At 33.7% G+C, this 124,717-nt stretch overlaps 2 protein-coding genes and 1 non-coding gene across 3 annotated transcripts; all 3 read right to left on the bottom strand.

The window, feature by feature from the left end:
- Positions 1-4,327: 4,327 nt before the first annotated feature.
- LOC149490078 (neuroligin-4, Y-linked-like) lies at positions 4,328-80,299 on the bottom strand. The gene is made up of 11 exons (XM_089714889.1): positions 80,066-80,299; positions 25,822-26,415; positions 22,791-23,008; positions 21,232-21,381; positions 16,144-16,344; positions 14,997-15,486; positions 14,468-14,552; positions 12,304-12,498; positions 7,952-8,103; positions 7,503-7,621; positions 4,328-5,305 (listed from the first exon to the last, which is right to left on the bottom strand). The coding sequence occupies exons 2-11, from the start codon at positions 26,334-26,336 to the stop codon at positions 4,413-4,415; spliced, it is 3,018 nt and encodes a 1,005-aa protein (XP_089571015.1). The 5' UTR covers positions 26,337-26,415; positions 80,066-80,299; the 3' UTR covers positions 4,328-4,412.
- Positions 48,288-48,363, bottom strand: TRNAS-GGA (transfer RNA serine (anticodon GGA)). The gene has a single exon. It is a non-coding gene; the product is annotated as a tRNA-Ser (tRNA).
- A 16,044-nt stretch (positions 80,300-96,343) lies between the features above and the next one.
- LOC149490077 (inactive ubiquitin carboxyl-terminal hydrolase MINDY-4B) lies at positions 96,344-114,654 on the bottom strand. Its single transcript, XM_089714910.1, has 12 exons — positions 114,495-114,654; positions 104,688-104,776; positions 104,275-104,371; positions 103,718-103,850; positions 102,216-102,387; positions 101,904-101,969; positions 100,121-100,191; positions 99,261-99,408; positions 98,224-98,361; positions 97,839-97,918; positions 97,501-97,635; positions 96,344-96,407 (listed from the first exon to the last, which is right to left on the bottom strand). The coding sequence occupies exons 1-12, from the start codon at positions 114,652-114,654 to the stop codon at positions 96,344-96,346; spliced, it is 1,353 nt and encodes a 450-aa protein (XP_089571036.1).
- Positions 114,655-124,717: the final 10,063 nt, after the last annotated feature.

Raw genomic sequence — 124,717 nt, 5'->3', positions numbered from 1 at the left:
TAGAATTGATGGAGGTTAACCTGTTAAGAAATGTATAATGAATCTATACTAATATTATAAAACTGAAGAGTTTGTTTGTTTGAACGCGCTAATCTCGGTAAATACTGGTCCGATTTGAAAAATTCTTTCGGTGTTGGATAGCCCATTTATCGAGGAAGGCTATAGGCTATATAATTGATCACGCTACGCGGAGCCACGCGGGTGAAACCGCGGAGCGCAGCTAGTATACTAAATAGATGAAGGTAGTGTAACATGACAACCATCCACATACGGTGAAGCTTTGCATAGACGTAGATATCACCTAATCACTAATGTATAGTGTTTCTAAACAATAACTACATGGGGAGTTTCAAAAGATTGAACTGAGAGTTTCTAGAAAGTGGTAATATGATAAAGCGATATGTGACAAGTGTGTGTGTGTGTGATATCTCCAGTGTTGCTACTATTTATAGCTACATAAGATTAGGTGGACTATTTGCTCCTTTGCTTGCATTTAATTCTACAATATCCAAAAGTTTTACACTTTCACATAGGTTTACCTTATAAAAATCATATCGTTAACCCTTCCTATCAAAGATAGGATTCTATCGCGATCCCCAATTCCATTTAGGGACTTTTCAAATGATTGTCGATATTTAAGCTATCCGTTTAACATAAGTATAAATTTCCATTCTTACTTCACAAGCTTTAAATTTATAATACTCGCGTAAAATCAAACACAAGAAAATACTATACATTTTATTTTAATGGTTAAAGCTAGCCTTTGAACTTCTTGTTCTCATAATAATATGGAATTCATTCTAAAGGAAACAAACATTATATTATATTAGCTGACCCGTGCCCACTTTATAGAGCATAGCAGAACTATATTGATATAGTAGAGGAGACAGTGGGAGATCGACTTTCAACGATCTGATAACCAGGTGAAACGTATTTTTTATCAAATATAATTTACTAGCTTTCCACCCACGGCTTCCTCTGCTTTGTCTAAAACCTAATAAATTATATACTAAAACCTTTCTCTTGAATCACTCTATCTATTAAAAAAAATCCGAATCAAAGTACGTTGCGTAGTTTTAAATATTTACATAAACATGATGGACAAAATAATATGCCTATGATCACTTGCCTATCAAAGTTTTCTATTTTTAATTTAATTAACTTTAATCGATGTTCTTTCATCACTTTTTTCTCCCACCGGCACACAGACAATAAATTCACATGTTAAGTATTTAAGAGCAACAAAGATAACCATCTCAGGAATATTATAGTTTTCTACTGCTATAATTTCCTTGTAGACTTCGATTGTAGTCAATTAAATACGCCTGAAACACAACGTAACAGATCTTAATATAGCAATATTATCTTGTAAATTGTAATTCCGGGCCTTTATTTGCGATCTGAAGCGACTCAATTTATTAGGCGGACCCTTGATGTCACTTAATCTCTGAGAAGGGATTGTGATATGAAGATGGTCGATACATGTAACGGCGTAGTGATGTGCGTTGTATCGATATCGATGTTTTTATACTTTCTTTGTGACAATTTTTAGAAGACAACAAAAGTTTGATTCACCAACTTTCTCTATAAATATATAAATTGTAAGGTTCTATATTATTTTAATTTCTTAATCAGTTAACAATATTGTACGTTGAAATACATAACAAATTATAATACAATAATCACTCTATTTAAGAATCGTCGTCTCAGCCACTGCTGTTCATAGGCCTCTCCCAAAGATTTCCAGAATGGCAGATCACCAGCGGCTTCCCGTCATCTTGATCAGGTCGTCCGTCCATCTAGTTGGAGGAATCGTCCTGTTTCCATTCGAGAAGCTTCTGCCTCAGCTGTCATCGGCTCTATTGATTAATACTGAAAATATATCTATCTGCGTTTTTGTGTATTTGTTTACCTATTGTGATTGTGTGTGTACGTGTTTCCAAAGGGTTGTTGAACACTCTCGGACCACTGGACTGAGATGAAGTTTACAATGAAAATAAGTTAAACTTTTTTTACGCAACAAAAACCTTAAATAATAAAAACCATGACTATTGTTTATTTAAGTTGTAAATAGGAAATGAAAGAGCTAACTAAAATAATCCAAATCTTATAAGTTTTACCGTGAAAAATGATTAACTTTCCAATAACAAAGATCTATTATAACTACGTATAGAACATCAAATATGTTATGCAGTGAGATGTAAATATAACTTTTCTCACATAGACGTTAACTCTGAACACAATGTAAAACTTTATCAATACTATTTCTGAAATAGCATAAAGTACAAATGCATATTATTAAACTTAAACTAAATAGATAATTCACCGATTATACTATGAAACTAGCTGTCAACAAAAAATAGTGTCGCGCGCTTTTATCGATAGACACGTCGTAAATACGTCAACAATTTTATGGTGCGATAAAGGATTTATGGGTTGTTAAAGCTCGCTGTAACGTGAATAAGAAGTTACAAGTTTTTGTGTTGCAACTTTCTCAAGTTTTTACTGCTCTTATATTGTTATAGTGGTGATTACATATGTTTAGATGCTATCATACACTGTTTACTCCGTGAAGCGATAACAAACATGTTTATAGCGTTTAAGTGCATAGTTCTTTTGCAGCTTTTTATGTCTTTCTGCTTTTCTAGCGTTAAAGTGTATCTTTGGTGAAGTATTAATATCTTAAAATAATATTATAAATTATCCTTTTATACAAGTAATTAGTTATCTACTAGTTTATCGATAAAATCTATCTATACTTCCCATCACTACATGTTACGTATGCTGTCAGATTTGAACAGTAGCTTTACGAGCTGGTTTATAGTCGGCGGCAAGTGGCCGCAAGGCGTTCTAAGCGTAACCTCTATGATGTTCTTACCAGCTGTTATACGGCCGCCATTTTCATTTACATGGTAATGAGATGCATGTTGCAATTTCATTGAAAATTACTTAATTATATAATGAATTTTCGTTTTATTGGTGTATACTGTCATTAATTTCTTGACCGCCTCCTTGGTACAGTGGTTGACGAGTGAGCGTAGAACCGAGGGGTTCGATTCCCGGTGGAGCCGAAGAAAAAAATGTCTCGATCTGGCAGGACACACAAAACTTATCTCCTACTTGTCCCTATAGAAAATCGATTAGTGATACATATATATGCACCTGCCCCTTACCTCACTAGGACATGGGACTTCACTTTTATGTTGCAAATTCATTGAAAATTACAAGGAAATTTTCGTTTTATTGGTGTAGGATGTACTGTTAAGCTTTCTTAAAATATATACCTACTGTTGTTAATTCATTAACTGATTCTGTATATTTTATTCCGCAAGCCAACTAGCTTAATCAGTCTTTGTGTAATTAAGAGTCAAGGCTCTTTATTAAGGGGCCGTTGAATTTACGGCCAGAATAAAATTCAGCTATTCAATCTAGCAACTAGGGTATATTACATTTAAATACTTGCATAAAAAAATTATTAAAGTGAAACTTTTATTACATCGTCTAAAACTTTTTGGTCTGTGTAGCGCATGTCGCGTGTATCGCGGCTGCCGAGTAGGTATACCTATTCGACAGCCGACCGTCACGCGACATGCGCTACACAAAGCAGTGTTCGGAACCGTTCGAACAGTTTCACTTTTACCGTGGTTTCATAAAACCACACAACATTTTTTTTTAAATATAGCCCTAGTCTTCACTCTACAATACGTAAGAAATGTTATGAAAATTTTGATAACAATGGAACTAAATAAAATAGCATATACTTAGGTAATTTTGACCCGTATTATCAAAATTGTTGTTCAAGTGTACAATTTATACGATTATGAGTCTAAAAAACTTCTAGTATAGATATTATATTTGTATTTAAAACCAGTTTTTCCCTATAACTTAATGTGTTAAGAGGTTGTGAGTAGGGTAGCGTGAAAAATGTCACTGTTGTAGACACTAATGTTTGTTTGTGTATATGTTTCTTGAATAATTACCCTGTTGGGTTTAGTTGTATAGATAGCCAAATATATTCCGGCACGGATAAAGTCGCCTCTCGAACAAGGGTAATGATGCATATGATTGAAATAGAAACCGGACATTTTTACTAAGATTGATCGGTTTTTCTGAAGTATGGAAAGGTTTCTCCAATATACAACATGTAAATATTTTATTGTAATGCAATTGTATTAAAAAAAATCGTTCATACGAATAATTAAACTTGTGATTTAATAATTTCAACAGACTATTAAAATAATAAGATATTATTAATTAGATATTAATCAAAACAATCTCAAATTCAGAACAATAAAACACAACATAATTATCATACTTTATTCATCATAATACAGATTAATAAACACTTTTATTATTTACATATTCCACATCCCCCGCAATGTTATACACTGCCTCTATGTACAGGTACTCTGTCATACCCTCATCTCATCAATGGCGGCTTGTGGTAAGTTCTGAGGATGCATTTTACCCCGCCTTAAAGTAGCATGAGGTACTCTCTCTTCCCTTGGAGACCCAGAGCCATTACCGAAATGCCTCTCCCCATTATGCCCTATATTTTTCGGCAATGTCGCATACCCTTGGTACGTATTCGGCAGTCGAAAACTACTATTCCTACTTCCCAATTTACTGGGCAACATCATGTTATCTACACTCAAGGTAGGACTGGGCGATTTGCCATCCAACGGCCCTTTAAAGTTCAAATTGGATAGGCTCTGATCCATTTTCTTCCTATTCTGCCGTTCAACGTCCACGACCAAACTCGGCGCTAGGGTCGGATCGATATGATAATGCGAGTGTTTTCCGGATATTGTTTCGAAGTGTTTTTCGTTGAAGCGTTGCTGTTTTCCCCTCGACCTCGACTTATCCCTTTGGTAATATACGCCGGCGAATATTAAAACGTTGAGGATTAGGAGGGAACAGCCGATCGCTATTGTGACGCTTAATGCCGTGGAGTAGGCGGCATATCCTGCTGCTTCTAAACTTGCTAGGGTATTATCACTGTTATTATATGTTTGTAGATCTCTTCCGCTTGGTACTATAGTAACGCAAGTCGCTAGAATTGTGTCTACAGTTGTCAATGCTGTATCGGAATACGTGGAACCATTTCGTCTAACCTCATTATCTGTACGTGCTAAGGGATCTGGTCTAACAATGCCTTCATACAGTTCCTGGTCGTTGTGGTTTCTGAAAAGGTTATGTCGAGTTGCAACGTCTTCCATACCAGCTCGATGCAGTTCAGGGACCAAGCGGAGCCATACTGAAAGCTGGTGCGCTCGGTAGTGGTTCTTGAGACGGGGTTTGACACCTGTGATAACAAAATATACTTATAAAGTATGCGAAATAATTTCAAGATATAAAAGCTTGGGAATCTTAATCATATTAATGAGAGAGCGGAACTAGGGATCTTTTTAGTAAATCGGAAGATTTAATAAAATTTCTAATTTTTTATAAGACCATGATAATTAACGAATTAGTCCTATAGCTGTAATTAATTTAATTCCTTTGTCCACGTATATAAAATATTATTCATTACACATCAAATTCCGCCACTCTATTATAGGTACTATAGACTTAAAATAATTACTAACTCCATCGTCATCAGCCCAAGAACAATAGACCTAACTCAGATAGCATCTAGAACCTTCTAGTTTTCTAAAGGCAAAGAAATAGATGTTTCATTTATGACCCGGCACGCTCAATTCAAGTACGATCTAAAGCTTTCAGACGCGCTGACCTATATCCTGGTGGTGTCGAGTCGTACCTAATTTGTTGGTAGCTTTTTTGTTCGCGGCTTAATTTAAAATGTTGGAATTTTGATCATCGGAATTTCTAATTGGAAACCGTTGGCAGTTATATTGGTTAGTCTTGATGGCAGAGTAATAAAATATATTTGGAAATGGGGTTTAGTATGGAGGAATATGTGCATTTTTTTCCTAGTAGGTATGTAAAATTACTGGTTTAAATATTTTTCATTTAAAACAATGTAAGCATTAATTGTATTGTATTCCCAATGCAGGGCAAAGGCCTCCCCAAGGCGCAAGCATTAATTATTAGTACATGATAAATACTTTAAGTGCAAATCATATTGTAACATTATATTTTACTGCGAATTTCACGCAGAAATATTATACCATTAACCCATTGACCACCGTAAGGCCCGATCGGGGCGCGACACAATAGATTTTCTATTGTGTCTGTGATTCCGAGGACTGATGGATTAAACGTTACATCTTAAAAGACTCGTTAATAAGGTCTTAAGATAATTCCGCCCATTACGAAGGGAACCCTATTGCATCATCTTAATGAATTCTCATAATTCGGAGTTAATCCAATTAATTTGTAATATATTGAGAAATTTTTGGCTTCCATTTTTTCTTAATTATTACCTTCTTTACAAATTTATAAAAGTATATAAAATATATATTCAACCATTTATTGATAACATTTTTATGGCTTTCATCTCTTAATTCATTGTTTTTTTTATTAAGATCTACAAAAAAATTAATATCAATTTATTATAGGTACCACTTTTACAAAAAAATTGCCTAAGCACAACCAATAGTTTATTTTTTTTGTTTATTCTACGTACAACTAACCCACGTCCTATTAAAACTTGTAAATTGTTTCAATTTATTAAATTGAACAACGCAGCGGGTCACCAATACCTTTTTCCGTGATCACGCTATAAATTCAAAGAGTTTCCCTATTTCCTACATTATGTTGTATAAAAATATTGTAGAAATTTAAGAATTTTGCAATACAATGGAGAGTTACAAACACAGAGCAAAGTTGAGTCAGCTAAGTCATTGTTGTAGAAAAACTATAAACATTTTGACTCAAAATTGCCTATCAAAAGGTCGTCAAAAATTACCGAGCGCGAGTTTTATAGAACATACATTACAATTAACACCTTATGTCATGGCAGTAGTGTTAAAATTCCATTGTATCGCTTATAAGTAACTCTGCCTAATTGTACTGCAATGTAGAGTAATGGAAGAGAGTGCACTGGTGTTTGTTCACATACTAATGCACTAAGGTTTATTGTCCACGTATACATTTGTCATGTGGAAGCTTTTGTCCGTTGACGATTGCAAGACGAATACTTGCATTTGCGTAGAAGCAAACGTCCACAGAGCGGCAACGTCGCGGCGGCCGCTCGCCGTGCGTGTTTCTTGCGGAGCGGCAACGTCGCGGCAGGCGCTCGTCATGCGTGCAATGTGCGGAGCGGCAACGTCGCGTCAGCCACTCTTCATGCGTTTACCGTGCGGAGCGGCAACGTTGCGAAAGCCGTTCAACATGCGTTCACCGCAAAGAGCGGCAACGCCGCGTTGCGCGTTGTGTTTTGATTGTTTCTACGCAAGATGCGTGCATTCGTCTTGCAATATTCAATAATAGTTAATTGACGAAAATCGATTTCATAATCATAATAGTGAATTGACGAGCGCATACGTGGACGATGGGCCTAAAATACATAATTTTTTGCTAGACCTATAATTATTTACCTATTTCCAGATATTTTTGGTGCGTAGAATCATATTCTTCCCAAACGATGCCTCGGAATTTATTCCTTTCTCTGGAAGCTGGCAGGAGAGCCTCTTGACGCGTGTTGTCATTGGGATTCCTAGGAAATACTTATATTAACATGAAAAGCTAAAGCATGGGTAATTACTGTTATTAAAATTATGGAAAGTTTTAAATATGTAAGTAGGACTATACGATAAAGATATTTCGATTTAACGTTTAGATAGATTTGTAAAACTACCTTTGGGCTTTGGTATATACTTTTTACAGACCATACTGAATAAATTAAGTACCTTTATAAATAAAAAAAAACAAATATGCTTATTTATGAATTGACTCATCCTTTCTCTGGTAATCCATTGCAAAATATTATATCAATAACGACTGCAAAATTATAATTAGTTGTTTATACAAAACTTCAAACACTTACCCAGTCTTAGCAAAACTAGCGACATACAGCATCATAGATTCCGCTAGCGCGACCTCCGACTTCGTGTAGTTTTGTGGAAAATGGCCGAAGCCCTGGACGAGTGGTGCGCCGAATATGTATGGCAACTCTTCGCCGTGGACCGCACCCATTCTCTGGACGAAAAAAACTCATTAGTACTTAATTCAAAAAATAAATATTTTTTTTATTTTAGAAGTGAAATTTCTTTAGGCGCGTTGAGAGTAATATTTCAAGGTTGCATCATGGCAATACCTGATGCGTGATACGTCATGGAGTATGGCGACGACTTTGGGATCTTTGAATTAAGTATGCAAAAATTTAATAAAAATAAACTATTTTCTTCACGCTTAAATTTCTTTCAAATTACATTTATCACACACAAACACACACACAAACACGACTTTCATCATTACATTATTTGTATCGCTATATTCAACATACATAGTACCTACATCAAAGTTAATACAGCTAGTACTATAACTAAATAGAAACAGAATATTGACTCAAATACCAATACTATTCCTTTCATTTCTATAGTCAAAGGAATCTCTTCAATACTATTTACATAATAAATATACTTCATTTAATATGATTACTACTAGCTTACCGCCCGCGGCTTCGCCCGCTTTGTCTTAAACCTAATAATTTATATACTAAAACCTTCCTCTTGAATCACTATCTATTAAAAAAACTGCATCAAAATCCGTTGCGTAGTTTTAAAGATTTAAGCATACAAAGGGACATAGGGACAGAGAAAGCGACTTTGTTTTATACTATGTAGTGATATAGATGCTATTATATTATTAGAAAATAATATAAACTTTTCCATGGAGGAAAAAAGTAATTTTTAGGAAAAAGAAGTAAAAAAACTCCATAACTACGCCCTAAAAACAAAACTTCATCTGTTGAGTTTATTTTACTTTCCTTTTATGATTTATACGGGTCTTCGCGAACAAAAATAAAACTAATTCTTCAAAAAAAACTTCAGGCAACTGATGTGTTTATTGAATAAAAGGCAATTTCATTCAAATGTTAATAATTAAAAACCAAAAAACATAATCCGTACAAAAAAGAAATTTTATAAAATACGAACGATGTTGTTTCTTCGATTCAATTTGAGAAATTTCAAATCTACATAAATAAGCATTCAGCTTACAAAAATGTTCACACAAAAAGTCCAATTCAGTGAAAACGTGCAAAGGTTTCTTACAACAGAACTCAAAGTCACTTTTAAAATGTAAAAGTAAACGAAATACGTGTCACCATACACTACTGAAAGCTACAAACTTCAATTTATCACGCAAAAGCCTTTGCTGGGTCACATTTATTTTATATAAGCATTGAATGAATTTCAGAACGTGTACCGTATTACATTTATATAGCAATTTCTGAACGCAATTTTCTTTACATGTGACCCCGGTCGTTGATCTAATTAATTTTTAAATTTGAATTGCGAATGTCATCGTTTTATATTTTTTTTATTCACATCGCTGGCCGTCAATACGGATTCGAATTAAAACCATTCAAAGATGGCGGGAAACCGAAGTTCAAAAGCAACGTCAATATTAAAGATTAATTTTGGTTTAATTAATATTGCTTATTTATCGCAAATTATGAGTTGGTGTGGATTTTAATTTCTATTTAGAGTTTGTATTCTCAATTATTTTTGAAGTGAAACTTCTTTAGGTGCGTTGAGAGTAAAATTTCAAGGACGCGTCATGGCAATACCTTCACGTCATGGAGTAACGCGACGATTTTTTCTTCCTTAAATCTTGTCATTGAAGTTTCACTTCTGACACGTGTGCTCGGCACACATGGATTTTTAATTCTACATATTTCATATCCATAGATTAACAAACGAGTGATAATTTGTGAATAATAATTTATAATCTGTCTGTTAATAGCGGTAAATTTAATTGGATACTGCATTATATTTATTAAATTTGAGATTAATATGTTTTATAATGTAAAACGATCCGTTTCATGTGATTGAATTTTAATGGTTATCTTATTGGAAATATCTGAAATACATAAATTGGATTATTTTTGAAAATATTTCTACGAGAATAACTTTTTAGCAAAATAAATCATTTTAATTCTTTAAAGTTTAAACTATATTACGTAAGTATTGATTCAAAAATACTTTGAAATTGTTAAATAATTCATAATAATAAATGTGCCAGACTAAAATTATATTAAATATTAAAATATAGACTCCATTGTTCTAACCACAATGTTTAAAACGTAATAATTAAAGCAAAACTGAGGGTAAAATTAATCGTGAATTGTTAGAGCTTCAGAATTAGTTTTAACAACCGCAATACAATGTAGGAAAATGCAGTGTAACTTTTACGGTTAGTTATGGAATGAAATTAGTGCCATTATAATATTATTAAGATGAATATAAAATATAATACAATGGTCTAGTACTATTTTATAATGTTGTATGCGACTTTAATCGCTTCCAATTTTATGTGTATTAAACACTAACTGCGCTCCGCGGGTTCACCCGCGTGGCTCCGCTCCTGTTGGTCTTAGCGTGATGATATAATATAGCCTATAGCCTTCCTCGATGAATGGGCTATCTAACACCGAAAGAATTGTTCAAATCGGACCAGTAGTTCCTATAAAAGTATAGCTTTATTTATATTATTTCTCTGAAAGAGAAGAGGATTCTGTATAGTCTCCACTATTTCATTTCTACTTTCACCTTTACGTACTGCCCTAACGAGTGTAGAACATTAGTGAATCATTTTTACGCACGTTACAATAAGGAAAGCTTACGAAAAAGATATACCCAACTTGATACTTATTTTCCATGGGAATAACCCTCAGAATTGGCCAATCCACAATATTATATGTTTGAGCCTTCACCGTTGTTTTTATACGAAAACAAATGAGCAACGTTTATTTTATGGTAACCCAACATATAAACATACAAACAGTGTAAAAACATGCGAAGGAAAATTTATTTTGAGAGGCAAAAAGGGTACAAAATGTTTGTTTTTAAAATGTATTTTTAAGGTTCCGTTTTGTGTGTAAATTTTGACAGTTTGTTTGTTAAGAGCAATCGTGGCTTATATTTTAATTACATAGGTAGCTTAAAATCGTTCTTATTTAGTTACTGTTTCAAATTAGATCTGTGTTCGATTCTAAATTGAGACAATTAATAAAATGTATACCAATCTTGGTGAGAAAAATTTCAGCATGCAGATTACATTATATCAACGTTACATTAAACAACTTGACGAGTTGTCATTTAGTCATTCAATTGAATGTCGTCATTCAATGAACGCGCTAGTCATTCAATTAAATAGCAGATTGAACCAGACTTCGACATACACATTGTCATAATATCTAATAGCTTATTATATCTAGTAGTTGAATAATTAACCAAAAATATATCTCGAATTAATTCCTCATGAATTATCCTTACATTTGGAACAATTAAATTAGAATATCAAAATGAGTCCAGAGCTGAGCTATATCTAAATAAAACAGTTAAATCTGTTGTTACAGAGAAGATTAATTAAGGACTTTGAAACTGGGTTTATATTTTTATTGGGCATTTAAATTTATAAGTGTTCGTCGGTTGATAGCATTTTTATTATATACTTGAGATGCTTTGTTCGTTTTAATATATTCGTTTTAAAATATGGTTTAAGCTGTTTTTAAACGACTTCAAAAAAGAGGAGGTTCACAATTCGGGTTTGTTTTTTTTTGTTTGGACGACGCGGTTGGCGCAGTGGTAAAGTAACTGCCTACTGAGCCGACGGTCCCGGGTTCGATCCCCGGTCAGGGCAAATATTTGTGTGATGAACTCAATTATTTGTTCTTGGGTCTGGGTGTTATTATCTATATATGTATTTATTAAATATTATATTTATCGTCGCCTAGTACCCACAACACAAGCCTTAATTGAGCTTACTGTGGGACAAGGTCGATTTGTGTAATAATGTCCTATGATATTTATTATTTATTATTATTGTTTTTATTCTTTGCGACGTGTTATATTATTATTTTTTATTAACAAATTATAATTTAGGTTACAATTTAGATTAGATTTTATTTTTATTTATGAGCTTATGACTATAAACAAGTAATTAACTCGTCATTGTAGAATTGTAGAAATGATCACATTCAAAAGTGCTTTTATTATTGCGTATAGACGTTTGTTTTCAATAATTTTTATATACCTATAGCCTTCCTCGATAAATGGGCTATCTAACACCGAAAGAATTTTTCAAATCGGACCAGTAGTTCCCGAGATTAGCGCGTTCAAACAAACAATCTCTTGAGCTTAATAATATTAGTATAGATTTATAAATACTCACTTGAGGATAATATCCATCCTTAGTCTGATAGTCAAACACATAGAAGAAGGTCCTCGTCGCACGACCAGGTCCATCTTCATCGCTGGTCGTGGCTTTTGGACCTCCACTGAGGAGGTCCCCGCTTTGGACCAGCGGGGCCACGTATTGTGCGTCGGATATAGCTGATACCGTGGCGTCGCGTGTGTTTATTGGGTTCTGGAAGAGAAAAGATGTTAGAAAACTTCGTCAAAACTGATTAGGTATTGTTGATTTTAGTTTTATAGCATTACTAGCGGTCCGCCCCGGCTTCGCCCGTGGTACATATTTCGCAATAAAAGGTTGCCTATGTTCTTTCTCAGGCTCTAAAGATTGTCTGCGCCAAATTCATCAAAATCGGTCCAGTAGTTTATGCTTGAAAACCTTTCCTCTTTATAATTTTAGTATAGATAATGCTAATTTTTTTTAAATAATATACAAAATTCTATCATTAATTCGAACGCGTATTTTCGTCGAACCAGTCGACTTATTTCTTTTCGTTGTTTTCAAATATTTATAAGAATTTTAGAGCTATAAAACTAATATTATTGGGCAAATAATTACTAGGTACCTACGTATAAATTCAGTTGTCATGTGAAGTTTAAGTTTCTATTCAAGGAGTAGGAGCAATATTTTGTGGTTCTTGCTGTAGAGTGGTGTGGTGGGAAAATTCTAATTCAAATTATTATTTTCATAGTATTGAACTGAAAAAACTAAATAAGAAGTATTTTACAGTAAATACCCGTATCCGTTTTTTCTTGACTTTATTCTGCAGAAATAAGCTAATATAGACCTATTTCGATTCCGATCCGAGCCCATACATTGATTGGCCCATAACCTTTTTGTACAACAAAATAACAAAGCCTAGTTTCGAATAGAAAAATGTTTCAGCAAAACGCGTAGAAATTTAAGAATACGAGAAGATTATATTTGATCAGGGCAAACCCGTTTATTTTTATGGCCCGGCCGTGGAAGAAAATTGGTCGAGCTGAGCAGGTATTAGGAGTTATTAATAGTGGTTTTTTATTTGTAGAAACGGAATAGGGATGAAATATATGGGCACGAATGTGTCATCGTGTGGGATTTGTATGAGTTATATTAATATGTGTACTTATTCTGGTTTGTGTATACAATGATGCATGTGTGCGTGAGTATTATAGGTCTTGCTTTTGACAGGAAAATGATAAATGTATGTGATAATGTTTTGTGTACGTGTGTAAAACTCACACATTGTAATAGCAATATGAAATTGTATTAATTATTATATAGATAGATACTTTTAGACACGTCATTAATTTTTGGTTTAATTACATACAAAAAATAGACGACTAGGCCTTTCGGCTACATAATATCCCTAATTTTTGCAATAAATTTTGATAAGTATTAAAATTTATTAATAACCGCGTATTCTCATTTATTTTGGCTTTCAACAGGCTTAATAGAACTAGGTAATCCCTAATAATTTTACGTTAAAAGTACTTCAGAAGCCGGTACTCTAAGAATTAATTCCTATATTGGTACTATAATTCTGTCCTCTGATATTACAAGGAACCACTTATTGTAATTCAAATATTGATATAGTATGAAATAACCAGATTAACAATAAAAGTGTTCGGAACCCCGAAGCCCCCTTGAGATCACGATTCGCAATTGAATTTCAACTTTACTCCTTGAAAATACGGTTCAATTTTCGACGCACTTAATGGTATAATAGATAAAAGCACTTAATATTCTCGGACATTTCCGAACCCAGTTACTTATACTTTGGCAATTTGAATAATAAACAATACTCTACCGTACGAGTGGCTGAGTTGGTCAAGCATCCGCCCCGGATTGGCGTGAAAGGATGCGGGTTCGAGTCCCGAATTTTTTCTATCCTACTAATATTATAAATGCGGAAGTTTGTGAGGATGGATGTGTATGTGTATGTTTTGTTACTCTTTCACGCAAATACTACTGAACCGATTACAATGAAATTTAGCACACATATAGAGGATAACTTGGATTAACACATAGGATAGTTTTTATCCCGGAAATCCCACGGGAACGGGATTCCTTAGAAAACGCGGGCGAAGCCGCGGGCGGAAAATTTATATTTATAAAGCATTTGGATGCCATAAAACCAAAAATATCAAATTCAATACTCTACCGTTTTCTCCCAGTCGGTGTATTCGTTGACAATGGTGTAGAAGATCTCGCTCAAGTGATATGTGTATGAATTTCTGACGTATGTCCTGAAATTGAATTCTTTATTAGTTGGTGTAAGCGTCTTTTATTGAAATGGTTCATAGAAGATTATTATAAGTATAGTTATAAGTTTTAATCTAAGTCATAGGTGTAATATTAATATTAAATATTAATGTTAAATAGCGTTTATTATGGTGTCTTCAATAATACTAATAATTCAAACATCAATCTGCACAATACAGTTAGCAAAACGTAGATAAACAGAACAGACGTAGTAAGATTGAAAAATTAAATAAGTAATATTTTACTTGTTAGAAACTTACACGTCACAATTGATTTAATCATTAATTAAAGGTTTAGGTTGCAAATATTACGTAATAATAGCCAAACTCAATTTGCAATTGCACAATATACAAATCCAAACAGTGATTGCTTCAGGAAAATATATCTCCATTTGGCAAAACAAGGTGAGGTTATAAATGAAAACAAACCTCAACATCCGATCCCGACGTTCTGGCTCGATGCCATTCTGGATATCATTCGCCGAAAACTTCCAGAGCGCTTCACAAGTCACAACACCAAACAGCAAGTCATATTTGTTCTGGAATAATCTTCTTCCACTGTCACTCCTTTTTGTATGGACATTTGGAATCATATTGTTTAAAGGACCAAAACTGGGAAAGTCTCCGGAACCATGAACTGTGAGGAAATCCTTGGCAAAGTCTGTTTTTATGACCACTCCGTCAACAGAAGGTCCAAAGGCGGTGAGGAAATTCGGCGCTGATATGTCTATGGATAGTAATTCGTCTATTGTAGCATCTCGAAGACAATCAACTATGACTTCGTGGTCTTTAGCAAGGTCTTCAGGTATTGTGCAATTCATGTGCTTCGCTAGTTTCAACGAATAATATACAGGGTCATCCACAATAGCCCAAGAACTGAGCGCTGAGCCAGATAAAAGTATCGCTCTATGAAATAAACCTGCAAATAGAATGTAATTAGAACTTGGCATATGAATGCGTCCCTGTTATCGACAGGTATCTACAATGACGCTGAATGAAGCGAATTGTAGAATTTCTAAAGCGCTTAAACGTATTATATGAAACTCGAAGGACTAAATAACTTTTCAATTTTTCCTTGTTTGTTAGAAAGTTGTCGTATAAGCCTGCGGCTTTGTTTTCAAAGTTGAGAAGCGTAAAGTGAAGTATAAAAGTATGTTAATGACGCGAGACACGAAAGTGTAATTTTAAAAACATTTTTTTTTAATTACACTTTCGTTCGTTTCAAGAAAAGTAATAACTTTTATTTTGAATAAATAATTTATAGAGCAAATAGGGACCAATTTTGATAATTTATTTCACCATTAAAAAAAAAACGCGCAAACAATTTGTAACTTATTGTGATGACATGTCTTTTAAAGGTCAACAAAAATACTTGTGCTGATTTTAAAATAAACATTGCATTCCCACATTATATTTACAAGGGCCATAAAAAATATTCATAGCCTACACCTTTTAATAAAAGCAAAAGTTATTAAAAGTGTATATAATTTCATCCACATGAGCATTAAAGTACATGTGCCAAAAACATGATTTAGAACACTGCACACAAATCCTATCACATACATTCAAAACTAACCTGGCATAACAGTAGGCGATATCATCAGAAAATTGATACACGCCGCCCCTGACCCGTGACCCATGAGGGTGATGTTCGCTGGGTCTCCTCCAAATAGAGCGATGTTCTGCTGCACCCAGTGTAATGCCGCTATCTGGTCCATTAGGCCATAATTCGCCACTCTAGCTTTTAGGTGTGGAGCTGGATTTGCGTTTAGGAACCCTGTAATATGGATAGGATGAGTATCTATTGCAGATTTGTTTGAATCTTTATTGTTTATTTATTCGTAAATTGTAATAGACATGTGTGACATTTTCTTTCATTATGGAACTAACCTGTCTTTATTTGTGTGATTATTTTTAAATGGTTATAAAAAACGAGTGGTTTAAACACTGTATATGATATGCATTATGATAAAGGTAATCTATCTGTCTATGTAAGCTAATATCGAGCAGATTTTAGCTAGGAAATTCCCGAATGGAACCAAATAAACCGCAAGTAATGTCAAAAATATTATAGAATTCCTTCCCAATAATTTCACAGGGAAAATACGTAAGACCAACCTAGCAAATTGGCTACAAATGCCAAATTAGTTCTCGATACGAACCATTTATTCAACGTTTATAGAAATGCGATGGAACTACGAGGCAATCTTATAAGCATATTTGAATCAATTCTTCACAGTAATAGGGGATTGTGCCATAAGACCCTGATTTCAATGCCGTTGGAGCTCGGGCGACAGTCAAAAGCAAAATTCCTTTTACTCACAAAACCTTTCAGCTAGATTTATCTTCGCAAAGGTTTCGTTATAATACGCGATTTGCGGGATCAGTTAAGTTGGCAGGATTCCCAGTACTTCAAGTATTACGTTGGATCTATCGATCCTTCGACAATCACGACTTGGGATAGGCTGGTGATTGTGGGTGAGCGGGAGCGGCAGCGGAAAAGATTTTGGAAGTTAATTGCTGATTTTAAACTCAAACTCAAACATTCATTTATTCAATTAGACTACTATTTAGTAGCACTTTCGAATCGTTATTACATAAGTATTTTTAACATTTACCACCGATTCGGAAAGCAGTATCTATGGAGAAGAATCGGCATGAAACTCCATAGTTGCTCTTTTAAATGTCTTTTATTTGTTATTTCATTTATTCCGAAGTGCAGACGGACCGTCGGCTCAATCTGATTGCATAAAATCAAACACAAGATACCCTGTGTTTACTGATAGCTCATGAAATACTAAGTAAAGCACTTTTAGTAAGAAAGCTCGACACTAGTGCATAAATTGCTTAACTAAATAACCAGTGTTTAAGACACAAAGGTTACAAAATATTATCTTTAATCATGTCTTTACTTAGAAAAACATAAGGCGAATATATTAAATTTCCCGCTTTCATAAGCTTCAAGAACATAACCTAAGATGCGTGACTTCAGTTTCATCAGATAGGTAACTTTTCTAACGTGAGGATCCACGATAATAAACTATACGAGATAATGAAAGATAGGATATAACAGGAAAACTTATAGGACAGAAAGATAAGTCTAATTATTAGTAAAAAAAAGCGTTATGAAAAATAACTCTTAATAATTATCTTTTTGTAAAGAAAAGAGTTGAAATTTTATTTTATACAACTTGCTCGTCCCAGCACCGCCCGGATTGTTATTTGTAAATTTTTCAATAATAATTTGCACTTGTCATCGTAATCGAAACAGACACAAACAATGCAATAAATAAAAATCATAAGAATCAGTCCAAATATTCTTGAACTTTAATTGATACATAACACAATGTTTATTTTTAACCGACTTTTCGAAAACAACGGGAGATTCTCAATTTGTAGCACAGGTTTATAAAACAAAGTCACTACAATATAGTATAAAAGTAAAACAAAGTCGCTTTCTCTGTCCCTATGTATGCTACGGATATTTTTTTAATAGATAGAGCGATTCAAGAGGAAGGTTTTAGTATATAATTTATTAGATTATTAGTTTTTTTAGACAAAGCGGGCGAAGCCGAGGGCGGAAAGCTTATTAATTAAACACATAGCTATAACGATAAGAAGGATCAATCTTGTAAAACCTGCATTAGTCAGCACATTCATAGAAATTAGGTCACGCGTCCTATCTTTAGACCGGTCATATATCTATATGACCTTTATAATATAAAACCCATACCTATGTTGGAATTTCCATATTATAAATTCCATATGAGGCATATTTCACTAGGTGTTTAATTTCATTGATATCGTGGCTATTGCTTTGTCCCAACTTTTCTTACTTTACAGTTAATGTTAAAATGATTTATTTATTTATGTTATATTGCTATTGCTTTTTTATATAATTTTAATAGCGTTTTTTATACAGGGTGTCCCACTATTGGTATACTCAGCTCAAGGGAGGTTATAGTTTTGCAAAACTACAAGTCCCTTCGCGCTTAGTATAACAATAGTGGGACACCCTGTATATGTCGATTTGTGCTTTTTTATTAGGCGCGGGACATATACAAGCGGCGCGGCGCGCATCGGGCGCGCTGTTGGCGTCCGAAAATGATATTTATATAGAGTGGTTAAATGCATTTTCTTCATGCATAATTTAGTAAAATTATGTTTTTTGTGCTAAAAGAGATTAACATTAATTTGAAAGTAACGATTTTGTTTTGATAATTCCTTGTAAGTAAATAGCGAGGATAACCCCACGATTGCAAATATATCTTTGTTGGAAATGTTGGAATTTACTTGGAAAATTTTATAGTACTTTTAAAGTAATTTTAAAGTAGTACTGGTGTAATGATGGAAGAAAAGAAGGTTAAAATAACACAAAATTTATATTGTACTAGCGGTCCGCCCCGGCTTCGCCCGTGGTACATATTTCGCAATAAAAGGTAGCCTATGTTCTTTCTCAGGGTCTAAGGATTATCTGTGCCAAATTTCATCAAAATCGGTCCAGTACCTAGTTTATGCGTGAAAACCATACATACATACATACATACATACATACATACATACAAACCTTTCCTCTTTATAATATTAGCATAGATAAAATATGGTTTTCAAACACAGGTTTACATTTAAACCATATAAATCTTATCATTAAAATCTCAGTTCAAAAGTATTTACAGTACTGATCATTCCACAATATTATTACAATTACAAATAAATAAAAAACACAATCAAAATCAGCATTATCTTTATTTCTGACATTGTAAATACATGGGAACTTTCATTATGCTCTTCTTCATTTTCACTTTCCCTACTGCCATCACCTGTGTAAATCATTTCATCGATTAATTCAATTCACCTTTAAAAACAAAACGAAGAAGGGTATGTAATAGCAGCTCTATATAATTCCACACAGAGAGAACACATTTTTGACTGACAGGCTACCGTCTCCTACCACCCGATTTGTTTTTGATTGTGTATGACCGTGAATTGACCTCTATTTGGATGCGATGGGGGAAGCGCGCCTGCGATACGCCTGCGGTACGCCCGCGGCGCAACCGTGGCGTGCCGCCTCGTCGCCTTTCCAAAATTCTTTCATACAAAATGTATAAGAAGGACGTGGTGCAAAACAGATTCAAGAGGTGCGCTTATGGCACGCCCGCGCCCGCGCCGCTTGTGTTTGACCCGCGCCTTATGTTACCTATCAACATTTTCCTACAGATATAAATATGCCCTTAAATCAGGAAGAATATAACAAAAGTTTCAAAGAAAACTTTCACTCAAAAGAAAATTAATTATTTAAATTGACTGGAACTTCTATTAATTGCCTATAACTATGCTTAGGCTTTTCTATGGAAGCTTTAATCGGTATATTCAAGCAAATGATTATACAGTAGTTTCCACATGTTTCGATCCGTTTATTAGGGTTCCGTACCGAAGGGTAAAACGAGATCCTATTACTGAGACTTCGTCGTCTGTTTGTCTCCAGGCTGTATCTCATAAACCGTGATAGCAAGAAAGCTGAAATTTTCAATTTATGTATTTCCTTTGCCGCTATAACAACGAATACTGAAAATTAATAAAATTAAATATTAAGGGGGGTCCCCATGGTACGGAACCCTTCGTGCGCGAGTCCGACTCGCACTTGGCCGGTTTTATTTCAGATATATTTAGGTCGGCTAGAACGTGAGGAACTTATTAAACGAATTTAGGGTGAAGCTATCTAGCACGATTTATCGTAAATGAGAAGAATTTCCGTTAAATTACCTTTGGATGTTCTTAAATCGGTTTAGTGGTGATCGATGTTCTTATGGTTTAATGTGTTAACTTTTGGTAGAGGGCACTACTGTAATAATTTTTGTAAAGGGCAAATGCACAAACATATAGGTAACTAGGTTTCCGCCCGCGGCTTCGCCCGCGCAATCAAAAAAAAACCCGCATAGTTCCCGTTCCCGGGATTGCGTCATTTTCCCGGGATAAAAAGTAGTCTATGTCCTTTCTCGGGTATCAAAATATCTTCATACCAAATTTCATGAAAATTGGTTCAATAGTTTAGGCGTGATTGAGTAACAGACAGACAGAGTTACTTTTGCATTTATAATATTAGTATGGATATTATGTTTGCATATTGGCTGTACCTACTCGTCTTGAATTTCTAAAACGAAATCAAACAGAAATCTGTGTTATAACTTAAACGTTGCTCTATAAACGTTGTTTAAGTAGTTAACACGTGAAAACAACACAAGCTTTAAAAATATAGAATATTGACGTACATACAATTGTAATAAATACTATATGTACACTGTACGTTCATAAAATTATCTTAATACCTATATATAAATCTCGTGTCACAATGTTTGTCCTCAATGGACTCCTAAACCACTTAACCGATTATAATAAAATTTGCACACCATGTGCAGTTCGATCCAACTTGAGAGATAGGATAGTTTAAACATGTAGGTACCACGGGCGAAGCCGGGGCGGACCACTAGTAAACTATATAGAAGTCACATTTACAAATCTCTTCAAAACCATTTTCATTACCACTAAAATCCACACAAACGTACAGCAATTAGCCTAATACATTAAAAGATAGTTTTAGAGGGACTTTTATTTCAAATAATTTAGAATAGATATGATTCATTTATATAAAGACATGACCACTTACCAAGGACCCCCAATCTGAAGTTGAGAGTGACCACCACGAGGTCAGTGTAGCTGGCCAGCACAGCTCCATCGTATGGGTTGCTGGAACTCCATGAATAACTTTCTCCGTGAATGTACACTATGACCGGTAGCGCTATCTTCGTTTCGTCCACTGTAAGAAATATTGTGTTAGTGTGTGTTCTAAATGCAGGGTTAGTAAGCTTAGTTTAAGGCAATAACATAATAATCTTAAATATAGTTTAAAATAACTAAAAAACACGCTTAAACTCTAATGTTCTAATAACATAAGAATGGAGTGCAGAATTAGGATTGCTCTTTGAACATTGCCATTCTTAGTTTCTGCTATCTGTATTTGGCTGATAAGATTCATAAAATAATTTCGTAAAAAATTGAAAAACAAACAAATTTATTTTTTATCCTTGATTTCGTGGCTTTTTAATTAATAGACGGACATAAACGTTTTTATACATAACGTTTTTGAAATCAACCACACTATATAATGACATCATTAATTTCAAAGAGTTTTTCTAAATAGACGCAGTAACGGTCAGTGAAATTAATTCAAATTTAAAAGCTACTGAATTCTTTTCACCGGAGGCATATTTAATATTTTATGAACGACCTTTACGTACAAAATATTAATTAAACATACCTCGAATATATAACGTTTTAATTTAATTCGTCATATTTCTGACCTATATATACATAAATAGATAATTTTCACATATTCAAAAAGGTTTAAAACACATCAGTGACACAGTTTAGCATATAACCAAGCACTATCCAACATAAACATAATATTTGAAAGTGAAACTTTTTAAGGCACGTTGAAAGTAAAATTTAAAGGTCGCGTCATGGTAATACCATCACGTCATGGAGTAAGGCGACGATTTTGGTAAGGTGAGCCGAGGAGAATGTGATTATGGGGTGAATGCGACTTAACGATTTCTCTTTCATATTAACGATTATTGGTGAACATAAATCATCTATTGGTAAATAGGGAAGCTGGAATTGGTGCTGTGCCACGTGGTTTCACCTGTGGTCGAACCCGCGAGCAAAAATTCTATCAAGTATTTCTATTTATAGCTCATGTATTATTCTGATGATGACCTATATTACTGAAAAGTTTCATTCCAATTTGTCCAATAGTAAACTCTTGAAACAGTAACCAACATACGTCCATCCATCTTCAACAACTTTCACATATTATATAGTACTAGCTTTCGACCCGCAGCTTCGCCCGCGCAGTCAAAGAAAAACCCGCACAGTTCCCGTTCCCGTGGGATTTCCGGGATAAAACCTATCATTTTTTCCGGGGTAAAAAATAGCCTATGTCCTTTCTCGGGTATCAAAATATCTATATACCAAATTTCATGCAAATTGGTTCAGTAGTTAAGGTGTGATTGAGTAACAGACAGACAGACAGACAGAGTTACTTTCGCATTTATAATATTAAGTATGGATTGAAAACTATGTTGTATATCTACTATAACTACAACATATAGCTACTTATAGTATTATATGATATAGCAATTTAATTAAAAGCTTCACAATACTTACTCTGTAAAGGTGCAAATATGTTCAAATACAGGCAGTCCTCGCTTTGATTCTTAAGATACGGTATCAGCCTTTTGATATATTCTAATCTTCCTTTGGGCATCTTCTCCAGAAATATCCTCTCATCATCCAGGTCTGGGATCTTCTGTGGACACGCGGGACCTGGTCTGTCTGATACTCTGACACCTTCCCAGGGTGATGGAGTCCGTGTTGGACTGAACCTGTAATATATAAGGATATAGTATTCGAATTTTGTATAAGGTTGTAAGAATTTGTAGAAAATGTTGTAAGAAAATGTGTAATTTTGGGATAATAAAAGGAAGGTTCCTTATTCTCCTGCTTTACTACTTAAAATAAAAAAATGTTGTGTGGTTTTATGAAACCACGGTAAAAGTGAAACTGTTCGAACGGTTCCGAACACTGCTTTGTGTAGCGCATGTCGCGTGACGGTCGGCTGCCGAGTAGGTAACTCGGCAGCCGCGATACACGCGACATGCGCTACACAGACCAAAAAGTTTGAGACGATGTAATAAAAGTTTCACTTTAATAATACAACTAAAAGTTATCAAAACATTCAGCATGCATTTAAAACCCCTAAGACCCATGTCTTAGGTATATTTTTTGTTGGTAGGTATTAATAATATAAGAAGACACTTGTTATTTATTTCTCTTCACTTTTTCAAGTATGAAAGTAATCGCTTTGGAAATCCTTATCTAGAAAATACCTTAAAATATAGATAGCGATATAATTTAATTATATTAAATACTTAAAATTGTAACTTTCTCAAAGTTTGATTTCAAGTCACGAAATGTTGAAAGTAAAAAACTTTTCAGACTATGGCCACTTACAGACATCACGTCCTCAATGTAATTTATTTGGCGCAGAATCTAGTTTATGAGCCCATTAAATCTGTGTCAATGTCAATCTGCTTTTATGTCGTTTTTAATAATTTATGACATACTGAACAACAATAATTATTAAGGGCCGTTTTATGTCAAAGTCAAGATCATGTCATAAATTAACGAAAACATGAATGAAAATTGCATGTTTAAGATATGTAGGGATTGAGTTTTATAGCATTCAAAATGCTTATTTATAAAATATGAGAGATATTTTTACAGAATGGAAAAAAATTCGATCGCGAGGCGAATTCGAACCTGCGTCTTGCATCGCCTTGGAAGGCGAATGCCGCGGCACGAATATTTCCATTCATAAAAAAATATCTCTTGAATATATTTTCTTAATCTCAATTCACACATTTATATCCAAATATCTTTACTTTATTCTATAGACAAATCGGAAAAGCGATTTTTAGACGCCATTACGTCACCGTCACTAACGTTGACAGCTATAAATTTTTGACGCATCGCTTTTAAATGGCTCAATTAACCGTCCGTTGTTTCGCGTCCCTTGCAATTTTTACAGCGCACCATTAAATTCTTATGGCGCCTCCACATTTTTGCTGTGAAGCTCCGTGAACAGGCGTGAACGTTAAGATTTTCGCGTTGTTGTTCGCGCACGTTCGCGCCTGTTCGCGCTCAACTTGCAACCTTGTGGACAAAGTAAATTATTAGCAATTACTGTCGTCATATAATTAACGCGCTAGTCATTCAACAATGCGCCGGGCGTTATATGCGCTATATTTTAATTTTACAATCTGCTTACAAATCACTAAAATTGGTTCCATACAAACATATTCCTCGCTACACATTCTCGCATATTATTGATGGAAAAACATCCTTATACCTCGAATTCACTGCGTTAATGTGAAGCCGCCATTAAATAAGGACTGTCAAAATGGTATTTCCCGCGTATCCGCCATATTTGAATGGAAATTGTGCGCCGAATATTTTTAGGGAGAATTGCTGCGTGACCTATTATTATTTGGAACTAGTTGACGCCCGTGGCTTCAGCCGATTTGTCTAAAACTTTATTGCTTGGGAATATATAATATACGTTACGTATTGTTTAGAGTCTAAGGCTATATAATATAGGAAAAGACCTAAGGGAAAGAGAGACAGAGGAATTTTATTATTATTTATATAGTATTTTTACTCAATTCAGTTTTAGTTCAATTGAAGCAAAGACAATCTTATTATTGCACTATCAGAATCAGAGGTAATAAAGTTGAAATTCTGCGAAATGATCAAATGCTTTTAGTGGCTGGTGAAAGCTTAGCTTGAAACGTTCCCGTTTATCACAATATGGAATCGAAATGCAATAGTTCATACGTTTCTCCTGAATTTAGTTTAAAGCTACTAGTAAAATTAACGTTACAACAACAAACATACAACAAATAAATCTGTTTCATTTGATTCCAACTAACTGATATTTAATAACCAGAAAGCAGATAAATTGTATTGCATTTAATGCTGGTTCGCAGGAAGGTACATGCAATGATTGCCAAAAAAATTGTTTTTAAACGCATTATTTTGTTGTTTCGCAGAAACAGTTTCATTTGATTCTAAATTAATTAACTCTGATATTCAATAACCATATTCATTACAAGCAGTTAAATTGCATACATTTTTACGATAGTTCCCAGGAAAAGCGCAAAGCCTTTTTTGGCGAATATTATTCGTATATTGTGTTTTACTCTTGTTAGCTTATAACACAGTATCTCGTAAAGGTCTGTTTTCCGGAGTAGAATATCATCTAGATTGATTCAAAGCTGTCCCGTAACCGGATAGTGTTTTGTTAAATGTATTAGGTAATATATCATCCAGGTAGTACTAGATCGATCCACCTAATAATAGCAATGCAATGTTAGGACCGATTTACAGCTTCTGGATGTGTTATATTTAGCTTATCTATTAGATAAATGGCAAATAAAGTGTGAAAGTATACAACAAAAAGTGACAAATGAATACAATAGTTATAAATTATTAGCTTCACATTCAGTTATGTTGAAGTAAAATGGTACTTATGAAAATTTACTTCTAAAAGTATAGAACAATAAAAAAATACAGCCTAAAATAAATGTCGGATACATAAAAGATTTTTTTATAATAGAGGAGAAAAAAAATTGCTTACCTATTAGATCCCACAGGAGGAGTAGCGTAAGGAACGCCTAGGAACACTTCTAGCGGACTCAGAAATCTATGTTCGTCCATTGCCAACACGATGCCCTGTAGCTTCCCGTACTTCGTCTGAACTATCCTACTGCTAATCTTAAATTTAACCTTCGTCTTTGGTATAGGATTAGATGGATTCAAGTAATACCGCTTATAGTCCCCATAATTGCTATACGAATTCTCGTGTCCATAGAATTTGAGGAAATCTTCACTATTATAATATGGGTTATCGAAATTGACTTTAAAACTCTCCGTGTCCTGATCATAGTCTTCGTTTGGTGCGTCGTTTTGTTCGTCGCTGTGACGGTTCATGTTTGTTGTGTTCGAGTTGACTGATTGGATAAGAAATAGAAGAATGAGGTAATACGAATTGAGTATAGCTTTAGTTTTTCGTTTGGCGCGCGTTCTACAATCATACTGACGCATTGCATCGGCCTCACTCCGCGCTATATGGAAGCAACGGGGTGGAAACATATTTCGTCATGTTTTTATTTTTATTTTTGATTTACCGCTACAATGGTCATCGATTCGATTCAGCTCGCCTTCTCGCCATCTGGAATAAATGCAATATGTTCAGTACTATTGGTTTGTGTACGCTATAGCTATATGACTTTTGCACTAGGAGAATTTTGAATGTATTTCTTAGTATTAAATAGTGCTCTTTCGAACTAATTTCTTAGGTTTGTTTTAGCCGAAAAAGTAGAAGGATTTTAATATAATGTCATATTCGAACTGATTTAACTAGAGTTGAATTGCATACATATTTAGAAAGAACCAGAAATTATAATAAAAAAATAATTTCAGGTTTATGCCAAAACTAAACAAAGTTCCACAATAAAGACCAATGTTGCAAACATTGCTGGATGTAATAAAATTATCAAAACATGAATAAAAGTGAAACCACTACTGAAAATTTAAACTAGAAATGTTAGCCTAAATTGTTGACACAATTTCTATGGCCATCTATGCATATTTTTATGAATAGTGTTTTGATACAAAGCCCGTATAAACCTTCGAAGAAATACATTTTTAGACAACCTTTTCAATCTAACGAGCCCAGCCTAAAGTGGGATCACAACGAAAGGATTTCAAGATCTATCAGATTCAAGCCCTTAAAAAGGTAAATTCGACTTTTGATAATAATGAAATGCTAACAATAGTCTGTATTTTATACCCTTAATATTTTACGACCTGTTGAACATATTTTGCAAAAATTACGATCAAATCTTTACATGGGATTAAAAGTTTTCTACTCAAATGGGCTTTGATATAACATGATGTAAATAAGACTTTATTAAAAGCTCTCAAAACCGTATTTAATAGAATAATGTGTAGGTAGTTTGAGTTTGATAGCTTGCCTTTTAATAATAATCCGAATTTATATTGTACTAGCTTTCAGCCCGCGGCTTCACCCGCTTTGTCTAAAACCTAATAAATTATACACTAAAACCTTCCTCTTGAATCACTCTATGTATTAAAAAAACCACAAAATCCGATGCGTAGTTTTAAAGATTTAACTTTTAAGCATACAAGGGATAGAGAAAGCGACTTTGTTTTATACTATGTAGTGATTTCGATAAATAAACCTCTACGAATCAAATCTAACGATTCTTTAAGTACTATATAAATGCAAGCATTAAAATACTCTTTGAAAAGTAAACACTGAATAAATACCGGGATAAAAATTTCACAAACAGCTACGTGCGGTGTCATTCATTAACATCACTTGGGAATGCTTTAATCCGGGATAAAAAGTAGCCTGTGCTAATCCAGGGTAAAACCTATCTTCGTACCAAATCCTTTGTGACACACACAGTTTAAAGTATTAGTTTGTGTTCAATAAAAGAATGATAATAGGAACGTTTAACCACTTTTTTAATTTAGAAATTAAAGACTTTTTAACGGATTTTAAACGCGATTTATTCATTCTATTATTTTCCCGACGTTTCGAACACTTTACAGCGAGCGTGGTCACGGGGAGACTGAGATGTTATACGTCTTGACGGTCATTCAAAAATTGCTGTTTGTAAACTACCTCCACCTATTCCTCCGTAGTTGGTATGTGGAGTATTTTTCCGGATGTTGGCAGTATTGGCTGATCGTGTCTTCTAGTCTTTTGGTATGTTTGACATGGGGTCCCATGTCAAACATACCAAAAGACTGTGTTCGAAACGTCGGGAAAATAATAGAATGAATAAATCGCGTTTAAAATCCGTTAAAAAGTCTTTAATTTCTAAATGTATAATACTCGCGTAAAATCAAACATCAGAAAATACCACTTTTTTAATGTTTGTTTAGGTACTAGCTGTCCGGACAGACCTTGTTCTGCCCTTTTCACGTTTTTTTATCTCCACAAAAACCTTCGTTGGGCTTAAACAAAAATGTTAAAACAATCATCTGAATTGGTCGAGCCGTTTTCACGATTTACGCTTAGCAACACGTGACGTATTGATCACTTTACAACGCTTACTAAAATACATAGGTACCTATCACTACTAGCCTAAAATTAAACACAAGACAATATGATAAAATAACTTTTTAGGGTTCCGTACCGAAACGGTAAAACGGGACCCTATTACTGAGACTTCGTTGCGCGTTGTCGTTGTCTGTCTGTAGGCTGTATCTCATAAACCGTGATAGCTAGAAAGCTGAAATATTCACAAATGAAAATCGTGCGCGAGTCCGACTCGCACTTGGCCGGTTTTTTCTTTCTATAACTATAAGAATCGCATGGATTTCTCTAAGCCCTGAACAACATATTGGGTATAGAACCCACCCATATTCCATACAAGCCAACAAAAGGGAAATACCATAAAACTTTATCCGTATTTATATCTGTACATCACCGTTTTTATTTTAACGACTGAAATAGAGTGTACTTTAGAAGCGTGTTAAAAGCGTCATGAATTTTCGACCCAATTTTTAGAGAGCACTATGAAACGTTTAAATACAGGGATAAGTTTAGCAACAATTTGCTGTTTAATAGTCTGATTGAAATGCCAGTTTTTATATGCGTGTTTTCATCAATTTATTTAAATTTAATATAATCTATACTGTACTGTGCTTACAGTACGTATATATGTAGAATTGCACTGGCTCACCACTACACTCAATAGTGCGGGAACACGTCCATTCCAGTCCGGCATCGGCCGTCGACTGACTAATGACAGCTATAAGCTGTCCCCACCACTGGTGTACGTGAGACAATGTATATATCTATTTCATAGATACACTACATCCCTTCCTTTTTCAAAATTAATTAATTTTCGCTCCAAATAATCACATAATGAAAAATTGTAGAATTATACAGTTATCAAGTTATTAATCAATAATTCCCAATAGAACTTTGAAACCTAAGTTAATGAAGAACTCTTAAAATCAGAACATACTTATCAAACCTACTCGTTTGATACTTGATAAACTCATTCCGTACTAGCTTCCACCCCTGCCCTTCCTTTTCAAAAATTTTTTTTTTCTATTTTCAAACGAATATTGTATAGAAGTGTATAACATTATCCAACATTTTATAAACAGCGTCTGTCCTTCAAAATGATTAGACATTTTGTAGTATTCGACAGTTCAACAAAGGAGAATGACCACGGGTGGCATCGGCAAAATTTTAGTTGTGCCACGTATTCGCGATATTGTTAATTCCTATTTGCATTTACAATGATCATATGTATCAATATTAAGTCTAAATAATACCGAATAAATAGAAATAAAAGTAAAAGTTTTTGTTTTGACACATATATCTATCTCTCTAGCAAGCATCCTGCGTCATATGTCCATAGTATCTATTTGAAATGAATGTTGAATGAATGTGTTCGACGCATTGTTTGACGTTCTTTTGAAATAATGTTTATTACGATATGATTACGATTCACTTTTCACATTTGTCTTGTAAATCAAAATATTACCTATGTAATAAATGTAAAACTTAACGTTCATCGTTAGTTTAAACTCGATAAATTATTTTTTTAAAGAAAACTTTAATCGTTTCTAAAAGTACCAACATCAAACTTCAAATTGAGCTATATTTCATCTTGACACAACAAGTTTGATTGCGATACCAAGTGCCAATAGTCACTTGGGCAATCTCCTTTAGACAATTATAGAAAATATGACATTGTTATCTAAATTTACAAATTTTGGCTTGCTCAAAAAATAGTACAAAACTTATTATTGAACTTCATGTTTTTATTACCTAACATAAGTTTAAAGTATCTGCATATCTTCAAACTTATTAACTTTATTCTTATTCTAATTTTTTTTTTTTTTTGCACGCCTCATAAGCGAAGCGTTGAGGTGGGTACTACTGTCACTTCGCGCAAAACATCTGATTTTTCAAACTTAAAATGTCTTTATGTATCATACATTGCACTTGTAAGATAATACATACACACACATATTAAGAAAAAACACTATTTTTAACGTTCATGATATTTTTGATGTCATTTTTGTTATTTAAACTAGTTAAAAAACAGTTTAAAAAAGTTCTGTCTTGGACGTCCGTGTGTCTGTATGTGCGGATCCTTTTTCTTGTTAACACGATAGCGACCGAAATACTTTACTAATCGAGTCTTTTTTTTTTCTCTTACGCTTGAGTATGCTCAGGAATAGAACCCTTTCATTTTTCAGGGTCTGATTCGATGTGGTTTAATTGTTATTGAATAAACAAAAATAATAATTAATAAATATTTATTAAAAAAAAATTATGAGGCGTGCACTTTTGGATTTTCCAAATTATTTTTTTTTAATATCAGCAAATTTGTAAGTGGCCAAGATTCCGTACTGATGAGTGTACACCACCAAATTCAATGCTACATGTTTATATTGATTATTACTCAAACTGCAAATGTCTCAATGTTTAGGATTTGCGTTCTGAATTCTAAAGCTACACAATTACCTACTAAAAACGTGTTCAGTTTCTCCTTTAAAACAATTGACTTTATCTGACGATAATATTATTATGTATACGCCAATAACCGTGCTATTTTTGTATTTTTTGTGTAAACAATCTAAATATCTTAATCTTCAACAGACCCAAACATTCTTGAGATCTAAGTACCTTTTGTTTGAATTCTAAATTACCTTAAACAATACAATAAATGAACAACCTTCAAAAACCAATTCAAGATACGTATTCTAACCATAGGATTTACGTTATGTCAGCTGCTTATCTAAACACATAATTATCTGTTACATTTTATTATGAACTGCGTAAACAAGAAAGTATTAAAATATGCGAGTATTAAGTGTTTATTTACCTTCTATTCGATTAAATGAAACCTGCCTCTTTTTCATAGTCAATTAGGCACTGTACATCACGTTTTTTCATTAAGTATGCATTAAAGTCAAATGGAAATCACGCCTTAATCAAAAGTTACGAAAAACTTATTAAATCTCTTGATTCAACTATGTACTTAACGCATTACTTTTCATCTTTATTCAAGTAGTTATAATGCTGTCTTTGCATAGCATGTCATTTCGATTTGTCAAGGGTAAGATCTGTCGACTAGTACGTACTAACGTGGGTAGTCAAGAAATCAATTCAAAATAATTCGCAAATGGTTTTTCATTATAATATATGGACAAATGAATGTTTATCGTTTACGTTCAATTCAATGACTTTCGTTGCTAGTGTTAAACTTGCTAACTACAAAACCGTTAAGGTATATTTAAATTCATATTATCATCATTATTTGCGGAATGTAATTACAAAGATATTTCTTTGATTACAAAGATTACAAAGATAAAGATTCTTAATCCTTCCACTCGTAGTTGAACGAGAAATTATTTATATTTTAAACTAGCGGTCCGCCCCGGCTTCGCCCGTGGTACATATTTACGTTTTCTCTACATAAAAACCATCCTCGTACTTCAAGGAATATATTAAAAAAAGAATTATCGAAATCGGTTCAGCCATTCTCGAGTTATGCGCTTACCAACACATTTTGCGATTCATTTTTATATATAAGAAGATTACATTAAACAATATTAGGTAGGTATGTCACTAGTGTTATTTCGATACATAACGAAATTACTCTTATAATATTATAATTGCAAATGCATGTCCAATATGATGTCAATAATTAATAAGTAAGTAAGTGAGTAAGTAATTTATCAACCCTGTCTGCAATATATTTATAGGTAGTTGTTTAAAACTGTCTGGTATTTATGAAGGTAGATTGTAATACTTCTAGAATTTAAACTATTTTTGCAGTATAAACTTTACACGTTGCTAATATAGTTTATTCTGATATCTGGTCATAATTTGAGTATTTATTCCTCCTTTTTTTTCGTGCAATTAATATGAAAGACGTGCTTACGCCACAGGATTTATTTTTTTGAAATATGTATCATGAATTACTGATGTAGATCATCAGTAGGTTCCAAACTACGTGAAATACTAGTAATATCACACGAGATAATAATTATATAACTACGTAAAACGTTGGGTTAAATTTAATGTAATAAGATTTAACTACACACTGGTTTTGTACGTTACAACCTACAACAAAATCTGTTCAGTATTACCATCGCATCATTGTGAAGTTACTACAGTTTGAAAACTTACTTTATTTTCTAATTGCACACTCAATGTGAAATTATATTATCTACTGACCGTTTTATGTGAATGGTTGCAATACAGATTAGTTTGGTACCAGTCACCCAGTTATACGTCACCCTGGATTCCGATGAGCACCGGCTGGATGTGTTGACACGTTGCTCGACGTGGTAGCGGACACCAGGCATGGTGTCGCGGACCCAGATGTGATGTCACGGTACCTAGGATATCGTGTTGCGTATCAACGAATGATACTCGATGCATGACGCTCGAAGCTCGACTCCTGCGGTGCACGACGCGATGACATGGCGTTCGAAGCGGTGGTGAGAGCGGCAGCGCCATCCATGCTGCGCAAAGTGAAGTTGCCGGCCTGCTGGCACTTGTCGACCTCGACAGTCGACACCTTACCTTTGGCACCAACCAAAGAGTGACACGTAGAATTACTGTTGGATACATTTTCCCATTGAAAACGTTCGAATGTAAAGTAGCCTCGTCCCGATGGCGCACTTCCCATTTAAGGAATGTCAATTTCTCCTATTCAAAGGAAATCCATACCTCCTTTTAAAAGGAAATCGATACCTCCTATTTAAAGGAAGTCCAGACCTTCTATTTAAAGGAAATCAATACCTCCTATTTAAGGGAAGTCACTACCTCCTATTTAAAGGAAGTCCATACCTCCTATTTATAGGGAATCAACACCTCCTATTTATAGGGAATCTATACCTCCTATTTATAGGGAATCAATACCTCCTATTCAAAGGAAGTCCCTACCTCCTATTTAAAGGAAGTCATCTTTCTTTCTTTCTTTTATACCTCCTATATATAGGGAATCAATACCTCCTATTCAAAGGAAGTCCCTACCTCCTATTTAAAGGAAGTCATCTTTCTTTCTTTCTTTCATACCTCCTATATATAGGGAATCAATACCTCCTATTCAAAGGAAGTCCCTACCTCCTATTTAAAGGAAGTCCATACTACCAATTTAATGGAAGTCCATACTTCCAATTTAATGGAAGTCAATACCTCCAATTTAATGGAAGTCCATCTATTTTCATTTCAAATAGAATATGAAATTCAAACGAGTTTACTCGTCGTCGTCGTTTCAGCCATGGAACGTCCACTGCTGGACGGCCTGCATCCAGTGACTCCCAGCCACTCGAACCAGGTCGTCTGTCCATCTTGTGGGAAGTCGTCCCACGCTTAGCCGCCCAATTTACATGTAATGTCATAACAATATAAAATTATAACCATGGCGGTTGCGAGTCCTTAATACTTTGTCACATCTTGGTACCTACAGGTTACTACAGGTTACCACTTGTATTTATATTGTGGCTTTTTATGCATTAAACAAACATGGATATATATTAATTTACCCAATCTATTTATAGTCTAACGACATTTTAAATATTTATTTCTAATTTCTAATTTAACGAAATTAGTTACAGATAAGTAGCAGTCGTGAAAACGTTAAGACACTTAAATAGTTTGCCACTTGAATAATATAATAAAACTAGGTGTGGCTAACACACAGTATTTTAGTGTATGCATTTTTATAATATTATGTATATATTACTCAAACAAGTATTTCAAATATTTTATTTCATATTTATATTCGCATTTAACGAGTCGCAGTATAAGCGTTGTATGCGTTCTGCGGCTAAAATATTCATTAATGTGCGGGTAGTTCTAAAATGTTTCAATACAGTTTAATTCTGTTTAAATTTAAAATCGTTCGTTCTTATTCCTTGTCTATTTGTTTTTATCAGCATTTATTGTTTAATTTCTAATAAGTGTATTATGAATTCAGTGTGTACATAGTAAGTTTATACTTATTTTTTCTCCTTCTGAGTGGAACAAATAAGCGAAATTAAATAGTGAGTGAGTAATTATTTACCAACAACCTAAACACGGTACTGTTCATTAAATATCTATTATCACAGAAGCCTCTAAACTAGGTTTCCTCAATGTGAGTGTGTGACCATATAATTAACTCAAAATAACAAGAAGTTTAACCTCTCCTGATTACATTATATTATGCTCACAGGATGTCTTGAAAATAAATTACTTAAATTCAATAAATTATATTATATTATATTATATTCAATAAATTATTCAAACCAAAATAACTGCGTATTCTAATTACTAGATTAAAATTCGAAAGATTTTATTTTTATTTTGTCGTTCTATTTTAACTTGTGAAGGATTTTGGATAAGATTGAAATTGCATTTGTATTTAATATGGACCAACGGACGTAACGGTTAGTCTGTCTTTAACATTTCAAAATGAATTCTGGTATGTTACTACATACCCTCTCCCTTTTTATTAAATTTCTTAAAACTTTTTATTGCACGCGTACTCTTTATAATATTGTAACACTGACCTTTTACCTCGTCGCCACTTGTACTGTGCTTACAGTACGTATATATGTAGAATTGCACTGGCTCACCACTACACTCAATAGTGCGGGAACACGTCCATTCCAGTCCGGCATCGGCCGTCGACTGACTAATGACAGCTATAAGCTGTCCCCACCACTGGTGTACGTGAGACAATGTATATATCTATTTCATAGATACACTACATATACTATAGGTAACATTATAAATTTATAAAGCCGAAGAGTTTGTTTGTTTGTTTGTTTGAACGCGCTAATCTCAGGAACTACTGGTCCGATTTGAAACATTATGTGTAGTGCCCTGCGGTTTACCGTAGTGCTCCACTCCTGTTGATCTTAGCGTGATGATGTATATAGCCTATAACCTTCCTCGATAAATGGCCTATCTAACACCGAAAGAATTTTTCAAATAGGACCAGTAGTTCCTGAGATTAGCGCGTTCAAACAAACAAACTCTTCAGCTTTATAATAGTAGTATAGTATAGATTAATCAAGTTTAAAATCCGTTAAAAAGCCGTCGACCTATATTTTACCTGGCCCTCCAACTATCCAGTATGAAATAGTTTCGAACTAGCGAACAAGTATACGTTAAAATGTACACTATGTTTGAAAACTCCGTAAACGCTTTCGAAATTTCCCTACGCTTTTGACTTTGTTCCTCAATAGAATACCTTTTCATTCAATAAAGAATTTCGTTGGCATACAATGTCAGGCCTTTCTTTAAGGCCCTTCGCTCATGGAGCTACTCAAAAATGACTGAACTAATCAGTAATTACGATTACAAACCAGTTACAAATTGTATCTCGCATACAACGCTACTCAAGTTATAAGGTTTCAGTCACTTGTCAATGTTTGCTCGTTCATTTTTATCATAAAAAACAAAGAAACTCGGGAAACCAGTAGCGTGGAGACCGACACGACGCGTCGCGCGTGATTTGTTGCTAACGCGTTACTCACCAGTTAGTAACTAGTCGCGTCGTGTGCGAATCTCCATAGAACATGTATGGGCTGTGACACTCAGGCAACTCGTTAGTAATTTGAGTTTGTGACTAGTTCTTTTTGAGTAGCTCCATGAGCGAAGGGCCGTACGTCATACTTCATAGCGTTAGCTTTCATGTTAGTAGAAATGAGGGTATTTATGAGTTGTAAGCAATGTTTAGATCAATATTATTTTGTGTGATTGAATCTTCTTGAATCGACTCAAGGAGATGTTTTAATACAGTTTTATAAAATGTCTATTGAGATATTAAATAATGATAATTGATTTATTCAGGCAACATAGACCCACAATTACATATTTAAAAAATATTATGATCGTATTTTAAGTAAAGAATATTATTGAGTTAGAGGTATTTTTTCAATTTAATCCATTTTTTAAGTAATAATCAATTTCGAACAATTACCTAATTTTTTGATACATTCGGTTCGTTTATTCTTATTTAATTGTAAAAGATACACGGATATGTTAGGATGTCATACAAAAATATCATGTGACTGTAGATTTATAAAAAAAAATGTGTGCGTGTACTAGTTAGTGTACACACGTAAGAAGTGAAACTTCTTTATGACCTTATTTTTCAAAAAATAATTTACTATATGCAACTTTACAGAAATACGTCGAATCACGCGTGGTAGGGATAAGAAAAAGATGGCGCGTAACGGAAAAATGTCACGCGTAACGAAAAAATGTTACACTAAATTTTTTCCCAACCCCGATAAAGAAATTTTTCACTTCAAAAATTTTTCATATGTATATCAAACAAAACACTTATAAAACGATACAAAATATTGTACACAATATGATCCAGATTAAAACAATTTATCATTAAGTGTAATTACGGATTATTTTATTAATTAATTTGCAGAATATATTGTAATCAATTTATCATGCTGCGGTATCTATTCATTATTATTATTATTGGTGATGAATTATAATTTGAGCATAAGTAAATATGCAAATTACTTGGAAGATAATCGAGAACTTGTAATCTATGGATCTCAACTGTATAATGTACATGTAACTAATATACATAATATATATATAGTAGGGGTCCGCCCCGGCTTCGTCCGTGGTACATATTTCGCAATAAAAGGTAGCCTATGTCCTTTCTCGGGTATCAAAATATCTCCATACCAAATTTCATGCAAATTGGTTCAGTAGTTTAGGCGTGATTGAGTAACAGACAGACAGACAGAGTAACTTTCGCATTTATAATATTAGTATGGATGTAGCTATATAGTATGTATGTAGTACTAGCTGTGCGACGCGGTTTTAACCGCATTGCTCCGCTCCTGTTGGTCTTAGCGTGATGATATTATTTACCCTTCCTTTATATTAGTCAAAGGGGAGACCGAAATTATTATTTTTAAATCAATACAACATCTCTATGGTTAGTTAGATACTTTATGTATAGCGTAAATTAAACTGCCACTTGCTAAACACAACAAAGAATATGTTAATTATTCATTATCATTTAATCATTAATAATCTTCCATTGTTTTGGGAATGTTTGATAAAATAAAGTGCAAGTCTTCATCCATACTAATATTATAAATGCGAAAGTAACTCTGTCTGTCTGTCTGTTACTCAATCACGCCTTAACTACTGAACCAATTTGCATGAAATTTGTTATGGAGATATTTTGATACCCGAGAAAGGACATAGGCCACCTTTTATTGCGAAATATGTACCACGGGCGAAGCCGGGGCGGACCTCTTGTAACATTCTAATTTAAAAGAAAAAACACTTATGTCATATCCAAAACAATAATTTAATACGCAAATAGATAATATGTAGTTATTAAATGCCTTTGAAAGCTAGTACACTATAAATAGCTACATATTTCATCATATTCTTTCTATTTCACGCCAAGCTTTCTGTATAATGAATAGTAAATTCTCGCCATATACTGAATTGTTCAGAAAATTGTCTATCCATCTCGCTCTAACCAAAGAGAATAAAAGAAAGAGCAATATGCGAGGTTAAACACGCAATAATATGAAACAGGAAATTCCATTTGTCCTCTGTAACCTAACAGCTGTTTTATCCGATCTTTATGTATGAGAAAATCTTGGAGTGAATACATTGCTGGGGGTGTAAGGAATCTCGACGATGGTACGTATGAAGTATGGTATGTAGCGAGCAATGTATGATCGAATTAAATCTCTAGTTATTGATCCGTATGCGCATTACGTTATCCATATTAATGAGTGGCTCTACAGTTATCATGGAGCTTCTATTGAAATTAAATTATATTATTTCTTTCGTTTTCCGAGTAGACGAATATTTTTCTAGAAATTATGTGTAATGAATGTGTTAGTTTTTAACACAGTGAATTATGAGACAGTTACATCATATCTTTAAAAATATCTTCAGTGAAGGTTTTAAATCATTATTCAATAAGATTTGTATTTCGCTTTTCTACTTATAGAGAACGCTGCCGATTGATGTAATCATATCAATATTATTATGTGTAAATATGTATTATACGCTTAGGGTGCCTTTCCGCCAATAATATGCGAGAATGTGTAGCAAGGTTTGTAAATCACTACATAGTATAAAATAAAGTCGCTTTTTCTGTCCCTATGTCCCTTTGTATGCTTAAATCTTTAAAACTACGCAACGGATTTTGATGCGGTTTTTTTAATAGATAGAATGATTCAAGAGGAAGGTTTTAGGATATCATTTATTAGGTATTAGACAAAGCGGGCGAAGCCGCGGGGGGTAAGCTAGTATCCAATAGTAGGTATCGTTTCAAACGCTTTAAGCTTCAAACTTCAAACTTAATTGCACATTATTCATACTCAAATTCAAACATTTATTTATTCAATTAGACTTCTTCGAGAAGCACATTTACCACCCATTCGGGAAGCAGTATCTATGGAGAAGAACCGGCATGAAACTCCACAGTTGCTCTTTTAAATCAACAAAACTTAATAAACCAACAAAAACTACACACCATAATGTTCCATACATAACAACCACTGTATATCACTCATAATCTAAAACACCCATTAATTTTTCACCAAACTGACCTCTATCTCATCAATTATGAATCCCTTATCACGCTCCCTAATTAGTATGCATAATACAAGCTATCTTGACATAATCTATATAGCCTGTACCTCAAATATTTGGGACTAAATGAAGGCAGAGTCGAATCAATTAGTCGTAGCATAATGGTAAATTGTTAAAGTTAGAAGGTATGTATAAGATGTAAATCACTACATAGTATAAAACAAAGTCGCTTTCTCTGTCCCTATTTCCCTATGCTTAAATCTTTAAAACTACTCAACGGATTTTGATGCGGATTTTTTTAATAGATAGAGTGATTCAGGATTAAGGTTTTAGTATATAATTTATTAGGTTTTAGACAAAGCGGGCGAAGCCACGGGCTGTAAGCTAGTTCCTTTATATAATCTGCTAAAATACTATATGAACGTCTATATCAATATAAAAATTAGAGATAAAATAATTAAATTAGGATGTATTTAAAACAAAAGATTTAATAATTATTATATTGGGTCAAAATTGGACTAAATTTTAATAATGTAAGAAAATTATTTGTACCGCTTCAGTTGTTATTTTGCTACTTGCTAACAAATAAAGCTCAAATAATTTCGCTCTCTTCTTTGCATTAACTTTTATAGTAAATTTTTTGTACAAACGATAAATCTCAAATAAATAAGTGCTTTAACGACACTCCACACTAACTTCCATATCTTTCGTTTGAGTTTTCCTCCATTTTAAAAGTTATGATGAGGCATCTGAAAGTTTTCAACCTTTCGGAATCTTTCAAGTAATTCTTGGGACAGACCACAAATTGGAGTGTGCGGAAGAAAAATATACACAAAACAGATAAAACTATATTATAAGTGTCTGTATGTGATTAAAAAACATATTTTTGAAGTGAAACTTCTTTAGGTGCGTTGAAAGTATAATTTCAAGATCGCGTCATGGCAATGCCGTCACGTCATGGAGTAAGACGACGATTTTGGTATCTTTGAATCTTGCCAAAGAAGTTTCACTTCTGACACGTGTGCTCAGCTCTTTTATACTTAATAATTTATTTATAATATATCAATTCGTAGAAATTAAGAAGGTACATTAAAATTTAAAATATAATTTTTATTATCTAGGTATAGCGTAAAACTTGCGTATCCAAGAGAAAAGAAACGGTTCATTGCATATTAAATAGAAGGTTCTAGACTTCCTTTAATCTTATCTTGAATTGCATTTTTATCGCCTTAAAACTATTTTCAATGGGACAAATGTAGCCCGTACTTTACATTGCAAATTATACTCCTAGAAGAATTCTTAATGAGAATAATTTAATGTAGATGAGTGCAATGAAATGGAAGCGCAATTGTTTCTTTATTTTTGTTGTAAACAACACATAGCTTATGTGGTTTTGCTATATTTTCAATTTAGTTCTTCCATAAGGGAGAGTGGTTTTCATATACCTAGGTAAGATACTTAAAACGGAATATAATGTTAAAATTTAATTTAGAATTAACTATTCTATGATTTACAGAACAACGTACAGATTATGAGTCTAATATTAAATTACCCAAGTCATCAATTAGTGTACAATTTCTAAGTTAATGCTAAATCTATGAAAATCTACTCTATTATAAATAGGTCTCTAACATTCTTGTATCTACTGTAGTCTAGTCAAAAATGACTCAAATTTTCATTAAAGATTATTAAAGTAACGTACTTTACTGTTCTCAAATGTACTCGAAAACCAGTGACAATATCATTCAGGACATTCAAATAGGATACAGCTAGCCTTTGAAATTCCCCGTATTTACGTTATTAGTATTCGAATGTCGTGTTGCAGAATTTCTATGAAATTCGTGAAACAAAACCCGGTGCCGTAATGTCCTATGACGCATCTATATGTAATAAGCTAATGCTCTTTGCCAAGATTTTGGCAGTGCCACCAAATCAATACTTATTTGAATATAGTTTAATAAGAGCGCGCATTAATTTCTGACAGTCATATTTCTTTTTCCCCCTTCTATAGGCCTTTTGTTGAATTATTTACTTTATCAACCGACTTCAAAAAAGAAGGTGGTTCTATTATACTGTATTTGTTTAGTTTGTTACTTCAACTGTAAATAGGTTTTTGAAGTGAAAACTTCTTTAGCGGCGTTGAGCACTTTTTCTGTAATGGGTATAAAATCTTAAACTCGCGTCAGGACAATTGACCTGATCGAAAAAGCGAAGACGGATACCATTCCAAAATATCAAACATGCTCAACGTTAATAATCAAGTTTTCACTTCTGCCGGCACTCCCGGAGTGCAACCCGTCTTTTTTTTATATTATTATTTTTATTGGTAGCCTTTCGGTTGGCCCCATTAAAATTTTGTTTAGTTCTGTCAGTTTTCAGGCGCTTTTTTTCAAAACTAATTTTGCTTGTAACTTGTAAGCATATTATGATGGTGGTGGTATCAAAGCAGCTCATACTGATCTTAATGTTTCACTGATCTTCTTAAGGGCATATAATATGCCTTCTCCGGCTTTACAAGGAAGATGTTAATACATTATACATGAAGTTTGTATAAATCTTATCTACTAATATTATTAAGTAGAAAATGTATGAGGATGTATAATTAACTAGATTTCCGCCCGCGGCTTCGCCCGCGTTTTCAAAGGAAAACCCGCATAGTTCCCGTTCCCGTGGGATTTCCGGGATAAAACCTATCCTATGTGTTAATTCAATTTACCCTCTATATGTGTGCTAAATTTCATTGTAATCGGTTGAGTAGTTTTTACGTGAAAGAGTAACAAACATCCATACAAACTTTCGCCTTTATAATAGTATTAAGATGTTTGTACATCTTTCGCAATAGCTACAAAACAGGTTTTGTATTGAATACTTGGCAGCTTTTGAACTAGAATAAAACATAGGCTATATAGAAAAACTTGCTTTTTCCATCTCTATAGAACTAAAACCTTTTAAATATATTCATGCGTTTGAAGTGAACAAAATGAACAGTCAATAAAAAGCCAACCTTTCAACAGTTTATCAGCAGAGTACAGTAAAAAATCTGAACATTCCAACGTTTACAATTCCCTATTGCCTCGTTCAAGCCAGAACTTACAGGGCACGCCCTTCGGGAAAACACGAAAGTGAAATACGTTGCGTTTATTTTTAATGTAGCTTCGAATTTATTTCCGATGTTTATTTCTCTGGGGCACCGCACGTCCGTCTCTCTCGAGCGCTAAACGGCAAATGAGATACAGTTTTGATTTTCGAAAAAATAAAACAATATTTTTAGAGCGAGCGCCCACGAGCAACTTAGTTGCCCGGCAACTATTTTGTCTCTGTCGCTGTCTCCTCGCAAAGTTTTGAACGATGCGCTCACGAAAGCGACAGCAACGCAACTTTTTCTTTAAAATTTTCTTCATTTATCAACATGGTTTTAGAAGAGACGGTTGTGGTCTGTGCTCTTGTCCCGCATAGTTCCCATTCCCGTGAGATTTCCGGGATAAAACCTATCCTATGTGTTAATCCAAGTTACTCTCTATATGTGTGCTAAATTTCATTGTAATCGGTTCAGTAGTTTATGCGTGAAAACTGAAAACCATACATACCTACAAACCTTTCCTCTTTATAATATTAGTAAAGATATGTAATCGTAATTGTAAAAAGTAAATTAGTTTTTATTTAATACTTTTTAGTGTATTTTTCAACACGAATCAAACGAGCCCAAACTCGATAAAGTTGAGTCAATATATTTACTAAGTTCCTATGACCACCTTCCGACTCCATCATAAAATCAGCTCTATGTCATAATAATGTTTCATCGCTATCCAATTTACATGCGTATACAAAATTTCAGCTCAATCGGTTACCTGGAAATGAATCAAAGTTACTTGCTACATTTCAATTAAGTCATCGAGACCAGACAAAAATGCTCATAAAATAAAAACTACTGGGCTTATCCGAATAAAATTTATGGGACCAATTCCACACCATTCCGCATCAAAAAAAAAAAAGAATCACGTAAACCGGTTCAGAAACCTCGGAGTAATCGGTGTACATACATAAAAAAAATATACCGGCCGAATTGATTACCTCCTCTTTTTTTTTTGAAGTCGGTTAAAACTTAAAACTACTGTGTACGAGAATAAATACGTTGACATAAATACGTATTATCGCTACGCCGGTTACGCGGCAACTGGCCGGCGGCCGTCGCCTGGCAACATTTTTGTCGCCGTGCGCGCACTTGCATTGAAACCAATAGATAGGGCGACAGTTGCGTCGCGGGCTTGTCTCCGAACCCGCGGACAAAAAAGTCTCCCGGGAGTTGCGTCGCTACGTGCGCGCACTTTCATACTAGCCCATGGCTGGAGAGACAAAATGGTTGCGGAGACAAAATTGTTGCGGAGACAAAGTTGCTCGTGGGCGCTCGCTCTTATAGAATAAATTCCAGCTCGCGGTTTCGCCCGCGTAGTTGAGCGAGCGCCCACGAGCAACTTTGTCTCCGCAACAATTTTGTCTCCGCAACTATTTTGTCTCTCCAGCCATGGGCTAGTATGAAAGTGCGCGTACGTAGCGACGCAACTCCCGGGAGACTTTTTTGTCCGCGGGTTCGGAGACAAGCCCGCGACGCAACTGTCGCCCTATCTATTGGTTTCAATGCAAGTGCGCGCACGGCGACAAAAATGTTGCCAGGCGACGGCCGCCGGCCAGTTGCCGCGTAACCGGCGTAGCGATAATACCTATTTATGTCAACGTATTTATTCTCGTACACTGTAGTTTTAACCGACTTAAAAAAAAGGAGGAGGTTATCAATTCGGCCGGTATATTTTTTTATGTATGGACACCGATTACTCCGAGGTTTCTGAACCGGTTTACGTGATTCTTTTTTTTTTTTGATGCGGAATGGTGTGGAATTGGTCCCATAAATTTATTCGGATAAGCCCAGTAGTTTTTATTTTATGAGCATTTTCGTCTGGTCTCGATGACTTAATTGAAATGTAGCAAGTAACTTTGATTCATTTCCAGGTAACCGATTGAGCTGAAATTTTGTATACGTATGTAAATTGGATAGCGATGAAACATTATTATGACATAGCGCTGATTTGATGATGGAATCGGAAGGTGGCCATAGGAACTTAGTAATATATTGACTCAACTTTATCGAGTTTGGGCTCGTTTGATTTGTGTTGAAAAATACACTAAAAAGTATTAAATAAAAATAACTTCGTTAAAAACAACCGACTTCAAAAACGGAAAAGTAAAAAATAAAAAAGATTGATATTGATATTATTACAGCTAGCGCGCACGAGCAAAAAAAAATGTTGTGTGGTTTTATGAAACCACGGTAAAAGTGAAACTGTTCGAACGGTTCCGAACACTGCTTTGTGTAGCGCATGTCGCGTGACGGTCGGCTGCCGAGTAGGAATACCTACTCGCAGCCGCGATACACGCGACATGCGCTACACAGACCAAAAAGTTTGAGACGATGTTTCACTTTAATAATAATTACATTTATTATTAATTACTACATATTATTTAGATGTGTTATTTACTAATAAGGTTTGATGTCGGTGCACGGGCTTAATACTAAGTGCTTAGTGCTTGGCACCGACTTCAAACCTATTTAATAAATTAATAATATTGTTTTTAATTAAGTTATTTTTATTATTAGTAGTTTTCTGTCTATAGTAGAGCCATTTTAATAGGCAACATTGACAGTTCAATAAAATTCAGCAATGTAATCTAGTAACGACGCCATAGAAAAATATGTTATATCGTTTTGTTGGAACTGCACATTTACTAAACTTTTTTCAATTAAGATTACATATCTATTCTAATATTATAAAGAGGAAAGGTTTGTATGGTTTGTATGGCTTTCAGTTTTCACGCATAAACTACTGAACCGATTACAATGAAATTTAGCACACATATAGAGGGTAACTTGGATTAACACATAGGATAGGTTTTATCCCGGAAATCCCACGGGAATGGGAACTATGCAGGACAAGAGCACAGACCACAACCGTTTCTTCGAAATCCATGTTGATAAATGCAGAAAATTTTAAAGAAAAAGTTGCGTCGCTGTCGCTTTCGTGTGCGCATCGTTCAAAACTTTGCGAGGAGACAGCGACAGAGACAAAATAGTTGCCGGGCAACTAAGTTTCTCGTGGGCGCTCGCTCAAAGGAAATTCCACAGACGTGTCACTGCTAAAAAAAAGTAACCAATGTCACTCCAGATACAAAAAATAAAGAAAAAAGACAAACAAACATACTTTCACATCAATAATATCAGTGCGATGTTAATTTATAGATAAACTATCAGGAACTCACTCCTTCCATCGCTTGTACGCAAGTAAAACATGATGATGGATTTATGCAGAATTTTAACCAATGAACTAAAATTTATATATGGATCAGCAGCAGATAAATATCAGCCCCCTAGTCAAGTGGCTTTCTGTTAGAGATTGACGTAAGCTGTAGATACGTTTATCTACAGCTTATGTCAATCTCATACATTCGTAGTCTATTCTATTGAACGCTACGCTAACAGAAAGCCACTTGACTAGGGGTCAGCTGTTTTGCCTACACTGTCACAATCTTTCAAATTTATATTAAACTAGCGGTCCGCCCCGGCTTCGCCCGTGGTACATATTTACGTTTTCTCTACATAAGAACCATCCTCGTACTTCAAGGAATATAATAAAAAAAGAATTATCGAAATCGGTCCCCCGTTCACGCGTGATGCCGTGACCAAGGAAAACGGGTTTCATTTTTAAGTATCCATACTAATATTATAAATGCGAAAGTAACTCTGTCTGTCTGTCTGTTACTCAATCACGCCTAAACTACTGAACCAATTTTCATGAAATTTGGTATGGAGATATTTTGATACCCGAGAAAGGACATAGGCTACTTTTTATCCCGGGAAAATGATGTAAGGGCGCTTGTGCACTACAAGGAATTTTACTGTCCGGCATTCCGATTTTTTACGGTCCGGTGTGGCATGAAAAAACCGATGAATTGCTTGTGCACCTGTCCGTCTTTACTCGGATCAGTGCGGTACAGTCCAAGGAAGTATGGCGGTATAATGCTATCATAAATGATTGTTTTCGCATTTTACAAGAAACGAATAAAAATATAGAAGGTGAAATATTATATTACTTCGTTATAATAAAAAGTAAAGTTCCGTAAGAGATTTAAAATGCGTGTTTCACTTATTTATTTTAATCGGTGACGAGGAGCTAAATCTATTCCCACTTGAACTTTAACTTACCAACACTTACTTAGATAATAATTATAGGTCAATGCTTGGTCAATGTATATAAAATAACAATACCGACTTCTCAAATCTCATTGCCAGCTAAAAGAAAGTAAAACAAGAGCTTGCTTTCAATTGGCATATGCAATAAAAAGAGTAAAATCCAAGCAAGTGGGCACTCGAAAACAATTATACCTACAGCGACTCGTAAACTCAAAAAACCATCCGGAATAGGGAAAAGTAAAATGTCGGACAGTAAAATTACGTATAGTGCACAAGCTAGTATATAGATTAATGGCGTGCCATACCGGACCGTAAAAAATCGGAATGCCGGACCGTAAAATTCCTTGTAGTGGACAAACGCCCTAATCCCGGAAATCCCACGGGAACGGGAACTATAAGGGTTTTTCTTTGACTGCGCGGGCGAAGCCGCGGGCGGAAACCTAGTTTATTATATATATAGAAGAAATTAAGTTATGAATTATGATTATGAATAAAATAAACTAATTCAACAAGACAAGAAAAATAATTGCGAACGGAATCATACAATTAAAAACGCCATTACAAAGGCTTGTTAGGAAACGTAATTTTCAAAGTGAAATTTACTTAATTACAAGGTCTGGATGGGGTCCAATGGTATTTGGTGTGGAGCCAGACATTCGGATCGCTGTCGTTAACTAACGTCATTAACTCTCCTTTACATCATTACGTAAATTACTTTTGGTTTTATATTAATTTTAATTAATTGATAATTTGGATCATTATTATAAAGCAGCATTTTATTGTATTATGTAATTACTTCTACTTAATCTAATAATTATTTATTTTTTCCGTTTCTCAATTTATTTTCTCGCTTCTTTGCCTTCCCCGTGGTTGCCTGGCAGAAATCACTGCATAGTGATAAGGCCGCCCTTTGTGCTTTTGTTTATTGTTAATTTATGTATCTGGTTTATTGCACAATCAAGTGTTAAATAAATAAATGTTGTGTGGTTTTATGAAACTACGGTAAAAGTGAAACTGTTCGAACGGTTACGAACACTGCTTTGTGTAGCGCATGTCGCGTGACGGTAGGCTGCCGAGTACGTATACCTACTCGGCAGCCGCGATACACGCGACATGCGCTACACAGACCAAAAAGTTTGAGACGATGTAATAAAAGTTTCACTTTAATAAATAAATAAATATAAAGGGTTATAATTGTAAAGCAATTAATGAATGTGTGGCTCTTTTAATGTGACCATAATATTATAACGTTTTGCGATGTATTTTTCGTTCAATAGTTTTTGGTGTTTGAGCGTATGCATATAAATTACAATTAAAGTCTATCTATGATGGGTAAGATAACCTTTTCTCTCAGCTTTGCTATTTTCCTGCAAAAATATAAAATGTATATAATAATTATTATAATATAAGGATTTGTGTCATTGGAAATTAATGTTTTAGCGACAGCGAAATACGTATATTTCGATTCTTATTTTATTTCAAAACACCAGAAATGACATGCAAATCGGTTTAGCAGTTTTTGCGTAAAGTAACAGCAAACGCAAACTTCCGATAATATCTACAGTTTGAAAATTGAAAACAAACAATATATGTAATAAAATTTATAACGCGTCAGAACATTCAATTTGTTTCCAGAAAAATCGTACTTTCTCAATAAAGTAAGCAACTTCAACTTACAATATTCCCAAGTTACGATATTAGTTTACAAGTTGAACGGTTGTTCTAAGTTTTTGTACATAACATAAGTATGAAAATTGTTAATATGAATTTTTGTATTATGATCTATTGCATAAGAACAATATTTCTCAATTAAATACAATACAATACAAAATTCTTTATTTAAAACACACGCACACAAAAGAAAAGAAAAACATATAAGATATAGGCGGCCTTATCGCTTTCAAGTGATCTCTGCCAGGCAACCTTTGGATAGGATTAGTTTTATGAAATAGAATGAGACTGGTGGATAAATACTTATTGTAAAAAATAATAATATAGTTATATTATAGTGTAAGTCATAATCTAATAATAATGAACAAATTAAAAAGAATACGCTTAAACTCATGAAATTATTGCATAAACACTCATTCTTAATAAGTATTTAATCTGTACGTTTAAAGTGGATCAAAATCAAGTCTTAAGTCGATTAGGTACATAAAGCCATACAAGCGAATATAAATTTATAAAGAATAGTAAAAATTCGATCACGAGGCGGGACTCGAACCCGCATCCTTCGCGCCATTCCGGGGCGGATGCCTTACCAACTCAGCCACTCGTGACCCGCCAGAGCAATCGAATTTATTCTATTCTTTCAGTTTTATGTGTCTGAAGGGACACACCGCGCGCCATCTATTGAGATGATTAACAACCATTTCAACCAATATGAAGCACTTTTCAGTGAATACAATATTGTAACGATGGAACACGACCTTTTTTTGTTGAATTTATACTTTATAAATATAAATTTATAAAGAATAGTAAAAAGGATGCGGGTTCGAGTCCCGCCTCGTGATCGAATTTTTACTATTCTTTATAAATTTATATTTATAAAGCATTTGAATGCCATAAAACCAAAAATATAAATTCAACATACAAGCGAAGTTAATAAAAGCGTGTTAAAGAGTAAAAACAACTTAATAAGATTTCATAGTAATAGTGACGTTGTAACTTCTTAGTAATCTGTGGTAATATACGTTATATCTTATATATAAAATTCTCGTGTCACAATGTTAGTCTGCATACTCCTCCGAAACGGGTGGACCGATTCTCATGAAATTTTCTGTGCATATCGGGTAAGTCTGAGAATCGGCCAACATCTATTTTTCATATGTACCACGGGCGAAGCCGGGGCGGACCGCTAGTTATTCCATATAATTATTAATTCTCTGAGAATACAAATTAGTCTAAAATCTGAAACTTCCAAAGTCGTAGGAATGTATTTAATGTGCCACGATTGCATAATGCACACTCTAACTTTAATTTTATGTAAGGTAGGTACGTGCATTCAAATTAATGCAAAACGTTGTAAAATTAATAATTGTTACTAAAACTTTATTAATTTATTTTTTACCAAATCGTAAAACTTAATTAATATATTTTTTATTATGGTAGTGGTAATTTTTACGATTCAAAAGCGCTTCTATACGAAGTCTATCTATTGAATAAATGTTTGAGTTTGAGTTAACTCATTTTGTTTAACGTTACTTCATTATGATAATAATATTATGTTAAATAATGTCAAGCAAATAAAAAAAGTCACTAATATACAAAAAATATTACAAATATGTTTATCACATTCAATTTTGAAGCAAACAAAATCAGAAGTGTGATAGCCCTTTAGATTTTAATTTTTCATGAATGGAAATTTGAGCAAGCAAAGCCACAGGCAAAAGGCTAGTTGCATAATTTGTCAAAAACGTTTCTCAATTGAATAAATGTTTAAATTTCACGCTACAGGACCAACGAATAATATTTTTCTTTATACAATCATTCGTATGGGTGTTGTGCCAAAATGTGCTAGTAAAAGTTATTGCTGTGAAGAATAAATTCAAGGGTAGCGTGATATTATGCTATTTTTGTATGATAAAAATAACACGAGAACCTTACGTTATTCATTATAATTTTGCGCGGTCTATCCTATCGATTTGACGAAGGTTTCTAGAGATCGAAATCGCGTTCGAATAAATATTTCGACTTGATATGAAATACCTAATTTTCAACTGAAGGCTGAAGAGTTCGTTTGTTTGTTTGAACGCACTAATCTCAGGAACTACAGGTCCGATTTGAAAAATTCTTTCAGTGTTAGATAACCCATTTATCGAGGAAGGCTATAGGCTATATATCATCACGCTAAGACCAACAGGAGCGGAGTAATGCGGGTGAAACCGCGCGGCACAGCTAGTATTATATAAAAGCTATATAACAATGATCATTTGTCGAATTAGTCCTGGACATTTTAGTTAATACCCACAGTCCTCTCAAAGGCTGATAGCTACAAATACCTTAAACCTACCTGCCACCTTTGGACGGTTTTCAGGCCAAATGAGAAACGTCTTAGATTTATAACCATTTGGAATCTATTGTTTTCAATTTAATTAAATGTAAGTACGAATAATGGAAGCATTGTATCTTTGTATTGTTCATTGTAGTTAATATTTCAGTATTGTTCAATAGAATTATTGTAATAGAAATAGATTTGATTTTTTGGTGACCTTGTGTTTTATTCAGCGCCTTTTCAGATAGGTAAAGACGTGGAACAAGAATTATAATTTATGTGGTTAAATAGTAATTTATGTGGTTTTTACACTTTTAACTGTGCTGTCTAGATATACAGAAAAATAACTAGGTAGTTTTCAATATGCTTAAGAACTAGTTGTCCACCCTGGCTTCGCTAGTGGTATCAGGTAGGTAGGTACTGTTAACTGTATATTCAACGGAAAAAGAATTTTTTAAATCAGTCCAGAATTTTCTGGTAGGTAGAACAATTAAAAGTCTTCAACTTTATATTTTACCTACCTATAAAATTTATAAAATAAAGTTGCAATAAATCATACTCCCATGTACATAAGCGGTTTTGAAACGAAGCCATAACTCAAAAATATAAATAACAGTCGAGATGTATGCATGAAAACTGTAAAATTCAGGCTCCAACTCCAAACTGTTGAGCAAAAATTGTATTTGTATGCAAATGGCGGCTTTGCGCTGAGATCGCTGCGTTCCGATATTGAATGCGGTATCCGTTTTTAAAAAAAATATTTTCTAAGAATCAGATTGGATTGGGTTCAATCACCTGTTCTGCTACTAGAGTGGAATATATGTTTGATTATGTCGAAGAAGTAATATATGCATGCATGTCAAACGAGATTTTTTATTATAATAATAATATCATACCATACAAGATTCTGGTAGCAGGCTATACTTTCCCCGCTAAATTAAATATGCAATTTTTGTATGACAACGTTAAATTACTAACTATTAATATATAGAGATACATACCTACATACCTATAGATTATTGTATGCTGATTAAATCCAATAAACGACGTGTTTGACATACGATAAAATGTATTTAACACTCGCGTTAAACAGACAAAGACGATCTGTCTCTCTCAAGATCTTATTCCACAAGTCGGAAAAAAATATATATCAATACATAATTTATTCCTCCCCATAAATTTACTAAGAACGTAACAAAAGAATTTATCCCTACAAAAACATTGGAAAGAATTCCCTGTTTCATATCCGTGAAATACAATTTACCCAGCTCCCAAGTTTACAAGAACAAAAATAAAAGAAAGCACAATAAAGTGAAAAAAAAAAATGCAAAGAGAACTAAAACTAAAAAGTTGGGAAGTTTCTACGATGAATTTAACTTTACCACTTATTGCCGGTGAATTAAAATTTCAGGGAAGGATAAAGTGGAAGAGTGATGGGTTGTTTTATTCTTTTGGTTAAATATTTAAGGGACATTATTGAGGAGGCTATTAGGCTAACAGAATAGATGTGGGTTAACTAGAACGTACCTAAAAATATAGGTACTAATCACTACATAGTATAAAACAAAGTCGCTTTCTCTGTCCCTATGTCCCTATGTATGCTTAAATCTTTAAAACTACGCAACGGATTTTGATGCGGTTTTTTTAATAGATTCATTATGTATCCAGACTTTAATAATTTAAACAATTTCTTCCAAATTTATTTCATTGCATAGTTTACACAACGCGAACGTCACAACCAAAACGTTTTGTCATCGCCCGAAAATTGAAAGTAAGCTGAAAAAAGCCCCACAATTTGAAACGGTTAAGTGAAACTGGAAAGGGTAACTTGTAGGGTTGTCACTCGATACATTGTCATGTCTCTGTTTTATTTGAAAGAGAGGGATGGAATGTGGATTGAGATTTGAGTTGCATTGGTTTTAGTATATCTGTATACTGTAAGTATAGGTTTTTTTTTAGATATACTTATAGTAATTAATGGTAGATGAGATTTTATGTTCATTATTTACAAATGGAATTTTAGCACTGTATAAACTATAAAGCTTAATTCACCAAACATTATTGTAAATTAAACAGTTCAATCTAATATCAAAATATACTTGGACAGCTCAGAAATTAAACAATCTAAAACATAGTATTTTATATCAAAAATCGTTTCAATAACCTTTTAAATTTCATATTTTATTGACATCTTTAAATTAAGTCCCCAAAAACCACATACCTCAAATTGTAGCCCTTATTTTTCCGAATAAATAAATAAATGAAAGATGTGACAACCCTAACAAAAAATACGGAAGTGGGCAATCTATCCCCCGTTACCCCTCAAGGGGTTGCAAATGGCCGGATGGGTCATTGGTGATATCATGGGTGATGACACAGTAGATATCTTTGTGATAAGGTTTTATTGTTTAAAGTCACGGAATAAGATTTACGTGTGAATACTTCGAAATTCTAGTGGAAGATAGGCAAGATTTTATTTCAGAAACATACATACAAAGTAAAAAGGTACCCTGTGTATTAATAACTTTATAAAATTTATCTCATGATAGTTTTAACATTATTTAATTTTCACTTGATACCTTAACATGCTATCAACGGAATGTTTATTAACTATTTTATTGGGGAGCGTCCATAAATTACGTGAGGTGTTTTTGTCCATTTTTTGACCCTCCCTCCCCCTCTGGTGAGATATCATGAGATTTTATTGAACCCCCTCCCCCATCCCCCCATCTCACGTGAGATTTTTCAAAATGTGGGTTTCTTATGTTTATTTGTCACTGTAAAAAGAAAAAAAAATTGCTTCGTGCTTTTGTTTACGACTAGTTAAAAATAGTAATTATTACGTAACAATAGAATATTTAAATCTTAAGCGTAACATTAAAATCTTAAGCATGTTATATGGACCAAAAGAGTATAATTTGTTTTGTTTCAATTTAAAAAAAATAGCGTTCCCAACGTAAGGTTAGTTGAGATTTTACTCGACCTCCTCCCCCCCTAAAACAACTCACGTAATTTATGGACGCCCCCTTGTTACTATAAAAAATAATTACGTAATCTACAAAACTGGTTCAACATGATTTAGGTATAGGTAATTGTATATTATAAGCATATAGACAACAAGTAATTGATAAGTATGTGCTTATACGCGCAAAAATTTTAATTTTCATACCCATACAAACTTCACAAATGGTTTTAAAACATTCATCAAATTGCGTATTTCAAACAGCTGTGCCAACACAATTTGACGAGACCTTTGACCACATTTAAAAGAAAACAATGGTCCCTCGAGCCGTCTAAATGAAGATGAACAATAAAAAAGGTAAACGAAGATATACGATTATATAATTAAAGTGCGAGAAGGACGGACGTTGGGCAATTCGCAAAGGGCCCTAGGGACCGATACGTACCTTGGCGCTAATACGTTTTCCAGTTTATGTCAGACCTTGTAATTGTTCCTGGGTTTGGATTAGGTTAGATGTGTTTCTGTTGTGGTAATGTTATTTGATGAATGGTAGATTGAAAATATATGGTAGTCGGATTGTGTAAGTCGTCGTATTACGGCTAGGCTATTCGAAATTAGGGCGATCAGCAATTAGTCAGATTTAGCGCATGTTCAGCAGCACATTGCGAATTTCTGTGTAGTTAGTTTCTAAACAGCCAAACCCTTAACCTAGTAAAAAAATTAAAATAGTTATCACTTTACTACACACATTCCTATATCAACTGCTATTTACATAAGTATATTTTCTTTAATTTTATTTCCAGGATACTATGTATTTAAAAAAAAATGTACTTAACCAATTCAACACGAGTTTTTAAAGAGAGAGAACTAAAAATCAGTAGGTACTTCATAATACGATTCTTGTATCAATCAAAATGTCAGAGTTTTTAGAGATTTCATTAAATCAACTTAACAAAAAACGTTTCTGAACCTTTCAATTACACCAACAAATCAGAAAGAAATAAGTAAGAATAATTGAACAAGCGCTAAGAATTCCTAACAATGCAGCACTAAGCCGCTATATCCCACGGATTCAACTGAAGTCTAGAACAAATCTAGTATTAACCGTGGCTTTACTGCTCTGCGACGCTCAATAAATCTTTGCTATTAAAAAGCTAGAGTACATATATTGGAAATATTTTATAAGGAGGTATGATTAGATTGTTTGTTTTATTTGTAACGGATAAACACCTAGAAGCGATTTTAAAAATAGTTTCACAAACAATCAAAATTTTAATTATTTTTTTTTATACATTATGTAATTACCATATTTAACTGGAAGATTTATGTGCGTCGTAAAAATTATGAGCCAAACGTTGGCTTTTATCCTCACCCGTGAACGAATTCAGTTACAATCACACAGACACAATATTTTGTACTAACACTGCGACAAAGATCACGCACACAATCGATAAAAAAATGATCAACTTTTTACAGAAGTTTCAAGTGATTTAGAAATAAATAATAATATATTGTATATTATAATTAATACTGTAGAGATCTAATAATTAATATTAACTACATTTCACAACAACTTATTCTAACAATACCTTTGCAGTTTGCAATTATGGCACATATCCTACGGAAACAAAAGATTTAGGCGTATCTCGGCTCTCAAATTGAATTCGAATTCATCGAGCCTGCCAAGTCGTCTAGTAATTTAATAAGCAAATGCTGACTGCGCAATATCCAAAGTAATGCTGAAAATCCATATTAATATGTACATTTTCAAATTACTCCCAACGTAGAAAGTAAAAGAAAAATTACTTTTCATTTAATGTGGTTTGGAACTCTTTTTGTGAAGAATTCAAATAAATGTAATGAATTGATTTATCGCTTTTCTTTGAGTTTCTATGATTGACATTAATGAGTTTTCATCTGTCAAACGAATTACGAATAAATGGGCTCTAGATACGTAATAAATTCATAGAAAAGAATACTAAAAATATATAGAAATAAAATAAGTTCTATCAATTAAATTTTTAGTAGATTGTAAAAGACAAGCATAAACCAATATTTACCAGTTTTCGTCTGTGTTCTAGAATCCTCAAATACGCTAAAAGCTAAACAATCATAAAGCAAAAAGCATCGAACCGTGAAGTTTTTATTGAAGGCCGGGGCAGGGCGTAAAATCAAAGATTTATGGGAAATCCGTGACATATATAAAACACCAACAGGCTTTACGACGACGAATTTTATCGTAAACAAAAATGTTACTGGGTGACTTTTTCTGGCATGTTTTTTGAAGAGAAATATCGTACCTCTATAGGTATAGTAAAAGACAAATGTCAAAATATATCTTACCATAGGTATCTATCCTACTAATACATAATGATAAAATTGTACGTTTGATCAAAGAGATTAGCCAGTTCCATAGAATATACTAATAGTTATACTGACTCTGTCTGGGTGCCCTTTCAGGAAAAATTAGCTGATGTGATCCATATGAAATTGTTGTACCGATAGTCTAGACCAACTTGGCCCTGCGGTTTTACCCGCATTGCTTCGATCCTATTGGTCTAGCCTTTCTCGCTAAATAGTATATTTATCACTGAAAGAATTTTTCAAAGCAGACCCTGTAAAACCGATACAATTAGCGTTTCCAACCAAACAAAAAAAATTGGTTGTTTGTAAAGTAGGTTTACGATCGAGATGTTTACGTGATATCGTCTTATTGGTGGCAGCGCTCGAAATAAGACGGGAGATCGGTCCGTCTCTCTCTCGTTATACCTGCGATCGCGCTCGTGAGGTTTTGGTGTGACACAAGTTTCTGAACATGTCACCCGACTAAAACGATTTTAAAAACGTTATCACGTTAAAAACTCTTCAGCTTTATAATAATGGTATCTATAGATCAGCACATAGGCTACTTTTACGCAGGCACCACGCCAGTGAAGCCTCGTGCTAGTCAAAAATATACGAACAAGCATTTCGTACACGCTTGAAAGCTCCAGAACCACACATACAATCCAAACATAAAACGTATAGAAATAACCGTTTTGTCATTAAAATATTCGTTTTCAAATCATCCAAACGCATGAAACAATAAGGTACCCTCGTCTACCCATGTCACCGAAGCGGCTCAAATTATTTGCGATTTAATATTCAGGCCACAGGTGCACTTGACATGACTATCTCTTATCATTTTTTTAATATTAAACGGTGTGATTGACGGCCAGATTTGATTACCTACGTTTTAGAATAAAATTTTGAGGTTATTTTTAAGTATTAGTTCTGAAGCGGAGGATAAAATCCCAAATTGAACTTGAACAAAGTTTATTCAGTAGCTTACATTACATTACATAACTTAACACGTTTTTTTTTTTATACAATGGAAATTGTACATTACAAAAATTAATGCTTTAGTACTTCTATAACATATTATTTTGAAAAAAGTATTAACTATGAAGAGCAGAATATATTGTATCATTTAAATTAAAAGCAAATCATCATATTTAGACAGATGTATAATGTTTGAACGTAGCCTACGTTTTAAAAAAGTTCCTAAATAAACCAAGACAAATAAACAACATGTTTACCTATTAAAACAACTAAAAAAAGTGAGCAATCATCAAATCACGTTGATTAAAACAACTTACACAAATAACGCAAATATGTTGTGAAATATGTTCACAAACAATTCCCGAAAAGCCATTAATTTTCAAACTAAACAAAGTTTGTACTCTAGTTAAATTAAACCTTTGATAAACATACGTTCGTGCTATCAATTTATGTCGTCTGTCTGTCTTTTTAGGGTTCCATATGGAAAGGGTAAAACGGGATCCTATTACTGAAATGTCTGTCTGTCTATCTGTTTGTCCGTCACCAGGCTGTATCTTATGAACCGTGATTGTATAACAACAAATTATTAATTCGGTAGGCATTATAGTCTTCCGGAAAATAACGCTTAAATTGCAAGTAAATATTACGAATCACAATTTACAGTTCTGAGTTTACCTCGCGAGCTACTCATGTGTCGCGAGTTTATAATCTTACAGTTTTTACAATCTTACTGTAACATATTAACATTAAGTACCTATACAGGGTGTCCCACTGTTGGTATACTAAGCTCAAAGGAGGTTATAGTTTTGCATACGCTGAGTACGTAAAAAATAATTAAAAAATTCCAGACGCATTTTTTTTCAAATAGATGAATTCTTAAAACTCTATGTGTACACCCATAACAAGCGAGCCGCCCAACTTTGCCACCAGCACGTGAGCTATCGTTTAAGATTATGTTTTCTATACAAATATTATAAAGAGGAAAGGTTTGATTTTTTGTTTGTTTGTTTGTATGAATTGAATAGGCTCCGAAACTACTTGGCAGATTTGAAAAATTCTTTCACTGTTGGAAAGCTACATCATTTCTGAGTGACATAGGCTAGGTTTTATCCCGGAAATCCCACGGGAACGGGAACTATGCGGGTTTTTTTTTGAAAACGCGGGCGAAGCCGCAGGCGGAAAGCTAGTCATAGATAAAATGCTCATATTAGAGAAGCGGTATATGCCGGCTACGCGAAGCTAGAGAAGAAAACATGGATTTTCAGGAAAAATTTAGCAAAAAATTTTGGACGTAATTTTTTTTAAAAGTATTTTTTACGTGATCAGTGTATGCAAAACTACAAGTTCCTTCGCGCTTAGTATACCAATAGTGGGACACCCTGTATAGCGTTATTTATTCTACACGTTGTTTGTTAAAAGCGACGTCTGACAAAGACATTCTCTCAGGGATTGCGCGGCTTGTTATAATAATTGACAATTTTGGCGGAGTTACGTAAACAGCTGGCTTTCATGTTGGCTTCGATTAAATATGCGTAAAGTATATTATATATACTTATTATATATTGTATTAGCTTGTCGTGTCACATCTGTAAACAAACTCTTGCTACGAAACGTACGTGTACCTAGTATATAGGTATAACGCGAATCATGTAAAAAGAACGCTGGATGAAAGTGATGGGGTGTGTTTTGGCATGTATCGAGTTTAGCACGAAAGTTATTTGCTGCTTATTTTATTTTTGAAGTAGGCTCTCGAGTCGTGGCTTCGCAACTACATATTTGTTATTCTTATACCACCTCATAACACCAAATAGACCAATAAATCGCCAATGCGCAGCTTAACCGTCAGCGTTCTTTTTACATGACCCAACCTATACATACTAGGTAGGTACATATACGAAACGGATAGATTTTTTTACGATTTTTTGTGTTTATTTGGTAGGTCTGAAAATAGGAAGTAATCTACATTCGAGACCTCTAAGTGGTACCTATGGGATTAAAATAAAAATAACTTCAAAAGCAAGCAAGCAGCTGAAGTTATTTTTATTTAAAAATCCACTCAAAATATCTATTTAATTTCTAAGCACAAAAAGACAAAAAATTAACTATGTAGGTATTTGGTCTTTTTCTTATTTTTATCAAGAAACTTCAAAATAACTATTTCGAATCAAAGCATCTCGAATCAAGCTTACAATAAAAAAAATCATAATATACGCAATAATCATTTAACAAACAGAAACAACAAAAGAACTGCTTTTCTCTCATCTTCAAAACATACGTACAACAAAAAAGATGAGATGAGAGACAACCGAAAACCGTTTGAAGTCAAATCCAAGACTCGACGTGTTCCCGCGGTTAACGAAAACCGTTATATTAAAATTAATATCACAATTTTCCACGTAAACACTCAAATTTAACGACCTTGATGAACAATTGGGAAAGTAACAATATTAAGTAATTGGCGGGGAAATTGATGAAGCCATATTCAGTTAGGATAATTAGGCAAAGTTGGAAGTTAGCTGATAGTTTGAAAGCTATCGAGATGGGAAAATAAATTAATATCGCTAACCATTAATAATACTGTTTTTACTCTAATAAAAGAATCCTGATTATAGTTGTCAGGGAAGGAAAATCCTGTGATATCGATACAGCTGTTTCTGTAATTAAATTAATGCATTTTTTTTTTTAATTTATGCTTTATTGCTCTAGATAAATTACAAATTGAGACTTAACCTAGGATACATTGTAACAAACGGCGGCCTTATCGCTAAATAGCGATTTCTTCCAGACAACCGGTCGTACTAAATTGTTAAGTTAGGCATACAATTTTTGACTTCTTATTTCATTCGCATTATGTTTTCGCGATAAAAAGCATTATCATTAGCGATTTAGTTATTCATACATCACAATAAAACAGAGAGACAGTTGTACCTATTAACTACTACTTCTTCATGGTTTTTAAACAAAATAACATTAAGTAGATTATCTATTATCTAACACACTTCACAAAAAAATTACGCGATATTTTTTCGAATTGTAAGAAAATTTGAAAATGTTTTATCGTAACTGTAAATAATAAGTAAGTAAGTGTAATTAAAGAATAATCCGCCAGATAAAGTACAGAAGATTGGGTAACAAGGAAAATAATATCAGATATTTGAATTTTCATAAGAATTTTCCCGGAAAATCATAAGGCCCTTTCTCGCACCTGTTCCACGGAATTTATTATAAGATATTCGACATATGACGCAACTTAACTGTAACTTGGCTATGCTTAAGTAAGCACCGCAAAATGATACAGGGATATAATTATTATAATGACTGCTTTAACTTTTGCAACTTATAACATAATTTATCTTATACTATAATAAACCTACCCTTTGAGCACTATAATTGATATTGATCTATGGATGTTGATGGACAATTAGATACACACGTAGATAAACATTTAAATGCACACAGAAGTGCTTCTTCTAATTCACCCAATACATACAAAGCCACACGTATACAGATACCTCATCATCCCACACAGCTACACACACAAACACACTAGCCACAATAGCATAAGAATGCCCCATTCGCAAAACAGAGATCCCTGATTTACGCTTAATGGCTGGTTCACACTTTGATTAGTGCGAGTGCAGGTGATGAGTGCAGGTGTTTAGTAACTACGTGTGGACAGCGACTGCGAGTGCGAGTGTTTAGTAGGCTGTGTAGTAAAGTGAATAGAAGCGTGTTCTATTTTTTTGCGAGTGGACTGCGAGTAGCCACGTCCCGCGCGCCCTCCCTTCCCCCTCACTCGCAGCGTGCCTGCACTCGCACTAATCACCTGCACTCGCAGTCAATTGGACACTACTCGCACTACACACCTGCACTCGCACTAATCACCTGCACTCGCAGTCAATTGGACACTACTCGCACTACACACCTGCACTCGCACTCATCACCTGCACTCGCACTAATCAAAGTGTGAACCAGCCATAATTCGCAGTTAACACAATCATATTATACAAAATGCTATTAAGCGCTTTCCCAATCCGGTAAAAACCGGTTCCAACCGCTTATCATCGGTTCCAGCCAATCAGGTTGTTTGCGTTATTTTTAATTGAAAACAATCATGCCGCGAAAATTGAGGTTTCACTCTAATTGCTCGAAAGCTTACCCTACTATCGTAAGCGATGGAGCAATTTGTATACTGTTTATTATGTTCATTATATATTTTTGAAACGTTTGAAAAATATAACAGTTTGAAATAAATTGTTTGGAAAGGTTTTTGCCTAGTCGACACTTTTAATAACTTTCATCTGAATTTATGTATTGTTTGATTCGTTTAAACATAAATGCTGGATTTGAAATAATTATGTTATCTAAAACGTAACAAATCATGTACACTAAAATTTTCCTTAGGAACCACTTTATCAATTGAAAATTGGTTCAAAATCCGTCAGATAGTTTTTAAGATCAAGTAAACACAGGGACAGACAGTCAGCGGGAGCTGACTTTATTTTATACTACCTATGTATAGTGATTATAAAGAAACTTCGAGAAGGCCATAGCATGCTATCTTTTTAGGAAAACCGAATTGGGAATGACATAGAAACCAGCTAGGTCTAGCTGTATTTTGTGTAGAGTAAATACCGTGTTTATTTGAAGCACACGAGCGTACAGATTCTAGTTCCCAAATTAGGTTTTGGTTTTCGATAGATTTATAGAAACAGAGCAAATTTTCCTATACTCCTTTGCTTTGAACTGGGTCACAATACTAAAGGGATATAGGACACTAACATAGTAACAAAGATGATATCTGTAACAGTATGACGTGTGGGGACTCGGGAGTGAGGGTTGAGACCTACTTCTGATCTTTCTTTAGAAATGTACCCTTTCCTTTGTAATGATAATTTATTATGGAAAATAATTAAGAACTGCTCTTATATAATATTACATTATAAGGAAATTATAAGCATAGGTAATTACCAATTAATATTAAGCTTCAATCGTCAAAAATATAGTCTGTTTTTTTTCTTTTGGCATGTCCCGGGCGAATCCTGGTAGATCTACTAGCTATATATTCAAATGTGGGTGTTAATTTCATTCTGAACCCTCAGCTGGCGTGCCCTCTGGCAGACAAAAGACGAAGGGACAAACTTGTCTTGAAGATAATTGAGTTGAGACATTTTTAGTCCACCAATAATGAATTGAAAAGTGTCTCAATATAATATTATTGTATGTAAAACAAGGTTTATATTCTGATATGTAACTAATTTAATAATATTGTTTAAATCTATACTAATATTATAAAGCTGAAGAGTTTGTTTGTTTGTTTGTTTGAACGCGCTAATCTCGGGAACTACTTGTCCGATTTGAAAAATTCTTTCGGTGTTAGATAGCCCATTTATAGAGGAAGGTTATAGGCTATATATCATCACGCTACGACCAACAGGGGTGGAGCCACGGGGGTGAAACCGCGCGGAGCAGCTAGTATAGATATAAGACCGTAACAACGGCTGCTAAAGGGTGCACGTAACCCCTAATTAAATTGAACAAGATAATTGGATCCCAAAATAAAATCAACATGTTTCTTACCTCCTATCTATTCTAACTATTGGAATATTATTTTTTTCTTAGTAAAGTTTATTTTTGAAGTGAAACTTCTTTAGGCGCGTGGAGAGTAAAAATTTCAAGGCGTCATGGCAATACCGCCGTCATGGAGTAAGACGACGATTTTGGTATCTTTGGATCTTGCCAAAGAAGTTTCACTTCTGACACGTTTGCTCGGCACACACGTTCATATAATATACAAAAAGAAACTAATAAACAGACATGCGCATTTAAAAGTTCTTTCTAACATTCCCAATTACAAGAAGTAAGAACATGTCACAACGTACACGGTAACAATAAACCATTTCGTCAGCCTCGAAACTATTTCACTCTAATATACTATCTATATATAACAAACGGCAGTTTACATAAAACTATTCAAACAATTCAACTGGGTTCGCAATATGGCTTGTTGATTTAGTTAACAAGTTATATAACAACGAAGTATTTACTCGGTACATGTATATATAAGGGCTATGTTTTCAGAAGTGATAGGCTTGGTCTTGGATTAAGAAGTAATTATTACAGACGGGTGCGTAGAAAAATAAGCGTGTTGATTGCTTTTGAAATTTGATGCTATATTTGTTCAGGTTTTGGAAAATATTGAAGGCTGTTTTATATATTGATTATTAATTTATTACCTACGTATAACGTATAATTTACGTAGTATTTAGCTAGAAAGCAAGCTATAATTCTATGTTCTTCTAAGACTTAAGAAATGTATGTTGATAAATCGTAGATATATCCATACTTAATATTATAAATGCGAAAGTAACTCTGTCTGTTTGTCTGTTACTCAATCACGCCTAAACTACTGAACCAATTTTCATGAAATTTGGTATGGATATATTTTGATACCCGAGAAAGGACATAGGCTACTTTTTATCTCGGGAAAATGACTCAATCTCGGAAATCCCACGGGAACGGGAACTATTCGGGTTTTTCTTTGACTGCGCGGGCGAAGCCGCGGGCGGTAACCTAGTGTGCAATAAAGTACAATAAAGACAATAGTCAATACAATAACATGTACAATAAAGGAAACAGAATAATTAGGAAAACATTCTCCGGATTGTACTGTAAAGTATATTATGAGTTTGAATAAGCACTCCAATTTGCCAAGGCGTCCATCTCGTTACCTTGTGATTTGTACAAGCCTTGAAACTGCATAGTGCAGCATTAATTGTCACTGGCTTGCTCAAAGGTAGGTAGATAAACTATTCCCTTATGTAAACTTATTTATCCAAAATCTAAATATTCATATATTTAGTTAGGTCAGTTAGGTACTAGTCTCCGATCTTTACATTGCAGGTGCTGAAGAATTTTTTGGAAAATTCTTTATGAGAACAATGTCAGCCAGAAAAATTATGATTTTAAGACTGCCCTCTCTGTATTAATTCACACATCTTACAAAATCTACTACGTCAAAGTAAGTTTTTTTTCTATGTTACAGACAAATTCGCAGCTAGAAGCTAGCAAACAAAATAAACACTTAAGAAACCGTGTCTGTACGCTACATCTTCCATGCAATTGGACTGAGATATCTAGTTATGTGCAGTAGCTGAAATGAAACTACAGCCAAAGGGAAATATTCTCATTCTATGTAAATGTTCAGTAGCTACATTTAGTAAAGTTTGTTGTAGTAATGCAAGAGAATAGTGGAGATAAATGATGTGTTTCGTACACATATCACCAGGTAACAAGATCTCTCTTTCACGAGAGATACTTCAAAGAAAACAGCTTCTAAGGACATAGATTACACTTATCATGTTTCTTTACAGACTAGTAGTCTATAAAAAAGCCACAATCAACTAAAACTACAGGTAAGGTCTATTTTAGTGATCGAGTTGCTCGAATCGAATGCTATTGCGCCCCGCCAGAAAAAAAACATACGTGTTTTTTCTGATCGATTTTCCTAAGTTAATATGTGGTCAGCCTATTCCACCCTCGTTCTTCCTAGTCTGAGAAAGTCACATCTGTCTTACTGATCGATTTTTCTTCCGGGCAGTTGGTTTACCTTTGATCAGCCATCCCTTTTTTCTAACAATTTTAATAACTTGAAAGGTGGACATTACTCTTTTATTTACTTTAGGGCCGGCGCCCACTGCCGGCACGGCGTGGCATGGCAGGGCAGAGGATTTTATTACTAATGAAGTTATTTTGAATCTTATTTCAATCAGTTTAGAATTCAAGTTATTTTATTTCGATGCCACGATGCTGCGACGTATCGCAGGATGCTGCAGCATGACGCGGCACGCCGCAGGATGCGGCGGCATGACGTGTCTTGCTGTTTCATTCCAAGGAATGCCGCGGCGCGCCATTGCATCCCGCGAGGCGTATGCGTCACTTTGGGGTCGAGGAATTATGATTGCTAGCTAGTTGAAATAAGGTTGAAACTTATGCAGCATTAGTGGGGCTTTTAGCAGGATGCCACGGCATGCCACTGAATGCCGCGGGATCACGCAGCACGCCGCGGGATGCCACTGCACGCCACGGGATGCCATTGCACGCCGCGGGATGCTCTGCCGTGCCATGCCGTGCCGTGCCGGCAGTGGGCGCCGGCCCTTAAGTGCCGATTTTTCAATGCTTGGATAAAACTTATCCGTCCAATAAAGTATTACACGATAATATTAAAATGTCACGTAAGCTGTCAAATACGGGCAATTAGAATACGTTTTTAAAATGGTAGTTTCATACATTATTCGATGAATAAGTTTTTTTTACATGACCCAACCTATACATACTAGGTAGGTACATATACGAAACGGATAGATTTTTTTACGATTTTTTGTGTTTATTTGGTAGGTCTGAAAATAGGAAGTAATCTACATTCGAGACCTCTAAGTGGTACCTATGGGATTAAAATAAAAATAACTTCAAAAGCAAGCAAGCAGCTGAAGTTATTTTTATTTAAAAATCCACTCAAAATATCTATTTAATTTCTAAGCACAAAAAGACAAAAAATTAACTATGTAGGTATTTGGTCTTTTTCTTATTTTTATCAAGAAACTTCAAAATAACTATTTCGAATCAAAGCATCTCGAATCAAGCTTACAATAAAAAAAATCATAATATACGCAATAATCATTTAACAAACAGAAACAACAAAAGAACTGCTTTTCTCTCATCTTCAAAACATACGTACAACAAAAAAGATGAGATGAGAGACAACCGAAAACCGTTTGAAGTCAAATCCAAGACTCGACGTGTTCCCGCGGTTAACGAAAACCGTTATATTAAAATTAATATCACAATTTTCCACGTAAACACTCAAATTTAACGACCTTGATGAACAATTGGGAAAGTAACAATATTAAGTAATTGGCGGGGAAATTGATGAAGCCATATTCAGTTAGGATAATTAGGCAAAGTTGGAAGTTAGCTGATAGTTTGAAAGCTATCGAGATGGGAAAATAAATTAATATCGCTAACCATTAATAATACTGTTTTTACTCTAATAAAAGAATCCTGATTATAGTTGTCAGGGAAGGAAAATCCTGTGATATCGATACAGCTGTTTCTGTAATTAAATTAATGCATTTTTTTTTTTAATTTATGCTTTATTGCTCTAGATAAATTACAAATTGAGACTTAACCTAGGATACATTGTAACAAACGGCGGCCTTATCGCTAAATAGCGATTTCTTCCAGACAACCGGTCGTACTAAATTGTTAAGTTAGGCATACAATTTTTGACTTCTTATTTCATTCGCATTATGTTTTCGCGATAAAAAGCATTATCATTAGCGATTTAGTTATTCATACATCACAATAAAACAGAGAGACAGTTGTACCTATTAACTACTACTTCTTCATGGTTTTTAAACAAAATAACATTAAGTAGATTATCTATTATCTAACACACTTCACAAAAAAATTACGCGATATTTTTTCGAATTGTAAGAAAATTTGAAAATGTTTTATCGTAACTGTAAATAATAAGTAAGTAAGTGTAATTAAAGAATAATCCGCCAGATAAAGTACAGAAGATTGGGTAACAAGGAAAATAATATCAGATATTTGAATTTTCATAAGAATTTTCCCGGAAAATCATAAGGCCCTTTCTCGCACCTGTTCCACGGAATTTATTATAAGATATTCGACATATGACGCAACTTAACTGTAACTTGGCTATGCTTAAGTAAGCACCGCAAAATGATACAGGGATATAATTATTATAATGACTGCTTTAACTTTTGCAACTTATAACATAATTTATCTTATACTATAATAAACCTACCCTTTGAGCACTATAATTGATATTGATCTATGGATGTTGATGGACAATTAGATACACACGTAGATAAACATTTAAATGCACACAGAAGTGCTTCTTCTAATTCACCCAATACATACAAAGCCACACGTATACAGATACCTCATCATCCCACACAGCTACACACACAAACACACTAGCCACAATAGCATAAGAATGCCCCATTCGCAAAACAGAGATCCCTGATTTACGCTTAATGGCTGGTTCACACTTTGATTAGTGCGAGTGCAGGTGATGAGTGCAGGTGTTTAGTAACTACGTGTGGACAGCGACTGCGAGTGCGAGTGTTTAGTAGGCTGTGTAGTAAAGTGAATAGAAGCGTGTTCTATTTTTTTGCGAGTGGACTGCGAGTAGCCACGTCCCGCGCGCCCTCCCTTCCCCCTCACTCGCAGCGTGCCTGCACTCGCACTAATCACCTGCACTCGCAGTCAATTGGACACTACTCGCACTACACACCTGCACTCGCACTAATCACCTGCACTCGCAGTCAATTGGACACTACTCGCACTACACACCTGCACTCGCACTCATCACCTGCACTCGCACTAATCAAAGTGTGAACCAGCCATAATTCGCAGTTAACACAATCATATTATACAAAATGCTATTAAGCGCTTTCCCAATCCGGTAAAAACCGGTTCCAACCGCTTATCATCGGTTCCAGCCAATCAGGTTGTTTGCGTTATTTTTAATTGAAAACAATCATGCCGCGAAAATTGAGGTTTCACTCTAATTGCTCGAAAGCTTACCCTACTATCGTAAGCGATGGAGCAATTTGTATACTGTTTATTATGTTCATTATATATTTTTGAAACGTTTGAAAAATATAACAGTTTGAAATAAATTGTTTGGAAAGGTTTTTGCCTAGTCGACACTTTTAATAACTTTCATCTGAATTTATGTATTGTTTGATTCGTTTAAACATAAATGCTGGATTTGAAATAATTATGTTATCTAAAACGTAACAAATCATGTACACTAAAATTTTCCTTAGGAACCACTTTATCAATTGAAAATTGGTTCAAAATCCGTCAGATAGTTTTTAAGATCAAGTAAACACAGGGACAGACAGTCAGCGGGAGCTGACTTTATTTTATACTACCTATGTATAGTGATTATAAAGAAACTTCGAGAAGGCCATAGCATGCTATCTTTTTAGGAAAACCGAATTGGGAATGACATAGAAACCAGCTAGGTCTAGCTGTATTTTGTGTAGAGTAAATACCGTGTTTATTTGAAGCACACGAGCGTACAGATTCTAGTTCCCAAATTAGGTTTTGGTTTTCGATAGATTTATAGAAACAGAGCAAATTTTCCTATACTCCTTTGCTTTGAACTGGGTCACAATACTAAAGGGATATAGGACACTAACATAGTAACAAAGATGATATCTGTAACAGTATGACGTGTGGGGACTCGGGAGTGAGGGTTGAGACCTACTTCTGATCTTTCTTTAGAAATGTACCCTTTCCTTTGTAATGATAATTTATTATGGAAAATAATTAAGAACTGCTCTTATATAATATTACATTATAAGGAAATTATAAGCATAGGTAATTACCAATTAATATTAAGCTTCAATCGTCAAAAATATAGTCTGTTTTTTTTCTTTTGGCATGTCCCGGGCGAATCCTGGTAGATCTACTAGCTATATATTCAAATGTGGGTGTTAATTTCATTCTGAACCCTCAGCTGGCGTGCCCTCTGGCAGACAAAAGACGAAGGGACAAACTTGTCTTGAAGATAATTGAGTTGAGACATTTTTAGTCCACCAATAATGAATTGAAAAGTGTCTCAATATAATATTATTGTATGTAAAACAAGGTTTATATTCTGATATGTAACTAATTTAATAATATTGTTTAAATCTATACTAATATTATAAAGCTGAAGAGTTTGTTTGTTTGTTTGTTTGAACGCGCTAATCTCGGGAACTACTTGTCCGATTTGAAAAATTCTTTCGGTGTTAGATAGCCCATTTATAGAGGAAGGTTATAGGCTATATATCATCACGCTACGACCAACAGGGGTGGAGCCACGGGGGTGAAACCGCGCGGAGCAGCTAGTATAGATATAAGACCGTAACAACGGCTGCTAAAGGGTGCACGTAACCCCTAATTAAATTGAACAAGATAATTGGATCCCAAAATAAAATCAACATGTTTCTTACCTCCTATCTATTCTAACTATTGGAATATTATTTTTTTCTTAGTAAAGTTTATTTTTGAAGTGAAACTTCTTTAGGCGCGTGGAGAGTAAAAATTTCAAGGCGTCATGGCAATACCGCCGTCATGGAGTAAGACGACGATTTTGGTATCTTTGGATCTTGCCAAAGAAGTTTCACTTCTGACACGTTTGCTCGGCACACACGTTCATATAATATACAAAAAGAAACTAATAAACAGACATGCGCATTTAAAAGTTCTTTCTAACATTCCCAATTACAAGAAGTAAGAACATGTCACAACGTACACGGTAACAATAAACCATTTCGTCAGCCTCGAAACTATTTCACTCTAATATACTATCTATATATAACAAACGGCAGTTTACATAAAACTATTCAAACAATTCAACTGGGTTCGCAATATGGCTTGTTGATTTAGTTAACAAGTTATATAACAACGAAGTATTTACTCGGTACATGTATATATAAGGGCTATGTTTTCAGAAGTGATAGGCTTGGTCTTGGATTAAGAAGTAATTATTACAGACGGGTGCGTAGAAAAATAAGCGTGTTGATTGCTTTTGAAATTTGATGCTATATTTGTTCAGGTTTTGGAAAATATTGAAGGCTGTTTTATATATTGATTATTAATTTATTACCTACGTATAACGTATAATTTACGTAGTATTTAGCTAGAAAGCAAGCTATAATTCTATGTTCTTCTAAGACTTAAGAAATGTATGTTGATAAATCGTAGATATATCCATACTTAATATTATAAATGCGAAAGTAACTCTGTCTGTTTGTCTGTTACTCAATCACGCCTAAACTACTGAACCAATTTTCATGAAATTTGGTATGGATATATTTTGATACCCGAGAAAGGACATAGGCTACTTTTTATCTCGGGAAAATGACTCAATCTCGGAAATCCCACGGGAACGGGAACTATTCGGGTTTTTCTTTGACTGCGCGGGCGAAGCCGCGGGCGGTAACCTAGTGTGCAATAAAGTACAATAAAGACAATAGTCAATACAATAACATGTACAATAAAGGAAACAGAATAATTAGGAAAACATTCTCCGGATTGTACTGTAAAGTATATTATGAGTTTGAATAAGCACTCCAATTTGCCAAGGCGTCCATCTCGTTACCTTGTGATTTGTACAAGCCTTGAAACTGCATAGTGCAGCATTAATTGTCACTGGCTTGCTCAAAGGTAGGTAGATAAACTATTCCCTTATGTAAACTTATTTATCCAAAATCTAAATATTCATATATTTAGTTAGGTCAGTTAGGTACTAGTCTCCGATCTTTACATTGCAGGTGCTGAAGAATTTTTTGGAAAATTCTTTATGAGAACAATGTCAGCCAGAAAAATTATGATTTTAAGACTGCCCTCTCTGTATTAATTCACACATCTTACAAAATCTACTACGTCAAAGTAAGTTTTTTTTCTATGTTACAGACAAATTCGCAGCTAGAAGCTAGCAAACAAAATAAACACTTAAGAAACCGTGTCTGTACGCTACATCTTCCATGCAATTGGACTGAGATATCTAGTTATGTGCAGTAGCTGAAATGAAACTACAGCCAAAGGGAAATATTCTCATTCTATGTAAATGTTCAGTAGCTACATTTAGTAAAGTTTGTTGTAGTAATGCAAGAGAATAGTGGAGATAAATGATGTGTTTCGTACACATATCACCAGGTAACAAGATCTCTCTTTCACGAGAGATACTTCAAAGAAAACAGCTTCTAAGGACATAGATTACACTTATCATGTTTCTTTACAGACTAGTAGTCTATAAAAAAGCCACAATCAACTAAAACTACAGGTAAGGTCTATTTTAGTGATCGAGTTGCTCGAATCGAATGCTATTGCGCCCCGCCAGAAAAAAAACATACGTGTTTTTTCTGATCGATTTTCCTAAGTTAATATGTGGTCAGCCTATTCCACCCTCGTTCTTCCTAGTCTGAGAAAGTCACATCTGTCTTACTGATCGATTTTTCTTCCGGGCAGTTGGTTTACCTTTGATCAGCCATCCCTTTTTTCTAACAATTTTAATAACTTGAAAGGTGGACATTACTCTTTTATTTACTTTAGGGCCGGCGCCCACTGCCGGCACGGCGTGGCATGGCAGGGCAGAGGATTTTATTACTAATGAAGTTATTTTGAATCTTATTTCAATCAGTTTAGAATTCAAGTTATTTTATTTCGATGCCACGATGCTGCGACGTATCGCAGGATGCTGCAGCATGACGCGGCACGCCGCAGGATGCGGCGGCATGACGTGTCTTGCTGTTTCATTCCAAGGAATGCCGCGGCGCGCCATTGCATCCCGCGAGGCGTATGCGTCACTTTGGGGTCGAGGAATTATGATTGCTAGCTAGTTGAAATAAGGTTGAAACTTATGCAGCATTAGTGGGGCTTTTAGCAGGATGCCACGGCATGCCACTGAATGCCGCGGGATCACGCAGCACGCCGCGGGATGCCACTGCACGCCACGGGATGCCATTGCACGCCGCGGGATGCTCTGCCGTGCCATGCCGTGCCGTGCCGGCAGTGGGCGCCGGCCCTTAAGTGCCGATTTTTCAATGCTTGGATAAAACTTATCCGTCCAATAAAGTATTACACGATAATATTAAAATGTCACGTAAGCTGTCAAATACGGGCAATTAGAATACGTTTTTAAAATGGTAGTTTCATACATTATTCGATGAATAAGTTTTATCCAAGCATTTAAAAATCGGCCCTAAGTGGTTTAGCTTCAAAACTGCCACCATTTAAAACACAATCAAACACAATTGAAGCTAATACATTTCTATTAGAGAACTTCTCCTAACTTATCTGTCCTATTTACATTTATTCCTAAGAACTTAGTTCATAATAGAGTTCAGAACTTGCACAATACTGAGATTGTGAAACTAAGCAAGAACTGAAACAGAACTGTTATAATGAAATAGAAGGTAGTTAGGACTTGTGTAACTCCTGCTTTTTGTGAAATAAAAAGTTAAAATTATGAATACAGTTGAAATTAACCCGGCGTCATTGTGGTAGAAAACAGATACGCGAACGTTGAGGTGGGTCAATATTACCCATATATTTTATAGTTTGTATTTCTAAACTTTTTAAGAAAATTAGTTTTATGTGTTATTATTATAGGATAAAGGTATTCTGGTTTTGATATTATAAAATAAAAATAATAATTAATCAACGTTTTATTCACTTTAATCAACTTTGACATAAACTCATAAAAATAGGAACAAAATATAGACCTCTTGCGTTTTCATATCAATACTATGCTATTAACCAGTATTTTTGGTTACAAATAGCATTTTTATAAACTTAAGTCTAATATATGAGAAAAAAACTTTAACAAAGCTAATTAGAATCTTTGTTGTGAATGAAATCAATACAGAAAGACATGATGCGTTCAGAACAAATAAATTTAGGGCAAGCTTGACAAAAATGTTTTGTTTTAGTTACTATTTTTTTTTCCTGACACACTTAACATCTTTTGCGGAACTGCAGGTGGCTCCTCTGATGATCCACCAATAAATTCTCTGATTCTTTTGCCCATTTGTCGTTGCTATCGATTCAATTCCTGGCGAATTTTCAAATGTTCTAATACCAGAGCAAGACCTAAGTTTTTCAAAAATTACGTCGCTTACCGCTTGGTTTATTTTTATTTATGCGACGTATTATAAGCGCATTAATTCCTGTGTGTCCAACATGGCATAAAAATTGTCAGGGGCCACCTTTTGGAGTTACGACTCACATCATATGAGGCGCAAAGTTCATCAGCGACGTCAACCCCATATTTAGTTTTATTGTAAAAGGTATTGAATTCGGGTTTTCGCTTTTCTCCGCTTGAAACACACTCCGCACTCTCATCATCCTTTTCTTCAACTTCATCATCATAATAAGATAAGTCCTAGTAAGACAAGAGTCTAAACCCGCCATGATACGTGAAATTTTCTATTCTATCCGTTTATAGTACCTATTTTATAAGTACCTGATGGACAAACAAAAACATTAAATTCACAGAAATAAGCAAAAAAAATGTTTGCAGACACCAAGAAATCATACACAACAGTAAAAATCGATAACTTAGCTATGGCGCGAAATTGTTACATCAATTGTGAGGATGGGTCATATTTACCTTTTTCGAAAATACACGCGTGTATCTCCCAGTACACTCGACGTCGAAAGGATTTCACTTCCAAAACGTTTCATGTAAATTGTTAGCTCCAGCTACTACAAAGAACAGCACAATCGTGCACGTAATTACAAAGATATTGGAAATTATAAACGAGCCGGGTCATTTTGACCCAACCTCAATGACGCCGGGTTAATATGCGTTTGTTTAATGACGACGTTGTGACATTTGATCACAAAGCCGCTCGTGTAATAGTTTATAGGGTTTCCGTTTTTAAATCTATTACAAATAAATGGAATTAAATATATATATATTACACATATATGTGTTTGTAAATGTAGTAGAAAATGTACCTAATGTAAAACATCATTTACTTAATTCAGCGAATTTTTATCGAATTTTTTCAGTACTTTCAATGATAGTTACATGATAAACTTTACCCATAAAGTTTAGTCATTGAAGAAGAAATATGGTTTCCCACAAGAAAATATTACCTTGTTCTGTTACCTAATTCATATAGAAAGAAAACTAAAGGTATCGTATCCACTTTATAATCACAGCAAAACTGACAAGGCCAACGACCTGAGCTAGGTTTCAAATCAGTTTTGATAGCATCGCGACCGTCGACCCAAGTCGAGAAGAAAATTGCCGTGAGCGAAATGTCAACGACACTTACCGTGGCTTGATAGTGCAGACGTTTTAAAGTTTTTTCTAACTTTACAGGCAATTCACCTAGTTTTTGGGGAACATTCAAACGTATGAACCGGAGTGCAAAGGTCGGCGTGATTATGACACTGTTTTTGTAGGATTATGTTTTGTCTACGGCTTATGGAATATGTTCTGTTTATATTTGTTCGGGTCTACCTGTGAACAAATGTTTGTAAACAGTATTAGATATTTAAATTAGAAAATGCACTTGCAATTTAACTAGATAGAACTTAAGTTTATTATTATTTACTGTACTTTTATAGTGACGAATATCTCACTGAAATTAAAGTATATAGTTATACCTAAAATTCCCGTTGACAAACGATATCAAAAGCTCAGGATGTTTGATTATTTTACGTCTTACGTCGTCCTTATATTACAATGATAGGCAAGTTCAAGCACTATTATCCCTTCCGAAAACATATTAAATTTATTACCATTCTTCCAGATTGTCCTAAACACATAGGGAGGTACCTAAAAATCGAAACACATAATATGAGATATATCTCCCCTTTTAAGTCATGTATCTTTTACAGGATACTAATAATGTTGCCGTATTAACAAAATGGTGTTGAACATAAAACATGACAGAAACAAATGTTAAAATCTATTCCAAGTACGTCCGAAGGGTTGATTTTATCCTCGTTTCCCCTTTAGCGATAAAAGCATGGAATTACTCGTAATATTTATTAGAAAACTTTTCCGTAGGTAGGTAGTTACATTTTATTCGCTTTTGAAATATTGCGAAGCGAATATACCTAACAGACAATGAATTGAAAACAAAGACCGCCTTATTGTTAATAATACTGCAAATTTTAAAGCGTAATAATGATACTAGCAAAAGTATTGTGATTTATTATGTTTACAGTTATTTCTGTGTGATTTTTTGATGAATGCTTTTATTTTTAATTAATTTGAATATTTTTTTGTTATTTTTACGAGGGTAAATGGGAATTCATTGTTTAGGCTTCTCTGTCAAACAGGGGATGGAAAATTGTATAGAACGATTGTTAATTACATTATGACTGAAACCGCGGTTAAATCTTGTATTTTTTTATCTTATAATCTTCTTATATCATGGGTCTAGAAAACGCTAGAACCACAGGCTAGAACGATCGAATGACTTAGATTTTATTATGCCAAATGTTAACAGAGTGAACATGTTTTTTGGAAAATAAATTTCACTACATATTATTATACTATAGTCTATGATATACCTACTATTACGAAACTAAAATTAACATACATACTAACGCTTTACCCTACTCCGTCTGTGTTACAAATACGTGACATAAAAATCTAGTTTTTCCCTTACAATATCGTCCTCTATAAGAATACCTATTGTATACTTGGTAATATTAGTGTACTCGAAAGTTCTATACGTATCATGGACGTATGAACGTATCTAGATATTTACGCCGCTTGCTTTGATCATTGTAAGTGTTAAGTCTGTAGAGCTGTTCATCTCCGGCTTGCTTCCGACTGAACTGTCCTTAGCCTTAATATCTGCGGTCTACTGGGTTATTTGAATCGTTAGTTATATGTTTTTTTTTCGTAGTTTGTTACTGAAGATATATTTTACGTAGAGGTGGAGAACACTATCAAAACTCTCTACCATATATTAATCAACGTTATATAATATGATCCTGACACTATATTCGATGTAAAGAAATCTCACACCGATTCTTTAATATGAATACTTTATAGTATTAGATATCATGCAAAAATTAAAACCACCCCGATTTTTTCCGAGCTTAAAAATACCTCACTATTTAAAAACCTTGTTATATAAAATTTTACGAGATTGTAAAGAAAAGAACAAAAAACTTAATTAGTTTTTATTTTTTCCAATCCAGCTGGTTATGCTTTCTTGAACACAAAAAGCCTTTTAGTTTTGCCGAATTCACAATTTTTCCCAACTTTTTCAATTGTCCTTTCCTGAAAACCGTGTAATACTTTTTTCTTTGAACGAGTCAAAAAATTCTCATAAATACCGACGTATTTTCCGCGAAATTATAAATTAAAATTTATTCGTTTTCATTGCCATAGGCAATGTTTTAAGCGTGAAATATTATGTTAAAAGGACATTCATAAATTTTTAAAGTATTAATTTTGTATTTTCTAAACCCAAATCGGTTTTATCAGTTACTAGCTTTACGCCCGCGGCTTCGCCCGCGTTTTCAAAGAAAAAGTTCGTTCCCGTTCCCGTTCCGTAGGATTTCCGGGATAAAACCTATCCTATGTCCTTTCTCGGGTATCAAAATATCTCCATACCAAATTTCATGCAAATTGGTTCAGTAGTTTAGGCGTGATTGAGTAACAGACAGACAGACAGAGTTACTTTCGCATTTATAATATTAGTATGGATGTTTCGACGATTGTCCGATCATTAATTTTTGCGTTTGAAATTAATTGTCTATTTGATACATGTCTGTGTCTATTCGAGTCCTTATTTTTAGTAAATAGAATTTAACCTAAATCAAATCCCACCAAAAACATTTTCATGTAAAATGTTGCCAAGACGAACCCATATGACTCGCACTGTCAAAAAGTTATCAGATCTCATGTAGAGCCAAGCTTCTAACACTACACGCCCTAACTCTACAAGGCCTAACTTCACAAACTCTACACCTTAGTCAAAATATGTGGCTTGGCCATTTCGCTACATTCACATCGGCGTAAGGTGAAAAATTAATTCACTGTTCATTACTTTTGTGTTATACAATAGTTCTTGTAGTAACGAACGGCCAAGCCACATATTTTGACTAAGGTGTAGAGTTTGTGAAGTTAGGCCTTGTAGAGTTAGGGCGTGTAGTGTTAGAAGCTTGGCTCTACATGAGATCTGATAACTTTTTGACAGTGCGAGTCATATGGGTTCGTCTTGGCAACATTTTACATGAAAATGTTTTTGGTGGGATTTCATTTCTTTTTGTAAGTTAGTTATTTTTTTTTAACAAGGAGTACCTATACATATATATATCTAGGGAAACCAAGTTTTAGATTATTAGATTAGACCTCTAGCATCATCAAAATTTAATTTAAAATTACAGGTCTCATATAAACTCCCATCCTCTAGTTTAAGGGGTTAGGGGATGAAAGTTACAAGTTTTATAATTTTTTTGTTGTTTGTGTGCTAATACTGGCTTACATACAAAATTTCAGCTTTCTAGGACATTAGGAAATACCTTAAGAATTTTGATGATCATCAGTGAGTCAGTGATGAAATTAGCGTTTTTTAGATATAAATAAAATCTGAAGTATAAAAGCTAATGTAATTAAAACTTAATACGTTCAATAAGTCCGCTATTGACAATATATCCCGAAAATTTTGTTGATCTAGCATAATCCAAACCCAAGTTATGAGGGTTCAAAAAAACGTCGAAGCGCTTCGAGAAAAGGTAGGTAGTGCCCGTGCGTTTCGTTCGCTTGGCTCGTCTTGGCGGGGGCACTACCGTGCCCCCAGATTTTGATCTAATAAATAATGAGAACCTATTGTCATTTTATTAGCATAACAGTAATACGAATATTAGTAGTAATACACATTATTATATGAGTTTGTTTGTTTGAACACGCTAATTTCAGGAACTACTGGTCCGATTTGAAAAATTCTCGCAATGGACTTTGATAGGAAATAGGCTATACGCGCGCTATATATATATGTATGTCATCACGCTGACCAACAGGAGCGGAGCAATGCTGGTAAAACCGCGCGTACAGCGGTCGCGGAGCAGGAAGAATTTCGTACATTAACCTGTTATTACCTGTCACTGTCACTCCCTTGTAAAAATAATGTGTCTTGCTCGCACAGGTGCAATGACCGCCGTCCTTAGGGATTGTAAACCTTTAACCTGAGAGCGTAAGGTTTGTGTTTGCTTGATTGGTGTCAGGTGTTCAATTATGATTTTGTGAATTCAAAATTTATAAGAATAAACCTCAAACTCTTTATGTCCAATCAAAATCCGCCTAAGTCGAAATCGCGTGTTAGACTAACGTATTTCTGTAATATTGGACATTAAAATATTTTTAGTAAATTATTTTTTGAAAAATAAGGTCATAAAGAAGTTTCACTTCATATGTGTGTACACGCATACTTTTTTTTATATAATATATCGTTGTTATTGAAAAAGTTAAAATGTAACTAACTAATAAGTATTGTAAATGAATAAAGGACATTTATTTAATAAATTAGTAAAAAACATTTTCTCCTCCAAATATTTCATGTAAACTGCACTTCATTCAAAAATGTTTGTGACCACTGTCAGTAGGTAAAGAGGTCATTGTACGAAATTCTTTCTGCTCCGCGACCGGACTTTAGTAATTAATATGTTTAACAAACGAAAACTTTAAACCATTTAAAAACCCGATCATAGACTTGACTTCAAAACGTCTAGTTAAATAAATCGCATTTTATTCATTAGCGTTTTAATTTATAAATCTCAAGGTGCTTTCATTTACAGAGTATTTCAAAGGTAGTGCTATTTACTTCAAAGTGAAGGAGTTAACCCGTTTGAAATTCAACGGATCATTACACTGTCGAGTTAGAAGTTAATTTTAACCTTTGGACTGAATAGCTCGTAGAAACTTGCATTGCAAGTGTCCACAATTTTTGGTTGGTTAGTTCCTTGGAAAGGTGGTTTTATCATTGCTGTTCGAAAGGACAGGGTGGCTGATAGTTGATGTATTTTGGTTATAAAGAGGGTTGACTATTTGAAATAGGGCTATGCACAAGAATATTAGATTTTACGGCAATTAATTCACATCAGTTTTTAATAGATAGAAACATACAAAATAATGACTAATCCATAGGTAAATAATTTCCAAACGATCACCATGACTATGGACAATTTATTTTTTAGTTTATTTAAATATAACTTTTAGACAAGTTTTCCGTAATTCGAAGAACATTTCAATATAATATATGCATTTATACAGTTTATGTTTATTTATTTAGAAATTCAAACGATTTAAAACACATTTTCTTGCAAAATAACGAGAAATTTCGCGTAAAACAAACGTAACCCCGCAGCCGAGCCATAACTCACCTGAGATTAAAATAAGTTGACATTTCATACATTTCCCTGGTTTTCTGACCATTAACAAACCGACCCTTTTCTTGTAGGTAAAGTCCAGATTGTGACTTCCGAAATATAAGCTTAAAATATTTACGACTTGTGTATTATCACAGATTAGATACTAGGTAGGTATTATGGATTTATATTTAATTTAAACAGGACATGTGTAATATTGTAAGCATTGATGCATGGTTGATAGAACAATAATTACGATTATTTGTGTAATGACGTTAATTACCTATCTCGTTTCGACGAGCAGGTAGGTAGACAATAATTATTATCAATTATTGAAAATATAATTAATAGAAGGATACTAGTATTAAATAGTGAATACTTTAATAATTATAATATAGCCTTTAATACGGTTTATATACCCAGTAGGTCCTACCATCCTACCTAAGAACACACACGCAAAAACCAGAGAACAAGATTGTCTCTTATGATTTACCTAGACAAAAATAGGTAGGAATTTATTGTAGTGTACCTAGGTTTTACTAAATTATCTACCGAAGACCTTCTGTTGGAATAATCTAAGTTCAAAAACTGTATAACTAAAATAAAATAAAATAAATAAAATCTTTATTTGAATTCATACATGTATATGTATGTATCGAGTTTCTAACCCTTTTCTTCAAAACTCAAACTTAAAACCAAAACAATAATTTATTCACTTCGGTTCTTTCAAAAGCACTTTTAAATTGTCAAATTATTGGACCGTAACAATAATTATTATGTACCTTTTCCACTTGTTTGAAAGGTTTCTACAGATTCCTGAAAGGTTTGACATTATTGTATCGAATCAATAATAATGTTTATTTATACGAATTGGTAACCTACCTATCTAGTTTTGATATCCCACTGCAGGCATTTTGATCTCCATGACGGTTTACGCGTTAATCCATCATCCAATTTAAATTATGGGTATTTAGGTATTATATATACGTAGGTAAATAGGTATGTAATTTATACATAGGTAGGTATAGATTTCATGCTGAAAATTAATATCATTCATATCCATTCAATACCTGCATCTGGAATTAGGATCTAATACCTACTTACATACCTACCCAGTTTTTGATACATTTTCTTGTTGACATCTAATCATAGAATAGATTATTATGATTTAAGTAGTTTAAATATTATATTAATTACTTGCAAACAGTGAAGGATATTCTGAGAAGCAGGGCAAAGATAATTTGAAATACTGAGCAGTGAGCCGAGCTGATTGCTGAAGGATTAATAATTAGTACCTATTTATAATTTAGGTACACAAAAACGTTGCCTAACTACAAAATTATACCTAGCACAGTATAAATAAATGAGTATTTGCAGATTGCAGTAGGTAGGCATGTAAGTGTTGAAAACAACTCTCAATCGTAAGTGATCCTAATCCAATACTTAGGTAACGAAATATTCATAAAATCCTAAAATAACGAGAATGTTTTATGATAAAACAGCTAGCAATCTCACCAAAAGAATAGAATTAAATTATATTCAAGTATTCACGGAGAAGACTGGTAGTTACCGTTAATTAAATAAAATGAAAAAATCCTTTCTAAACAATAATAGCTGTCGACTCCGCAAACTTTCTAATTAAAATTTCACAAAGGCTTTCCTAGATAGGATCAAAAGGCCTTCACAAAAAGTCTACAAGCGATTTCAAAGGGCACTGTTAAACATACTTGCAATTTACTAAACGACCTCTCTTCTCACAATGCATAATTACCTTGCAAACATTTTGTTTCAGTCAAGTATCCGACAGCTATCATTTCACTTAATAACACTAAAATCACTAGAACACTGGTTTTCAATTTAATTGTTATTTGCGAACCGTTGACGGTTGGTGAGCGTCGGTTTTTACAAATTCATGTACGCGAAATTCAATTTCGGAATTAGCCGTTCCGGAAGCGTTGATACAACCTTCCCCGGTGGAGGGTAGAGCGCGACTGAACACTGAAGTCATAAACGTGTTACGTTTCGCGATACGTAACATGAACCTAATTTCACTGTGGGGGTTATTGGTGACTGAATTGCTCCCTTCGATGTTAATACCATTCCTTGATAAGAGATGGCGCTTTTCACACTAATCTTATGCGTGTTGTGCATTGCATGATAAATCATTTTAACGTAGCGTACAGCGTACTTGTAGCGTAGTTGTGAAACTTGTGATGTTTCATGTTCGTAGCACCCACAGGTAGCAGGTCTATAATAATTCTAATACGGCTTATTTATTTTAGTCAGAGATTAAAAGATACAGTCTACAGAGAAGTTTTATTAATCTACCTAGTTAGGTATATTATTATAGTTATTTTAGATAGCCACAGTTTACAATTTGTAGGTATAAGTTTTATGTCAGTATATTTCTATCGTAATTAATCCATTACTTAGTCATTTAATTTTTTACTCATTTAAAATGAGAAAGATGTCATTAATTATATACCATTGTATTTTCCCTGATGAAACCATGAAAATTGGGCATAAAAATTATTTACTTACCGTCTTTTTTAACATGACCAAGAACATGACGCGTTTTACAGTTACAATCATAGATAATACTGTATGTTACAATTTTCATCAAGTCATTATTCAGGACAATAATTGTCTGTTGGGACTCCGGATAGCCTAGTTTTTAATTTGTTGTGTAGTTTAATAGAAATAAATATAAATAATGAAGAATATTGGACATTTACAAATTATTATCGATTATTTTGATGACACATGAATAAGAATAAAACAGCTATTTCCTTTTTGATACCACTTACAAAATGTTAAAAATAGTAATTTATGAGAAAAGTTTAGAAAGACCCTCTTGTAATTAATATCTACTCGTAATTGTATTTCGCGAACGCGACGGTAAAAACGCGTTCTTTATTTTACCAATAACCGAAGCATTTTTACTTCCCTAAAGTTGTAAGTTAATTTCCTCACTCATTACTTTTTATCGCTACACCTTCAGCAATTATAAATAAAAATTAGACACCTTTGTTGTTCAAACGATCTACTTTCCATGTAAATTGGGATCATTTTTCACATTTTGTTCGGGAATTGCCTTCTCCGGTAGTGTTTAGACTTTGATCAGGCCCTTTTGAGAAAATTAACTAATCCGCAGTGAAAAATATTATTAATTTATTACTCGGTTTAGCTTGAATGGGGTGGAAAAGGGTGTTCGTTTCAAATTTTTTGAAGAAATTATTACAGGTATTTTCCGTACTTACTCGTATAGTAATATTTATAAGTAAATTTTTTATTTATTAATCACTACATAGTATAAAACAAAGGCGCTTTCTCTGTCCCTAAGTCCCTATGTACCTATGCTTAAATCTTTAAAACTACGCAACGGATTTTGATGCGGTTTTTTTTATTAGATAGAGTGATTCAAGAAGAAGGTTTTAGTATATAATTTATTATGTTTTAGACAAAGCGGGCGAAGCCGCGGGCTGAAATCTAGTTTATTTATAAACATCACTTGCCATTACAGGACACGCGCAATGTGACAGCAATACACAATAATTCTTATATAAAACACACTAACTTAAATACTAAATACCTACTCATTATTACTTCAGGTCCTTCGCCTATTAGAAAAAAAGACGGGTTGCACTCCGGGAGTGCCGGCAGAAGTGAAAACTTGATTATTAACGTTCAGCATGTTTGATATTTTGGAATGGTATCCGTCTTACGCATGGAATATAAGGGCTAAAAAAAAAACATCCGTCTTACGCATGTGATCTGTGGTCTTACGCTTTTTCGATCAGGCCACGTGTCCTGACGCGAGTTTAAGATTTTATACCCACCGCCGCTAAAGAAGTTTTCACTTCAAAAAAAATTACTTTATCTGCAAAATAATCTAATCTTTAATTAAATTGCATACAGAATGGCGATAAAGGGACGGGACGAATTTGTAAAAATTAATGTTGCCCTTTTCAGCGTGAAATATATGAAAACCCCATTATTGATTTAGCCTCCGTCTTCTAAATGAAGTCTGGGTATTAACATAAAATTCCTCTCTCTGGTTATTTAATTTAAGGAAATTGAACGTCAAATTTTATCACTCGATATCTATTTGGGGATCATTTTTTGAGTTTATGCACTGATTTTTACGGGGAATTGTATTAACTTAGAGTGAAAATTTACTTTTTTGCAATCTTTGTGGTAATAAAGTGTACATTTTTTATCGGTAGAAACTACCTATGTATGTAAAATTTCTTATTTTATCATTCACCATTCACTCTAGTAAGAGCCTATACGCACTATGCGGGTAGCCGCATTGCGGGTAGCCGTCCGGCTGACCGCAAGCACAATTATGTACGTAACCGCAGACCGCACAGTGCGCATAGAAATGAATATTACGTACATAATTGTGCTTGCGGTCAGCCGGACGGCTACCCGCAATGCGGCTACCCGCATAGTGCGTATACGCTCTAAGGGTTATATATTTGTTATTAACTGGCTTAAATAAAAAAAATCTACAACCGTTTTAGAAACAACATCATCAGGTATCGTTTACATACATTTTTACCGAAAAGTAAACAGGTAGGTTACAACCACTGAATGTAGAGTAATATGAAACAGAGACAAAATTAATTATTACAATTTTCTTACTTGAAATTTTAATTGGTTTTATCTCAAATTATATAATCAAATTTTATATTAATTGAACTCATAATAATATGTATAAATACATTGTTCGTAGAGACTAAAATTCCGATTGTAAAATTCTAATATCTTATATATAAAATTCTCGTGTCACAATGTTAGTCTGCATACTCCTCCGAAACGGGTGGACCGATTCTTATGAAATTTTCTGTGCATATCGGGTAAGTCTGAGAATCGGCCAACATCTATTTTTCATATGTACCACGGGCGAAGCCGGGGCGGACCGCTAGTACCTACATAAAAATTAAAATGGTTCGTAAATGGTCATATTTTATAGATAAAAGTAAAGGCACATTTTATAAGTATTGGAAATGGGGATTAAACATTTTTTCCCTTCAAACCCCTAATACTACTAGCAACATAGCGACACACAAGCCACGATTATAAACCACTCCAACAAAACATCGATACTGCATTGACTATGACATAGACGGTCACTAAGCATGTACTCATTACTATAGAACTTTTCTTCATATCAAAAGCATATTACTAGCAAGAGACGAACGTAGCGATGGTCCAAGCCTTCACAATCATAAACCATTCGAACGTCGATACACTTTGCAGTGACTAGACGGTAAGCATGTACTCGTTACAATGGAACTTTCCACTCAGAAGACAGCAAATAGAGAACTAGTGAAGATAAAGCGTCCATGGCGAGAGCGCGGACACCTACTTGCAGTGGATAATGGCGATAGGGCGATTAATTTTCATTGTATACTTCAATGGAAAGGCATTGTGGAATGTGGGTGCTGTTTCGATTTGTAAATATATAATGGCCGCGGTCAGGGTAGATGTGTTTGAGTCAGATTTTTAAGAAGATATTTATCTTCATCCATACTAATATTATAAATGCGAAAGTAACTCTGTCTGTCTGTCTGTCTGTTACTCAATCACGCCTAAACTACTGAACCAATTTGCATGAAATTTGGTATGGAGATATTTTGATACCCGAGAAAGGACATAGGCTACCTTTTATTGCGAAATATGTACCACGGGCGAAGCCGGGGCGGACCTCTAGTATTATAATAATAGTAACTGGATTTAATATATAATGCAGTAACTGTTACCACACTAAATATTATTTAGTGTGGTCATGGGTTGATACGGCAGAAATTATTGTCTACGTCACTTAGGAATAATACAAGTAGGTAAATACATAGGTATTATGCTACAAATGTTTATGCTAAATTGTAATATAAGTCTATCTAATATTTTTTATGTTCAGAAGCTTCACAGAAATCCTAGGATTTCCAAGATAAAGAACGAACACTCCAACACTTATCCTCGTGAAATCATTTCAGTCAAATTAAATCAAGACCAGAGATAATTGAAGTTACTTTCACCCTTTGTCCCATTGAAGGCAAGAACAATCTCTGGAGTTCCAGCGTAAATCAAAGTTCAACAATAAGATACAAGTCTCGCCGGGACAAAGCGGACGCGATCCTGAAATGGTACTATGGTGTGAGCGGTAAGCGATGGTGGTACTGGCACCATTCAACATTCTATGGATTGGACAAGATACATTCAAATTTTCAAGCCATTTTATACATCACATAGAAAAGCGTTTTATCCACTCAGTTTATGGTACTCGATAGAATGTTCCAGATAGATTTTTCTAGAATATTCTATAGGTTTGATAGGAGAATGTTCCATTGATCCGATGGTAGATGTATATTCAATAGAAAGAAGTATAGAATTTCTTTCAAGAACATTCTCTTTAACAGCCTTTATAAATTTGTTGCGGGTTGATTGAATTTTAACATGTCCTATTTTCATAAGTGTTACATTTTCAATAGGCTCTCAATTGTATTAAGTATACGATATTGATTATTACAACCAACGTGGGCCTGTTCTTTGTGTGTATTGTTATGAATAAATATCACTGTAACATTATAATATGATGATTCATGATCATTTGATCTAAATTTAGCTAAAGTTCAAATAGCAATTATTATCTACTAGCGGTCCGCCCCGGCTTCGCCCGTGGTACATATTTCGCAATAAAAGGTAGCCTATGTTCTTTCTCAGGGTCTAAAGATTATATGTGCCAAATTTCATCAAAATCGGTCCAGTAGTTTATGCGTGAAAATCATACATACATACATACATACCTACATACATACATACAAACCTTTCCTCTTTATAATATTAGTATAGATAAGTGTAAGGTCTGTATGTGTAGGACAGGTAGAATTTTCTTCCATGAAAATTAGCGTTGTAGTATCTTCTTCTATAATGATGTATCTACTATGTTTTTAAATACAGGTATAATAAAAAACTAATCAAATTCTGATTTTATGATTCAATATTCAGTTCTGCTGAAAACTTATATTTTAGTTGTTTATGTGCTAAACATTAAGATAAAATATAGGTACAAGAAATATCATGCAGGTTATCTCAGTTCAAGGTTAGAAAAATAAAAATAGTACCAACAAAAAACTAGATCATAACCTTTCGATCATAACCATTTATCTCTACGAAAAAATACATCACATTTTTTCACATGTACCACACGTTTATCCAAACAGTGTCAAATGTCAGCGCAAACTAGGATTCTATGATCCTGGTATTAAGACTCAAAATTCGCAGAGTTATGTTATCCTTCAGACAGACATTCTTGGGTAAGGTATTAGATATATGAATAGTGAAAATGTAGAATTATTTTAAGCTCAGACGTTTCCACAATACGGGATGTTTACATTGTGTTGGAGATGGGAGGTACTGAAATTATTTGGCGCTGTATTTGGGCTTAGGTACCAGAGATTATAAACTAACAATGTCTGTTGTAAATTCGGTAATCGATGGATTACTTGACGAGAAAAGGAAAGGCTTAGGTCCAAAGAATAATTAAAAAAAAACATATTATTGATATTTCAGGAACAACATTTTCATTTTCTATTGCAAAATCAATGCAATTGTGTCTATTTTCACTCATGGATTACATAATATTTTAATTAAGTTTAGAATTATAACACCATTTTGTTTTGAAACTAACAATTGAACTAAAATGCTTATAAACTGTGCTACTTCTTTTTTTAATACTTCTAATTGTCTATACCGTTTCCAAAAAATATAGATTCAGACTATAACCGCACAATAAAGCAGAGTAATAATTAAACAGAGACTATCACGTAATATTAGCTGTCATCGTTTCAACCAAACTGCACGGATTCAGTCTGTCTCAAAGCTTATCTACATTTAACACTATTGCGAGACTGTTTCCTAATCTCTATATCTGGACATAAATAACTAGAAGGAACAAGAAGGAATTATTATTTATACTACAATGTCTTTCATATGGACGCGTTACAAAGGAGAGATCCTGAATGATATTCCAAAAGACTAAAATTATCAGTATGACAGAAAGCATCTCGCACAGTGATAAAAAACGATACGGGACTTTATTATTATATTTATTATACTAGTTTTCCGCCCGCGGTTTTCAAAGAAAAAATCAGACATAGTTCCCGTTACTGTGGAATGTCCGGGATAAAACCTATCCTATGTGTTAATCCAAAATACCCTCTATGTGTGTGCCAAATTTCATTGTAATCAGTTCAGTATTATTTTCCTAAAAGAGCAAGAAACATCCATAATAAATACATACTCACCAAATCACAAACTTTTGCATTTATAATATTAGTATGATTGTCGCCGTAGTCCCTTAGTTTGTCGTGTATGAAATAATGAAATCGTAAATTAACGTTTAAAGTACATCCATAAAAATTTAAGTAACAAACCAAATATTGTTTCAAAAATACATTACGCTAAATAATAAGATTTTATAATCCAGATGTTAGAACTAAGGATATTTTATTATTTAAGTTCATCGTATTTCTTTCATTTGAAAGTTAAATATTGCGGAGATTTATCCAGTAACAACTCTATATCCATCATTGTGTTTCACGAAGTCGCACGCACTCCGATGCTTAATCTGTGTCACGTTCAGTATATATTTTCAGTCGTATGACGTTGGCACAAGGTCGAAATTCTCATAAATCGCATCATACTGTTGCAACAAATGACGCATATTTGTGACAACACTATTTTGAACCCTATCGTGATTGCGATACAATTGTTTTTCAAATATCGGTGTTTAATGATTTTGTAGGGTAATTGGCATAGATTAAGACGCGATCAGACCATTAACGTCTATTTTAGATTTTGCACTTCGGTTTGCCTTTATGCGCCTAATTTGTGGGATTAGAAGCAAATTGGCATCAAAATTCGATGAAATTGTGTATCGCTTGTTCAAGGGTATCTGTTTAATATGTATTGAATTATTCTAGATGTATTTAGCTATATGTATTTAGAATCAAGAATATTTATGTTAAAATCATACCAGGGTAAATAGGTAATGTAAATAGTTCGAAAAGAGGATAGTTCATAGGTTTGCTTACAGAACTCAATTACACATTACATTTATGTATTTTAGATTTCACACTCATATAAACATAAGAAATCTTAGCTGTGTGTTAAAATTTTATTGGTAACATGAACAAGGTGGATTGTATGATTAAAACAGCAAGTGTGCCATCACAATATAGAGGTAAGCCCAGTCGAGATAAAGTAGGCTCATTTTTGTCAAAATATCTTTACACAACATTAAAAAACGGTCTACCAACTGCAAACTGACCCTTTCCGTCATGGACTGAGTCTAAAAAGCTAATTCAAGCTCTCAAATACAATTCAAACTTCACAGTCACGAGTCTAACTAAAAGACAAATTAGATGGCACGATTTTGACTCAGCAAGCTGTAATTTAGACGAGTTGCAGTTTGTCTTTTGAACTGCCCCCGTACCACGATATCTTAAAGCAGTATTATTTCCAGTGTGGAAAAATGACAGCGCTATATCGGTCGTCTAGCGCCATCACTTTCCCACACTGGATAAAATACTGTTTTGAGACATCATGATAACCCCCGATGTCTATTTCGATTTACATTAATTCCTCAGCTGGAAGTCTTAACTGTCCTGTAGATGGAAATTTATTTACTTGGAACGTCGATAAATTTTGTTCAAGGCAATAATTAGGGAATGCTTTTGTCCACAGCTACGGTTGATTGAAATTACATTTAAGTTCATTACGTGCTTTTATTGCTGATGTTTAAAGTCTAGGCAGTTCTAAGTCTGCGGACATTTTCTCGTTTCTATTTTTGTTGATTTATTAGACACTCAAAATTCATGTCGCACAGGCTACGAACAGAATGCTAAATGTCTTAATTACGAACCGATATGTATGTAGGGTCTAAAATTAATTACTAAATAATATATTAATAAACGTTATTACTTAGGCTTAGATACGCTTATCATTTGTTCATTTTATTGTAATGTAAAATAACTTTTGAGTGAAAGATACAGAATATTGTCAGAACTCAGATGTCTAGGTATAAAAATAATTATTTTAAAGTTTTAAAATCTGTATTAATCATTGTTAAATATTACACCGATATTGACCTACTTAAAAAATACAAAATAAAAAGGGATATAATTATTATATTGCATAAACACCAAACGTGATTAAATCCCTCATTTACATGATTAAAGGCATAAGAACAGATCCAAAGATACTGTATCTTCCGTTGGTGCATCCATTTTTCTCGAGTCTATAGATAAAACTTCGCTGCCAAACTCCCGAAGGCACAGACTATCCAACACTGATAAATCATTTTACAAACTTTCATACGGTAATACCCATCACGCTCTGTCAGTTAGCTACTCTGTGCACTTTGCTTATCAACTAAATTGAATTTTAATGCTAAGTAATAAAGTTCATTTTGCGCTGCGTTTGAAAAAGTTGCAATATTAGATGAATAGTTAATTTCAACTTTACTGTACGCTTACAGAGTTTTAAATCAATTGATCCGATGCTCGAGTTTAGTGTTACAAATTGATATGCATACTTTAAAATAATTATGTTCAAACACGTAAAAAGCAACTTAACAGTAAATTTATCTATGAAAAAAAATTCGCCAGCTAATTTCGCGTCATATAAACGGCATATTGTTTATAGATTTTGAAATAAATAAATCAAAAATTTCGTAAAGATTTACTTACGCAGTAGTTCTCGCAAACATTACCTCATCCACAGAATTAAATATAATAATAATTTTAAAGTTATACGAATAACAAAACCGATACATTTTCCAACCGCCAAAATCCAAAATTAATATTAAAAAACCACAAAGCAATATCGGGCGCATTCAGTCGAACTTTTCAATTCATTTAGACACAGTTCAACGCCCGTTTGTTCTAGACTTCGATTTATTCGAGAATTTTCGTAACAATTTGTTGATTAATAGTTTTTTTCTCACTACGTTACGATATTGTTTATTTAGGAAGAAAAAGTTTGATGGTATACATTGAGATAATATTAATATGGAGACGACACCGCCTACATCACTTATGTTCTACTCAACATACGTCATGTGACGTATGTTGAGCGGTATTTTTTAATGGTTTTAAAGTGAAACGCATCAAACATGCCTTCGTGTGTGTTACGATATTGCACAAATAATACGGAAAAGTGCAAAGGAATAACTTTCATCGTTAAGTACCTAATTAGATAATAATTTTTAAAACTTAGAGCAAAAAAATGGCGCACAGATTTTGTTCGTGGTGTCTCCTCCATACGTAGTAATATTATCTCAATGATGGTATATAGGATTTTTTGAGATTAAGGAAATTCGAAAAGTACATCTAATTTTGATGCGGTTTTTTTAATAGATAAAGTGATTCAAGAGGAAGGTTTTAGTTGTATACGTAGTATATTATTATTAGTCTGTGGTTTTTTTAGTATATAATTTATTAGGTTTTAGACAAAGCGGGCGAAGCCGCGGGCGGTAAGCTAGTGTCTATTAAATACAATTCTGAACAAAAGTAACTTAAAGAAAAATAAAAAAAGACGTGTGGCACTCGGGGACTGCCGCGGTAAAGCTATTACATGCTATGCCTTCAAGCCACACCTCCGCCCGTCGGAGTGGGGAGCGTGAGGATTTTTCGTTACGGAATTTCTGGATTCGGTCCCCACGCTCAAGGCCCGCGATATAGAAGCTATGCAATAGCTTAACAAAGCGAAACACAAGTATACCGTGTGATGTCGAAAAACATATTTTTCAAAGAAAATATTTAACAATTAATTCTGAAAATGTTGTTTTGCCAATAAGATCAAAGACATAGAAAATTATTAATTAAGAATCTTAATTCTAGATTTTCCCGTCTGCTGCTCACACCACCTACATTTTTTAAAACATGAACTCAAACAAAGGTCAATAATAAAATGATTATTGTATTGTATTGAAATAAAAATAAAAATATTACGATTTACGAATTGAGAACATTCATCTTTTTAGGAACATCGGTTTAAATGAAAAATACGGTCAATGTTTATTGTTTAACCAAATTAAATAATAATAATAAAAACAAAAACCCATCCAAGTTCAGCATTAAAATACAGATTATGTAGGTATTTAAGTGTCATTAATTCATATTATACCTAATTTTTATTTTTATAAAAAAATTGTTCTATTTAATTATTAAGTAAATGAATTAGGTAATTATATTCAATTATAAACATTTGTTATTTTATTTTAACTATAATCACACCCCGGACACTCCATACAAAATGATCGTTTTGACAGTCACACTGTAGAGACTGCAAATGTGTGTGTTAACGCTTTATGGTTGGCACATTTGTGACTAGCCTAAAAAAAAATTCGTGTTTTCTGATGAAATACATCCGTAAACAGCACAATATCTAACCATTTTCTACGAAAAACGATAATCACAAATCCAAAATAATAAAATTACTTTAAGTCAATTTGATTAATGTTGTCAATCTTCGTTGCGTATCGTTCTTGCAGAAAAATATGGCCCATTTTATGTCTGATTGCGCGGGGGTGAGGTAAGTTTAATTTTGGCGGGAGGCGGAGAGTGTCCTTTCTGTAGCGTTTAGCTACTATTATGTATTCTGTGCTATAATTACAAAGATGGCGGTAACATTTAGAATTATTTATTTTCAGAAATAAAAAACATTTTTGTTTTAGTTCGGCTATTAATACATAGATGGCTCTAAAACAAGTAGCAATTAATGTATTGAATTACATTTCAGCGCCATCTAGTAGATTGTAAAGTAACTACTACAGTTTAGATTTGCTGTTGGCGCTATACGCTTTCTTAAATATACCATAGATGGCGCTATAACCAAAATAACATTCATACTACCAGTAAAAAAAACGCCCAGCAAGAACTATAGTATTATTTTGCCTTGGATTAAATTGAATCTATTTTTTAAGTTTTAATTAATTGTTCAGAATTCATCTCTTCTACTTTTTTATTACAGGTATAGTATAGTATATAGAATTCAATAATTAATTAGGTACATATTTATTTTCATTACCAACAAGGCAGATTTAATGAATGTATGTGAATGTGTAGGTTCTTTGCTTTTGATACAAGTGAGATTTCTTATGAAAGCTATTCTACAATCTTAATACTATTATAAAGGCGAAAGTTTGTAAAGATGTATGGATGTATGGATGTATGGATGTATGGATGTATGGATGTTTGTTACTCTTTCACGTAAAAACTACTGAACCGATTACAATGAAATTTAGCACACATATAGAGGCCAGAGGGTAACTTGGATTAACACATAGGATAGTTTTTATGGGAACTATGCGGGTTTTCCTTTGCAAACACGGGCGAAGCCGCGGGCGGAAATCTAGTACCACACTAGTACTTAATAAAACGAAAGCCGAAATATTATGCAATTTCAAAACAACATAAACTACTTCATAGCTGATTACATTATAATTCAGCTTATTAAATGTACTGATATGTCTCTATCTCTGTACATAGATAAGACAAAGATATATGGCGGATACATTATTCAATGGTTTGATGGCCATACATAATGGTATAATATATTGACCGGGTCAAATAGGGCTGAATTAATTGGAAAATACTTTGTTAGCTAGAAATTATAGGTTTTAACATAGATTATGTTTAATAAATAAAATCAACGATAGGTGTATTAAATAAAGATTACCACCAGGCACCAGTTAAAATGCACAAAATTTACAGATTATTCCTACTAAATTCTAAGTACCTAATGCTAATCTTCACAGTACGAAGTTTAGTTTATTATTACTATCTTGAGTTTCCTTTTCTGTAGTTTTATACATCCATGATTTGTTTATGATAATGTAGTTGACGTAACATATTTTTGCTTACACACAAACACAGTTATTAAAATGTTTTATGCATTTTATATTTATAATATACTCTTTATCACATCACATATCCTATTTTTCACGAAAATAAATCGCTCACCAATCGATTCCATCTAAACCTAAGCTGCAGATAATAAAACAAATTCAAAAAAGCCACTAACACAATAACTAGAACAATGAAACAGCAAGCTATCCGTTGTGAACTAAAATCCTGACTAATGTAATTGCCAAAGTTCCGATGCTGTTCGCACTCCGCGGCCTCCAACTTTCTGTAATTGATGTATGATGACGGTACGCTTCTGATTTAGAGCTTTAGAACCGTGTTTATTTATTAACTATATGCTCGTGGCTTCGCTTGTAGTCAAGGAACCCACCATAGTTCCTTTCTAATGTTGCAAGCTATAATATCCATACCTAACTTCATTAAAATCGGTACTGTTGTTGAGGCGTAAAGAAGAGACAGATAGACAGAGTTACTTTCGCATTTACAATATTATTGAGGAAGTAGGGATTTAGTTATAAGTCCTTCGGGCTTCGCCCGTAATATACTTAGTTAAGTTCTAATGGGAATAAAATGCGGGAAGTAGCCTATAGTCATAGTCCTAGGGCTCGTGGTAAAAAGTGGCCTATATCACTCTAAGTCTCTACCTCCAGAATATCTCCAGACGTAAATTGTAGCATAAAATTACTCCGTTGCGACGTGTGATAAAGACAACTTATCTCACGCTCGTATTTATTAAATAAGCACTGGAACCTAGATTCATTTAACTGTACACAATAGGCACATGAAATTATTCAGTAATGGATGTACCTAATAATCTTAATAACCCACAAGTCAATAACTGCGTTAAAAACAACCGACTCCAAACTTGCACTTGCGACAAATACAGACAAAAATGCTCATAAAATAAAAACTACTGGGCCTATCCGAATAAAATTTTTATGGGACCAATTCGACACCATCCCGCATCGAACAAAAAAAGAATAACGTAAATCGGTTCAGAAACCACGGAGTAATCGGTGTACATACATAAAAAAAAAAAAAACATACCGGCCGAATTGATAACCTCCTCCCTTTTTTTTGAAGTCGGTTAAAAAATACGGTCACGAACAAATCATCAAACGGTTTAATAACAGCGATCAACCGACAGCACTGTCAGAAATAAAACAAAGATCTAAACACACTCCCGGGATTCCGCGAAAAATATGAGACCGCAAAAGCTGGAGGCTTTTTGGGAATTCAATCGACACTTGGGTGTATTCTGGCGTACTGACCAACGGCAATTTGGGAAAAACTTCACGCAAGAGGCAAGGGCGTAAATGTTTTTGGAATTTTTGCGACATTCTGCAACGAATTGGCTGTGGATTGGATGTTTTTTAAATGTAAAAAGATCGGGTGAGATTCTGTTCACGTTTTAGGTGGTTTTGTTTTATGAAATTGAAGTATATGTTTTGGTAGTTTTCGTAGTTACATTCTAAAATGCTGTAATACCCGGGACAACGATTCATTCGAATTTTATTGTACAACATTTTTTGTAGTTGTAGTTTTACATGCTTCAATTAATGACGAATGTTTATTCACTTATCCTAACAAACGCGTATCATAAGTATGTAAATTAATAATTTATAATTTTTTCTTACATTAAATTATTAATAATATTATCTAATAGAATACGATTTTGATGCAATCTAAAGTTTAAATAGTGTAAGTTTAAGCATACAAAAAATTGGTTAATACTTAATACCATTTAAAATTTATACGTGAATTATAAGAAACAAATGAAATCCATCTCAAATTAACACGAATTACTTAGAGTCCCTATAATGAATCTGTTTACCCTTTAATTACTTCACTAAACTATTAACTATTTTTACATCACATAATAAAGCCCATCCAAATCTGTCAATCGCAGGAATCAGGATCAATGATTAGTTTCAGCAGAGTGTCAGCGTGTCAGCACAAATACTGTGAACAATGGGACGCTGTAAATCAGCATCGCAAGTGCTGTCATCCACGGAATTCGGATGCGCAGATTATAGTGAAACAGATGGTGTGGATTTGTTTTCAACTGACTATAAAAATAAGAGATTCTTAATTCGACTGTTTTTTTGTGTTTGTTAGGTACGAACTTTCGACTCGGTAAACCGATTTTGATATTTTTTTTTAAAGTTGGTAGATATCAGTTCATTCTGTTTAAGTTATGTCTAGAAGGTGGTTTTGTTAAAAAAAAATATGGACATTTTTAGTATGGTTTCTTTTAGAAACAAGGAAAAATTGTGGTATAAAATGTAGGCTTTTGTGAAACTCAAATACAGTACTTCTAAGTTCTAACATAAGAAATTAAAGATTTAAACGGATTTTAAACGCAATTTATTCATTATATTATTTTCCCGATATTTCGCACACTGCAGCAAACGTGGTCACAGGAGACTGAATAAATCGCGTTTAAATTCTGTTATAATCTTTAATTTGTATAATACTTGCGTTAAATCAAACACTAGAACATACTAACATAATTTTATATTTAAGGCATATGGAGACGAAATATGTAATTTGTAAACCTTTTATTTCAGAACTAACAAAATTTTCGTATCCTGGACTATCGTGAACATTTTAAAAATTAAACTGCGAGGATATGTTCATAGATGTAATAAAAATTGAAAACTAAGGTAGCATTTCCTTACTAAAAATTTTTAGTAAAGCTGAAAAAAGGGTTTTCTCAAGGAACTTCACTTTAAAGTGAATTTTCATTCTTCTAAATGCAATAATCTAAATGTAAATGAGTCTTCAGTATAAGACGAGGAATTACATTTTTATTCTACAAAAGTGTAGTATTTTTATATTAAACACCAAAAATGCTGAATCGGTTTTGATGAATTTTACTATTCAGATAGATTAGAGGGAAGATCTGCTTAAACACTCATATTATTATAAAAAGGGATTAATAAAATTAAATAATATCAGTCCCTTATCCCTATGTATGCTTAAAACGCATACAAGAACTACGTAGTTGAAATTGATGACATTTTTTTTAAAGATAAAGTGTTTCTTGAGGAAGCTTTTAATATACGATTTGTTAAGTTTCCTACAAAGTGGGCGAAGCTGCGCGCGTATGCTAGTCGGTATGATTTTTTTTCGATATCAATTGTATGGATTCCACAATTCATTAAAAAGCTGACATAACATTTTCAAAAAAACACTCCCATTCAATTTATGTATATTTTAATTGACACGAAAAACAAAAACAGTATAAAAACATTCAGACACATTTCAGCCAAACGATAAACACTAGAATGTTCCAGAATGTTCCTCACAGTCTCTATCGCTCAATTACTCTGTGCTAGTACAATGCCTAATTGCCAGTGGCCATAACAAGATCGGTGCCAATAAAATTTTATACTACAATTTAACTTGTAAAGTTATGGTCATTTGGAATTGCTGTTGCTAATAGGGATAAAGGTTTTAATGTATTTTATGTAATAGTTGTATTTATTAAAAGGTAACAATGAATGCTTGTTTATTCGGTTTAAGAACTTTTGTTATACAATAAACTCCAAAGTAAGGGAAGTTAAGAAAAAAAAAAATTAATTTTGCTATCCTATTTATTTTCATATTGTACAATTTCTATTAATTTAATAAATGCATAATTGTTTCTAACTTATGACTAAGATGGTATATTGCAGTGTGCCCGTGACTTCGTCCGTTCCGTGGAGTCAAAGCGCAGCTTTGCCAGCTTATCCATACTAATATTATAAATGCGAAAGTAACTCTGTCTGTCTGTCTGTTACTCAATCACTTATTTACCTAGGTATCGTTTTTAAAAATAACGTCTCTAAATTATAATATTGTATATTTCTAATTTAATACCATTAGTTCCTGGGTAAATCGCTTTTAAATATGAGTATCACATTACAACAATATTCGTCTACCAATTTCTATACTATTTTAAAATATAAAATATTTTCTGTAAGCAAATTTAAATCATTTTATATCATAACTCATTTACTACAACTGACTACAAAGGTAATATTTTCTAATGGGAAATAAAGTGTATTCCGGGAGCAATTAATACTTTACTTTTTCTTATTCTTATAAGGAACTAAAGCTAATATTAATTATATAGGAGAATCGGAAGTATATGGCGCAGCTCCTGTCCATGTTATTTTCGCCTCTTGCCACCTGAAAGTAAAATTATGGGAACATTTAGTTTAATAAAAATAGTTTAAAATTAAGACAGAATTATCGAAACCCACCATGAAAAGTAGAAATTTCGATTTTGTCTAAATACCGAAAACCCGTTTTATCTGCTAAGAAAAATGCAGGAAAAGGTATGTTTTTTCCTCAGAAATATGGCATGGATAATGGATATACCCTATAAGCTTAGAATAGTGTAACTAATCTATGCCTTTAAGACCTTTTAAAGCTTCGTCTATTTGAAGTGAATCTTTGTAATTTGGTCCAAATAAAATGAGAATATAAACACTTATTACAAAATAACAAACAAATCAAAATGTTACGATTCACCGATCTCAATCATAAATGGGTGCATATTCGTACTTAAATACCATCTACCCGCTACCATGAACATTTAATTTGTAAACAGTTAAATTTACGAACTCCATTTGCATTGCAGCAAATAAATGTTCATATAGAGGCAGACATCTTAACATTTCACCGCGGATTTGTGCGCTCAACGCTGCCAAATATACGGCTTCCTATTGCGAAAATTGCACGATGTTATACCTACCTACCTGCTCGTGTTACTGTGTAGTATTTCGAATAAAGCTTAGCAAAATAGTAGCTGGATGTCTATTTTGATTTGGATTGTGTGTGTTTGTAGATTTGCATGTGTAGGCTTAAGAGATCACTGATAAGCTGATTTTCTAGTCTCAGTTAAAATGTTTATGTGGTTAAAATGTAACAATTATAAATATTGATTTTTCTTGTATCTGTAAATTTTTAGAACTGTTTATTAAAAAAGCCGAAAAAAACATGTAGTTGGAATTGATGTAGTGAAGCTGCCTGCAAAAGGTGAAGGTGAAAGGTGAAAATTAGCGATTTTCATTTTTAATTATTTTTTGCATTATTTTTCGAAATTAATCTTCTTTAGGCGCGTTGAGAGTGAAATTACAAGGTAGTTCATGGCAATACCGTCACGTCAGGGACTAAGGTGACGATTTTGGTTTCTTTGAATCTTGCCAAAGACACGTGTGCTCAGTACACACGCTCTTTTTCACATAATATCGAGGAGACTATTATACTACTCCCATACTTTGTATGAATAAGTTTCTCCAGCGGTGTAGCACTGATGTCATCAGTTCTGAGTGGTCCAACGTCTTCGTGTGCTCGTGTGTCCACATTGAGTAACACGTGGCATCCACCACATGTGTAGTAGTGGATGTCGAACCTAGGGAATTACAATTTTAATTAATATAACAAAAAGTCCACATGCTAAATTGGAGACAGAAAAACATCGTCGCTTATCCTTGCTGGGAATAAAAAAGGCTTATGAATAATATTTATCACAAAGTATGATTAGATATAATATTTTAGCAGTACATTATACCGTTGTATAACTTCCATAATATTATAATAAACATAAATTCATACCTCCTTTCAGCGTGATAGTTCCGTAACAGCTCCCGGTTTGTATTGAAAAGAACTCCGAAATGTCCAGAACAGCTTGTCACCTAATAAATAATAATTTATTTAAAAACAGTTCAATTTCATGAACCTAGATGGTAATAAAAATGAAGTAAAGACCTAGAGATCTGCCCCATCCATCTGATCCTACCGGATACGAAACAGGGGAAGATGAGCTGATATATCATAAATTAAGAAAAATGTGTTGGATTTCCTGAAGGTACCAATATTTTCTACTTTATTCATAGCCTTTTTTCTTGATCCATGTATTAGTAAATCATTTTCATGAATGATCTATCTAAGGAGCCTATTATTTAAACATTGTGTTCCAAAATAATATTCCTATACTTACCCATATAGGTAAAGCAGGGGTCTTCAATCTTGATCCAGGGTACTGATTCGAGACATGGTTGGTGACGGTATCATCACCATTGTACCACACAAGTAGACCCACTGGGCTTCTGGACAGCACACCAAATTGGGGCATAGCCTGGATTTAACCACCACATAGATGCATTAATGTGTTGAAATTATTTTTTTTTTACCATTTTCAAACCGCCAGATCAAGACAACATTTGATTGGGACCACAGGAAAGGCACCAGTTCTTAAATAAAAAATTGGTTCACCTATATGAAAGTTACTGAGGTAACCAACTCAAAAAATAAAACAGTCGTAATGCTTTCCTTTTTTTGAAGTCGGTTGAAAAAGGTAAAGGTAACTATCCTGCTAGAGATGATTCCTAGCTATACGGCATTAATTTGAAGCTGTTATTTAATTTTATCTGCTTCAATTTATTTTGCACGTAAAAGAGTAAACAAGCATACAAATTTAACACAGAAATATACAGGAATAATAAAATATAAACAGAAAAATATACAGATCTCTAGGTAGCGATCTCTTCATAAAGTTCGCTTAAAAATAGTTCCAGAGATTAGGTGAGACAAACAGATTATATATATTGTCAGAAGGGCCTTTTACACGAATTAGTTTCATAAAACTGGTTTAGCCGTTCTGGAGGTTAACGTTACATTATGATATGAGAATTTTATTTTTGTTGTTCAGTGTTCTCATATTTGGTACTTTTTCATTAATTGTAAGTTTGAATTTTGTTCAAATCTCAACTTATATTAACATCCAGCTGTAACTTACTTTAATACGACTGCAAATAGTTGTTGTTTGTTTTTGTGTAATTGTAATTGTTGTTGTTATTTGTTAGTATTTGTGTGAATATACTTTATATTATAAAAAATAATGTCAGGCTTGTTAGACCACTTGTTAGGGATGAATAGGAAAACGGATATTAATAAATTGATAGATCGGGTTAAGATAAATTGTATTGATGATGATGATGATAATATAATGACGATGATGATGAAGTCATAACTTACATAATGATCTTCATCCCCCACATATTGCACACCATTATGGAGATAGGGCGTGGCTCGACCAGTGAGGAGCAGCGTGGTGACATTCAGAGACCCTTCCACTTGTGTAGATACTAGGTAGTTTAGTTTACCGTCTAGATCTTTCTTTATACTGAAATTAGAATATAAATACATAGTAAAGCGCGTCACACACGGTGAAGATACTATAATATTTTATCTTAAGATACTGTTATATTTTATATTACAGTATCTTAACGCATCCGGTATCAGCGTTCGGACCATCATTTTTCTTTTTGTCATTGCGTACTAAGACTCCTGTAGAACCGCCATCCTGTTACAAATGACCCACAAAATTTCGCGTCATTTGTACGCAATGACAAAAAGAAAAATGATGGTCCGAACGCTGATACCGGATGCGTTAAGATACTGTAATATAAAATATAACAGTATCTTAAGATAAAATATTATAGTATCTTCACCGTGTGTGACGCGCTTAAATCGAGAAAATCTTATTGTTGCAATTTACAAAATAAGGAAACATAAATTCCATACATTTTTGAGAATAAGTTATGTAGTTATAAGGGTAATAATATTTCCGTAATTTCCACAATTAATATTTCTTAAATATTTTAAAATAATATTGCCATAATTCTGTTCGTGAAATAAAAGTGGATTTATTACATTAAAATCATTAAAATCTCGTCAGATTCGGTATTGCTGTTTCTGGTACTATCTGCAACAAAATGACGCCCATATTTTACCAGCGTGTTCCTATCTTTAATAATTTAAATTAATACCGATATAATACCCAATAAATTCATCAAAACTGAAGTATTTTTATCTTCGTTAATTAGTTTTCTTACTTTTCACAGCCTCTCGACAAGATGGCAGCATACAGGAGAAGCAACGCACCTGAACCGTCTTCTGACTGAAACTAATTATAATTTTAGATATAATTAAATTTACAAATTATAATCTATGGTATAAAAGTATTTAATTTTAAAGGGATTTTATTTATAACATTGTTTATCTCGACGTTTCACTATTAGACTACAGGCATAAAATAATAAGATTCAGCACTATACCGTCACTTGTAAGCTGTCCACCTGAGTGCAGATGAGAATTCGAAAGTACAGGTAGAGATTTTTCCCCTTGTCTCCATGATTTTTGTACGGCGCGCCGTACTTTCGAATTCTCATCTGCACTCAGGTAGCTTACAAGTGACAGCATAGTGCTGAATCTTATAATTTTATGCTCTTATATCGTTCTAGATAGGTCACCTGGTGGTTCAGATTACCCATAAATTTTTCAACATGGGCCTGTAGTCTATATACATAAAGCGTTGACACCGGCAAACCCGAATTCATGCGAGTAAGTAAAAGAGCCAAATACAGGAATACAAAATTTTAAATCTATTATGTATTGACTTTAAATGATAAATTATTTTATACTAGTGGTCCGCCCCGGCTTCGCCCGTAGTACATATTTCGCAATAAAAGATAGCCTATGTCCTTTCTCGGGTATCAAAATATCTCCATACCAAATTTCATGCAATTTGCATGAATTTTGGTTCAGTAGTTTAGGCGTGATTGAGTAACAGACAGACAGAGTTACTTTCGCATTTATAATATTAGTATGGGTAATTAATACATAACGACCGACAATTACGATATGAAAGTGTTTTTAAAGTAATTTTTCGGTCCGTCAGCTATTGGCCTAAACTCATAACTACCTACAAATCGCCGCCTAGACTTGACAAACATTTAACTTATTCACAGACAAAATCTATAAAATGTAACCTTGATTAAAGTTATAAAAGCTTTTAGTTTAACAAACAACGATTTAAGTATCACATTTAAATCTGTTTACAGCCATTGAGATAATATTAATATGGAGACGACACCGCCTACATCACTTATGTTCCATTCAACAAACGTCATGTGACGTATGTTGAGCGGTATTTTTTAATGGTTTTAAAGTGAAACGCATCAAACATGCCTTCGTGTGTGTTATGATATTGCACAAATAATACAAATAATACGGAAAAGTGCAAAGGAATAACTTTCATCGGTAAGTACCTAACTAGATAATAATTTTTAAAACTTAGTTAGAGCAAAAAAATGGCGCACAGATTTTGTTCGTGGTGTCTCCTCCATACGTAGTAATATTATCTCAATGTTTACAGCGTTTAAATTCCAAATTCTAAATCAAAGTTTAATAATTCCTCAAATCTAGATTCTCTCCTAAAACTATTTCGAAAAGTTATGAATATAATTATCAAGATGAATTGAGTAACTCGAGCTTATAATTTTTAGTACTACAGCGAAAATTTTCCGAAATTACGATTGAAACTAAAAGCCCCAAGTTTGGGATCTGTTGAAAGTTCTCGGCGTTTTGTTGACAAGACGCCCCCGGAGTTTTGGTGACGAAAGTTGTTTTATGATGGATCAGTCTTATACAATTTGGAAGAATTTATATACACTTTGTAAAAATGCTTCGTGTCTATGTTGTCTTGTGTTTGCTAATTAATTAATACAAATAATATTTGGAAAAGATAGGTTTTAATTATTAATTAACTGACTTAAAGAGAGTTTTGAGAAATCCGTGAAATGTTATAAAATTTTTGATTTAATATAATATACTTACCAAGTACAAATATCTCTTTATAAATATTTGCAAATCCTCCAGACTTTTAAACTCGAACAAATGCAGCTAAAAATAGAAAATAAACCTCTTTAAGATTCGTTCAATTAACTTTTTGCTGCAACATCTTTGAAATATCAAGATGATTGATGAGGAAAATAAGACGGAGTTTTATTGAAGATTTTATTGTTTTTTTTTTTACTCTCTAATCCTGTCCTGTTTATTGAAGACAAAAGCCTGATCAATGAGCCATCTTAGTTCATTCATATAAATGTTACAAATACATTATTCATTTATCTAGAAAAAGCTACCAACCTTTTCAGTAATCCCATCCTGGTAATAATTCGAGCTATGCTGCACATACGTATGATCAGTGGGCAAAGCCAACAAAGCCTTCGGTTCGTTGGAACCAGCGCAGCGCCAGATTACTTCGCTGCAAGCGCGCCAGAGGGCTTCTTCTTGCCTCTCTTCGGAGGGTCGGAGATAGCTGAACATAGAAGAAATTTGGAGCCATTAAATCTGTCTATTTGTATTTATTTATATAATTTCTATGTATTTATTTATTTTTCCTCTCTGTCTTCTGGAATTCTGTCTATTTGCTCTTCCATTGTGAAAACAAAACTTGAATAATTTGAATTAAGAGTAACACACACTAATTGAAATTATTATCCCTACGATAATTGGGTTAAAAATCAATCCAAAAATTATTGACCCTTCAGAAATATATGAAACCTTTTGTGAAATGTTATTTTTCAGCTCAGGTTACCAATTAAAAGTAACACACACTAGTTCAAATTATCCTATACGTTTAAAAAACTTATACAAAATGCATATTGACTTGAATATTTCAGTGCATAAAAATGACTATTCAGTATCATAGAATGCCATAGCAGGGATTTATGTCCCAGCACATGGCGTGTTGGAGAAATATGATCGGCATTATAGGTCCACGGTGCTCGCGGGGGTTATTCTGCGTAACGATGTTTTACTAATATTATAAAGAGGAATTTGTTTTTGTGTGTAGGTATGTAATTTTTTCACACATTCTTCTTATTGGTTAATCTTTTTTATGAGCTTTTTCTTATTCAAATAAGTTAACAGTTACCATGAATCTATACTATACTAATATTGTAAAGCTAAAGAGTTTGTTTGTTTGTTTGGAGGCACTAATCTCAAGAAGTACTGGTCCGATTTGAAAAATTCTTTCGCTATTGGATAGCCCATTTATCGAGGAAGGTTACAGGCTATATTATATCATCAAGACCAACAGAAGCGGAGCCACGCGGGTGAAACCGCGGAGCGCAGCGGTATCGTTTCATTCTAACACCGTACCTCAGAATAACCCCCGCATGTTTGTTATACAGGGTGTGATTTTGAAAGGGGACGCCTGTAATTTTGTTCTGTCGTACCACAAACATTGGGATATCGCAACTAGCAGTCGCGTAAAATATTGGCTACGGGCTGTCGTTAAAAATGTGCGAACGAGCTTTTTATCAAGTTGCGGTGAAAAAGGGCAATATTTAGTATTATGTGCCAGTTTTAATGATATAGGTTAACAGGATAAGCGTTTTATTGACATTATAAATCAAGTATATAAATCTAAGTTTAGACATGTTTTTTCAACTTTATGATAACTATGAAGTTTTATTTAATTGGGGATTAATTCAACATTCAAAATATTCTACAAATAAAAAATCTTTGTTCTACAAAAAATCAACAGTAGGTACAAACTCAATTTGTACTAAAAATAAATCTAAAATATTCATGCATTAAAATTGTAAGAACAAAAAATAATATTTGTGTTAAAACTTTTTTACCTATCTGGCGGCTCCTTGGATTTATTGTCCTTGGTGATTGGCCGGGAATCGAATAGAAGCCATTTGATGATATGAGCTTGGAGAGCAGACAGCAATGATCTGGTACCGTTACGAGCGGCTGCGAGACCATAGGCTAAAAATATAATAGACCCACATGAAAAAAACCTATTTTTTTTAATAGAGCTAATAATTAATAGATTGATATCATTTTACATTTTTATATATTATTTTGAGCGGTATTCACCAAACTGTGTCATTTTAAAAGTTATCTATAGGGTAAAGGTAAATTTTTGCCACTTTTTTAATGGTCATTTGACTAGATCGTTTCAGAAGTACTTGTTTCTAGTTTACTGACATCTCCATAATATTAATTTCATAGAAATACTCTAGTTTGCAAACTTAAAGTAGGTACACATAGAGGCCGATAAAATAAAAAATAGAAATTCGAGCACAAGACGGTATCGACGGAATATTTTTTTTTAAATTTCTGATTGGTTTATAAATGAAGTATATGAATGTCTTAATGAATGTTATAAAACTATATACATATCAAATACCTAGAGGCTGTTCAGCTGGTCGCATCACGAGTGGTGTGTGTATCCACTCTCCTCTCGGTGGACATGATGATGTACCGAATGCTGTCACTCGCAACTCCTGGAGACAACCGTTAATCTAAAAATTGTATATTCTGTTTCTTTGGAATAAATGATGTAATTCGAAACATGATTGAAGTAATCGTATTGCTAATTCTGTTCTTCAATAAAACCTTCTTCCATAAAAAATAAAAAAAAATTTAGTAATTTTTATATAATAGTAGTAATATTTGCACATCCAATCGATGGGTAGAATGTATTAGCCACATAAAAAAAAATACTTATTAAAACTCAGTATGATTATATTATTGGTTGTAAATATTAAAAATATGTTACGACTCATTAAATAAATAAATGTTTGAGTTTATTTCACTAACCGTAGCCAATTCTTCAGTGATTGGTGTACCTCCCACGACTGCCGGTCTGGCCCCCACCATAATACGGTTCCTGGCGTACATTACTCTTTCTGAAAAGAAGAAAGACTGAGTTAAGGTATACATGTCATAGTAAGTTTGGTTTATTACACTGTTTTGTAAATGAAAAAAAGCGTGTGTGCCGAGCACACGTGTCAGAAGTGAATCTTTGGCAAGATTCAAAGATCCCAAAATTGTTGCCTTACTCCATGACGTGACGGTATTGCCTTGAAATTTTACTCTCAACGCGCCTAAAGAAGTTTCGCTTCAAAAATACATCACTTCCTAAATCTGGCATTTTCCTTCAATATTTTTCTTAAAAATATTTAACAAGAGGACAATAAAGTTTAAGTTGAGATAGTTATTCGATTTTAAGTTTTTGGCTTCAAACTAATACAATTATATAGTTTTAGTTTGTATCGAAGAAAGTTTATTTAACTTTATTAAGTTCAGTTTATTTAACGTTAATAAGATTAGTTCTTGAGTAAAGTCTGTAATCTGATTGAAACTTAAAAGTTAAAATAACAACAAATTTGTTAATTTAAAAATTTGTTGTTAAAATTTGTTAATAATAATAATTTACGAAGAAAATACAAAATATTATGTAAGTTATACCTATAAATTAGACGTAATAAAAAAAAACAACTAATTAAATTTTGGAATGAGTTAATTTTGTTTTGTGTTTTAGTAATGTTTTAAAAGAACATAGTATTAATTAAGTCCCGACATACCAACTTGATTCTTACCATTTCTATGAAATTTTATGCTATTCTTTTAAATAATATTTAAAATAAGCAGGCAAGAATTTAAACATACCATAAAATTCCTCTTGATAAGTTCCAAGTACGTGTTTCCTTAACATTATTTGCATTCACGAAGCATGTGTTTTTATTTAATTTGTTTATAGTTTCTAATAAAGTATATTTGATGTGCTCCTCATTAAGCTAATCGGGGCATAAAATACCTAATTATCTTATATCATTTAACAATGTATTTAGTAAAATCCATACTAATATTATAAATGCGAAAGTAACTCTGTCTGTCTGTTACTCAATCACGCCTAAACTACTGAACCAATTTGCATGAAATTTGGTATGGAGATATTTTGATACCCGAGAAAGGACATAGGCTACTTTTTATTGCGAAATATGTACCACGGGCGTAGCCGGGGCGGACCGCTAGTATTTTATATTTTTTAGGTATACTTTATGCTCTGAAGGTAGAATTTAATGAAAGAAATTTAAATATTTTACTATATTAACTGTTATTTTAATATTGTATTAAATTAAAAATTGATACTACAAAAATATTTCATTCTATTGAAATTTAAAGACAATTTTATATTTATCGTAGTTATTAATTTTAAAAACCTTATTTAAAAATCGAACGCCATTCTAAACGAGTATTCTAAATTTTATTGATTGCCAGTTATTATTTATTAGTAATTTAATCTGTGGTTATATTAAAAAAAAATACGTGTGGCACTCGAGGACTGCCGCGGTAAAGCTATTGCATAGCATCGCATCGCTGTGCCGGTTGGAGAGGGGGGTGTTAGGTTTTTTCGTTACGGAATTTTTACATTCGGTCGCCGCGCTCAAAGTCTGAGATAAAAGCTATGCAATAGCTTAAAAATCAAATAAATGCGTACACATGTGAATACGTCAAACACTGTATATAAACTGGTTGGTTTCCGATATTGAGGCGTGAAATTGATTCAAAGTGAATACGAGTCTTCGTGTAAATTGCATTGGGTTTGATGCACACAAGGTTGAAAGATTTATTTTTAAATGCGTTTAGATCAATTCTTTGTGGAAAATGTGCATTGAATATAGAAAGAAAACAAGTTATAATTTAAAACCTTTTAAAGCATAGATCGTACATAAATTTACATTTTTATCCTATTCTACTATCCTATCCTACTATCCTATCCTACTAATATTATAAATGCGAAAGTTTGTGAGGATGGATGTGTGTGTGTATGTTTGTTACTCTTTCACGCAAATAATACTGAACCGATTACAATAAAATTTAGCACACATATAGAGGGTAACTTGGACTAACACATAGGATAGGTTTTATCTCAGAAATCTCACAGGAACGGGAACTATGCGGTTTTTCTTCGAAAGCGTGGGCAAGGCCGCGGGCGGAAAGCTACTATTAGAATATGTTTTGCAATATTAGGATACTAAATAATGTTAATTGCTACGGTAATTTCTTGCGAAGCATGTTCGACAATAAGAATGTACCTACCCAGATTCGAGACCCGATCAATAAGATTATTTGGATTTATCAAAGTTTTAATATTGACAGTAGTTACTTATATTGTTATCAAAATGGAATAGCGACTGCAGAGTTCATACAACTTTTATGCCTGCGCGAGCGCTTTCTAGACAGACCGCTTAGAGCTTAAGCAAATTAACGGAGAGGTTGGGGGTTGTTCCTTATACAATTTATGACATAAATAAATCTTTTCAGACTTAGAATTGTTATCCGCTGAATTCAGGACTTGAAACATTACCACAATATCGTTTTGCGAAAAACATCAATTAGACTGGGGTAGAAGCCTTTAAAAACAATGAAAAGATAAAAAAAATCGCAGTCGGATGAAACCCATTAGAAAAGGAGGGGAATATGATGAAAAAAAAGGAAAAATAAATTACGGTCAATCCGAGTTCGGGAAGTGGGAGGGGGGAGCTTTTAAGAGAAAAAAATGGTTTCTCCTGATTTCCGACAAAACTACAAGTCCTATAGAAAAAAGTTCAATAGCAAAGTTGTAGATAATTAAAAGTTCTACAACTTTTGTATTCACAATTTTTTCACATAACCTGAAAATTTAGGTGAAAAATTCAAAAAACCAAGTTTATGGTCTTTTATTTTTATCTACTTCAAAATTTATTATTTTTCTATGAAATTTGGTGGAAACTTACTTTATTATGTCCCGAATACACTGTAATTTATTTGATTGAAAATATTTATATTTTCGCCTTAGTTTGAATTAATACCAAAAAAACAACCTAATTTTCAATCGAAAAGTCACCCGTCAAAATATCAGCTTTTTTCAAAAACTTGGGGTGCCTTTTATTCATTGAAATCTCTTCTTTCATATGGTGTAAAAAAAATAAACACCACTATAGTAAATGTTCTCAGGAAATGCATACAAACAGTGTAATAATGAGCTTTTACTAAATCAGGCACACTTCTTGAACTCTATATCTTCTCTTGTATCGGCTTTTCGGTAATATTTCAAAAGAAAAATAATTATCTGTTCTAAGTTTAATATTTTACAGCATATTCAAAAGCAAAATGATGTCGATAAAAACATTTCAGGTAGTTCGAGAAGTGTGCCTGATTTAGTAAAAGCTAATTTTCACACTGTTTATATGCATTTCCTGAGAACATTTTACTATGGTGGTGTTTATTTTTTTTACACCATATGAAAGTAGAGATTTCAATAAATAAAAGGCACCCCAAGTTTTTGAAAAAAGCTGATATTTTGACGGGTGACTTTTCGATTGAAAATTAGGTTGTTTTTTTTGTATTAATTCAAAATAAGGCGAAAAAATAAATATTTTCAATCAAATAAATTACAGTGTATTTGGGACATAATAAAGTAAGTTTCCACCAAATTTCGTAGAAAAAAAATAAATTTTGAAGTAGATAAAAATAAAAGACCAAAAACTTGGTTTTTTGAATTTTTCACCTAAATTTTGAGGTTATGTGAAAAAATTGTGAAAACAAAAGTTGTAGAACTTTTAATTACCTACAACTTTGCTATTGAACTTTTTTCTATAGGACTTGTAGTTTTGTCGAAAATCGAGAGAAACCATTTTTTTCTCTTAAAAGCTCCCCCCTCCCGCTTCCCGAACTCGGATTGACCGTAATTTATTTTTCCTTACATTTTTATCATATTCCCCTCCTTTCCTAATGGGTTTCATCCGACTGCGATTTTTTTTTGTTTCAAAAATTATCTACTCTAGTCTAAATCAGAAACTAGACGCAGAAAATGTTGTTGAAATAATTGTTTACAAATTAAACTTAATAACGTGAAATACTCAAACAGATTAATATATCAAATAAAGCATATTAAGCCGCTTACGTAAAATTTCAATTTCATAAATAAATAAAATAAAATTCAGAGTTAATATTTATGAAATTTCATGGAAATTGCAAATTAGTATTGAATACAATATTAATTTAAACATAGAAACTTCGTGCTAAATTAAATTTTTTTGTTGAAAATTATTTTAAATGATGTAGGTACATGAAACATCGATAAAACTAAATGAAAAACTTTTTAATTATGTCAATAGAGTCAATAATACTTTAGGTTTAATAGTAACCGGATTTCAGAAATAACTCATCCAAATATCGAATTAAATTACAAAAGTGCAATTTAAAAAAGTAATAAGAATCAAATTTCAATAAACACGAAAAAATTAAAATTTGGAGCAAAGTATCTTATTTTAAATTAATTTATTTTATTTCATTATTACAAAGAATTCTCACATAATTATATTATATTGAAACACTTGACAGCATTATAAATGATCGCTTATCTCTCAAAAGCAAACCTTTAACCATCACACCCATATCTACAAAAAAAAAACAAACAAAATAATGTCCTACACTAAACGATCACACAAATAAAAACCTACACCAAATACACATTTAAAATTGTCCTACACTAAACTAATAAAAAACTAACATACCCATTAATCCTTCACTATATTATTCACACACAAAAAACGCACACAAAAAACTGTCCTACACTAAACTAATTAAAAACTGACATATCCATTGATCCTACACTATATTATACTACACATAGAAAAAGAACTGTCCTACACTAAACTAATTAAAAACTGACATACCCATTGTCGCTGCTACAATTAAGGCAGTAATGAGACGTCAATCCATGCTAGGTGGTATAGACCAAGTGATAGCATGTACAAGCCCAAGGTCTAATGATTTTGTGCAAGGCCGTTGCAAGTACTTAATCATGTGTTTGAGGGTGAACTTGTAATTATGGTGGATCCTGAGTGGCAGTGGCGCATGAAGGTTTCGATTGTAATAGATGTTCAGTGTTTATTTCTGTATGTTGTATATTTGGTAAAAAGATGTGGCTTCGATATTACTCAGAACTAAATCGATACTAATAAAGATTATCAAAATGATCCTAATGTAAATGAGAACGCGAAAAATTAACGAAGTAAAGTGGTTTGATTTGTATCCTAGTTATAGTTCTTCTGTTCTTTTTTTAAGGTTCATTACCATTGGCATCTGAAAGCAACCTTGATAATGAATAACATATTATGAACTAGGTATGTTAAGCAAAAACTTCAAAGATTTATCCAAAATAACTCGTCAGAAGGGGAAGGAATAGCATCAGTATTAAGTTCTCACCAATGTTTTGGTATCTCTGTATTTGTTTAAATCTTGAAATGTATGTCAGTATGTTAGAATTCAATTCGTTATATTTTAAATACTTTCGAGTAGTTAATCATCGTAAATAATAGGTAACAACAATCTAACTTTATAGCATTTATGAAGAACGCATAATAATTTCCATCCCATTCCATATTTTTTTAACAATCCCAAACCACTCGTATAATCAAAATTACATAGTTACATTTTCAAATAATCCACACAAACTTATTTCCCAATAAACTCAATACATCTCGAAAATTCCTAGCCAATGTAAACAGAATATTCTTATCCAATTTCAGGTGTCGCCAACATATTGCCATTACCACGTGAAACCCAATTTTACTAGAAAATTGTTACATCGTCTACACCCAGTCAATATCAGCACCTAAGGAAATTAGTCTTTTATTTATAGACGCCTACATTCGTGAGCGGTTGCAACTTAGATTACAAAATAAAAGACAGATGGAGCGTTGCCGAACTAAACCGAATAATTTATCGTCATTTCCATAAAGCTATGTGTGCTGTCATTTCGCCGTTGCACTGTACGTACACGGTGCTTCTGTGTGCGTGTTATGTTACCAGATAATGAAAAATTTCCCAAATTTTTGCCCGACTACGGAAGAAAGAGGGTTATGTTTTTCGAGTGTAGGTATGTATGTATAATATTTCTTTGACACGCCCTGCAGTATAAACTGTTGGATCGATTTTGAGTTGTGACTTGTGAGGTGTCATTGCAATCATCTGAATTATGAAGGTAGCTGTGGTGGTAGTGACGTAGGCTACATAAATTATTAGCAGTCATGTTTTAATTTTTATCTTATATATAAAATTCTCGTGTCACAATGTTAGTCTGCATACTCCTCCGAAACGGGTGGACCGATTCTCATGAAATTTTCTGTGCATATCGGGTAAGTCTGAGAATCGGCCAACATCTATTTTTCATATGTACCACGGGCGAAGCCGGGGCGGACCGCTAGTTTTAATATAAATTCGGGTTTTTGATATTATTTTATAATATTGTAAAAATTATTTTATCACCTATCTAGTATCTACTAAAGTTATACATAGATAAAATAACTTTATTCAATTTTTATTAAATAAATTACATTAAATTTATTAAATAAATTACATTAAAAAAAGTTTTTATTTTTCAAAACATATGAATGCGAATAGCGGTAGTTTTTAGTCGAGAATGCGGGACATTTTATTTTCATCATATCCATCATGTGTTCACATGAATTAAATCGCAAGCGAAAACGACGCTTTTTATAAAAGTAACAAAAAAATGTATAATGCTTTTTAAAATAATCTAATAATGACCATGAACTTTTATTGCACTATACAAATAATCACATTCACGATCGAAAAATCCAACAGCACTACCCCGAATATCTTTTAACCATTTTACCCCTAAAAATGGCAAATTCATTTTCAAAATACTGGCAGCATACGTTGAAGTTTTGAATTCCTTCGTATTTGTAAAATTATTATTTGTATACAAAATTAAATAAGCCAAATAATCTACAGAAAATCTGTAAAACGATGTTTTATCTTTTTGTTTGTTTTCGGGAACAAGTTTTACAGCGTTTTAATATCACAAGACAGCATTTTTTTACTAAAATATCAAACCCCTTTTGACGTATTGCATGACACTAGAATCGCTATAGCACTAGCGGAGGAACGTATTCGTTTTTGATTTCGTATTTTCTTTGACAAGGGCGATGAATGATTGACATGCTCCATCTGTATTTTATTTTGTAATCTAAGGGTTGCAATATAAACCGCGGCCATATTTCAAAATGGCGTCGTTCGATTTTTGAAGTAACGTCAGTTTGCGCGCGTGATTTACGTAGACTGTGTGATTCGTGCTGTTTGTTGGAAATATGCTGACTTGCATAGGATGGAAAAGTGCATTTTCGCAGTTTTGAGTCTTTGTAATATTATGAAGAATGGTTGATCCCAGCAGCGTATTTTTTAATGAAAATAATTTGTCTATAAAACTTTATATTTTTTCTTATAATTAATTACTCTTACTTATTTCTTAAATTAAAATAATTTTTCTTAATTATCGTGTGAAATTTGTGTTATTAGTCGTGTTATTAATCGTAAGAAACATTTATAAATACCAAATATCTCAACGAAACAATAAAGTTAAAGTAGCCTCTACGACGTAGCTCTTTTCGTAGCTTCTAGCGTAGATCGTAGCTTTTGACTTGATGGCGTAGTATGTATATTAATTATTTTATTGAAAAATTCTGATAGTTTGAAAAAAAATTATGGCGAGCTCCAGAACGCTATTTTATCCAAAATAATAAACAACTTGAACAAACCAATGTACTTTAGATGATGCAGATTATTCTGTTTACACATACCCTTCATACTAATAAACAACAGAAAACATAAAATTCAAACAATATTTTTACAATCAAATTTTAAATACAATTACAGTTCATCATCATCTTCTACAACAGTGCAAAAGTGACGTACTATATAAACTTTAGTTTCCACAGAAAGAGATTGTATATGTGAAAACTACAAAATAGAAAACATGCCTACAATTTCGTTAACATTAGGGCAACAGCGATTTTCTAACCTGGCTGTGCGCCAGGCCAGTGGTCGCTGAGCTTAGCCGTGTCGACAGGTGCTTGGACCTACACTAGCATAGCACGTTGTTGGACAAATATTCATCCAGATAGATGGCAAACAAAAGCTAGTCTAAGAACACTTATCTATAATTCTATACTAATAAAATAACGCTCCAGAATGTGCTTGTTTTCAGACTTGCATCTTGCGTAGAAAGTACTATCAAAAATGTTGTCATCACGTGCCATGCATCGCGAATGTGAACGCTCCGCACCGTGAACGTACGACGACCGGCTGACGCGACGTTGCCGCTCCACGCGGTGAACGCATGAGGAGCGGCTGATGCGCCGTTGCCGCTACGACTAAATTAACGTTTATTTTACAAAGAAAACTGAAACTATGTTGCTATATTATTAGTAATTTAATAATGCTTTCTAATTAAATAGAACTGATAAAAAAGTATTTATTTATGGGTTCCTTATCTAAAATCTCTATCTCATCAGTCTATTAAGTTATCCCACATCAATATGCTTGGTGCACGGGAATATATACCTAATGACAACCCAATTGCACATGATCGTACTATAACATTTAACGTCTCAATAAAGACTAGAACAGCGTGAACAATTTATCTTTATGAGCTTCCTGCGCGTTGTTACACAAACTATTTATGGACTGTGGTTTAATATCACTGGAGATAAAAATTTAAGTAAATAACGAGACACGCTTCTAGTTTAACAGAACAGTTTTATAGTTTTTGTATAATATTTAATGCTAAAGTTTGTAGATATGTTTACACTTTAGATATAAGGATAATTATGTAACTTTGTCATATTATATATTAATTAATATATACTCATTTAAGATTATAAAATTGTTTTTAGTATCGTTTTTGTACTTGCGTATTGTTTAACATAATTACATACATAGTAATTGATTGCATTGTAATCTTTATTGAAGTGAAAACTTCTTTAGCGGCGTTGAGCACTTTTTCTGTAATAGGTATAAAATCTTAAACTCGCGTCAGGAAACCTGACCTGATCGAAAAAGCGTAAGACGGATACCATTCCAAAATATCAAACATGCTCAACGTTAATAATCAAGTTTTCACTTCTGCCGGCACTCCCGGAGTGCAACCCATGCCATAGATCTGTTATAAAATATACAATTGTTTTAATTGTATTCAAATAAATAATAACTGGATAAGAGGTTAGGGCTGTAAAATTATTATCACGACGTTAATTTGGCAGTTAGCCCGTGGACACAACGAATCGCGATAAGCCGGGAGGGCAATTCATTATAATTGTGTTTTATTCTTTGCAAATGAACAAGCGTAGATAAGAGAGTTTATAGGTTTTGTATGAGATATTATGCCCCTGAATGCGTATATCTATATGTGTACTGAATTTGAATAAAAATGTAAATTAATAAATAAATGTTGTGATACGAAATTAGGGTAACTTCAAACTCGATTTAAATAATTTAAAATTTTTAGGATCCTTTTTTTGCCATAAACTACAACTTCTTTTCGAGAAATGCAGCAAAAAACAATACAATGATAGATGAAAACGTATCAATATCAAAAATAAAAGAGATCCAATAAAAATTTTACAAAAAAAATATTCTACCAAAATTTTGTAGGTAGATTTTTTCCTTTTTTGGTCGGACAGGCAATTCAACTTTGGACCTCTTAATATCTACACGTATAAGCTAACCACAAAAAAATAACAACAAATCATTAAAATAAATAAATAAACTTACCATCACTCATCCTTCCCAATTCCGGTGACAAGAGGAGTAATCTCTTCTCAACTTCTACACTTCTGTTCACACTCTTATCGTCTCTTATTGCTTCATATTTCATATTATTGTGAGAAGTCGGTGTTTTATTGTACACAAGATATTTTGTTAGTTCGTCCATTCTAAGCTAGCTAATCTAAAAAGCGGTTTATATACAGTTTTTGTGTTTATGTAAGGAAAATATAGATATAAATGCTACAGTAGTTTTTTTTAATAGAACATTGAATCTATTTTAGACTCTACTTAAAAGCAAAAGCTTTAGAAATAAAAAAAAGACGGGTTACACTCCGGGAGTGCCGGCAGAAGTGAAAACTTGATTATTAACGTTGAGCATGTTTGATATTTTGGAATGGTAACCGTCTTACGCTTTTTCGATCAGGTCACGTGTCCTGACGCGAGTTTAAGATTTTATACCCATTACAGAAAAAGTGCTCAACGCCGCTAAAGAAGTTTTCACTTCAAAAAAATATACAAATAATGTTGTACATGAGCATTGTGTATTTTTTTTACTTATCTATGTAATAATATTGTCTTGGTTTTAATAAAGTAAAAAGTTATGGAAATAATTTTGGTTCACTTAAAATCATATAAACTCAGGAAAGGAGAAAATAAAGTAAACGAAATAATTGTTCTGTTATTTCACGATCTTTTCGATCGGAAGTTCATTTTGAGATTGCTTTGCCTTGTCAAAGTGATTAAATAATACTATGAACTCATACTAAATTTACAGTTATGAATTGATATATATATATATTGTGGTCCGTAAATAAATCGTCATTTCACCTTTTTAAAATTAATATTATTATTAACTAGCTTTCCACCCGCGGCTTTTCCCGCGCAGTCAAAGAGAAACCCGCATAGTTCCCGTTCCCGTGGGATTTCCGGGATAAAACCTATCCTATGTCCCAGGGTAAAAAGTACCCAATGTCCTTTCTCGGGTATCAAAATATCTCTATACCAAAGTTGATGCAATTTGACGCATTTATAATATTAAGTATGGATTTTAATATTAATATATTTAATAGTATGGATGAGGGCTTAGACATAACTTTTCTGACGAAGATATAGTTTTGGGAGTTGATTTCAGTTTGATTAAATCTCTAGCAAAACCGTGGTAAAAAGTCTAGTGTTTTAATAAAGATAAGTGATCTATCAAGTAACGTTAAAATCTGGGCTAAATGAACGGAATTAGGTACATTAGACAAAAAATCTAATCTCATTGAAATCTAGGCTACGTAACTTCTAAATTAAGCAAGCGAGTGATTGATGAATGCTTTTTATGTCTTAAAACTGGCCAAGTCCGAATTGTATGAATTATTAAAGTATTATCTAGACTATGAAAATAGTGTTTAATTTGGGAACCGTATATAAATAAACCGCAGAAGTGAGATCAAGAATAGGAGTAATTGTTTATAGACACTTTCATATTTTTTTGGGCGTGTAATGATGGCTTGAAGTGCAATAGTTAAAAGATATAATCATTGTTCAGTGTATTAAATAAGAATATGATAAATATGATTTACTATTTTACGCGATTCAACGGTAGAAGCCATAAAGATAATGTGTTTCGGCATAAACACGCTAAGTGCATGTGCATGGTGCAACCTTTGAACTTCAGAGTTGAATAACATTATATACGAATTGAAAAGCTTTTATTTTTTACAACCGACTTCAAAGAAGGAGGAGGTTGTATGTTAATCTGTATTTTTTTTCAACCTATTTCCAAAAGGAGGTTCTAGGTTAATCTGTTAATTTATTTTTGAATCGACTTAAAAAAAGATATTTATTCCCACTTTGTCTTTTTTACCTCAGAACTCTTGAATGGGTGAAGTGATTTAGATAATTCGTTTTTTATTTGAAAGCTGTGTCTCCCAGTTGGTCCCATTTCAATTTTGTCTAGTTCTGATAAGTTGGAGGCGGTTTAGTTTTTGTTAATAAATAATTAGGTTCCTTATATCCTAATCTGTATTATACGCGAAAGAAACGAGGAACTATATGGTTGTGTCGAAAAATACTATCATCGAATATTTCTGTATGTCTACTTCTTTATACCTCTGTAACGCTTATATATATCTATTCTGTTGTGTGTACTTTAAATGCTGTAACTCTAGCTATATTGATTCAGATTCGATTGAATTCAAACCTAACCCTTGTAATCGGGTTAAATACCTATTTCGTTGCCTGATTACATTCCTATCATGTTTAGCCGTTTGGTTGATTAAATAACATACGTTCAAATTATTTCATATTGAAAATTAATTAATAGTGGATTTATGAGCATTGTATCTATAGGACATACAGGGTTACTTGTAAAACACCAGCAACCTCGCAGGACAAGATACTAACATCATAAGTAACAACATTTGTTCCACGACTATTGGCATAACGCAATAAATTATTTTTATATGATTTTTTAAGCTTTTATTGTACTCCTATCATATTTTGTAAGTCTATGTTCTATTAATTATCGAAAGGACGACGCGACGCCCCCTTCCCCATGTCGTTCGCTTCTTGTTTACATAATTTTTGGAATGCGCGTAGAGTTTATAATATTCAAACGGAAAATTAAATGAATATTTATTTTTGTATCAAAATTAAATCTAACAAATTATCAAAAGTCGTAGAACAAAATATGTTGTTACTTATGATGTAAGCTATCTTGTCCTGCGAAGTTGCTGGTGTTTTACAAGTAACCCTGTATAATTGTATGAACTACTAGCGGTATGCTCGGGCTTCACCCGTGGTACATGTTTACGTTTTCTCTCCATAAGAACCATCCTCGTACTTCAAGGAAATATAAAAAAAATTAACGGTTCAGCCGTTCTCGAGTTATGCGCTTACCGACACAATTAGCGATTAATTTTTATTATTGAAGTGAAACTTCTTTATCGGGGTTGGACAAAAATTTAGTGTAACATTTTTGCGTTACGCCGTACGCGTGACATTTTTGCGTTACGCCGTACGCGTGACATTTTTGCGTTACGCCATACTCGTGACATTTTTAAGGTCATAAAGAAGTTTCACTTCTTACGTGTGTACTCTAGTAGACGCATACATTTTTTTATACATATAGATAGACTAAAGAAATTGTAGAACTTAGAAAATATAAGGTTTTTTTAAGTTATTTATCTTAAGGGATAATATATAATATTTCCCATATCTAAGGTTTCACCCTTCGTTGCCGCAGGAAATCCCAAATTCTATCCCATTTTCCACTTTCCGCCAATGTTATGTAGATTTTGTGGTTTTCACGTAATATTTTTGACGAGAATGTGTTATTTCGATAAAAGGGATATGCTGTAATGAAAATGTAGGGAACTATGTGCAGATACCTAATACTAGATTTTTCTATTAACTCAGTTGTTAAATCTTATATATCTTCTATAATATAAAAATGAATCCCAAAATGTGTTGGTAAGCGCATAACTTGAGAACGGCTGAACCGATTACGTTAATTCTTTTTTTATTATATTCCTTGAAGTACGAGGATGGTTCTATGTTAGTGAACTTAGCAGATCATTTTTAGCAGATCAAAAAAAAATGTGAGTTCTTATCGCGTGCAGTTGAGTTCTACAGTTCCTGATACTTTTTAGAAATAGTTCTGGCGTTTTTACCCTAAAAAACGACATTTTTGAAAAAATGATCTGCCAACTTCCCGTAGCAGATCATTTTTAGCAGATCAAAAAAAAATGTGAGTTCTCATCGCGTGCAGTTGAGTTCTACAGTTCCTGATACTTTTTAGAAATACTCGCGTAAAATGAAACACTAGAAAATTTATTTATGTCATATTTCATCACGCCGTAGCACCATGCCGGAGCATCATGCCGTAGCATCATGCCGTAGCATCATGCCGTAGCATCACGCCGTAGCATCACGCCGTAGTATCATGCCGTAGCATCATGCCGTAGCTTCATGCCGTAGCATCATGCCGTAGCATCATGCCGTAGCATCGCGCCGTAGCATTACGCCGTAGCATCACGCCGTAGCATCACGCCGTAGCATCATGCCGTAGCATCACGCCGTAGCATCATGCCGTAGCATCATGCCGTAGCATCATGCAGTAGCATCACGCCGTAGCATCATGCCGTAGCATCATGCCGTAGCATCATGCCGTAGCATCACACCGTAGAATCACACCGTAGCATCACGCCGTAGCATCACGCCGTAACACATGCCGTAGCATTACGCCGTAGCATCACGCCGTAGCATCACAGCGTAGCATCACGCCGTAGCATCACGTCGTAGCATCACGTCGTAGCATCACGTCGTAGCATTACGTCTTAGCATCACGTTAAGCCGGGTCCAGGGCGGGTTTTTTCAGATGTCGTTTGTTAAGGTAAAAACGCCAGAACTGTTTCTAAAAAGTATCAGGAACTGTAGAACTCAACTGCACGCGATAAGAACTCACATTTTTTTTGATCTGCTTAAAAATGATCTGCTAAGTTCACTAACATGATGGTTCTTACGTAGAGAAAACGTAAATATGTACCACGGGCGAAGCCGGGGCGGACTGCTAGTCTTCTTATAATATAAAAATGAATCGCAAAATGTGTTGGTAAGCGCATAACTCGAGAACGGCTGAACCTAATAAAACTAGGAAGACATCTTGGAATAGACTAACTTTATTAATTCATTACACAATACACAGACAGTGTGACCAGTTTATGTTCATAGATAATAGATACTATTTTGTTACAACAGATACAACAGAACTTATTTCTAACACCCTCTCTTAACAAAATACTCTAGCAAAATTACATCTTTTGCTACAATAACTAAACGTTACAAATGCCTCAACAATAAAAACAATCAATTGAAAAACTACATATTTATTTTAATTAACTTCCCCTATTCCCATTTGTTCTATGAATTTATAATGTTTATTAACACAAAGTGACTTAGTAAATACATCTGCTGGCATAGAAGAAGTTTCTAAATAGTTAACTTTAATTTGGTTATTATCAACACATTCTCTAGCAAAATGATGGCGTACATCAATATGCTTAGTACGTTTGTGAAACATTGGATTGGAAGCCAATTTTAAAGAACTTTGACTGTCAGTGTACAAGTCCAAAGGTTTATTTTTATTACATATATTAAGTTCTAACATTAAATTTTTTAAATAAATGGCCTCTTTGCAAGCCTCTGCAAGTGCCATATACTCGGCCTCTGTGCTAGATAAGGCAACTGTCCTTTGCTTTCGAGACTCATAACTTATTACACAACCTGATAATACAAAACAATATCCTGTGTAAGACCTTCTATCAATGTTACAAGATGCCCAGTCAGCATCAACAAAACCAATTAAATCAGTTTCAGTTTTCTTAAAAATTAATCCAAAATGTTTAGTTTTTTGCAAATATCTTAATAATCTTTTCAAATGTTTCCAATGTGTTCCATTAAAACATGTGTTATATTGACTTAGAAAGCTAACACTATAAGAAATATCTGGCCTTGTTAGAACCGCAAGATACATCAGTGAACCAATAAGTTGTTGATAAGGATAAGAGTTATTACAACTGTCATTCACAGCTTTTTCTAATTTAATATTCAATTCCATTGGAGTATCTGAAATTTTGCAATTAATCATATTAAATTTATTCAAAATATTATCAATAAATTGCTGTTGGTCCAAAGTTACACAATCTTTTTGAACTTTTACATTCATACCTAGACAATTTTTTATTTGACCTAAATCTTTAATCTTGAAATCTGCTTCTAATACACTTCTTAACTTTTTGTAAGAATTTACACAGTTAAAAAAAACAAAAAAATCATCAACAAATATAGCTACATAAATCTTTACATTATCATGACATTTAATAAATAAACAGGGTTCATATTTAGACTTCTTGAAACCTAACTTTAACAAACTAGATTCCACTTTCATGTACCAAGTTCTAGCCGACTGTTTAAGTCCATATATAGCCTTTTTTAATTTTAAAACTTTATTATCACAATTTATGAAATTAGAATATTCTGGTATTTCCATAAATACACATTCATCAATATTACCATTTAAAAAAGCTGTTGGTACATCCAAGTGATTCATTTTTAAATTTTGTTTAACACTTAAAGCAAAAAGTAGTCTTAAAGTAGAATAACGCAATACAGGTGAAAAAGTTTCATTATAATCCATACCTTTAATCTGGGAGAAGCCCTTAGCTACTAGTCGAGCTCTGTACCGCACTTTACCACTATTATCACATTTTTTCTTAAACACCCATTTACACTGCACTATTCTATCAGCTTCACTCCTGTCTACAAATGTCCATGCTTCATTGTCACTGAAAGCTTTCAATTCATCCATCATCGCTTGTCTCCACTGTTCCTGATCTGGTCCATTCATCGCAGATTCATAACTCAGTTCTTCATAAGTTTCCAGGTTTTCCAGAATACATAGATTGGTCATACCATATCTTTCTACTGGCTTTCTCTCACGTTTCCTAACTTGCTGTACCTGAACTTCTTCATCTATGACAGAGTCTTCATCAGCTACTGATTGATAAGAATCATCTTGGGATGTGGATGTATCATTAACATAAGTTGGGTCATTAGGATTTGAGACTAGGCTGTCTGATGAACATTCTTCTTCTTCTAAGTTTTCATTGTTCTCTAACTTTTCTTCACTATTATTTACTACTACCTGAGCTTTGTCTGATTCTGTCTTCTCCATGACTATGACATCTCTGCTCGTAGTGATCTTTCTGGTTTTTGGGTTATACAATCTGTATCCTTTAACATTATCTGGATATCCAACTAATATCAATTTATCAGCCTTTTTATCCCATTTTTGTCTTTGTGCTTTGGGAACATGTGTCATTACCTTACTGCCAAAAATTCTAACATTGCTTAGGTCTGGTTTCTCACCTGTCCACCTCTCAAATGGGGTCATCATGCCTAAACTGGCAGCTGGTGTCCTATTCTTTAAGTATACTGCAGTATTAACTGCTTCACCCCAAAAACTTTTGTCAAGGTCAGCTTCAAACAACAAGCATCTTGCTCGTTCAACTATAGTTCTGTTGAACCTTTCCGAGAGTCCATTCTGCTCCGGAGTGTGAGGATTGGTCTTCTGATGAACTATACCGACTTGTTTCAAGTAATTCTCCATCTCATGTGAGCAAAATTCACCTCCATTGTCGGTTCTCAGCTTCTTTATCTTGTTTCCTGTTTGATTCTCAACTAAACCTCGAAATTCTTTGAAATGCTGAAACACCTGGTTCTTTTCCTTCAAGAAGTAGACAAAAGTCATTCTGCTGGCATCATCCACAAACAGAAGAAAATACTTTGAATTACCAATTGACTTGGTCTCCATCGGCCCGCACAAATCTGAGTGTACTACATCCAGTAGGTTTTCACTTCTATGGTTGGCTGATGGGAAGGGTAGACGTGACTGTTTCCCCTCACAGCACACTTCACAATTCTGTATCTGAATGTCAGCTTTCTCTTCAAAAGAAACACCTATCACAGCACCTTCATTCATTTTTTGTAAGGACTTACTGTTTACATGTCCTAACCTCTGATGCCAGGTTGACATTGCCGATAATGAATTCTCTAATTTTCTTGTGTTTAACTTGTACACGCCATTAATCAAATCTGCTGTACCAATAAGCTTATTCACTTGATTGTATATTAAACAGACATCCTTTTTGAACACAACTCTATTGCCATTAACTATAAGTTGGCTTACTGACAATAAGTTTGTCGTGAGCTTCGGTATGTACAATACATTCTTCACAATCACATTGTACTGAGAATTGTTCACGCATGTCGTTATCTGTGTTTCACCAACACTTACTACAGGCACCGTCGTTTGATTTGCCACTACGATTTCTCTGTTATCGTGCACCGGTCGTGGTTGGAGTAAACATTTCTGATTCGACGTCATGTGCGCGCTTGCGCCCGAATCGACGTACCAGTCTTCTGTGCTATAACAACCGTTGAAAAACGCCGCACTAAAAGCATTTACTTGTTTATTTGCTTTTAATTCTGGACACTTGCTTTTGTAGTGACCTATTTTCTTGCAATTATAACACTTTATTTGTTTACTGCTGGTTGAAGCGTCATTGTATGACATTGACGTTGACGTTGATTTTTGCTTGCGGTTAGTGTTGCTACTTTTTCCCCGCTGATGTTTTGACAAAAAAGCAGTATCCGCTCCAGTTGTACCAACCTCCGAACACATATCAAGTAATTTCGTTTTTATGACGTCAGCGCTAATGGCGATTCCGGAATGTTCTATAGCCATTATCATCGGTGAATATTTTTCTGGGAGTCCAGCCAAAAGTAACGATCCAATCCACTCGTCTGTGATTTCGAAACCAGTCCCCTTCAATTTCTGTGCTGTATCCACCACTTGAGATACATACGATGTCATAGTTTCACAGTTATCGAGACGTATTGAAATTAATGTTCGAAGCAAACTTATTTTTCGTTGATATCCCGAGTCATCAAATAACTGTTTCAACTTTTTCCATACACCGCCCACTGTAGTCTCATTCTTGATATGCACATATAATGAACAGTCTATCGTCATCACAAGTTTCGCTTTGGCTTTCTTCATCTCATTTTCACTGATGGCCGCCGGCACGTTTTCAATGTCAATGCCTTCCAGCAACAGAAAATTACTTGCCGCGAACGCCCAATCATCGTAATTTTCGCGTCCTTTTAACTTTGGCACATTTACTAAATAGCCTGACATCGACATTATTACTTTTACACGATAAAACTACTAGAAAAACTCGCAAATATGTGACTGGGTCCATAACCTAATAAAACTAGGAAGACATCTTGGAATAGACTAACTTTATTAATTCATTACACAATACACAGACAGTGTGACCAGTTTATGTTCATAGATAATAGATACTATTTTGTTACAACAGATACAACAGAACTTATTTCTAACAGAACCGATATCGATAATTCTTTTTTTATTAAATTCCTTGAAGTACGAGGATGGTTCTTATGTAGAGAAAACGTAAATATGTACGGGCGACTGGCGAAGCCGGGGCGGAACGCTAGTGTCTTATAATTTAGTTATGTAGTATTAGTTAATAATTTAAATATTGCAATACTGCTATTTTTTCTGTAACATTTTGATTTATTACAATAAGTATAAGCATGTTCGATGTTTATGTTATATCAAAATCAATTTTAAAGTACAATATATTATTCGTTTACAATATTTTTGATATATATATATATATATTTATTTAAAATTAACGTGCGAGATGTGATAGTTATAAACAGAAGCTATTATTTGAGATGAAGAGTATTTTCCTAGTAGAATAGAAAAAAAATCACCACATCTAACTTATTTCTTAAATTAGAAGAACTTTCACCTTATTATGTATACCTACACCATAAACTATACACTACATAATTTTTAAATAATAGAAAAATTTGATCGCGAGGCGAGATTCGGACCCGCGTCTTTCGCCATTCCGGGGCGACGCCTGACCAATCAGCCACCTGTGATCCCGCCAGAGCAATCTAATTTATTCTATTCATACAGTGCATTTACATCAAACGAGCGAATGCTCATTCTAACCCAACTTCAATTTTCTTTATTTATTATTATTGTGCCTACTGAGCCGACGGTCCCGGGTTCGATCCCCGGTCAGGGCAAATATTTGTACTCAATTATTTGTTCTTGGGTCTGGGTGTTATTATCTACATATGTATTTATTAAATATTATATTTATCGTCGCCTAGTACCCACAACACAAGCCTTAATTGAGCTTACTATGGGACTAGGTCGATTTGTGTAATAATGTCCTATATATTATTTATTTATTATTTTAGTTTAAACAGGCGTAGAGCATTCTTTCGTTGTTCTTAGTGCGAAAATATTCTATGCAATATTCTAATACTGAACAACACTGAATATGAGTTTTCGTTTACACTAAAGTATCACGAAATAATGCTCTTGCAGCTTTATGTTCCTTTGATTTATATGCACCGTTAATAGATGGCGCGGGGTGTCCCATACACTTAAAACCGAAAAGAGTAGAAAATTAAAAAAAAATTCGTGTGGTACTCGAGGACTGCCGCAGGAAAGCTTATTGCATAGCATTGCATCGCTGTGCCGGTTGGAGTGGGACGAGTTAGGTTTTTTCGTTACAGAATTTTTACATTTGGTCGCCGTGCTCAAAGTCTGAGATAAAAGCTATGCAATAGCT

Source organism: Colias philodice, chromosome 3 (genome assembly GCF_061535455.1).
Source record: "Colias philodice isolate Cphi_HAF_F1 chromosome 3, ilColPhil1 Martin Lab GWU primary, whole genome shotgun sequence".
Lineage (NCBI taxonomy): Eukaryota > Metazoa > Arthropoda > Insecta > Lepidoptera > Pieridae > Colias > Colias philodice.
Note: the sequence above shows the minus strand (reverse complement) of the source record. Positions and strands in the feature narration are given on the sequence as shown.

Excerpts from the sequence above, each read along its gene's own strand:
- LOC149490078 (XM_089714889.1), bottom strand. The coding sequence starts at position 26,336 with ATGTTTCCACCCCGTTGCTTCCATATAGCGCGGAGTGAGGCCGATGCA. Across the intron at positions 15,487-16,143 it reads ATCGCCTACTGTTATGCCAG|GTTTATTTCATAGAGCGATA; the intron begins GTTAGTTTTGAA and ends TTCTATTTGCAG. Across the intron at positions 7,622-7,951 it reads GCTAGTTTTGCTAAGACTGG|GAATCCCAATGACAACACGC; the intron begins GTAAGTGTTTGA and ends AGTATTTCCTAG.
- LOC149490077 (XM_089714910.1), bottom strand. The coding sequence starts at position 114,654 with ATGGACGAACTAACAAAATATCTTGTGTACAATAAAACACCGACTTCT. Across the intron at positions 104,777-114,494 it reads ATTGGGAAGGATGAGTGATG|AAAGAGTAATGTACGCCAGG; the intron begins GTAAGTTTATTT and ends TCTTCTTTTCAG. Across the intron at positions 97,919-98,223 it reads CCCCTGCTTTACCTATATGG|GTGACAAGCTGTTCTGGACA; the intron begins GTAAGTATAGGA and ends ATTATTTATTAG.